Raw genomic sequence first — 144,179 nt, 5'->3', positions numbered from 1 at the left:
TACTTGGTAAGGACCAATATCTTATGTTTTGGAGCCCCCAGTGGAGGTATGGAAGTAGACTGGAAAGAGATCAGATTGGAGTTGTGGCAAAGGCTAAGGAAAGCTCTACAATTCATCCCAAAGGTTATGGACTGTCACTGAAGTGTTTCCAGCAAGTCAGACTTGTATTGAGAACTCCTTAAGGAGGATGAATGTGGAAAAGCAGATCCAATTTAGAGAGAAATATATGGAGGATCCAGTATGTCCAAAAGAAGAGAATACGGTGGGAAAGAGGGTAGGAGAAACAAAGCCAATGGGTTTATGCTATCCAGAGTCAAGACATCACCAAATGCTTGTTGGAGGCACACTCAGGGGGATGGGAAAGAGGCACAAATGAAGGATTTCTCCACTCCATGGTGGAGGAAGGCAGTATCCTGTCTGGATGGGGCCAGTGAGGAGTGTAGGGGTAATGGTCCAGTGGTTCACATTGCATCTTCACCTCTTTGGGCCTCAATTATCAGCTCCAATACTCGTGGCTTGGTGCCTCCAAACGTATGTAAGTAATATTAGGCAGCCCCCGCTTCTAGTCTAGCACATGGAAATATATAGTACTTAGATAATAATAAGATAGTTCTGCAAAGCTTTTAAACTGGAAAATAGAGTGTCTTGTCCTCCAATAGTTATTGGGAGCTTGCTGCTCATCACTCACGGTGCTGAGCCCTGAAGTCACAAATCTAAAGCAAACCTTGCTCTGGAGGGAACGTCATGAGCTCCATGGGGCAAGTCAGCCAGGCATTTAAGCATCATAGCAATGAAAAGGTTCACAAGGTTCACATTGGATGCAATGATAACCCAGAAGAAGAAATCACTATTCTACTTCCGTCTAGATATGCCAGGAAGGCTTCACAAAGAGAGCAAGCCTTGCCGGACTTTGCAGTTGGCAGGAGATGGGAGGCCCACCAGGCAGGAAAACCAGCTGAGACACACATGGGACAGATGGCTAGCGTCAGCACTGCTATCATTTGGATCCATTAGAGCAGAGCACACAGTGGGAAGGAAGTGAGGATGGAAATAAAAGGTAGGCCAGGTCAGAAAGGATTTGTAACACATTAAGAAATTTTATGAGCTGGGTGTGGTGGCACACCCCTATAATCTCAACATTCAGAAAGCTGAAACAGGAAGATGGTGAGCTGGAAGGCAGCCTGGGCTTCACAGTGAGACCTTGTCTCAAAAAGAAATAATAAATAAAATAAATAAATGGTTGGGGCAATGGGTATCCATGGAAGGGGGAGAAGGAGAATAAAGGTGAATATACATGTATTCACATGCATGTATGAAAATAGAACAGTGAAATCTGTTCAGATTGTTTTAAGGAGGGAAGAAAAATGGAAGGATAAGTTTGATTAGAGTATATTGGGTATACATATGGAAATGTTATCATAAAATCCCCCCTCAAACAACTAATATGCTTACAAAACTTGTTTTCAGATATAAAATGTGGCCTGGGCACCAGTAGCTTCATGCTTGTAATCCTAGCTACTCAAGAGGCTGAGATCTGAGAACTATGATTCAAAGCCAGCTCAGACAGGAAAGTGGAAATGTGGCTCAAGTGGTAGAAGGTTAGCCTTGCTCAAAAGTTTTTTTAAAAATTCAAGGGCAGTGCCTAGGTCTTGAGTTTAAGCCTCAGGACAAGCAGAAAGGAGAGGAGAGGGGAGGGGGGGGAGGGGAGGGGAGGGGAGGGGAGGAGAGGGGAGGAGAGGAAAGGAAAGGAAAGGAAAGGAAAGAGGAAAGGAAAGGAAAGGGAAGGAAAGAAGGAAGGAAGGAAGGAAGGAAGGAAGGAAGGAAGGAAGGAAGGGAGGGAGGGAGGGAGGGAGGGAGGGAATTGTGCAAGTTGTGTGATTCTGAGGGCTCATAGTCTATACAGAATGGTAGTTCTCCACTATGTGTGATAGCGCCTATCTTTAATTCGAGACCCTGGGAATCTGGAAACAGGAAGACCACTGGATTCAGGGCTGCCTGGACTACAACAAAAAACAAAGGACAGTGAGAGATGAAGACTCATCCCTGAGCTGCTGCCTTGAGTGATTGGATGCCTACCTGCCACACTAACCAAGATAAGGAACAACAGATGCAATGAGTTGGAAAGAGAACAAAAGGCTTTGGTGTGCAAATCCAGAGTGATTTGTGATACGTGTAAAATTAGAAGATTGATCTGATTTAGAGGTGGAGGTTGAAAATTATAAGGTGTAAATGGCATTGAATCCATGGGACTAGGTGAGATTATTTGGGGGATAAGAAAGCCTTTTTCAGTTAACTATATATCGAACAGCTCCAAAAGTTAGTGGCCTAAAACAACCAATTGTAATTCATGAGGTGAGTAGTTTGGGATTCACTGTGGAGCTGGAGTAGAGTCAATCCCCCTCCACTAGGTTCTACATCTTGGTAGCCCTGGTGACATCACAGTCACCTGGAGAGATGTCCCAGGGGACATACATTTATCAGGTCCCAGCTTGTTTCAGGTGGGCTGGTATTCCACTGGCCAAAGTAAGTCCATGGTCAGGCCTGAAATCAATGTGTCAAAGAAAAACACACACCCAGAGATATGATCCATTGATGATCAGAGTGTGTGTGTGTGTATGTGAGTGTGTGTGTGTGTATGACTGTGTGTGTGAGTGTGTGTGAATGTATGTGTGTGTGTGTGTGTGTGTGTGTGTGTGTGTGCTGTTACTGGGGCTTGAACTCGGAGTCTCATACTCTCACTTTTTTCCACTCACCGCTGGCATTGAGAAATGCCTTGATGAGTATTTCTTTTTTGGGGGGGGGATCTGGTCATGGGGCCTGAACTCTGGGCCTGGGCGCTGTCCCTCAGCTCTTCAGCCCAAGGCTAGCACTCTACCACTTGAGACCCAGCACCACTTCTGGCTTTTTTCTTATGTGGTGCTGAGGAATCGAACCCAGGGCCTCGAGCATGCAAGGCAAGTGCTCTACCACTGAGCCACCTTCCCAGCCCCTTGATGAGTATTTCTTATCCATGTAAATTCATGCTAAGAGAAACAGAAGAGAGTGGGGGAGGGAGGGGGAAAGGGAAGGAGGGAGAAAGAAAAGAAAAGAAGGGGCTGGAAAGGTGGCTCAGTGGTAGAGTGGTGCCTTGCATGCATGAGGCCCTGGGTTCGATTCCTCAGCACCACATAAGCAGAAAAAGCTGGAAGTGGCACTGTGGCTCAAGTGGTAGAGTGCTAGCTTTGAGCTGAAGAGCTCAGGGACAACACCCATGCCAGAGTTCAGGCCCCATGACCGACAAAAGAAAGAAAGAATGAAAGAACAAAAGAACGAAAGAAAGAGTTAAAGGGGGGCACAAAATAACAAACAGCTAGAGATATGGTTCAACAACAGAGCACTTTTCTGGCAAATATGAGGCCCTAGTTCAAATCCTAGTACTGCCAAAAGAATAACAGTAATAATAATAGAGAAAAACACAAAGATCTATCTGGGAGGGGAAAAAAAGACATCAAATCAAGACTGTAGAAGGATAAAAATGACAGTGCCTAAGCTCAAATAGAGAATGGATGAAGGTCTTCATAGGATTTTATCATTGGGAAATTTTCAGTTTCTAGTGTTAAGAGCAGAGGTTAGGTTGCCAAGGGAGCAAAGTTCATGCAACCAGTTCATGTGCAACCAGTGTAGACTCCAGACTCTTACTAAAATTTTAGTTATGAAAAGAAAAATAGGATATTATCTAGAAAAAAATCATATTAAAGAGTGCATTTTGGCTTTTGCTTTTGTTTTGTTTTCTGGTTGTCATTTTACTATCAAAGTGATAGTTCTTTTAGAGTAAGAGGCAGGAGCCAGGGACAAGAAAGCAACAAGTCCATAGGAGATTATTAGTTTTTGTATATGAATCAATCTAAGGAATCATGGTAATACTACTTGTTTCTCTGAAATAAAAGAAAAGCGATTGCTGAAAATGGCAATAAGCTGGTAGGTACAGGTGGAGAAAGACGGTGGAAAGTTAATCACCATGATTGATAATGCTTCTATTTTTTCTTAGCACTTCAATAGGTTACCACTTGGTGAGATTAAAATGGTCCTGGGTGATCAAGAGACAGGAGAATGTTGAGGTTTGGGAAGAGTTGTGACAGGGAGAAACGAAACTGCAGCCAGAAAGTAAAGAAAAACCACTCCTTAACTCCTGAGCTAGATTGAAATAGAACCAAGTTGATGTGTAATGTTCTTAGGTGGGGATGGCCCCTGGCAAGGAGGAGCACACACAGTGAATGCAGACTCACTCAGGACAGTCATTCTCTTCTTCAGAGACCCAGAGGGACTGTTGGTCACATAGCCAGTGTCACATCCCCAGGGGCCAGGCGGGATCAGCTTGAGTTGTTTCCTGGAGCTAGGGAGCAGCCATAGTCATGGGTCCTTTGCTTAAATATAGAATGAGTGGTATCGGGTATACATATGATAGATAGGGATTTCTGCAAATCCTGGTCATTCATTCCCCCATCTTTTTTTTTTTTTTTTTTTGGAAGCAGAGAAACAATGATGGTAGTAGCTACAACAAGTAAATAACTAAACACATCTCCTCTTCCTTCCCAAATGGTTGGATGGCTCCTTTGGTTCAATTATGGATGATGTTAAGCCAAGGACTATTTTGCTATTTTGCTTTGATAATCTCAGAAGTCATGATGTCATCGGGGCTGGGAAGGTGGCTCAGTGGTAGAGCGCTTGCCTTGCATGCTTGAGGCCTGGGTTCGATTCCTCAGCACCACATAAAGAAAAAAAGAAAAAAGAAAAAAAGCCAGAAGTCGCACTGTGGATCAAGTGGTAGAGCGCTAGCCTTGAGCTGAAGAGCTGAGGGACAGCGCCCAGGCTCAGAGTTCAGGCCCACAACTGACCCCCCCCACAAAAAAAAGAAGTCATGATGTCATAATGAACATAATGTTAGCATAATGCATAATGTTGTATAATGCCAGGTAAAACTTGGTCAAACTTGAAGCTGTGCTTTGGTACATAAAATGAGAATAAGTCATCATTTAAGGGTGCTTAATTTCTTTTTTTCTTCTTCTTCTTCTTTTTTCTTCTTTTTTTTTGGGTCCGGTCATGGGGCCTGAACTCTGGGCCTGGGCGCTGTCCCTCAGCTCTTCAGCTCAAGGCTAGCACTCTACCACTTGAGCCACAGCGCCACTTCCGGCTTTTTTCTTATGTGGTGCTGAGGAATCGAATCCAGAGCCTCGAGCATGCAAGGCAAGTGCTCTACTACTGAGCCACCTTCCCAGCCCCATAAGGGTGCTTAATTTCTTGAGTCAGACTTCAGGATCCTCCTACATTTATATATTTGCCAATATTTTTTAAGTTTTAGCAAAGATTTATTTTAGGATAATAGGGTTAAAGTAGGAGAAATGGAAAATATTTTTAATGTCCTGCTTCTCATGCAGAAATGGGAGTTAAGGATTCAAAATGGTGGTTCTTACATACTTGCCAATACTTCTGGCACGTAGTATTCCAGTCTTCTTCCTCCTAGTCAAATAACCATGATAAATAGAATACTGAGTTTGAGTCTTACAGATCATGTACATATAACCCTCACTTTACAGGAGAGAAAGGTGAGGTGTTGAGAGGTGTCTAGGGTCACCTTGTGATGAATGACAAGGATGGGATCCAATCCCAGGTCTTTTGACCCCCTTGATCAATGATGGAATATAACAACCGCCAGAAGACTGCTTGCATTTGGCACAATCCTCTGCAAACTTGAACTCCTTTGTATCCAATCATTTGTACTTCCCTCTGCTTTTCCTCTGCATTTGATGGACAAGTTTGTACTGTAATTCCCACAGGATCTTGCCCAGGGCTGCAGCTATGGTAAGTCTGACTGGAGAATTAGGCAAGTAATTATGATTAATCCCTTTTCTTTGTGGAAACATTGCCGGCTCCCTACCTAGCTGCTCTATGTTGAAATATGGCAGTCATAGCACTACTCTGATTTGCAAGAGGTCAGGTTGATGCCAGCATCTTGCATGGTGCCTGGCATACAAGAGGCACTCAACAAATGCTCATGAACTAAACATGACATTGAAGGTGCTGGGATGGCTGGATACAGAAAAGCAATGATAACTTTCAAAAAATATTCTTGAGTCTGAAAGAGGATATGTTCCTAATTTTATCTTAATTTGTATTTTGACATAGCTAACTTCCTCCAAAGTAATTACTTTTTAATATGTTTATAATGTGTTTATAATATAATTGAGCTGCTATACTGGGGTTTTTCATTTAGAAAGCTAGCAAGACATCGAAATGTACTATTTTCTCAGCTCCTCTCTGGAGATCTTCCGGGTGTGCAATGCTGCTGTGAAACTCAGCTCACGGGGTAGAGCATCATAGACTCAAAGACAGAAGCTGACCTGATGCCAGGTTGCCAACCATTCATCCTCCAGCCCCTGCCTGCCTTCATAGTTGCTGTTGTGGGCTTCTCCTGAACCATTGCTAAGTCTCCTGGGTCAGAAGTTGATGTAATATAGCTTTGTATGTTTCAATGGGTGGCCTATTCATTTATTATCTCTCTCAGAGAAAAAAATGTCATATTGCCAGACCATATTCACCTATCTGAGTCTGTGTGCTTAAATGTGGCAAAACTCAAGGCAATAGAACAGGAATGACTGAACTTGGTGGAACAAGACCATAATCTATGGTGTATGTTCCCTTGATTGATGCCTTTTTTTTTCTTATTGTGATATGTGATCATCAATTTTAAGCATGGAATTCAGTGACATTAAATGCATCTGCACATCATCACTACCATGACTATTCACAAAGTGTCCATGTCCCCACATAGAAACTCTGTCCCATTTTTAAAAAACTCACTATTTCCCCTCTTCCCAGCTGCTGCAACTTCGATTCTCCTCTGTCTCTCTAATCTGGCTGTTCTAGGTACCTCATAGAAGTGGAATCTTACAATATGTGACCTTTGGGGGTTGGTTTATTTCACCTAGCACAGTGTTGTGCAAGTCCACCCATGTTGCAGCATGTGTTGGAATTTCCTTCCCTTTTAAGGCTGAGCAATAGCCTACTGTATGGCTATAGCACATTCTGTTTATCCATTCATCTGGCCGTTGACACTTGGAATGTTTCCACCTTTTTGCTATTGTTCACCATGCCGCTGTGAATATAGGTGTAGCCTTGTGCCTATTTAAGAGACCACCTATCCAACCAGTGTTCAGGGACTCCAGAACTCGTAAGGCTTCCCACCATCTTCCCCTCTTTCCTCATTCCTCTACCATGTCATGGTGAAAGTCTCACTTTGGGGAAATGAAGTTGACATCATTTCCTAATGCCCAGCTGTGCTCTAACCTTGAAGAGGTCCTCTGAGTCCTGAAGATTCCCTGCACTTGTTTCTGGACCTGGGAGCTGGTGCCTCCCCTGGGAGCCACTGCCATGTACTAGGCCCCTTAGCCTCGCTCTTCATGAGCTAAGGTGCTGAAACTTCGAATGCCTCAAGGTTAAACTTCTAGAATATGCTTGATAATAACAAAGGTATATTATAATGTGGAAAGCTTTAGGGAAAGACCCATAGTTGATTTCAGTAATGCTCTAAGATGTTAAGATGTTCTCAAGTTCGTCCTAAATATTATCATAAGGTAGAATGACTTGTTACTTGATGACTGACAAAAATCTATAGTGGTTTGATTTACTGCATTACTATATGGAAGGCTTTTTATTGAAGTTGTGGGGGAATATGTGGACACATTTCTTCTAGTACTCTTACAACATATATAATAAAAAAAAAGACAGACCCTACAATGGGACAACAAACCAAGTAAAGCATGACACACACACACACACACACACACACACACACACACACACACACACACACACACACACATTTGGTCATGGGGCCTGAACTCTGGGCCTGGGCGCTGTCCCTCAGCTTTTCAGCTCAAGGCTAGCACTCTACCACTTGAGCCATAGCACCACTTCTGGCTTTTTCTACTTATGTGGTGCTGAGGAATCGAACCCAGGGCCTCATGCATTCAAGGCAAGCACTCTACCACTGAGCCACCTTCCCAGCCCAGTATTTTTTTTTAACCTGTCCTGGGGCTTGAACTCAGGTCCTGGTCACTGTCCCTAAGCTTCTTTTGCTTAAGGTTAGCACTCTACTACTTGAGCCACAGCACCACTTTGGGCTTTTTCTGTTTATGTGGTACTGAGAAATCGAACCCAGGGCTTCATGCATATTAGGCAAGCACTCTACCACTAAGCCACCCCACATGGTTTATCTCAACAATAGAAATCACACAAGTATTAGAAAGAATGAGGTAGATATTCATGAGTTGGTATACTGTAATCTCCAAACTCTACTATTAAATGAGAAAAAAAATCTAGATGCAGAAAAATATACTTGTGAAAAAAAAAAAGTTTGAAGAAGAAGGACTCAGAAAACATAGACATATAGGCTGAGCGCCAGTGGATTTTACCTGTAAACTTAGCTATTCAAAAGGCTGAGATCTTAGGATCACAGTTCAAAACCAGCCCCGGCAGGAAAGTATGTGACACTCCTATCTCTAACTAACCACCAAAAAGCTGAAAATTGAGCTGTGGATCAAGTAGTAGAGAGCTAACCTTAAAAGAGAGCTAACCAGAAAAGCTAGAGACTGGCACTGAAGCCCTGAGTTCAAGCCCCAGTATGAGGGCGGGGGAGGGGGGCATAAACATATACCCATGTCTACCTATGTATGCACTGCAAATGTAGAGATTGTATCTGTAGTAATATACCAAGAACTAGCAATAGTTCTTTTTTTTGGGGGGGGGGGTCCAGTCGTGGGGCCTGAACTCTGGGCCCGGGCGCTGCCCCTCAGCTCTTCAGCTCAAGGCTAGCGCTCTACCACTTGAGCCACAGCCCCACTTCCGGCTTTTTTCTTTTTGCTTATGTGGTGCTGAGGAATTGAACCCAGGGCCTCATGCATGCAAGGCAAGCACTCTACCACTGAGCCACCTTTCCAACCCCTAGCAATAGTTCTTATCTCTAGTATAAAGGATTTCACTTGAAGGAATACTTGTTCTTTCTTTCTTTTATTTTTTATTTTATTTTATTTTATCTTTTTACCATTTCCAGTGTTTGAACTCAGGGCCTCATTATTGCTCAACCTGCACACTCAGTTGTAGTCTACCACTTGAGTCATGCCTCCTGCTGTACTTTTCACTTGTTATTTTCTACCTGGGCTGGCTTTGAACTGTGCTCCTCTGGATGCCAGCCTGCTAAGTAGCTAGGGAGACAAGCATAAGCCACCAGCACTCAGCAAGAAAATACCTTTTTCTTCCAATTATCCATTTTCTGTTCACATATTGCTTTAAAATTTTTAAATTTTGTGAAGCTAGAACAAAACAAAACACTGTATGGAAAGTGATAGATGATGAGGGAAAAGTAGTATAGGAAACTTTCAAAGGAAAATAATTCATGAAGAAAGAGTATTTGAATAAGCTCCACAGTGTAGGCAAAATCTGGGGACAGGGAGAAGAGGAATGAGGGACAATTGTCTAATTAGAAAGCACACAATATGCAAACTTGTATTTTTATTTTTTCGTGCCAATCCTAGGGCTTTAACTCAAGGCCTAGGCACTGTCCTTGAGCTTTTTTGCTCAAGGCTAACCCTCTGCCACTTGAGCCATAGCACCACCTCAGTCTTTTCTTGGTGGATAATTGGAGATAATAGTCTTACAAACTTCCCTGCCTGGGGTAGCTTTGAATGATGATTATCAAATCTCAGCATCTTGAGTAACTAGGATACAGGTATGAATTACAAGTATGAATCATAGGCATGAGCCACTGGTACCCAACACAAACTTGGATTCTGTGTGTGTGTGTGTGTGTGTGTGTGTGTGTGTGTGTGTGTGTGTGTGAAAGAGAGAGAGGGAGGGGGAGGAATATGTTTCCAGCTTGAGGCTTGAACTTGGGCCTAGGCTTTTGGGGGGCAGTGAGGGAATGATTGAGCTTTTTTACTCAAGGCTATCACTCTATCACTTGTGCCACAGTTCCACTTTTGGCTTTTTTGGTAGTTAATTTGACATAATAGCCTCATGGACTCTCCTGCCCAGACTGGCTTTGAACTGTGATCCTCAGATCTCAGCTCCCTCAGTAGGCAGAGCCTGTAGTCCTAGCTCCAGGCCAAACTTGGATTCTTATGAGGTAATTGCCTCACCTTTGCCTGGGGATAGAGGAATGTGGCAGTATTTTACTACTTAATGCATATACTACTTCATCCCAAGTGAATATTGAGATACTTGTAAGAGGCAGAGCAACATTAAGTCATTAAAGCAGCACTCCTGACTCATGGCTGTAATTCTAGCTACTCGGGAGGCTAAGACATGAGAATCATGGTTCCAAGCTAGCCCAGGTAGGAAGGGCCATGAGACTCTTTATTTCCAATAAATGGGGGTGAAGCGGGGGGAGCCAGAAGTGGAGCTGTGGCTCAAGTGGTAGCTAGCCTTGAGCAACAAAGCTCAGGGACAGCACTCAGACCTTGAGTTCAAGCTCTAGGACTGGCACCAAAAAAAGAAAGAAGAAAAAAGAAAGAAAGAAAGGAAGGAAAGAAAGAAAGGAGGAAGGGAGGGATGAAAAGGAGGGAAGGAGGGAGGGGAGGGAGTAAGGAAGGGAAGAAGGAAGGAAGGAAGGAAGGAAAAGTCAGGAAGCAAAAAATGAGAACTGAATTGGAACCTAGGGGAAAAGTACAACATTTCTAACCAAAAGGTAAACCAGTTATTGAGCATCACAAATGTAGTCTCCTGACAACCAGAGGGGGTGGGGGGACCCCAAAGCCCAAAATCAAAATCCAAAGTAAACAGTTTTCATCACAGAAAGATGATATGTATACCAGCTTTTACACCAGTGTTTTCTGTTCCTGAATTTTATAAGGAAGTGTCACAGGGATTCATCATTGGAGGACAGTGAGTTGTGGCAGGGTCAAGAACACTGGAAGCCAGGATAATGTACAAGGGCACCTTGTTTAAAGGTCCTGCAGGATAAGGATGTTCACTGATTCATTGAAGTTCTTGGAAAAGATAACGATAATCATGTCTCCTAGAGAAATTTCCCAGACATTTTTCCCTCAGCTGGCACTTATTTGTATTGGGTGCTTATGTATTTGGTTTGTACTAAAAGGCACACAGCAGGTGATAGGTGGTCAGAGCTAGGTGGCTGGTATTCTGTACTGTTGAGCCATGGTAAATCATGTGGCCTGGAAATCAGACAAACAGGTGGAAGGATGCACATTCTTTTATGAAAATTAAGAAAGCTAGCAACCAATATTTTGTCAGGGCCTTCCCTTTCTTTCTCTAGTATCCCCTGAGACAAATCCAGAATTATCCTAAAAGGGAAGTTTTGCCATATCCCAGGACTTGATTTGGAGAGTTTATTTGAGTATCTAATATTAAACAAGTGAGATCTAGTTCTAAATATACCCAACTCCATTGATTTCCATAGCAATGGGGAAAAAAATCTATTGTTGAGCAACATGTACCGTGGAAACATGGGTTGGAACCAGATTGCGTGGATTTAATCTCGGTGGTTTACAATTTCTTCCAAAGTAATAGGGAGTCTTTGAAGTTTGGTGAGTAAGCAAGTACATAAAAAGAGTGCAAGATGTTATAGGTGATTTGTCAAGTGGCAGTTTGTGGAGTAGATCAGTAGGAGCTTGTACTAGGATAATGGGTGTAACATTCAAAAAGAAAAGATTCTGAAACTACCAAAGGAGACCTGGCAGGTTTTCAGAATTGAATACTGGAGTATTGGGTGCTCTGGCTCATGTCTGTAATCCCAGCTATTCAGTCAGGAGGGTTTTTGTTTTTTTGTTATTTTTTTGGCCAGTTGTGGGGCTTGAACTCTGGGCTTGGGTAGTGTCCCTCAGCTCTTCAGCTCAAGGTGAGCGCTCTACTGCTTGAGCCACAGCACCACTTCTAGTTTTCTAGTGGTTTATTGGAAATAAGAGTCTCATGGACTTTCCTGACTGGGCTGGCTTTGAACCCGGGATCCTCAGATCTCAGCCTCCTGAGTAACTAGGATTACAGGCATGAGCCACCAGCACCTAGCTTAAGGAGATTTAAGGAAATAGGATCACTTGAGTCCAAGAGTTTCATGCCAGGCTGGACAATGTAGCAAGACCCTATCTCTAAAATAGAGACAAAGGGCTAGGCTCTGGTGGCTCACACTTGTAATTCTAGCTACTCAGGAGGCTGAGATTTGAGGATCTCAGTTCAAAGCCAGCTAGGGCAGGAAAGTCTGAGAGATCTTATCTCCAATTTACCACCAGAAAACCAGAAATGGAGCTGTGGCTCAAAGTGGTAGAAAGCAAGCCTTCAGTGAAAGAGCTCAAGGACAGTACGTAGGCCCTAAGTTCAAGCCCTACAACTGACAAAAAGAGAGCAAGAAAAGAAAAAAAGAAAACAATAAAATCAAAGGAGTATTAGAATGTGAAGAAGGGGAAAGTGACTGAGACTTAGAGATTAAGTGATTTAAAAGGACAAAAGAAGGGGTTGGGAAGGTGGCTCAGTGGTAGAGTGCTTGCCTTGCATGCATGAGGCCCTGGGTTCGATTCCTCAGCACCACATAAGCAGAAAAAGCTGGAAGTGGTGCTGTGGCTCAAGTGGTAGAGCACTAGTCTTGAGCTGAAGAGCTGAGGGACAGTGCCCAGGCCCAGAGTTCAGGCACCATGACTGGCAAAAAAAAAAAAAAAAAAAGGACAAAAGAAATGACAGAACAGAGGTGTCAAGTACTTGTCTCAGGCAAAGGATTTCTGTGCAGGTTGAATTTGAGGTGATGGTTGACTGTCTATATGGAATGAAATTATATACAAGTTGGCCAGATAAAAGGATCAAGCTGATAATCAATTATGTAGATAAGATTTCTCATGGAAATTATCTATGTAATTTCCATATGTATTGCTGATGAAGCTGTCTTACCAAAAAAAATGAATTTGAACCAGGTCAGGTCCCCAGAGCTTACCCTCAGCTTCATGTATTTTATGGGGAAATAATCATAGTAGATAGTCATCAGCAAAATTTAGAATGTGAGTTATTTCACAGAACAAAAGTGTTGTTACCAACAAGTGGATGGGAAAAAGAAAAAGAAGGAAAAGAGAGTCTGGAGATTAAACAAGACTTAAAGAACCGTATAATAAAATGTAATTTATTTGAGTCAAAATCTGCAGAGACAAACTCAAAGAGAAAAAGATTTATGAGACAATTGAGGAAATTTGATCTAGCTGGATATTTGCTAATATTAAGAACTTCTGTTTAACTATTGAACACATTAATATTTTGTGATTCAGTCTTTTTAAATTAGTCCTTTTTGTAAGCCAGCACACCTCCCTCCTTTTGGTCACTCATGTCTGAGGATAGTGGTTCAAAGCCAGCTTGGGCAGAAAAGCACATGCATCTTTTATCTACAATTAATAAACCATCAAAAAGCCAGAAGTGAGCTATGGCACAAATGATAGAGCACTAGCCCTGTGTGAAAAATGCTGAAGACCCAGGATCCAGGATCAAGGCCCTCTATTCAGGTCCTAGTACTAACACATACATACAAAAAAAAAAAAAAAAAGAGTTCAGTTTCTAAGTTATATATCACAAGACAACCATGTTCTGCTTAAGTTCCAGGACGTGTTCAGAAAAGTGCGTCATTAAGCTATTTCTTCACTGAAAGGACATCAGCATGGACCTCCACTGACCTAGATGGTTGAGAACAATCACTTGACATGGCTGCTTGATGCAGTACGAGACAGGACAAACATGAAATGGGTGTTGTTGATGTCACCTGCAATATTGACTATAGAACAATTAAAAGGCAAATGAATAACCCAGTTCTCATAGTGATGTATTGTCATTATCAAGTGTGTATTGTACATGCTGAGTGTCTGCCAGGGCAGTGGGTTATAATGGTTGATGCCCAGCATCACCACACACACCTGAGCAATGCCTTGTGTGATGGAATTCAGAAGGCTGCAACACTATATGTGATAGGGACTTCCCATTATAATCCCATGGGATAGCCATGATATTTGTCAACTGTCCTTGACTAGCATGTCATTATGGTATATATGACTGTACTTACAGTGAAAGAGCTGAAGTATAGCACAACTGTAGAACATCTACATAGCAAACATAAGTTCAAACTCCAAGACTGTTGAAATAACCAGAGCAGGTACAGAAGGAGAACGATGGTTTTTGTTAGGCTTGTATGATAGTACCTAGGGAGAACTGTACAGTTCTTCCTGTTGATGTGTATTGTTTAGATGGTTCCCATTAAAAATAATGAAAAGGATGTGGGAGCCAGTGGCTCATGTCTGCTTGTAATTCTAGCTACTCAGGAGGCTGAGATCTGAAGATCATGGTTCAAAGCCTTCCCAGGCAAGAAAGGCTATGAGACTGTTTTATTTTTTTCTTTTTTGGTCAGTCATGGGGCTTGAACTCAGGGTCTGGGTGTTGTCCCTGAGCTTTTGTGCTCCAGGCTAGTGCTATACCACTTTGAACCACAGCGCCACTTTCAGTTTTGGGGTGATTAATTGGAGATAAGAGTCTCATAGACTTTCCTGCCCAGACTAGCTTTGAACCATGATCCTCAGATCTTAGCCTCTGGAGTGGCTAGGATTACAGATAAGAGCCACTAGCACCCAGCTTCATGAGACTTTTATCGCCAGTTAATCACCAAGGAGCTGGAAGTGGAGGTATGGCTCAAGTGGTAGGGCACTAGGCTCTGAGTTCAAATGCATAGTACAGGAACAAAATAAAAAAAGTGGCAGGACGGTGGTGGTTCACATTTGTAATCCTAGCTACTCAGGTGGCTGAGATTTGAGAATCGCAGTTCAAAGCCAGCCCAAGCAGGAAAGTCCATGAGACTCCTATTTCTAATTAACTACCAGGAAATCAGAAGTGAAACTCTGGCTTAAAGTAGTAGAGTGCTAGCCACAACTGACAAAAAAAAATTAATTAATTAAATTAAAAGAGATCTGTGTACCAGTGAATTACATCTGTAACCCTAGCTACTCAGAAGGCAAGGATCTGAGAAGATTCAAAGCTGGCCCAGGGAAGAAAACACCATGAGACTCCTATGTCTAATTAATGATCAAAAAGCCAGAAGTTGAGCTGTAGCTCAAGCAGTAGAGTTCCAGCCTTGAGAAAAAAAAAATCTCAGGGATATCACCTATCCTCTAAGTTCAAGCTCCAGTACAAACAGACAGACAGACATACACACACACACACACACACACACACACACACACACACACACACACACACAAGCAAAAGGAAGAGTTCATCTTATGAAGGTTAAGCACTTCTTTAGGAAAGTATGTGAGCATAGATAAGTGATACTGGCAGCCTCTCAGTAGTCCCAAAACAGCACCACATTTAAAGTGAAATAAAAAACAGGGAGACAACAGTTTTGTTTTTTCCCAGAATAGAAACAGGAGAAAACATCCCTGGCAAAAGGTCATTGTTTTGGGATTCTTTGAGCCTGAGCTTGAATGTTGCTCTAATCTATTAGCTCTATTTCCTTCAGCACCTCAGTAACCTCTGAAAACCTCCAAGTCTTTTATTTTCTCATCTGCAAGTGGGGATAGTAATTGCATTCCTCTTGTAAAATTCATCATGAGAACTAGATGGTATCATGCATGTAAATCATCTTATATTCTGCCCCATACAAAATAAATGTTCATCAAATATTCTTTATTAGCATTGTTTTCATTACTAAATAGAATGGTCATAAGAAGGAAGGGTGAACAGGATGTGCAGTGTAACCAAGGGGAGAGGAAACTCTGATGGAAGGGCAGTGGCAAGGATGCCATGCTAGAATCAAGGAATCCAATGCCTTCATCAGATGAGGTCATTTGGAGGCCAAGGATGACATCATCATGTTAGTTTCATAAAGATGTGCTGGGTGCAACCAGATGACCAGGAATTAAGCAAGAAGTTGTGGTGGAGTAATGGAGCAGAGGATACTGTGGATTTCCTTATTTGGTGATTACAGAACAGGGTAGAGAAGACAAGGGAGCCCTTTTTCAAAGGAGAGACACTCTCACAAGCCTGCAGGAAGGAAGGAAGCAGCTTACAGAGTAACAGAAGATGGGGGCTGGAGCAGTATGTCCTCAGCCGAGGAGGAGAAAGAGAGGATTGGTCCAGCAGTAAGCTCAGAGGTTCCTATAAGTGGGTTCACAGTGGAATAGATTTGGCAAAAGAGGTCAACATCAAGAGAGGAATCAGGATTTCCAAAGACACTGAAAGGGATTGTAAGGGAAGAAAAAGACGAGAAGAAATGGTCAGAGGGGAAGAAGGAAGAACAAAGTATGGAAATGAAGGGAGAGGGGAAAGGTGAACAGAGAAATGAGTGTAGGAATAGCACCTCTGATGAGCCTGGTAAGGAGGAGGTACGGACACTCAAGTTCAGGCAGGAATCCCTCTAGTGCCAGATAACTGAGCAGTGCTGACCTACACTCTGGCCTGATGAGGAGATGTTGTTATGGCCGTTGAAGGCACCTCTTGTTGGGTGATTGGAAAAGGTTGTTAACTGACACCCGAGAATAAATCTGTGTCCACAGTAGCCCATGGTGAAACAGAGCCTCCCAGCTGCCCCGAGTGGAACTGCAGGTACTGATAAAGCAGAGGTAGGAAGGAACAGGCCCGGGAAGTTGGGAAGAAAACAAAGAAGATCAGTGAGATTCCAAAGTCACAATAAACTGTTTAAATGTAAGCTGGCACCAGTTGCTCATGCCTATAATCCTAGCTACTCAGGAGGCTAAGATCCGAAGATTAGGATTTGAAGCCAGCTTGGGCAGGAAAGTAGGAGACTCTTACCTTCAATTAACCAGCAGAAAGCCGAAAGTGGAGCCAAAAGGCTAGAGAGTACTAGCCTTGAGCACAAAAGCTCTGGGACAGTGCCCAGGCCCAGAGTTCAAGCCCCAGGACTGCCCGACCCCCCCCCCCCCCCCACGCACACAAAAAAAGTTTTAAGATGTAAAATCCTGCCAGGAGTTTATGGCTCATGCCTGAAATCCTAGCTACTCAGGAGGCTGAAATCTGAGGATCAAGGTTCAAAGTCAGCCCGGGGAAGAGACTCTTATCTCCTATTCATCACCAGAAAACTGGAAGTGGTGCTGTGGCTCAAGTGGTAAAGTGCTAGTCTTGAGCTGAAGCGTCCAGTCCCAGAGTTCAAGACCCATGACCAACAAAAAAAGAAATATGTAAAATCTTTTTGTAACTATTGAGTACCTTAATTCTATTTACCCTCAAACCCCTCACTCCATTTTTGTACTACATCTAAATGATAAGTTCATAATGACAACTCCTTACTTTACCTCTTAAGAGGGGGGAGAGACCTGGAAGCTCATTAACTTGTTACTTGAAAAACTACTGAGTCTAAATGTCATAATCTCTGATAAATGAAATTAGGATTTGGGAAAAATACATTTGAAGTATAAATGTACCTGCATAAAATGTCATATTTAGATTTATTTAGAATAAATATATGATCTACTCCTCCTACCCTTCTCTCCAATATTTATTGCTCCTCTTCTTCCATAATAATAGAGTGTTTAGAGGGATATGTGTCTTTTCAAGACAAGGCTATATATCTCATTCTACAGCTAGATGTGAATTAAATTGATCCAATAATAATCATAGTAGTGATGGTGGTGGTAGTAGTAGTAGTAGTAGTAGTAGTAGTAGCCAGATATGGTGGTACCCACCTGAATTCCCAATGCTTGAAAAGAATAGGCAAGGAAGATTGCTAGGATTGCTAACCTAGACTACACAGTAAATCCTGTCTCAAAAAAATTAAACATAGAAACAAAAGAAAAAGAAAAAAGGAAATAGAGTAACAGAGAAAAATGAAAGGAAAGAAAATGGGAAGAAAAGGGAAAGAAAGGGGAAGGGAGAAGGGAGAAAGGAAAAGGAGAAGTGGAAAGGGAAAAGGGGAAGCAGAAAGAGAAAAGGGAAAAGGGGAAAGGGAAGGAAAAACGGCTGTAGCTTTCTGGAGACTTGATACTTGCTCTCTACTCCTTTTTTATTTCTTCCTCTATCCTATTGCCTAGAATTCCAGCCCAGCCCCCATCTTAGGCCACAAGAACAGCAGCATAGCCTTGGGATAAGAAAGTGTAACTGGTAGAGAATAGGTTGAAGTAGAGACAACTATCAGACTGGCATTGTCTAACCTTTTACTTTGCCAGCTGTGGTAGTACATGCTTATAGTCCCAGTTTACTTCAAAGAGTGATATCAGAGGATCAATATGACCCAGGAAGTTGCTAGGCAACATAGCAGGCCGCATCTCAAAGCAAAACAAAAACAAAACTTGTTTTGTTTGTGCTAATGTTCACTGCTATTTGAAGCCAAACTGATATACAGAATATTAAAATTAGCTAGCCGTTGGGGGAAAAGGAATGTAAAAGTTAATGAGTTATATTTGCAACATAATAAAATCAAAGAAACAAAATGATCAGCCAAATTATCATCAACTAGACCAAATCTCTAACAAAGTCTTTTCAGTGAAGTAGAAATATGGTTGAAGTAGTTTGAAATTTGCATGTAGATAACAGAATGATGAAAGGTGTTGAAATTGTTTTAAGAAGGAAGGAAAAGTGTAAGGGCAAGCAACCAACATAAATTTGATCAGGATTCATTGCATGCATCTGTGAAAATGTCACAACAAACATACTTCGTACAGCTATATATGCTAATATTTTCAGTGACTTATTTAACTGTCTCAGATCATCATCTGGGTTTGCCAAAGTGAGTAAGACATCATCTCTTCCTTCCTAAGTCTCACATCTGGGGAAATGATAATATAGTTATGGTGGGAATACACAGAGGGGCTATAGGGATTTCCTTCCTCTTGGACCCAGAGATAGGGACCAGGGAATGGTTTCTCAAATGTGAGGTCTCCATTGAGACTTGAAGAACAAAAGAGTTTATCAGACAAAAGAGAAGAGAGGAGGTCCTGGGGTCCATTCCAGCAAAAAAAGAAGGAAGAGGAGTAGGAGGAGAAGGAGGAGGGAGAAAAGGAGGAGGAGGGGGCGAGAAGGAAGAGGAAGAGGGGGAGATAGAGAATCACAGAAATTTTGTCCATATGGATTCATCCATGCCGGAACCTCACAAAGCAGTGCTCTATTACATGACATTAGTAGCTGCTGTGGTGTTAGAGATCGAGGCTTACAGAGAATAAAGTGTCAAAGAGTGGGACAGGAAGTCACCAGTGGATTCCCAGCAGAGGACTGATGAACTTCACGTTGAGTGGCAATGAAGCAACATGTTTTGGACACAATACTGTGAACGTTCAGCTATGTTCAAGAACCCACTCGGAAGAGAATGGATGGATGAAGGATATAGGGGAAGAAAGGAATCTCTGTGAGATTCAAGAGCAGGAGTAGTAAAACCAGTCACACAAAGAAAGATGGAGAGCTGTGGTTATTTACTGCAAATACATGCCTTTCCAAAATGGAGCAGTTCACGGGCATGTCTCCGGTGAACTCCGGAGACAGGGATGCAGGCTGGAAGACAGCTTTGATGGAGACCAATGCAGAGTTTTGCTTGGGAAGGTTTGGGGAATGTGGATACCTGATCAGGTCTAGGAATGGAAGGGAGAATGAGGACAATCCCTGGAGAGAGGTTTGGAGGAGGCTGTATGACTACAAGGGTGAACCTCAAACAGCTACCCAGAAAAAAGAAGTACATTTTGCAGATTACACAAAACAGGTCTACAGCCAGGGGACCACTAAAGGTTTATCTGATATTTTTTATTATAGTAAAATGCACATAACATAACACTTGCAATTTTAGCTATTTCAAGTATTCAGTTAAGTAGCATTAATTACACTCACAATATTGTGTAACCATCATTACTATTTCCACAGTTTCAACCTCTCCAACTAAAACTTTGCACCTATTAAACTCCTTATTCCCCCTCCCTCTCTCCAGCCTTAGGTAATTTTATTCTGCCTCCAGTTTCAGGGAATTGTCTTGTTCTATGTCCCTCACCTAAATGGAATCCTACAATATGTGTGTGGCCAGCTATTTTCATTTAGCTTGAGGTCTTCAGAGTTTATGCATGTTATATTGCCAGAATTTTATTCCTTTTTTAAGGCTAAATAATACTTCACGGTGTGGAGTGGACATATGATATTTTGTTTATCTACCCATTACTGGACATTTGGGTTGTTTCCATCTTTGAAACTTGCAAGGTATTTGTCTACCAGTGGTAGAGGCTTAATTAGTGGACAAGAGCCAGAAGCGAGGAGAAGTTAGCAGGGAAAATGAGAAACAGAGTAGAAAAGGAAGGCCATCCACTGCTTGGTTTCTTGCACAGAGATTGAAATTCATACAAGATGTAAATAGCTCAGAATCACAGAGAATTCATGCCTTCTTCCATATGCTTTTCTTCTAGTACCCAAGTTTACTGTCAAGCTAGAATGTACTTGAATTCCATGGCAGGCAAGGAACATGGATAGGGCTACAGGAACAGACCCTGGAGGTCAGAGAGACTAAAGAGATTGTTCTTAAGTGAGACCATCTAAGTGTCTCTGGTCCCCTTGGTCCTTAAGCCTTTCTGTACCTGTACCTTTGCTGTGCACAGTCTCTCCTACAAATCCAATCTCACTCCTTTTGATCTAATCAGCAGAAGGACAATATCTGCTCTAAGCAGGCAAAAAGCCCCAGTTCTGGTAGCTCACACCTGTAATTCTAGCTACTCAGGAGGCTGAGATCTGAGGTTCACGGTTTGAAGCCAGCCTAGACAGGAAAGTCTAAGTCTCAACTCCAATTACCTTCCAAACAAACAAACAAAACAAAAACACCACAGGTGGAGCTGTGGCTCAACTGGTAGAATGCACACCTACATTCTACCTTCAGCACAAAAGCTCAGGGACAACACCCAGGCCCAGTGCTCAATCCCCAGGGCAACTTCAGAAAAGTAACTGTTAGGATCACAAACAACAGGGCTGTGATGGCAGATGGTGGCAGGTAAGGGTTAGGGGCTTCAAGATGAGCCCCCATCTTGGCAGCTCACTGCGGGGTGGGGGAGGGGGGAAGGGCCTAGGCATGAGCCCCCTCTGCTTCTTGCTGGGAGGATATTGAGTGGCTCAGGCATGACCTACTCTGCTCTGCTGCTTGCCCAGAGAGCACTGGAAGGCTGCAAAAACAAGCAACTAGGTGAACTGCCCATCCTTCTGCTCCCCTTCCCTTGCAAAAGAGACCATCACTTACAAATGTGTTAGGTCTGAAATGTTCTAATCTTTTTCACAACTGTATTTTAATTTCCTTTGAGAAAACATATCTTGTCTTTATGTTGGCCATCTATACAGAGTGTGTTATGGCATTTGCACATAAAGGTTCTCAGTCAAACCTTGAAAGCTGATTAATCACTGGCCGAATATTTTGAAGTTGAGTGAAGGTGTTAAGTAAGGCTAGTCGAAAACCAGCTCTTATTATTGATACTTAGCTACTCTAGCCCTCAGATTTGTTCTGGGTCAAAAGATGCAAAGAAATAATAAATACTATCAATGAGACTATCTTGTCTTCTTTTTTTTTCTTGTGTGTGTGTGAGTGTATGTGTGTGTAATTGGAGATAAGAGTCTCACAGATTTCCCTGCCCAGCCTGGTTTTGAATAGCCATCCCCAGATCTCAGCCTCCTGAGTACCTAGAATTACAGGAGTGAGGCACCAATGTCTGGCTATATTTTCCCTTCTTAATATTTGGTGGTGATCACTGAGTAAGATACACTTCATCAAATATTTGCCTTATTGTTTTATTTTTATTGTTTCCCTTCATTATGAATATTCCTTTGCTTATTGTTTAATACTTGAACACAACAAAATCTAGACTATTCTAGGAGCAACTGTAAACTTATTGTGATTATTTTTTGTTAGAATACTTCAATTGAGCTCATACCTATGAGAAAATGTAAATACATGAAAATCTCTTTAGATTATCAGAGTTTATGTGAAGGTAACTTATTCCCTCTTTATGATTTTTTATACTGTTTGAATTAGATATGGTATATATTTTGCCCTACACCATTTGATGAAGGGAAACATTTCAAAAACTACACTGTTGGTGATTTTGTCCTTATGTGAACATCAAAGTGAGTTTATATAAACTAAGACCCACCACTTTGTATACACACACACACACACAATATATATATGTTTCATTGTTCACTAAAACATCATTATGTAATGAGTGACTGGATAGGTAGGCATGTTTATTTATTTTATTATTTTTATGCAAACCAAATGCCTCTAAGTCAAGGTGGAATATATAGGAAAGTATCAGTCTAACATTTTAAGGCTTATAATATACATTGCCCTGATTCAAGCCTTACATCTGTACTGTGAGATGCTCAAGAGGGCAAAGGTCTGCTCCCATGCTAAAGGTGGAAACTAAGTACCAGATATAACTTTAGAAATATGAGACCCGAGGACTCAAACCTGAGTCTGTTCCCTATCACACCCTCTCCTACTCTCCCATGCTCGACCTCACTCTGCGTATCTTTACCAGTTTCTTTTTAATTTCCAATTAGCTGGAAATCTCTGCTAAAACCAACAAATGTGGCAAATGGTGATCTTAGATCTCCCCTTAATGGAGTTTAGTCACCTAATTGAGTTTGGCAGGTTTTAATAAGGCTGAAATGCGTTTCCATTGTATAGATACTATTAAAACTAGATGATAAAAATTTTTAATCAAACGTTTTTAAAAAATCTTTTACCATTTCACCAAGGTTGGAAAAAAACATGTTCAATCAGTTTAAAAAGTAGAAGATGTAGCCAGCTAAAATGTAACTGAAGTGCATACAAGACTTTTACCAAATAAGAATGCCTAAAAATGCTTTCTAAACTCAAAATTATGCAAACCCACATCCACAAGATAAACTATTTCTCTAACATTTATTTATTTATGTTGTATGTCCTGAAAACAGATAACATACATACTTGGAGAATTTTTTTCCCCGAAGAAACAGTAAATAATTACAATTCATGCTTCCGCTTTAAATACTGTTTTCACTAAATTAATGGGGCCATATGTGAATTCTAGCACAAAAGTACTGAAGCAAATTATTTTCCTTTTCCCTACTTTAAAGTACATTGTTGCTTAACCTTTGTATCTTATTTACTCTGTAAATAAGATACTTTCCTCCCTTTCATTTTCTTTCTTAAAAAAAAAAAAATCCTCCTTCCCACCAGTGTATCAGTGGCAACAGACTAGTTGCACAGCAGTTAGAAAACCAACAAGGATCTCCTTCAGTGTTAGGCTGAAGGGAAATAGTTTGTAGTAGTTAAGATTTATTCCCCTATCCTCTCCTCTGCATATTACACTGCTCAACAAAGATTTCTTGTTTAACCTTATAGGAAAGGGTGTAGCAGAGCCGTGTTTAAACATGCTACAGATCTAAAGGTACATATGTTAGCATCGCTAGCTGGAGTAAACACAGGAAAATGGAAATCTCAATTTGTTGCACTGACATCTCATATAAACAAAAGAAAAATGGTAAACGAACCAGCACTAAAAACAAAATCAACCCAGTGCCAGGATAATTTCTTAACATGTTGGTAATTGCTCCCTTAACAGTTAATAATAAGCAAGGAACTAGAAGTTTCTTGTATTCCTTTCCTTTGGAAATAAGTTTCAGCTCAATTTTAAAGTGAACACTTCTGCCTCTTTTCTGAACAGCCAGCCATGTTGTCAAATTTCATTTCACAAACCACTTACCCTATAGCTAAAGAAGATTTAGAGTTGTAACGAACCCTCATTTGTTTGACAATTTGTATCATCTTTTAAATCATGTTGATTCTTAAGAGAAACTTAAGTAAGAAAGGATTCAAGATAAAAATACTGGGGAAAAAAGAATGTCTGCAGATATCCAGGGGTGCTCATTTTTTTTTGTTTGTTTTGTGCAGTCATTACTAGATATTCTAAAAAGGTTGTTGGCCTCTGACGACGAACTGCCAGGACCATCCTAGGAAAGTGGGGCCAGGAGGAGCTGCAGGGGGCTGACCTGGGATGGGACCCCTCATGTCAGGTGAACTCCATGTAAGGCCCTGGGTGTACTGGAGGCCGGGAAGACCTTGAGCCAAGGGAAGTCGTTAAACAAGGCAAGGAGACAGGGGAAAGCAGTTCGGGTTAACCCGAGGCAGGAAGGGAAAAGTGTACCCAGAAAAAAAGATGTAGCTGAGGGTGAAAGGGGAAAACAACATTCGTGGCCCTTCTAAAGCACATTTTAGGAGAAAGGATTTATCCCCAGGGCATCCGAGAGCCATTGAAAGACGTAAAACGGAACTAACACGATCGGATTAAAAATGGAGCTTCTGTTTGCCCTGTGGAGGTGGGGCGAGGCCGGGGCGGAGGCAGAAAGCGCCGAGTGCGGCTCGCCGAGGCCGTCCAGGTGGGAGACTCCCCACGGTCTGCACTGGGGCAGAATGCGGCTGGGGTGCTAACCAAGCCCGTCGTGCGTCGTGGATGTCTGGGGCTCAGTGAGTTGCGAGTGGGGGCTGGTCATCAACCAGACTGTGGGGAAGACAAACAGCGCTCTAAGATGTCTGTCGGATGTAAGTTAAATACGCCTGGACTTTCAAGACAAGGGTGGTCCGGAAGCAGGGTGATGCTCGGAGAGCAGAGGAGACCACCGACGCAGCACACACGGGAGAAAGTGGCTTCCCCAGGAACCCCGCTCCCCAGGAGACCCGCCGGGGCTTGTATTTCTTCAAATACACACGAACCTCAGAACGCGTGGTGAGCCAGGTCAGGGGTGAGCGTCACGGCTGTGAATCGGGCAGGGAGGAGATACGAAATTCGGGAGGAGGGCTCGTTCGTGACTTGACGGTAAAACCCGGCAGGAATCTTCCTGCCCCTACCCTACACCAGCCCAAGGCCCCCGCCCGATGGACCCCCACACCCCCTTTTTCTGACGGTAGCCTAGATCACGGGAATGGGTTGTGCTTTCTCCCAACCCCCACGATGAAAAAGTCCGATGTTAATAAACATCGACGCAGACACGACGCAGCCCCGTAGCCTGAAAGGGGGACAAGCCCCCCAACTTCCCCGGAGTCTCCGTCCTGCACGAACAAACCCCGACAGCTTCTGGCTGTTCGCTCAGCAGCTCAGGACGTCCATCCCCATCTTCCCACCTCCAGGACGCACCGGCGGGTGCCCCCTCCCCGCACCGCCCCGGCGATCCGCCCCGCGCTCCCCCCCCCCCACCCCGCACCGTCCGCACCACCTGCTCTCCCGCGCCTCCCCGGCCTCCGGCTCGCGCGGGCTCTCACGCGCGGCCCCCCACCTCCACGGGAGGCGAAGTCCGTCGGCTCAGCCCGCATCCTCCCGCCTCGCCCCACGGCCCGGCTCCATACGATCCGCCCTTCTCCACCGCGCCCCCCACGAAGTTCTCCCTCCCGCGCAATCCCCCCCCCCCTGCGCGCGGACTTCAGGGGCGGGACCGAGCTGCCAGGCTCTGATTGGCTGTCTCCGGACGGCCCCGCCCCTCAGGCACGCGCAGGAGGTGGGGCGGGTCGGAGGCCGGCGCGCGCCGCGCGGCCCCGCGGGCTGAGTGTCCGTGACCCGCGTGCGATCCCGGGCGTCCCGGTCTGGTTGTCCGGGATGGGGAGTGATTGCAGCCTGCTAAGCCCTTAGTTTGAGGCCCGCGTGTCCCGAAAGTCCCCTCCAGCCTCGTGACACCCGCTGACTGCAGTGGTGCTCCGCGAAGACCCCGAGCTGACCGCAGGGCCTTCGCCAGCCCGGTAGCCCGGATGTCACTGCCCCCCGCGGCCGAGCCGCCGACGCGTTTCACAGCCTCGGGAGGAGGATCGTCTTAAAGGGACAGCGCCGCGTTCGAGCCGGAGAGAGGGCGCGTCCTGCCCTCGGTGCGCCAACTCCGTCCCCGGGGGGACCGTCGTGGCGCCCGCCACCCGCACCCCTCCTCCACGCCCGCTGCGGTGGGAGCTCGGGCGCCTCTGCCCCGGATGGCCGCAGATGGCCGCCGCGAGCCCGGGCTTTCCTGGGGCCGCGGCCGTGGCCGGTGGCGCCGCACGGAGCCCGGAGGCGCCGGCCTGTGATTGGTCGAGGCGGTGGTGAATGCAGGACATTGTCTGGTGGCGGCCGTCTCTGTCCCCGCCGCGCCGCGCGCGCCGCGCTCGGTGGGTGCGGGGCGCGCGCGGCGCCGCGGCCGCCCGGGGCGTGCCCGCGAGGGTGGGAACACCTTGGAGGGAGAACACGCAACTTTTTTTTTATTGAGATCGTAGTGAATGGCCTCGAAGCGCTGTTGAAAACAGCAGCATCCTCTTCCGCAAGGAAGCAAAGTCATTGTGTCGGACATAAAGGTTTCCTCTAAAATGGATACTGTTAAGGGAATCGGACAGAGGTATGAAACCAGCTCCGCTCACAGGCACGAGTTCTCTCATCCAGACCGGTGACGGCTCCTCTGAATGCCCCCTCGTAAAATCAACTATGTATCCACAAAGCCTGCGTTTCTCTACTTGCAGGGGGCGCAGTCCAGGCTCTTTGGGTCTTAGTCTCTCCCTATGTAAAGTGAGGACAGTACCCTGGAAGATTTGCAAGTTTGCTTCTGTGGTTAAGATACTCTTGATCCTGAGTCCAGTCTCTTCAAACCTTCGTCTGTCCTGTGTGTGGGATGTTGTCTCCAGGCCGTGGAATAGGGGGGTCTTTCCTAAGGAATACTTGAGGACGTATATGGGAGCTGTTTAAGTGGATTTATAATCTCGTAGAGTGTAACTTGGGAGTAAGGGAAAATTAGAACAGTAGATAAATGCATAGAAGAGGTCGGTTATTAGTGAATGCGAGGAGGAGGACTTTTCCCTCCTAACCACATTTTCTAGGAAATGAAACATAATAAAGAAAGGTTGACTTTCTATTTTGTTCCCAGTATGAAAGAATAGATTAACAATTATATTTCTAAAGAAGTAGAAGGGCAGCAAAAAGAGGAAACACAGAATAAGAGATACACAAATTGAAATTGTTGAGAACTTTGAATAAAATAAACAGTAATTTGCTTTTTAAGAAAACTGGGTGGTGAACTACTGTAAAGTTAGAGGCAACATGTTGATAAGGAGATGTTTTGTGTGTTTTTTTAAAGCATATGTTTCTTGCTTTAATTCTTCTAGTAGTACTATTTAAATGAGTAATCAACTAGAATTAAAAGCTCGGAAATGACAAATGCAGGGGCAGAAGCATTCAAAAAAGAGGGTAAATTTAAGCCGGGCGCTGGTGGCTCACGCCTGTAATCCTAGCTACTTAGGAGGCTGAGATCTGAGGATCGCGGTTCAAAGCCAGCCCGGGCAGGAGAGACTGTGAGACTCCTATCTCCAATAAACCACCAGAAAACCGGAAGTGGCGCTGTGGCTCAAGTGGTAGAGCGCTCGCCTTGAGCTGAAGAGCTGAGGGACAGCGCCCAGGCCCAGAGTTCAGGCCCCACGACCGACCAAAAAAAAAAAGAGGCTAAATTTAATGACTTAGGATTCATTGCAAGAGATAGGACCTCATTTCTTATTAGAGATTGTGTTGGGGGGGGAGGGGACAGGGAGATCTGGGGCTTGAACTCAGGGCCTGGGCACTGTACCTGACTTTTTTGCTCAAAGGTTATGCTGTACTACTTGAATCGCAACTCTACTACAGCTTTTGGGTGGTAAACTGGAAATCAGAGTTTCACAGACTTTCCTGCCAAAGCTGGCTTTGAACTGTGATCCTCAGATCTCAACCTTCCCCTTTTTAAGATATGGAAAGGGGAATAGATACAAAAAAATTCAAGCATTGTTTCAGGTTTCCTCAAATTATAGTTATTATGGGCTCTTTGGGCTCATTAAACCATCATCACAATGCCAGAATAAAAAAGCAGAATTATCAGGACAAAGATTGTAGCTCTCCCAAGAAGTGAAATATGAATAACTGTGTATGTGAAGCAAATTTAGTTTTATTAAAACTTTTAGCATTTAAATGATGTTGTATTTTGTAATTAAGCTGATTTTACTATCTGCTAGTAAATGATTAAAATTTAGAGATTAAGCTGAGTGAAATAAGTCTTGGTTGTTTATAATAAACACAGCAGCAGGTAACACAATACAAATATATGGGGCCTCACAAAATAAGTCTGGGATCCTTTATGATATTTTGTCTGTATCTCATTTATAACAAATTTATTTAAATACAGTAACATTATTTATGGAACACTTCCTATATGCCAAACACAATTCTAAGAGTCTTAATCTTTATAAAGGGCATTAGGTGAACTATATATTTTAAACAAGGTGCTTGAAACTCTACACTTTAGTCTCTTGCTCAAAGTTCCTTGGTTGGCAGAATTCTGTCCTAAGGTCCTATTTGTTTGTTTGTTTGTTTTTGGTCAGTCGTGGGGCTTGAACTCTGGGCCTGGGTACTGTCCCTCAGCTCTTTAGCTCAGGGCTATAGCACTCTATCACTTGAGCCATAGCACCACTTCTGGTTTTTTGGTGGTTTATTGGAGTTAAGAGTCTTTTTTTGGGGGGGGTGTCCGGTTGTGGTGCTTGAACTCTGGGCCTGGGCGCTGTCCCTCAGCTCTTCAGCTCAAGGCTCTACCACTTGAGCCACAGCGCCACTTCTGGCTTTTTTCTTTTTGCTTATGTGGTGCTGAGGAATCGAACCCAGGGCTTCATGCATGCAAGACAAGCGCTCTACCACTGAGCCACCTTCCCAGCCCCTGGAGTTAAGAGTCTTACGGACTTTTCTTTTTTTTTTTTTTTTTTTAATTTTATTTTATTTTATTTGAGAACATACTGTACAGAGGGGTTACAATTACATGGGCAGGATAATGCTTACATTTCTTACCAAGCATTGCAGCCTCCTCCTTTGTTTATCCTTCACCTCCCTTCCCAGCCTCCCCCCTCCCCCCCACCCAATCCTTCCCCCTTCCCCCCCCCCCCACACCGACATTGTAAAGCTCGTTTTTGACATGACAATTTGTACTTCTCATTGTTGCAACAGGTCCACCTGAATCCTTAAACGACTTGTTTGTCCCCATCTCCTCCACAAGTTATACTGACATCAAATATAGTGAAAGCGGGGGTTACACTGTGGGGGAGGGACATACAAAGCAACAAAGAAATAATCTTATAAATGCGTTAGAAACACATGCATGAAAGAAAAAAAAACATTAAAATACATATTTAAGGGTTTGTTTTCCTAACATCACATTATCTGACCTTTTCCGCTTGACTCATACATATACTAGATATTGCAAATAAGGGAAACCATGGGACCTATGTTTCTTTGGGCCTGGCTTACTTCACTTAATATAATTTTTTCCAAGCCTTTCCATTTCCTAACAAATGGGGAAATGTCATTCTTTCTGATGGAGGCATAGAATTCCATTGTGTATATATACCACATTTTCTTGATCCATTCATCTACTGAGTCTTACGGACTTTTCTGCAGGACTTTTCTGCCTGGTCTGGCTTTGAACCATGATCCTCAGATCTCAGCCTCCTCAGTAGCTAGGATTACAGCTGTGTGGCATGTATTTCCAATTACTTCTGAACAGATTTCTTTCTGTAGATGTGCAGATTTACTGTTTAGAAATTATTCTCTTGTTTTGGTACTGAAAGTTGAACATGCACACAGGACCTATGGAAGAAGTAAAATCAAAAGGGAAAGAGAATGGATAGCCAAGATGGGAAGACTCACCCATGTGCCACTATTCATGGCCAAGGTCTATTTGCACAGAAACATAGGGTCATTTGCAAAGGAACAGGGCAGTTCATGCCTGTAATCCTAAGTATGGAGGAGCCTGAGATCCCAGGACCACTGTCCCAAGCCAGCCTAGGCAGGAAGGCCCGTGAGACTCTGATTTCTAATAAACTTCCCAAAAGACAATAGTGATGTTATGGCTCAAGCTCAAGTGGTAGGATACTATCCTTGAGCAAAAAAACCTCAAAGATAGCACCCAGGCTGAGTTCAAGCCCTAGGACTGGTGCGCGAGCACACACACACACACACACACCCCCACACACACACACTTAAATGACTAAATGCTCCAAAAGGTCAAATACAAAAATGGCAGGAGCTGGAGGTGTAGCTCAGTGGTAAAGCACTTGCCTAGCACATGCGAGACCCTGGTACTGCTTCAGAGCACCCCTGTACCTGTGTGTCAGTCTAAAAGCAGTCTTGGCCTTTTCCATCATTCTATTTTTTGGTCCAGGGTCTATTTCCCTAGAAAATGAGAACAGCGGAGTTTTCAAGGATGGCAGAGTTCTCAGTAGCAGAAGATGAGATACAGTGTTTCTTTGAGACTTATTTTTTCACCTTTTTTATTTGGTCTGTGCCTTTGCCTAAGTGGCATGTGACAATCAAGGCTAATGGGTTGTGCCCCTGCATTTCCTTGATATCTCTCTGTGTCCCTTACCCTCCCTTTCTCCCACACCCCGGGTGGTGGTACTGGAGTTTGTAATCAGGGCCTTGCATTTCTTAGGCCAGTACCCTATGACCCAATGCCCTACCCTTAGTTCCTTCTTTTAAAAAGTAGGGTCTCACAGTTATGCCCAGACCAGCCTGGACCACAATTCTGCTACTTTCGCTTCCTATGTATCTAGGGTGGCAGTTACACACCATTGAGTCCAGCTGTTATTTGAGATAGTTGTCCTACATTTATGCCCAGTCTGGCTTAGAACTGAAATCCTCCTGATCTCAACTTTCTAAGTAACTATGATTACAGGTGTGAGACACAAGTTCCCAGCTCCCTCAGTCTGTTTAGGCACTGGGTCTATGGTATATGACCATTGTGGTGCTAATCTGTAGTTCTGCCAAAAAAAATAGACAGGCGGTAGTTAATGCCATCTCATTCCCAGCTGTTACATGCTTGAAGGGCATAAGGAGGGTTGAAAAGTTAGAAATAAAATTATTCTGAGGGGGATCATTTGTGGCTCATTAATTCATGTGATTTCTGAGACTCATTATCACTGGAAATTGAGCTGGCGAGGTGTGTTGGACTTTTGTGATTAAGGATCAAGTTAGGATTTGATGTTCTGGAGTCAGAGGGGGACTAAAGGACTCTCTACACCTGACGCCCTCCCACCTGCCCCCACCTGACGCCCCTCCCACCTGCCCCCATGCCACTCAAATCTCTCTCTATCCCTGGCTAACAAGTGGGTATGCAGGCCCTGGGAAGCACTGACAGGGAGCACACCCAGCTGTGTGGAGAAAGAGACAGAGCTGCCAACCTGAGCCACAGCGTCATGCTGACACCAGCAGGTGTGCAGTACCTGAAGCACTCCAGGTGCAGGCCCAAATATAAACAACTACCTGCCTCTTATTAGCTAGTGGTGGCATCTTTTTTTTTTTTTTTCTTTTTTTTTGGTCAGTCGTGGAACTTGAACTCTGGGCTTGGGTGCTATCCCTGTGCTCTTCAGCTCAAGGCGAGTGCTCTACCGCTTGAGCCACAGCGCCACTTCCAGTTTTCTAGTGGTTTATTGGAGATAAGAGTCTCACGGACTTTCCTGCCAGGCTGGCTTTGAACTGTGAACCTCAGATCTCAGCCTCCTGAATAGCTAGGATTATAGGCATGAGCCACCGGTGCCCGGCTTTCTTTCTTTCTTTTTTCGAAAGCTAAGTTACATAATTAAGCTTTCACTATGTAATATTTCTTAAATTCAAATAGTTCCTCCACTTTATTATTTGTTTCCAGAACTAAGTCTTGAACTCAGGGCTTTAAGCTCTTTCTTGAAGTTTTCACTCACAGCTGATACTCTTCCACTTGAACCATGCCCTTTTTTTGCTAATTAATTGTACATAAAAAGCCAATTTGGGTTTGTCTACTTGGGCTGCCTTTGAACCATAATTCTTACATCTCTTTCCTGAGTAGCTAGGATTACAGGTGTGTGCCACCAGCACCTAGTTACTCCTCTACTTACGATGGGATTTTGTTCCCATAACTCTGTAGGAAGAAAAAACTGTTAAGTCCTAATTATATTTAATACCCAGCTCTACTGCACATGCCAGCTTAGCCTAGCCTCCTTTAGCTATGCCTGGAAAGCATGTGTCAGCATACAGTGTGACAGACTCCTCATATACAAAACCTACTTTATAATAAAGTAGAAGAACAGCTCCTAAGATTTATTGGATGCCACACTGAAAGTAACACAGAATAGGTGTGTATGTTTTTGCCCCCTCATCAAGTTGAAAGACAGCAAGTTGGACTATGGTTAAGTTTGGAACTATATTTAAAGTCTCAAAATTGTATAAAACATTTAAAGTCTAGTAAGAACCTAGTTTTATCTTTGTCCTAGAGTTCTTTCCTTCCCTCCTTCCTTCCTTCCTTCTTTTGTTTTTTTTTGCCAGTCATGGGGCCTGAACTCTGGGTCTGGGCGCTCTCCTCAGCTCTTCAGCTCAAGGCTAGTGCTCTACCACTGGAGCCACAGCGCCACTTCCCGCTTTTTCTGTTTATGTGGTGCTGAGGAATCGAACCCAGGGCCTCATGCTTGCAAGGCATGCACTCTACCACTGAGCCACCTTCCCAGCCCCTCTTTCTTTGTTTCTTTCTTTCTTCCTTCCTTTCTTTCTTCCTTCCTTTCTTTCTCTCTCTTTCTTTCTCCTTCCTTCCTTCCTTTCCTCTCTTTCTCTCTCTCTCTCTCTCTCCCCTCCCCCTTTCTTTCTTTCTTTTTTTCAGTTGTGGGTCTTGAACTCTGGGCCTGGGTGCTGTCCCTCAGCTCTTTAGCTCAAGGCAAGTGCTCTACAACTTGAGACACTGCACCACTTCCAGTTTTCTGGTGGCTAATCGTAGATAAGAGTCTCACAGACATTCTTGCCCTGGCTGGCTTTGAACAGCAATCCTCAGATCTCAGCCTCCTAAGTAGCTAGGATTACAGGCATGAGCCACTGGTGCCTGGCTACCCCAGTCTGCCTGCCTGGTTGCCTGCCTGCCTACCTACTTTCCTTCCTTCCTTCCTTCTTTTTTCTTAATCTTCCTTCCTTCCTTTCTTCTCTTTCTTTCTTTCTTTCCTTCTTTCTTCTTTCCTTCCTTCCCTCCCTTCCTTCTTCCCTTCCCTCCTTCCCTCCCTTCCTCCCTGCTTTCTTCCTTTCTTTCTTCTTAATCTTTCTTTCTTTCTTTCTTTCTTCTTTCCTTCCTTCCCTCTCTCCCTTCTTCCCTTCCCTCCTTCCCTCCCTTCTTGCTTCCTTCCTTCCTTCCTTCCTTCCTCTCTCTCTCTCTCTCTGTCTGTCTCTCTCTCTCTTTCTTTCATCAGTTGTGGGGCTTGGACTCTGGACCTGGGCACTGTCCCTGAGCTCTTCAGCTCAAGGGGAGTGCTCTACCACTTGAGCCACAATACCACTTACTCTTTCCTAGTGGTTTATTGGAGATAAGAGTCTCATGAACTTACCTTGCCCAGGCTGGCTTTGAACTGTCCTCAGATCTTAGCCTCCTTAGTAGCTAGGATTACAGGTGTGCACCACTGTGTGCCTGGCCCTAGTTATCACCTACCTGCTTAACAGGTAGCTGCTCTTCCTTGGCCCTAGTGCATGACAAGATTCTGGAATATTCTGGAATACTAACCCCCTCAGAGTAGGGGAATGAAGATGTCATTGTTGTGGTCCTGTGAAGCTTTCCCTTGAGGATTTCCTATGTCTCTAACTTAGTGAAAAGTCTTTTTGCAAACCCCAGATTAGTATGCCTTTCTTTTCTCTTCAGATAGTGCCTGAGCCAGACATCCGTCCTGGTCCTGCTACTTCAAGTACTTCGGGTTCAACCTTCAGGCTTTCCTCTCTGCATCCTCTTCTCTAACACTTCACATGACCTTCACAGCCTTCTCCACTCCTGCACTCTGAACTTGGTGTATGCAGTTCTTTCTGACTAGAAAACGCCATGAACGTCCACCAAGAGTGGACTCACGAATGGTAGAGCATCATGAAGGAATTATTGGATGTTAGCTGAAAAATCAGTTTTGTTTTCTCCAGTAATTCTTTCTTTAGATCTGCTTTCTCCCTTTTCACAATGTAGCCAATTCAAAACTGAAATTTCCTTTATTTCAATCTTGTCAGTATTTAAGTAGACAAAACTTCAATCTGTGTTAAATGACAACATGCTTTAGCCATGCTGAATGTAGCAGCTGTGTCCCTGAAAGCTCAGCAAATTAATATTTAAAAGTCAAGCATTGTAACATTTAATGTAATTTCATTTCATTAGCAGCAATTTTTTCTTTCTTTCTTTTTTTGTATAGTACATAACCATTCTCCAAATCACTTATTTCGAGATAGTCCTCTCTAAAGCAGACTTAAAAAGGCATGTCCTCTTAGAACTTCATTGTAGGATTTAACAATACACAAAATACATGTTTTACTGTATGTTTTAGGAAGCTAAGCACCATGAGTGAGCGATAGTTTTTGTTTTTTGTTTTCTCTTCTCCGTGCTCAGCAGTCTGTGTTTTGAGCAGTGGGGGGAAGGGAGGGCAGACTCTCTCTCCCCAGTCTCCCTGTGTGGCTCTACTTCTAGCAGAGTGTCCTCTGTAACTGGCTTTCCACACTTGCCAAGAGTCTGTTTCCTCTTAACTTTCAACATGTTTTACAGAAGTCTTGTAATAGATCCAAAACTAATAAAACTAGTCCCAAGAATAAAAATGATACACAACACATTGGGTTTTGCGGGAAGGTTATGGCTTTGATTTTGTTAAGTTCTTTTTAATATGGATTTTTTTTAAAGCATTGAATCAGGTGGTAGAAATTTAAAAATGCTTTCTTTACAGTAATAACACCAAAGAGTTGCCATCAGTGTGACTCGCAGGGCTGGGCGGAGTGGACTGTCAGCAGAGGCTAGCAGGGGCACATGGGACTCCACGGAAAACATTCGCGCTTCGGTGGGGCCATCCTAAAGTCTCGCACTTCTCTTCGTGATGTAAGGGCATTACACATACTGCTGGGTCTTGGAGAAACTAAAGCTTAGCATCTGCTGAGTCACAAGGGGAGTTCTTCGTTTGATGCAATACATTTTTTACACTGTCGAATGTTAATAGAGCAAAGCAATTTTGTGTTTTTTTTCCTACCCCATCAGCACCCTAGAATAGCACCGCTGCCATCGTATTTCTTGTTTCAGCAATACATTTCTATGCTTTAATAATGAGATATTTTGATAAGTGAAGGCAGTTAGGCTTCCTTTACAAATTTGCTCATTTCAGAATTATTATCATTACTGCTATTGTTACTTTGGCAGTAGTGGGGATTAAGTCAGGGCCATGCACTTGCCAGACGGGTACTCTACCACTTGATCACACTTCTCTTCCATTTTTGCATTGATTAATTCCAAGGTAGGGTCTTGCTTTATGCCCAATCTGGCCTGGCTGAAATCCTCCTACTTAAGTTTCTCCAGGTCACTAAGATGACAAACATGTGAGTCTGTGCCCAGCCATAATGCTTTCCCCATAGCTGGGGTAATAGTCACAGCCACCTCACCCAGCCACTGGCTGAGGAAGAATCTCCCAAACTTTCATGAGTGGGCTGGCCAAAAACCACAATCTCATGGATCTCTGCCTCTCAAGTAGGTAGGATTACAGGCTTAAGCCACAGCACCCCAGTTTCAATATTATTACTAAAGCCTCACTATGTGTTCAAGTCATCTGGATTTAGGAAGAACACTGAAATCCCACAGAGAGGTACGAGGCAGCTGACAAGCTGGGAACTGTGACACCAACTAATCTCGGTGATTTGGTCAAGGGCTTTTAACTGTTTCTTCATCAGTAAATTGGAGCCCAATAAAAATAATATTGCTAATGAAGGGACTATTCTTTTGTTGCTGTCAGAGTTTGAATTCCAGAGTCAGCAGGAATCTATCTTCTGATTCACACCTTCCTTCTTTTTCCAAGTCCATCTCAAGATAGCCCACTCTCTTCCCAGGACCTCAACATGCTGTGACACGTGTGGTTAGAGGGCCAGCCGCACCTACATTCCTGGAGTTTCTGGTCTCCCCCAGACCCTCTGAATCCAAGTGTTCATCTGAAGGAAGTACAGGTGGCTGGTGACAACCACGTCCCACAGCCAGACGCCCCACAATGGGAACAGTGAGGCTCCAGTAGATGTTGACTCTGCTGTTGAGCATGCTGCTGGCAGGAAGATGTGGGGCAGAGGGGCCTGGCTGTGTGCCATCATTCCACATAGCTCCAGTGCTGTGGTCATCTGGCATGGGGCGTTGTTTGAATGCTACATTTCAAGACTCTGTTTGTCCCCGAGGACTGCCATAACAAAGCACCACAGACTTTGTGGCTGCAAGCCATAAGAACAAATTCTCTCTCCAAGTCTGGATCCTGAAGTCTGATACCCAGGAAGCAGAGCTGGGCTCCCTCTGGGAGGCGGGACAGAATTCCACCTGGCCCTTCTAGCTTCTGGGCCTTCCAGATATCTTTACTGGGCCTTTGTGTGTCCATCTAGCACTGCAGGTTCTGCCTTTAGTGTCATATGGCATCTTGCTACCTGTCCCTTCTTCCTATGGGGAAGCCAGTGGCCTTGGATGAGGTCCCCAACTCCCATCCCAGTAAGACTTCATCCTCAAGGATCTCTCTGCCACTAAAGTCCCAGTGGGAGGTACCCGGCCTCTGCTTCCCAGGAGGTCCAGCTTGAAGGGAGAGGAGGGACAACAGGACCAGACTTAGCAGTTTCACGTATACTCTTTTAATCAATATTAATAAATATTATCATTCATATATGATATATTATACATTATCCATTGACTATCATATACTGTTATAATATATAAGATAATGTAATAATCATTATATATATCAATTATATGATAATTATTATTACTTTGTTTGTGTGTGTGTGTGTGGCTTGAACTCAGGGCCTCAATGTGGTCCCTGAGCTTTTGTGCTCAAGGCTAGTCCTCTACCACTGGAGCTACAGTTTTACTTTTTTTGGTGGTTTATTGGAGAAAAGAATCTTCCAGCCTTCCTTGCCCAAGTTGGTTTGAACCATGATCCTTAGCCCTTAGCCTCTTGGGTAGCTAGGGTTACAGGTGTGAGCCACTGGCACCGGGCTCAGTCTCTCTTTTTATAAGCAGGCTCCAGGGGACCCTCCTCCCATTCAGATTCCCTGGTTTGTAGGCAATGACTGTGACAGAGGGACACAGCTGCCCTTGTCATCCACCACTGGCATCAGAGTGCCGGGGAGGTGGAATAAATCATTGAATTGGAATAAATCACTGGGACTCTGCCTATGGATATCCAGTGGAGAAATCTCTTGATGCCGAGCATGGTGGTACATGCCTATAATCCCCGAGTTTAAGTCCAGCTAGGAGTACTTAGTGAAATCCTGTCTCAAAAAAATCAAGAGATAGAAAGAGAAAAAGAGGGAAGAGACAGATAGAGATGGAGACAGGGAGACACAGAGAGAGACAGAGAGAGAGAAAGAGAGACAGAGACAAAGACAAAGACACACAGAGAGAGACAGAGAGAGAGAGAGACAGAGAGAGAGAGAGAAGCTAGGATAGGAGTATAGGTGTGAGCCACTGGAATCTAGCTCTGAGCATACGTTTTCAGATAGATCCTAAAGAGCCCTATTGTAGGATCACATTTTAAGAATCAGTTTAACTTGTAAAACTGTAACTGTAAAAATTGGAATGCAAGGGCTAGGAAGGTGGCTCAGTGGTAGAGTGCTTACTTTGCATGCATGAGGTCTTAGGTTCTATTCCTCAGCATCACATAAACAGAAAAGGCTGGAAGTGGTGCTGTGGCTCAAGTGGCAAAACGCCTGCTTTGAGCTGAAGAGCTGAGGGACAGAGCCCAGATCCAGAGTTCAGGCCCCACGACAGACCAAAAAAAAGGAATGCACCTCTCTCTCTCTCTCTCTCTCTCTATCTCTCTCTCTCTCTCTCTCTCACACACACACACACACACACACAGAGGCGCGTGCTCTTGCCTGTCCTGGGGATTGAACTCAGGGTCTAGGTGCTGTCCTGAACTTTTGTGCTCAAGGCTAGTGCTCTACCACTTGAGCCACAACTTCATTTCTGGCATGTTTGGTGCTTAATTGGAGATCAGAGTCTCAGGGACCTTCCTGCCTGGGTTGGCTACAATCTTCAGATCTAAGCCTCCTGAGTAGCTAGGATTACAGGGGTGAGCCACCAGTGCTTGGTAGCATTGTGTGTGTGTGTGTGTGTGTGTGTGTGTGTGTGTGTGTGTGTGTGTGTGTGTGTGTGTGTGTGTGTGTGTGTGTGTGTGTGTGTGGTTATACTAGGGTTGTATTCAGGGCCTCATACTTGCTAAGCTTATCCTCTACTATTTGTGCCATTCCCCTAGTCTTTTTTTTTTTTGCTTTAGTTATTTTACTTATTTATTTTTCCAGTCCTGGAGCTTGAACTCAGGGCCTAGGCTCTGACCCTGAGCCTCTCTGTGCTCAAGGCTAGCACTCTACCACTTGAGCCACAATGCCACTTCAGCCCTTTTCTGAGTAGTTTTATTGGAGATAGGAGTCTCATGGACTTTCCTGCCTGGGCTTGCTTTGAACTATGAACCATCTCAGCCTCCTGAGTAGCTAGTTTTACAGAAGTGAGCCACCAGCACCCAACTGCTTTAGTTATTTTTAGAGTAGGGTCTTGCATTTTTGCCTGGGCTATCTTCAGACAGCAATCCTCCTATCTAGAGCCTCCCACACAGCTAGTATGAAAGACATGTACCACATATTCTGTTTATTGATTGAGATGGAACTTGCTAATATTTTGCCTGGGCTGGACTTGAACCTTGTTCTTCCCTCTCTGTTTCCTGAGTAGCTGAGATTATAGGCATGTGGCACCTTGCCTATTCCCTGAGAAGATATTTTTCTTGTTGAAAGTTTTTCAGTTTAAAACTCTTATATTTGATATTGTAATACAAAGCTAAAACTGTGATGTCCAGCAAAGTTTTCACTTTTTATTTTAAAATATTAGCTGTTTTTAGAGATTTTTCAGTTCCTAGCAAAACTGAAAGAAAATCCTGTAAGATTCCTATTGCCCCTGGAGCCTTATCCCAAGTCCGTTTGCTTTTAGTTTGTTTTCCAGGCAGGGACTAAGGCTTTATCTGAGGTGGCCTTGGACTATTGCTCTGCCTCTCTGCTTCCAGAGTAGGTGAGATTAAAGGCAAGCAGTACCATGCCTAACCCCACACTTACTTTTTAAGGCTTTTGGTTTATGGAAATAAGTTGCAGGTTGGTTTCTTAATAAAAGTGTTGAAAAAAAACATAAAAGTAATAAAAAAAAAAAAAAAACACCTCTCAGAATCATAGGAACAATGCGAAGCTGTGTGATGCCCAGGTCACTGTCTCCTGCTTCTCCCTGTCCTTCTCGCTCCACATTCCTTTGTGCCATTGCCACTTAGTTCTAGGTGTAAAGTGATAGGTTTCATTTTATGCTTATAAAGAATATTTATACACGTTTTCTTTTTTATTATTGTTTTTACAAATGGGATTTTATCAGAAAGTTTGTTTTATATTTTCTTTAAATAATATAAAGACTGCTGTAGCTTATTACATAAAAAAACACATCCTTTTAAATGATTACATAGTACTCCATAATTCATCCATTTTTGCTAAAATGTCTTTTTTTCTTTTAACACAAGTACTCAGGGCATCTATTTTTCATTAAGCTTTTTCTGTTCAAGGCTTGTCCTCTATCACTTGAGCCATACCTCCACTTCCAGCTTTTTGCTGGTTAAATAATTGCAAATGAAAGTCTCTAGAATTTGTCTGTCTGAGATGGCTTTGAACCAAGATCATTAGATCCCAGCCTCTGAGTATCTAGTATTACAGGTATGAGCTACACTGCTCGGCTTTGTGCTACAATTTCTATAGCATAAAACAGCAGCATAGAATTGCAATCATGGGGTCATTTTCTACATACACACTTGCATGCACATACATATTCATAGATTAAAATTCACCTCCTTAAACCCCATCAGCAATATATGAATAAATATCTATATCCTATATATTATTTTTTTTGCCAATTTCATAGGCAAAATTGGTGTCTTGTTTGAATTTATATTTTACTGGCTAGTGCTTCTTTCATCTGCTTGTGAGATACTTGAGTTTCTCCTTTTGTGAATTGTTCATAAAATTTGACTTCTGAATAGCTAGGATTAGAGGTGTGGACTACTTGTGCCTGGCAAAAACCTAGTATGGAACTTATCTCAAGTTCTATTGATACCCCTGGTTACTTACTAGCAGTGTAGACTTTCTTAAGCATGCAAGCTGTTAAAAATCTCAAATATCCTTTTTTTGTAATGGAAATTATTATTGTTATTGCCTCGTGTGTTAAGTCCCACAGGATATATAGAAAGCAAAAAGTAGATACCATGATATATCCTCTCTAAATATTAAGAAACTTAATGTACATCGAACACACACACATACATGTTCTCTCTCTCTCTCTCTCTCTGTTGGTACTGTGGCTGGAACTTGGAGCCTCATGCTCTCATTTGGCTTTTTCACTCAAGGCTGGTCCTGCATCATTTGAGCCACAGCTCCACTTCTAGCTTTTTGCTGATTAATTGGAGAGAAGAGTCTCACAGACTTAAGTGCCTGGGCCAGCTTTGAACCTCCATGTTCAGAGTAGCTAAGAATACAGGCATGAACCCCTAGTGTCTAGCTGAATAGTAAATTCGTAAACCGACTCTACCAAAGAGATTATACTTTACCAGCCATAGTAGAGGCGAATGTTGTGGTTAGATCATGGTGCCTAGTCAGCCAGGATCATGGGCATTGTGACAGCTGATTCTCCACATGGCTATACCACAATGTGTTTTATGTTATGTGTAGTAAATGCATTGTGGACTTACAAAAAGAAATTCTTATTGATGTGCTCATAGATTTCACAATAGGGATGTTAACTGAGCATTGATTTCTTTGCCCAAGGAATTTACAGCCACCGGCAAGTAATGGTGAAGTAAATTACAACACACTCACATAACAACATGAATACCACCCAGACATCAAAATTAGAAAAATCACAGGAAGCTGGCATTTATTGAGCACTTTCTATGTGACAAACCAACTTTTGAGAACATGACATAACTCACCTCCCAGTGACCCATGAGATGGGGTGATATTAATTTCACCCCCTACTCGAGGAACCCAAGGACAGGACTCAATCTCCTGCTAATTAGGTGGTAGAGCCAGTATTTGAACCATGAGATGTGCTCATGACCTACATTCCTAACCACTACAAGTAAAGATAATTGGCAATGATGTGGAAAGAGTTATATATTATAGTATAAAACGTGAAGTAGCCGGGCACTGGTGGCTCATGCCTGTAATCCTAGCTATACACAGGAGGCTCAGATCTGAGGATCATAGTTCCAAGCCAGCCCAGGCAGGAAATTCCCTGTGAGACTCTATCTCCAGTTAACCACTGGGAAAATGGAAATGGTGCTGTGGCTCAAGTGGTAGAGGGCTTGCCTTGAGCTGAAGAGCTCAGGGACAGCACCCAGACCCACAACCGACAAAAAAGAAAAAAAAAAAAAAAGGAAAAAAATGAAGAAGATTATATGTGGGATAGGCTTGTATTTTGGTTAAACACATTCATGTGCAAATTCATAGACTTGGACTTGGCCTCTGTATGTGTGGTTGTGTGTCCTTGGAATCAACTATTCAACTATAGATGGAAATATTTTTTCAAATATTACATCTGGCTGTGTGCTGGTGGCTCATTCTCCTAGCTACTCAGGAGGCTGAATCTGAGGATCAAGGTTTGAAGCCAGCCCAGCAGAAAAGTATGTGAGACTCTGATCTCCAGTTAGCTACCAAAAAAAGCCAAAAGTACAGCAGTGGTACAAGTTGTAAAGCACTAGCCTTGAGCAAAAGCAGCTAAGGGACAGTGCCCAGGCCCTCAGTTCAAGCCCCAGGACCAGTATGCGCGCGTGCGCTACACACACACACACACACACACACACACACACACACACACACCAGCACAAACCCCACATGATTGACAGTGGGAACCTGGGCAGCTCTGGGCTCATGCTGGCCACGTACACAAGGACGCAGCAGATGGAGTCTGGCTTTGTTGTGGTCCCTGCCTGTTTTGTTTCCTAATGTGAGATCTCTGCAGTCTCGTGATGGGGGAAGGGAGTTGTAATCTGGCTATTTTAATGCAAAATTAATTGTCAAATCCGACACTGTGTGGTTTTCTCCCGAGTGATTGCCTCGCCCTGCAGCTATCATCTCCACTCTTGGACTTGATGCTGGCACCTAGTTAGAATATTCAAATCATCCTAAATGATGATTGCAGAATCTCAAACACAACACCGACACCATCTCGTCGGCTCAGCCTCACACCAGCCTTTCCCACTTGTGCTCACCACAGCATTGACGTCTTTTCCAGATTTGCCTGATTTCTTCCAGCCATTATAGCCATTGTCACCATCATAGATGTCACCATGTCACATCTGACCCTTGCTTCCATCTGAAACTGACTTCTGGGCACAAGTAACACCAAAAGCTCTACCTTTCACACTAAAGCCCTATGGGTAGTATCCATGGTTTTTCATAAAAGTCTCTTAGATACTAATCTTCTCAATAGCATCTTGGTATGTAAATTAAATTCTTGTACATCAGGAAGAAGCAAAAAGAATATCCCAAGAGATTAATTTTGCTTCTGTCAAGATACGTTCTACACATGTCAAGCAGCAAGGCAGCTCTTACCAGCTTGGCTTTGACACCACCTTTCATGCTAGATGCACAGGTTGTGCTATTATTGCTTGTGTATTATGCATTACTCATCCAGCTCCTCATGTTCTGGAGCTGCCTTTACACAGGGAAAATGCACGGCTAAAAATGACAAGACATGGATTCTTTGCTCGTTCTGGGAGCCAGTAGCAGAAGTAAAATATTCAACCTGACAAATGGTCAACATCCAGTAACCTTTAGTATCCTTTCACTCACAGCTGCCTTAGTCTCCAAAGATGATCCTCCTGTCTCTGTTTCACTTTGCCTTCCTCCCAGCCCTCCTTTTTTTTAAATGGTGCTGAGGTTTGAACTCATGGCCTCATGCTTGCTAGACAGGTTCTCCACCACTTTTTCTTTAGGTACTGAGATTTGAGCTCAGGGACTCATGTAGTTGCTCAGCTTGCTCACTCAGCTGGTGCTCATTCATGGCTGGAGCCATGTCTTCAGCTCAAGTTTTTCTGGTTATTTTGGAGATGAAGTCTTACAGGTTTTCTGATCCATCTCTCTCCTCCATCCCCTCTTTTGGTGCCAGTCTTGGGGCTTGAACTCAGGGCTTGGACACTGTCTCTGACCTTTTTGTGCTCAAGGCTAGTGATCTACCACTCGGGCCACAGCTCCATTTCTGGCTTTTTTGGTGGTTAATTGGAGGTAAGAATCTCACAGACTTTCTTGCCAGGTCTGGATCTCAACTTCCTGAGTAGTTAGGATTATGGGCATAAGCCACTGATACTCACTTCTTTTTCTTCATATGCAAGTATTGGGGCTTGAACTCAGGGCCTGAGCATTGTCCATTAGCTTTTTTTGCTCAAGGCTAGTGCTCTACCACTTGAGCATATCTCCACTTCCAGTTTTTTGGTGGTAATTGGAGATAAGAGTCTCATGGACTTTCCTGCCTCAGTTGGCTTTGAATTGGGATGGTCAGATCTCAGCCTGAGTACCCAGGATTACAAGCCTGAGTTACCAGAGCCCAACTCCAAGTTTACTTTTTAAATTAGGTAAATAAATGCAAAGTCCTGTGTAGCAAGCAATTGAATTGAGATCTACTAAATACTTTGTGCTCATTTTTCTTATAACCAAGCTGAAGTTATTCACTCCTTTGTAAAGTTTAACAGAGCTACAGGTGTAGCTAGTGGCAGAGTGCTTGCTTAGCATGCATAAGGCCCTGGATTCAATCTCTACCACTGCAAAAAAAACCCCCAAAACCAAACAAACAAAAACCCTAATAAAACCATCGACTACATTTTTTTTTTTTCTGACAGGAATATTAGAGCTGCTTCCTTGGGACACCTACCTTCATTGTTTTGCACTGGGGTCTTGAAGCTGGGTGCCACAGTATTGTCAGGAGCTATTGACATGCAAACAACCATCTGTGAACTAGTTTTCCCCTACCACCCACGCAGACACAGATGTCACATGCTCGCAGGACTCACCCAGACCTACTTTCTCCACCAACCCCTCATTTCTATTTTCTAGTCTGAACATTAGCTTTTCATTCATCATGTTGCCAGTGTAGCCACCAGCCTGAGTCTCCATTTCCTTCTCACAGTCTGTCTTCCACTTTGCCCTTTCCCCACTAATGGCAGGTCCTCTTCTATAGAATCAGCAGAGGCCAGTGGAAGGTGAGCTCTAGTTTGCACAGGGAACTAACCCATCACGTGACCTGTATTCTCTGCTTGCCCCTCATTTGCTGTCACAGACTTTCCTCTTCCATCTGGCTTCAAATTGTGATACTCAGATTTCAGCCTCCTGAGTAGCTAAGATTACAACCTATCCAGCTTCTTTTATTATTATTTTTATCCTTTTTTAAAAAACAGAAATCAAGGTGGGGGGGGGTTGGGGGGGAGCCAGGGGAGGCTGGGAAGGGAGGTGAAGGGTAAACAAAGGAGGAGGCTGCAATGCTTGGTAAGAAATGTACTCATTATCTTGCCCATGTAATTGTAACCCCTCTGTACAGTATGTTCACAAAAAAAAAACAAAAAACAGAAATCAAAGGGACTCAAACATGAATCTTCCATTGAATGAACTTTAAATACTAAAAAACTATTTATGCTAATCTGCACATATATAGCTACATAATTCTTTATGAGAAAATGAATTTTATTTTTTTGGTGGTTGTGGGGCTTGAATTCAGGGCCTGAGTGCTGTTCCTAAGTTCTTTTGCTCAGAGCTAGTGCTCTACCACTTTGAGCCCCAGCTCCACTTGCAGTTTTTGAGTTAATTGGAGATAAAAGTCTTATGGAGTTTCCTGCCTGGGCTGACTTCAAACCATGATCCTCAGATCTCAGCCTCCTGAGTAGCTAGGATTACAGGTGTGAGCCATTGGCACCTGGCAGAAATTTATTGATCAAATGAAAGGTTGTCAAGGCAGGAAAAGGTACTGTGTATTATTTGTGATAGTACAATTTTTTCCTTAAAAATATGATTAATAAAAAACTGGGAGCCGGGCGCCAGTGGCTCACACCTGTAATCCTAGCTACACAGGAGGCTGAGATCTGGGGATCATGTTTCAAAGCCAGCCCAGGCAGGAAAAGTCTGTGAGACTCTTATCTCCAATAAACCACTCAGAAAATCGGAAGTGGCACTGTGGCTTGAACTCTAGGCCTGGGCGCTGACCCTCAGCTCTTCAGGACAAGGCTAGCACTCTACCACTTGAGCCACAGTGTCACTTCCAGCTTTTCCTGCTTATGTGGTGCTGAGGGCATCATGAACCCAGGGCATCATGCATGCAAGGCAAGCACTCTGCCACTGAGCCACTTCCCAGATCTATGTGGCTGGATATTAAAAGTATAAAGGATTTAAAAGTGGAAGAGAGAGTGAGGAGAAAACATGCCAGAATGATACGCTGAGAGAAACTCAAATGGTCATTGGTGGTTTGAAACTGGAGGAAAAGCACACAAGCCAAGCAATGTGGGTTACTTCTAAAGGCTGGAGAAGGCAAGAAAATGGATAATCGCATAGAACCTAAGAAAGGAACAGTATTACCCATACCTGGGTCTTAGGTAGATAGTACTTCTAACATCAAGGTTAGAAAGTTGTGTCCAAGTTGTATTTAAGATACCTTGTGTCAGCATCAGTAGATGAGACACATTGGATAAAAACAAACCGAGAAGCTTTGTAAAATAGGATGAGAGTAAGCCCTCAGAACATCCATGTTTTAACATCCAGGCAAATAAACACTGGCTTTTAACCCCTAGGAGAATTGGTACTTTGGTTCTAGAATATTTTAAAAGCATTTGGAAGAGGTTAGGACAAGGGGTGACAATGTTGTCAGACACCTTGCATTCATATACTGTTTTGTAGGATGGGAACTTCTTTGTACAACTACTTAAAGAGGGCTTTTGAGTGTGTGTGTGTGTGTGTGTGTGTGTGTGTGTGTGTACTTCCCCTTTCTATTTTGGAGGAAATAATTGAAGACAGGCAAGCAATTAACATTAGGAAAAAAAAAAGTCACTGCAATTTTATTGTAATGCATTGGTTTTTTGTAGGCCTCACGACATTTAGCCCAATATTTTCAAATAGACCTACACGATTGCAAAAGCAGCTGTTTCTATATACTTACAACCCAGCTTACTCAATGTTAGTCTCTTGTGTAAGTAACCATAGAACTGTCATCAAAGCCAAGGAATTAACATTGATTAAATATCATTAACATGGGTCCAGAATTCAGGAGGGAAGGGATAACAAGTTGGACAAGAAATGTAACCACTACCTTACTTATGTAACTTACTTACGTACATCACTTTAACAAAAAACAAAACAAAAAAAAACAAGAACAAACACTCCCTACTCAGCACATACCATAAGAAGGTACTTGTAATCCTCAAGTGGATTTCCCTTCCCCTGCCCATACTTCAGCTTGAACTCAGGGCCTTGTCCTTGCTTGGTCCTCTACCACTTAAACCATGCACCCAGTCTAGCTTTTTGGTGAATAACTTGGAGGCTAAATCTCTCAGACACTTCTGCCAGGAATGGCTTTTTACCACGACCTTCCAGATCTCAGACTGAGTGGTTAGGATTACAGGAATGAGCCATTCATACCCAGCTAGTCCTTAGGTTTTATTGATCACTCAATGAAGGGGATGTCAGGTTTTCCTACATTTACTTGTTTTCCTTCTGTATCTTGAGGAGAGATACCTCAAGTAGGCAATATTTTTGTCATGTGCCCACTAATTCTGTTTCATCCCATGATTTGCAACCCATTACTTCTTAAATTGTCTGAATTGGCAATAAGATGGCCTCTCCTTTGACAAATCTTTTTCTTCGGTTATTTTCCAACTTTCCCTTTCTGGCTTATCTTCTAATTTCTCTGTCTCAGTACAGGAATTAACATACTTCTCCAAGGATTCTTCACTCTCTTTATTAGCAAGTGGTTATTTAGAAACCAGTATCTGGGCAATATGTATACTTATTGATTCTAGGTTTCGTTTCTGGGCATTCTATGAGGTCAGAGTTGGGAAATGTGTATTCAATTCACCTACAGTGTATACCTAAATCTGTATCTGTACATATTACAAAACCCACAAGCATGCACCATCTCTGCTTTGATTTGACATCACAGGGTTCATTTTAGACATCAACTTTTTTTTTTTTTTTTGGCCAGTCCTGGGGCTTGAACTCAGGGCCTGGGCTGAGTTCAGCTTCTTTTGTTCAAGGCTAGCACTCTACTACTTGAGCCACAGAGCCACTTCTGGCTTTCTGTTTATGTGGTACTGAGGAGTTGAACCCAGGGCTTCATGCATGTTAAGCATTCTACCACTAAGCCACATTCCCAGCCCTAGACACATGTACACAGGTGCGCTCACACACACACAAACTATACTACAGTTTATGTGCTCAATATTAGTATTTTATATATAATATTTGTAAAAGGCAGTTTAGGAATTGTTAATCCACCTCCTTTTTCTGTGGCAGCCATTTGTGTATAGCTCCTTTTGTCTTTATCCTTACAACTTAAGTGTTCACACTATTTTCCAGTTACATATGTTGGTTTTTATCCCTACTCTCTTTACTGTAGTATTGTTATTTGAAGTTAGGTACATGCATTAGTTTAGAATCCCTATTTCTGGCATCACAGCTGACTTTTATTATGGATATGTGAGACATGCCAAGACTGGAGTCAGGGCTGCACAAAATTGTATACTGAGATTGGAGTCCCCTCCTCATTGTAGCCACTCCATTCCCAGATCTTACTCTCACCCTTGTATATCCAGCCTCTGTAGGTAATCAGCTTCTAGCTGATAAGTACATGTTCTTAAACTGCCTTGTACTAAGTATGGTAAACCACTGATGTTCTTGCATGTTGCTTTTCTATCTTGAAAGTCACATCAGTTCATAGTGATCCTCCTGTTTTATAAGGATGTGTTAAGAGCCTATTGTGTGGCAAGGCACTGGTCACTGAATCACACGCCTATGCAGACACTGAGGTAACTTCAAGTGTTTTGCACATACGACCAATGCTGCAACAAGGGACAAGACCTTGAACTTCTGCACTGTTGGGGTGCCACTAGGGTCTTGCAATGGAGATTTCTGGGTCAGTAGCAAATATATGTGTATAAAACACTACCCCATCTCCTGTCCAGCAAAACACTTCCAATTTATACTCCAAAGAGCCTCATCAGAAGGTGGGGTGTTGTCATACTGCGGTTAGGTTTTTCTAGTCTCAGAGATGAGAAATAAGAGTCTTTATGAAAACTGCAAATCTGGAGTATTACATGCTGAGACGTTAAAAGCTGCATTTATTTTTCCTGTGACTGATTTTCAAGTTATCCAATGCACAGAGATATTAAAAACATTGATCAATGCTGGACATCAGTGGCTCATACCTATAATCCTAGGTATGCAGTAAGCTAAGATTTAAGGATCACAGTCAAAGCCAGACATCAATTAACCATCAAAAAGCTGGAAGTGGAGCTGTGGCTCAAGTGGTAAGCATACTATCCTTGAGCACAAAAGCTAGCGACTGTACGTAAGCCCTGAGTTCAAGTCCCAGGAAAAGCACTCTAACACAAAATGATCAAATATTAGAAACTCATTATAGTTTGGTGCTGGTGGCTCTTGTCTGTAATCCTAGCTAATCAGGGGGCTGAGATCTAAGGATCACAGTTCAAAGCTAGCCTGGGCATGAAAGTCTTTGAGACTCTGATTTCCACTTAATTACCAATAAAATCAGAAGTAGAGTTGTGGCTCAAGTGGTAAAGCACTAGCCCTGACAAATATGCTCAGGGACAGGGCCCACGCACCCCCTCCCCCAATGATAGCACAAGCCAATTGTAGGTCCTAAAATTACACTATTTATGACAGGGTGAATGAAATACTGACTGGTCAATTCATGGACTCCTACCATACTTCCCCGAGGTAGAAGGGCTCTGTGTAGAAAGTGGGAACCAGCCACAGGGTGTCTTATCTCAGCTCCCCACAAGGCACATTAGGGCTGCAGTGGGGACTGAACCGTAGGCTGTCATTTTCTCAGGGTGCCAATTTGTTGCTTGTTCTTAGCATTGATTTTTCTTTTACTTGATTCAGAAAAGAATTAGGGAATAGAGCATGAAAAAATGCATTACATTTCTGGAAAAGTTAACAGTTAAAAAATTTCTAAAGAATCATTCTTCAACTTGGTATACAGCAGATATTATTTCCTAGCTGTCTTAACTTTGTATATTTATCAGGAGGACTGAGCACATCGGGTAGTGGTGAGCATCATCATGGGAGCCTTCTTTATGTGTCCGTACGGCAGGTATGTTCTTGTACTGGCTGAGTGGGAAGCACCTGTTTGTATCATGTCAGTAAGAATTTCACACTGTGGAAGTTTTATGTTTTAGCAAAACTTCTTAAAGTATTTTAAGCATTCTGACCTGTAGAAAAGAACACATTCAAATACATGGAAAAGCTGTAAATAGACTAAAAATGTATATACCTTAAAAAAACAAGATATGTCAGAAAAAAAAGGAACACTTTTATACAGAGGATTTTATTTTGCACTGCTATAACAATTTCATTATAGACCAAGGGAGAAAAAGGAAAAAGAAGGATAAAACCACCACATTGAGTAAATTACTAAAGCTTTTCTACTTTTCAACAGGAATTTCCAACTGGTAGATTTATTGTCATATCCCTTTCAAAACAGACAAGATGCTTACCATATTTTAAAGATTATTAAGTTGCCACTGAAAGAAAAATTTTACAGTCACTGTACATCAAGGTTGAAAAACTGTCCTGCATGAAAAATATACTTAGAAATCATGTGAATAAAAGGAAAACATTATTGTGGTTAAAGAAAGATTAAAGTCCTCATAATGTGCCATCTACATGTGGGTGCTCACTCTCCTCAGGGTCGCTTGAGGGTAGGGATTTCTTGCTTCTGCCCTTTCACTCATCATACTGCGTTTCTACCCAACAGTACTCATTAAGGCAAACAAATCCTTTTCTGAAGAGGTCTTAAGGAAATTGTGGACAAATAGCAAACTTTTGGCATTAAAACAGGTTAACACAGACATAGCCTTTAGTAATATACATTAAGCATATTTTTCTTGGACTAGTGACAAGAAAAGATGAACATGCTTGTTAACAATGTCAAAAAGTTTAAAATTCGGTGTCCAAGCAATTCCTAACAATGTTTCTGTAGCTTCAAGCTTTAAACAGTATAGATTTTATGCAAATGCATTAAAGAAGTCAAGCTTGGCAAATTACACCCAAGCAGGTTATTAAACTATATATACACAAAGTAAATGATAAATACAGAATTAAAAGTCCTTCTGGTTCTCCTTATAGCTGTGAAAATTGACAAACTTTTTGAGGACAGTTCTGTAATATTAAACATTAGGTAACCACTGGGGTTGGGAAACCTAACTACACAAACTGATTTAAATACTCAAGATGACTTTGTAGTGTTTAATACAACTCAGTTCTTAGTTAAGGGCACAAGACAACATTTAACAAAAATAATCACATCGATTGACCTAGAAATCAAATGCAAATAGATAGGAATACAATCTCCAAAATCTGTCTTTTAAGTGAACATTAACCATTTATTCAAAGTTATACAAGAATTTGAAGGATTAAAGTCTTCTGTGACATAAAGCCATTTCAAACAGTTTCATGTCTCAGTTGAGCATGAGGAGAGAGGGTGAAGGAGGAGCTCCACTGGGCAGCTAGACGGTAAAAACAGACTCAGCAGCAGCCTCCACCAGCCTGCTGTCCTCCCTGGCTGCCTGCGTGGGTTGCGTTAGTAGCAGCATGCTGAGGGCCAATTTTAATGCCATTTGCCTGAGACACAAGAGAATAGAATAATAAATACCAGGGGACCTGACTGGACAGTAAATGAATTACGTGAAAAAATCATTCTTAATGACATAATTGTATCAAACAACTCTGCAAAATAAGTGGATTTTATAAACAACAGCAACAATCTGTTCCTTCTTTTAAAATAGGACACTGTGAGATGTTACTGAAAATAATTCTTTATCATAGTAGGCAAACAGAAATGGGCTAATGCTGCTTTTTTCAGGGAATCCTCAGAATGAAAAAACTGCTTAAAACAGTTATTAGGGCAAAAATATCCAAAGCCCCTGCTGCTCTGAGACGACGTAAAATCTTTTCTCTAGACAGCGTTCCTGTTCCGTGTTGAATCAGCTGTACAGGCTAAGGGCATATGAGTGTTCTGTGTCATCAATAATTTCTATGATCCCCAAAGACATGGCAGGTTGCCAAGAACCCACACACAGAGTAGTTCTTTCATTCATCAAACTCACACTTATGTCTTAACCCTCACTCCCTCAAGTGGATTTTACCTAAAAATACAACACTTTGAGAAAAGTAATACAGTAGCTTCAGAAATTAAGCTCTTAAGGAAACTTTACGTCACAGTAAATCTCAGATTTATAGTGCTTGGCAGTTGTTCTGCAACAGTAGTAGCCTTGGGGTTTCTGGCACTGGCTCAGTATTGACAGCAGCTGATGTGGTTTCTTTTCGCTCTTTTGACTCCTCTTTAATAAAAAGCATGCCCTATGGCTCATTGGTTTTGCCCCCTCTGGGCTGGTAGCAACTTCTTGAGGAATCAGGGAGTCAGACTTGGCATCAGGCCAAATAAATAGCACGGCCTGTTGGCTCCTGACAGCAGATTACAATCAAAGCTGCAAATGGCATGGTAAAGCAGTCAGATACTACATGAAACCAGACGGAACAAAACGTGCTCTCTCTTAAACAGAGGCTCGATTACTGTTCAAATTACAGGGCATCAGTATCTGAATGGTGTTACCATTAAATTAACTCAAGAAGTACCACCATCTAAGTCGAGAAGGTAGGATTTAGGACTGTATTATTTCAAAGGAAAAGGACTGAGAGGGCTGGGAACACGGTGTGGGTGGTAGAGCACCTCCTTAATAAGCCTGAGGCTAGAAGTTCAAACCTCAGCACCACCAGAGAGCAGGAGAGAGAAAGGGGGTTAGGGAAGAAGGGATATGAATGAGTCTAAGTGCTTTCTTTGGAAACCTTAGGCAAATGCTGCTTATTTTAGTGAGAACCTGAGGCAGGGAGCTGAGCCTCATCTGTGTGCAGGCCAGGAGATGTATCACTACTGTCACGGCCCCCAAGTAAAAAACACTTCCAGCTGCAACTACACTCTGAACAAGGGCTTCTCTCTTGAAGGCCACAAGTCTTAACACAGATTGGCAAAAATATTTATGTATAAGAAAGAATACATTCTGTTCACATAAATATTTAAAAATACTTGAAATTAAGGATAAATGTAGAGTAGGAATTTAGGTAAAGATCCCTTAGGTGCCAGGCGCCAGTGGCACACATCTGTAATCCTACCTAGCTACTCAGGAGGAGGCTGGGGATCTGAGGATTGCGGTTCAAAGCCAACCTGGACAGGAAAAGTCTGTGAGACTCTTCATCTCCAACCAATTACCAGAAAACTGGAAGCGTCATTGTGGCTCAAAATGGTAGAGTGCTAGCCTTGAGTGCAAAGAGCTCAAGGCCCTGAGTTCAAGCACCAAAATCGACAAAAACAAAACACCACCACCAACAACAACAAAAAAAGCAAAACAAAACCCAAACCTTTAGCTTGTAAACTTTCTGAATTATATTTTCCAAAGTTTTATTAGCCTAATTGTGTTGAACAAAATGGGCTCAAAGTGACATTAAAAATATGCATCTTTGCCAATTATGCGCATTAATTTAGTCTCCTGAAAACATGCTCTGCTATACTGGGAATAAGTTTAAATTGGGAATTTCCTTCTTTCATCTAAAAAATGGAGCATCTTGCATTGTGACATACTATATACGTTTCCACATCAGAATATTATTCCCCAAAGCAGATGTCACCATATGGACACGTGGGTAAAAGGGAGTTTTCTTTGCTCTTAGGGCCACCCTACTAGAATACAACAGAACACAAACATTTAACTACTGAAGTACAGTAGTTCCAGCTGGAATGTGTTAGGGGACTATCATTGATCCACTTTAGAAATTTAAAAAGCATAAAGTGATGACTCCAAATAATAGTAAAAGCCAATTCTAAATCAGTATTAGCCAATAATTTTCGTATGTATATACCTCATTGTTGATGTCAAAAACTCCTTCCTGGATTTTTTCATAAATTTCTTTTGCTGTATTAATAAATGCCTGAAATATAAAGAACAGAAATCACAAGAGTAAATAAACATTTTATATAAAAGTTCTAGAGTATCATAATGTTCAGCACATAAAAATGTAAAGGCACTCAATAAAAGACAACCACATGATCATTTCAACAGATGCAAAAAAAATCCAATGTTTCATCTCAACAAATTAGGACAGAGGAGAAATTTTCTCAGCTTGATAAACAGCAACAAAGAAAATCACACCTAACATCATACTCTATCATGAAGACTGAATGCTTTCTTCCTAAGGTCAAGTATAGAGCAATGATATATGGAAACTGAGCTCTGTTAGCAGCATTATTCACAATAGCCAAAATGTAGAAATACATTCATATACCAAGAAATGAAAACAAAGATGTAAGCTAATGATAACAAATGGAGTATTATTCAGCCTTAAAAAGAAAGGAGGTGCTGATTCAGGCTGCAAATCTTGACAGCATGCAAAATGAAATAAAACTGAAAAGGCCACATACTCCATGATATGTCTAGAACAGACCAATTCACAGAGATCAGAAGCAGATTACTGGTTACTTGGAGTTAGCAAAAGGAAACGGGACTTCTAATAACTGTAGGGTTTCTTCAGGAGTCATGAAAATGTTCTGAAAGTAAGATTGTAGTGATGGTTTCACAGTTTTGTAAATAAACTAAAGTTCGCTGAATTGTACAGTGTAAACTGGTGAACTTTTATGACGTATTAATTATAATTAGTAAAAGGAAAAATCATGACCAAGGAGGGGGGATGAATATCACAATGCAAACACAGTACACATGAAAACTATGCATGCCACCTAGGTAGCTTATGTACCCTCCATGGTGAGACTAGCTTTTTTGGATGATAACAAAAAAGAAAGTTACTCTCTTATACCACTGATAAAGACCTAATTCAAATTTAAAACATAAATAGTACTTACAGAGGAACAAATAATATCTCTCATCTCTTTTACATTGGTAATATTTGACTATTGAACTTGCTATCAGAGCTTTTGTTTCCTAATTAACAGGACTGATATGTTTTCACCTTTAAAGTCCTTACAGCTCCCTAGAGTAATCAATCTATTGCAGCTCAATTACTGCACCAAGCACACACCAGTCAGTGCAGGAGACTTGAATGACTGCAGCGGGAGCACAGAAACATGAATATGCATAAAGTCTAAGTGGCTGATCGAATCATCACAGAGGGTCATGAGAATCTGCAGCAAAATAATGAGAAGAATTAATCACTGCAGATTCAGAAGGCACTTAGGATGGGAGTACACTTTTCATGTGTATGCAGGCTTTAAAGGGGAAATTGGCTCTCAGCCAACTATGAATTGATTCACATTCTTCAAAACTGAACTTATCCCTATAAATAAGGAAAAAATTTAGCTTTATTTCCAATAACATGTCAATTACTGTGATGGCCTAGAAACCAGGCTAAGTAAATACTGAAGTCAACAGACATAAATCTCCAGACATAAATGTCTCCATAAAATGCTGGAATTCCTTGTAGGGGCACCCACGTGTGCACATTCTACTACAATGTTGACCAGAACTGCAAGGTCCTAGAAATGAGCTACAACTTCATATAAACAAAGTAGTTCTATATGGCAAGGTCATTATTAAAAGTGCTAATACATGGACATAAATGGTCTTTTATTCTTAACCACTGATGAATCTCTTTAAAAATGGGCACAAAAAGCTACAGTAATAGCCAGGTACCAGTGGCTCATGCCTGAAATCTCAAGAGGCTGAGATTTGAGGATCACGGCTCAAAGCCAGCACAGCAGGATAAGTCTGTGAGACTCTTATTTCTAATTAACCACCAAAGAAGCCAGAACTGGAGCTGTGGTTCAACTGATAAGAGTGCTAACATTGAGCAAAAATGCTCAGGGATAGAGCCCAGCCTCGAATTCAACCCCCCCCCCCACCACAGAGCTATGGTATATAAAATTTACCAAATACTAAATTACCTACATACCACTTAATGCTTTGTTATAAGCACTTTTAAAGGCATAGTTGAGTCAGATGCTGCTGGCTCATACCTATAATCCTAGCTACTTAGGAAGCTGGAATCTGAGGATCACTGTTCAAAACCAGCTGGGGCAGGAAAAGTCTGTGAGACTCTTCTATCCAATTAACCACCAGAAAACCAGAAGAGGTGCTGTGGCTCAAAGTGGTAAAGCACAAGCCTTGAGCAAAAGTGCTCAGGCCCTGTGTTCAAGTGCCACAACTAACAATAAATAAATAAATAAATAAAATTTAAAAAGCCAACAAAAAACAAAAACATAGTTGAAGGACTTAAGATGCACTTTACATTTGAAAGACATGAAATTAAATTTTTTTTTTTTTTTGGTGTATGTCCTAGGGTTTAACTCAGGGCTTTGGTGCTGTCCCTGAGCTTCTGTGCTCAGGGCTAATGCTCTACCATTTTGAGCCACAGCATTATTTCCAGCCTTTTGGTAGTTAATTGGAGATAAGAGTGTCATGAACTTTCCTGCCTACGCTGGCTTTGAACCTTGATCCTTGGACCTCACTCTCCTGGGTAGTTAGGATTATAGGTGTGAGCCACTGGTACCTCAGTAACAACTGACTATTTTTTCATTATAATTTTTTATTATCTCAATTGAGTATTTTTGGATAATGCTTCTTTTCTACTCTGGAGCTCTAATCCAAAATTAAAATATTCCTTATCCTTCTGAGTATATTATAGAGAATAACTTGTAAATGGATTATCTTGGATTCTTTACCATGAAAAGTATGCATTTAATATTTATACTTAGGAACTAAATGTAAGAGTACAAAATCATCTACCATTGACAAATATGTATATTATGACTATGTTTTTTTTAATTATTTATTTATTTTTGGGTCCGGTCGTGGGGCCTGAACTCTGGGCCTGGGCGCTGTCCCTCAGCTCTTCAGCTCAAGGCTAGCGCTCTATCACTTGAGCCACAGCGCCACTTCCAGCTTTTTTCATTTTGCTTATGTGGTGCTGAGGAATCGAACCCAGGGCCTCAGGCATGCAAGGCAAGCGCTCTACCACTGAGCCACCTTCCCAGCCCCACTATGTTTTTTTTAAAGTGTATGACTTTTGACTTAAATTGTTGAGTTCCCAAATAACTGGTTCATAGGAACATGAGCCAAATACTAGTAAGCATTATATTGATTAAATATAATTTTTCTTTCTCTCTCTCTTTTTTTTTGGTCAGGTGTGGGGCTTGAACTTGGCCTGCTGTCCCTGCGCTCTTCAGCTCAACGTGAGTGCTCTATCGCTTGAGCCACAGTTCCACTTTTGGTTTTCTAGTTGTTTATTGGAGATAAATAGTCTCATGGACTTTCCTGCTGGCTTTGAACCATGATCCTCAGATCTCAGCCTCCTAAGTAGCTAGGATTATAAGCGAGAGCCACTGGCGCCTGGCTGAATATAATTTCTAGGTAGTGCTGCTGAATGTCACAGTTATCTTCCCACTAATGTTGCAATATATTTTGATAATGATGAAAAATTGGTTGAGATCTAAAAACAATTTTAAAAATATTATTTTATAATAAATTTGCTGGGACATAAAAATGGATAATTTCACTCTCTTCATTTAGGATCAATCTCCATATTTTTCAAGGTGTAGGTGTTTTAATTCATCCTTAAAATTTACTTGGAGGCAGGTCTTCACTGTGTAGCCCAGGGCTGGCTTTGAACCTGAGATCCTCATACCACACTTTTCTGAGCATTGGGGTTACAGGAGTGGATCACCATGCATAGAATAACCACTGAGTTCTTTATGGACATACATAATGTACAAAAATATAAGTATTGCTTGGCAAATATCTGAGGTCCTACTGTTTCTCACAGAATTGAGTGGTTGAGCTGTTTCCTCAAAAATAGTTTATCTGGATATTGTTAAACATTTTATTTTTGTGCCAGTACTGGGGCTTGACCTCAAGGCCTTGTGCTCTCATTAGTGTTTCTTTCTCATAGCTCCTGTTCTACTACTTTAGACGTGTCTCTAGTTTGGTATTTTGCTGTTTTTTTTGGGGGGGGGAGGGGCTGGGTTGGCTTCAAATTTAATTAAGTATGTAACAGGCACACTTGGCTTCTATGAAATGCTGGTAATTTCCCTGTTTATGTATACATTTCTTAAGATGTTACTAATGGCAACCAATAGGTAAAATTAATAGGTTTAAGTGTATGACAAAAACTGCTGGGAAATGGATGTCAAATTATTTCATTATAAGCACTGTGAAACACTGGGAAGACCCATGATTAAGTAGGAACAGACTCCTGGTCATGTGCAGCAGCTAACCTTGGTAGTCTTCTTGCTTCCTGTGTAGTGAGTGCGCCTCTCAGAGCTAGAAGTCTGCCTGTCTTCTGCCTGTCTTCATTTTACTACCAGTCCTCCTCCTTTACCACCCTCTGATTAACTGCCATGTTCAGTGCTTTACCTTTATTTTCTTTATTAGCCATCAATTCTCTTGCTTTTCATCTCTGACAAATGATGTTTGAACCCTTGACAGCAATTACCTGAATGGTACTGATAATACCTAACCTAAGATAAAATTCCTGGGAGTTCTACAGCAAAAATTAAAATTAATATAAGCACAAAACACAGTAAATGGGCTGTGATTCAAACATACACTCAGTGAATTCACATGCTTCTGTGCATCTTAGGTATCACTGACATTTAGGCCTGGACATTTACTGTTACCACATATTCAGAACTCCTCTAGATGTCATAGAAGATACAAACAAGAGAACACAGTTCCTACTGTTGCTGAACAAAACCATTGGGAGAATCTAAACATACCAGTTCAGATGTCAGTTCAAGACACAGAAAAAAGACTATTAGCTATCAGAGGGAAATAAAAGACCTTCAAAACTGACTTGGATGAGGGGCTGGGAAGGTGGCTCAGTGGTAGAGTGCTTGCCTCGCATACATGAAGCCCTGGGCTCGATTCCTCAGTACCTCATAAGTAGAAAAGCCGGAAGTGGTGTTGTGACTCAAGTGGTAGAGAACTAGCCTTGAGATGAAGAACTGAGGGACAGAGCCCAGGCCGAGTTCAGGCCCTACCACCAACCCTCGCAAAAACCCAAAAAACCAAAAACCAACTGACTGGAGGGAACATGGAGCACTCTTTAGGGTTTAACAATTCTTAATCTGAAAAACTGTTTTCAATGGAGTCAACATACTGCCACCTGGTGGCAAGATTAAGAACAATGGCATCTGTTAGGAAAGACTCCTGGAAGTTCTTGTACAATTTCATTTAATTCTCTCCCTCTCCCTCTCTCTCTATCACCCTCTCCCTCTCCTTCCCCCCTCCCTTTTCTCTCTGCCTCTTTCTGTTGTGGTACTGGGTTTGAACTCAGAGACTTGTGCTTGCTAGACAATTACTTAAATATCTTGAACAGTTACTAGAAAGTAAGGTATCTTGCAAAGTGACTTTTCAGTTTTATCAGTGGCTGAAAGCAACAGGTGTCTAAGCGAACAAATATTTATCAAGTAATTACTATGTATTAATCACTATACTAAGTGCCCATAGCTTTAATGATTTCTAAAAAAATTAAAATGATGTATATAAATACTAGAAATTAAACATTCTTTCAAGAAAACTTATAGCTGTAAAATGAACTGAATGGCTAAGAGTGAACCCAGTCTTTCCTGATTCAAACATCAGTTTCACCATGGGCTAGCTGTGTTACACAAGCCTACTGCTTCACCTGTCTGTAAAATGAGGGAACTAATGATACCTGCTCCACAGGGTGGCTGGCTTAGTGTGAAGCACTGAATACTCAGTGTGGGTCAGCTCTCATGAATGTTTTAGGACTATGTCACTGGGGAGCAACAGAAGTGGACATACGTGCTTAAGTGTCCTACAAACACAGTGGTCTTTATTCAATTCAAATACTTTGATTAAATAAGCCAAAATATTAATAGAGTGAATCAACTACAAATCATGTACAGCATGAGCCCTAAAGATAAGATAGACTGAGATAAGACCATTATGCAAGGAGGGTAAGCCCTATGAAATACTAAAAAAAATTAGGGACCTTAAGCAAACACTCTAAATTTTGTGACATTCATATGTTTGGATCTCATAATTATAATATAGCTAATTTTAGTGGAAGAAGACTTGTAACACAAGGTGTTTCAGATTGTATTTCAAGGCAATTCTGCTGGGGCTGCCTTCTGGGGATAAGGCAGGGAGTAGGGACAGCTCAGTAAAGAGACCTCTTCCTTGCCCCTTTCATTCTCCACAGAATCTGTAATCTACAGTGGAGTTGTTCTGCTTTTACTTCTTTCATAGTTTCCTTGAATTTCACTGAAAAAGAGGGTCACTGCTTATCTTCTGATCCATAATAATACTGTCTTATTTAATACATGGACTGAGTACAAAGAGAATTGACTTGCCTGAGACCACACACAATTGTATCAGAAGCAGGAGTAGAATCTGTTATTCTTCTCACCACATTTATCTTTCTTTTATTAGGACTACTTATCTTTGAATAATACAAGACAAAGGAAATTTTCATATATGTTCAAGTTTAAACTGGACATAAAAAGCATATACTGTCCACATCCTGAACAAACCCTCTAGCTAAGTGGAACTCTTAGGAAAGGGAAAAGAGATGGGGGTGGGGCAAGAGAAGGGAGGAGGTAGGCACAATGAAAATATAATATATGTACATATGTAAATGTCACATTAAACCTATTAATTTGCACAACTATTTTGCAATACTTATAATTTAAAAATAAAAATACAAGAGCACGAGAGGAGTGACATTGGGTAAAAAGAAATGTACTCATAGCTGGATGCTGGTGGCTCACACCTGCTATTCAGAAGGCTGAGATATGAGGATCACCATTCCAAGCCAGCCCGGGCAGAAAAATCCATTATCCTTATCTCCAATAAACTACTCAGAAAAAGATGGATGTGGTGCTGTGGCTCAAGTGGTAGTATGCTAGCCTTGCGCACAATGGCTCAGGGACTGCACACAGGCCCAGAGTTCAAGCTCCAGGACTGGCAAAACAAAAACAACACAAAAATGCACTTATGGGGCTGGGAAGTTGGCTCAGTGGTAGAGCGCTTCTTGCCTTGCATGCCTGAGGCCCTATGTTTGATTCCTCAGCACCACATAAGCAAAAAGAAAAAAGCCAGAAGTGGTGCTTTGGCTCAAGTGGTGGAGCTCTAGCCTTGAGCTGAAGAGCTGAGGGACAGCGCCCAGGCCCAGAGTTCAGGTCCCATGACCAGACCCCAAAAAAACCCAAAACCCAAAAAACAAAAAACAAAACCCCAAAAACAAAAATGCACTTATTACCTGACTTATGTGACTGTAACCTCTCTGTACATTACCTTTATAACAACAATAAAAAAGTAAACATTAAAAAAATAAAAATCCTCCTAATGAAGTTATTTTAGATCTCTGGCATTATCTTTGTAAGTATGTACAACCCAGTGGTAAAGCATGTGTTCATTAGCATGTGTGAGACCCTAGGTTCAATCCAGGAAACCTTCTATACCTACAAAAAATATATGTAATCTTAGCAGAAGAACAAGATCTAAAACTACTAGATTAAAAGGGCTTGGGAGCCGGTGGCTCATGCCTGTAATCCTAGCTACTCAGGAGGCTGAGATCTGAGGATCGAGGTTCAAAGCCAGCCCTGGCAGGAAAATCTGTGAAACTCTTGTCTCCAATAAACAACCAGAAAACTGGAAGTGGCACTGTAGCTCAAGTGGTAGAGCGCTAGCCTTGAGCTGAAGAGCTGAGGGACAGCACTCAGGCCCAGAGTTCAAGACCCAAGAAGAAGAAGAAGAAGAAGAACAACAACAACAACAAAAGGGCTTGGGAATACCATAGTATTTAAGGATTTCCTGTTGTCTCTGTCAGAGACTACCGAAAGATATGTTCGCTTCCTTATTAATCTAGTTCTTCCATTCAGTAATCACTTACCAAGTGCTTGTTTCATACTGGGTATTGAGGATACTCAGGTGTAGGAATATCCCAAACCTAAAGGGTATGGTAGTTTAGGACAGATGCATATTTGGAACATGGCATGGAAACCTGCATGACCACTACTGAGAAAGTGAAGCCTGTGTGAGAAGGCCTGAAAGATAACAAGCTCCCACTCATTTTAGGACAACTCAAGTTAGGAAAAACTGCAATTTTAAGCTCAATTCCACTGGAAGCAGGAAACAGGCAAATATGTGAGCTACCAGTAGAGGTGGCCCTATAAGCAATAAGGAATTCTAGAAAAAAGCAACCAAGAGACAAAATGGAGGACAGTTTTGAAGATGAATAGTAAGGAGGTAAGGCTGGCAATATGGAGACCAATGAGCACTCTAGAACAATAATTCAGATAAGAAACAACGATCTGAGGATTTAGGATGGTGGCAAGGATCAAACATGTACTTTCAAGAAATTTACAAGAGTTGGTCAATTACAGGTGAAAAATGGTAAGGTGCTTATTACTCCACTTTTTGTTTAAATGATTGAGATGGAAGGAATTGAGGTAAATTAAGAAAGAAAGAAAAGTTGGTTTTAAAGAAGGAATGAAAAGTTCTAAATAAAATTCTAATGCTTATGACATCTTCATGTAGGATGGTCTTGGCAGTTGGCAATCTATATGTAACTACATGTGTACACTGTGGATTTATGTGTGAGTTGTTATATACGTATTAGCTGCCCTGGGTTGGGTAGAGAAAATAGATGCAACTTTTGAGAGTTCAGTTTGGGTCACTAATAAAGCTCCCAAGAATGCTGGCCCAAGTAGAGGTGAAGACGCTAAGGCCAGTCAAGCAGTGTCTTTTAAGGGAACACAAAGCCTTCAGCAGTTTACAATTATATTCCAGCTATCTAAAAATACTTGTTCTACCACTTACAACAAAGCCCAAGAAAGATGACTTCTCAATGCATATTAAGTCTGTAGACATCCAAGTCCTGGGAAAGAACACAAGTATAAGCAAGGGATGTTGAAATGAGCCTTCTTCTACTTAGTAACATCTTATTAAGTCATACGTTTCCCCTTAGACATCACCTATGCTGTCAGTTAAGTAGCCTGACAGTGCAAGGATTGGCAAGATGTATTTTCATTACATCTTGGCTTTATCTTCAGTACTTTAGTAAGTAAGCCAGCAATTTCTATACCTGATTTCCAATTGCTTGAGATATTTTAAGTAAGTTTACTTTTGGGATCACAAACAACTTTCTACACTGGACTTCAAAGGCATGTTTTTGTTTTTGTTTTTTAATTTTTAAGCAATACATTAAAAACAAAAATTATGTTTGTGGGTTACCTTGTGAAATTTTGATACGTTTATATTGTGTAAAATTTATTAAATCAGGTTGAATCTACCATTTATCTTTTTTTTTTTTTTTCCAACAGGGGCTATGAAGTCTAGGTTGGCCACAGCTCCAGAACTTCCTGCCTTTGCCCCTGTGTGCTTGGATGCACCAACATACTTTTTTATTTATGGTGAACACATTAAAATTAACTCTACTTTTATGAAGTATATACTATATTATCATCTACATTATTCTGTTCTTCAACTGTACACCAAACCTCCTGTTATTCAAGTAGAACCTTTCCTTCTCCAGTATTCTCCCTAGTGTCTGGCAACCAGACCTCTCTCAACTTCATTTCTATGAAATAGATCTTTTAGATTCTATATGAGTGAGATAATGTGGTATTTGTCTTTTTGTGCCTGTTTTATTTCATATAATGTAACAATCATCAGTTTCACTCATGTTATTGCAAATGATAGAATTTCTCTCTTTGTAATGGTCTAATAGCATTGTGCATATGTACCATGTTTTCTTTATCCATTCATCAGTTGGTAAGCACTTAGGCTGTTTTATTTTAAACTTGGCTATTGTGCATAATGAAACAATAAATGTGAAAATGCAGATGTCTTGCTGACATACTGAATTCATTCATTTTGGCTATGTGCCCAGTAGTGTGATTGTTAGATTACATGGTAGTTCTACTTTAGTTTTCCGAGGAACCTCCATAATAGCATTTCTATATATAGCAGAAGTGTTTCCTTGTCTTCACATCCTTACCAGAACTTGTTACAAGATAACCAAAGATTTCAGTGCACTGGAGAAAGCATCCTTTCCCAAATCTTCATGGATTTTGATACAGTTTTTGGTATTGTCGGGGGATGCAGTTTGTGGTAGAGCACTTGACTGGCATGACATGGGCAAGACCTTGGGATTAATCCCTACTGCACATGTGTGCTCATTAGCACATCCCTGCATATAAAAGAGCCAGGTGTGATAGTGAATGCCTACAATCTCAATACTTGGAAGGCATGAGGATTTTGAGTTCTAGGGCAAACTGAGCCACCAAGTGGGACCTGTGTCAGTTTTATTTTTTAAATGTTTCGGTATTTTTATGATTTCATGCGAATTTCTAATCTTTTAGGTAAAATTACTGAATACAGGAGAAGATCCCAGGAGAAGATCAAATGGCTGAAAAGTTGAGAGCCAGGTACTGGTGGTTCACATCTGTAATCTTAGCTACTCAGGAGGCTGAGATCTGAGGTGATAATTCAAAGCCAGCCCAGGCAGTAAAGTTCATGAGATTCTTGATTGTTACCTTCAATTAGTGCAATTAGTGCCCCCCCCCCGCCCACACACAAAGAGCCAGAAGTAGAACTGTGGTTCAAGTGGTACAGCACTATAGCCTTGAGCAAAAATGCTCATACACAATGCCAAGGCCCTGAGTTCAATCCCCAGGACCAGCAAAGACAAAACAACCCCTCCCTCCCCCACAGAGTATCAGAATTATACGTCACAGTTAATCATTATTTATACCAATTTGTACTAATTGTTTATATTGAGACTTCTGAGGTCTTCAAAGTGAATATAAAACTGAATATAAATTAACTTAGAGGGAAAATGCACAAAGAAGACCAAAGGCAGAATTACAGAAGCAAATATATAATTCTGGGCTACTTTTAGTATATTCAAATAGGTGGCATGAGGCTTGTGGCAAGGGTGTTTGTGCAAGCCTTCCATAACCTTTGCTAATCATCTCCCACAGCCTGAAGATCATCTGTTTAAAGGAGGAGCCAATATACTTACCTAAATTTTCTCAAATCTCCTGTTTTAGAATGCTGAAAACAAAGATAATGTTGCGATAGACTTCCTTCCACTTGTAGGGCCAAAGCATTACCCAACTAGAAACTGAAGAGAAGCAAACAAACAACAAAGCTGGGAACTGATGGCTCATGTTTCACTTTTTTTTTTTTTTTTTTTTTGTTAGTCCTGATACTTGAACTCAGGGCATGGGCACTGTCCTTGAGCTTCTTTTGCTCAAGGATAGCACTCTACTACTTGAACTACAGCATCACTTCCAATATTTTCTGCTTATGTGGTATGAGGAATCGAACCCAGGGCTTTATCCATGCTAAGCAAGCATTCTACCACTAAGCCACATTCCCAGCTCTCATGTTTCAGTCCTAGTTACTTAGGAGGCTGAGATCTAAGGATTGCGGTTCAAAGCTAGCCTGGATAGAAAGGACTATGAGACTCTCATCTCCAATTAGTTAGCAAAAGCTAGACATATAGGTATGGCTCAAGTGCTAGGGTGCCAGCCTTGAGAGGAAAAGCCAAGTGAGAATGCTAGGCCTTGAGTTCAAAGCCCCAATATTGGTATAAATCAAACAAGCAACCTAACAACAAAACACCTGACCACGAAAACTTCTGTTATCCAGTATGTGAGAGGTGCTGCCCTCAGTGTTTGGGATGTAGAGACGAAGAAAAGCTGTCTTTTCAGAGGAACGATTTTACCAATTCAGAATGTATATGACATGTAGGGTGGCTGGCAGCAGAGGTGAAATACAGAAAAGGTTTCACTGAAAGCCACTCCAGAGCAGGTTCAGACTTGACCAAATCCTTGAAGATCAGGCAGGGAAAAAAAGGCCATTTCAAGAGCAGAGAACAGTTTGTATAGGCGGAGTAAAGCACTACACAGCTTATCAATTCTTAGTTTACTATGCAGAGCACATTGTAGGAGGCTGGCAATCAAAGGGCCTGATCAGCCAACACAAAGTATCTGATGCTGAAGCTGTGGACAAGAATTTAAATAACACTGGACAGTGACATTCAATTTTAATTTTTGAAAAAACTTATAGCCAACAGTGTAGACAGGAAGTCCAACTGGGAAGCAATTCTGATAGCGGACAACTGGGAAAGATATTTAACAGGTAGAAACAATAAGGTTAAAAGTGATGCAAATTGAATAAATCAATGTAAAGGGATAAGGAAAAGGGAACATACAGGATACCAACTTGTAGACTAGATTAAAACAGAGCTCTGGGTTCAGTTTGGATATGTTAAACTAGATAGGTCTGAAGAATTTTCATAGAGCTTGCTGTGTGGCAGCGGTCAGCATGGAACTGAACATATAGTTTAAAAGGTAATGTATGGCTTTTTTGGGGGGAGAGGGGGTGGTCATGGGGCTTGAACTCTGGGCCTGGGTGCTGTCCTTTAGCTCTTCAGTTCAAGGCAAGCGCTCTACTACTTGAGCCACAGCCACACTTCCTGGTGAGTAATTGGAGATAAGAGTCTCACAGACTTTCCTGCCTGGGCTGACTCTGAACTGTGATTCTCAGATCTCAGCCTGAGTAGCTGGGATTACAGGTGTGAGCCACTGGTACCTGGCTAATGTATGCTGTTTTAAATGTTTCTGGATTCTGTTGGATAGTATTTTATTTTTTATTTTTATTTATTTATTTTTGAATAATATTTTATTGAGGAGCTTTACATCTGTGTTCATAATTGAGATTGGTCTGTAGTTCTCTCTCTCTCGCTTTTTTTTTTGTTGGATCCTTACCTGGTTTTGGGATGAGTGTGATACTGGCTTCAAAGAATGAGTTTGGGATTGCTCCCTCTGCTTCTATTTCACAGAAGAGCTTGAGGAGTATGGGTATTTGTTCCTCTTTAAAGTCTTATAGAATCCCACAGATGCAAGGCTGGTTTAACATATGCAAATCAATAAATGTAATTCACCATGTTAACAGAGCCAAGGTCAAGAACAACATGATCATTTCAATGCAGAAAAAGCCTTCGACAAAATACACCATCCATTCATGTTAAAAGCTCTGGAGAAATCGGGAATATTAGGAACATTCTTTAAAACAATAAAAGCCATGTACGACACATTATCAGCCAATATCATATTAAATGAGGACATACTAAAACCATTTCCCCAAAAATCAGGAACAAGGCAAGGATGCCTACTCTCTCCACTTTTCTTCAATATAGTTCTGGAATCCTTAGCCAGAGCAATAAGGCAAGAAAAGGACATTATAGGGATACACACAAAGAAAAATCATGCAGATGACATGATCTTATACCTGAATGATCCAAAAAATTCCACTCTCAAATTCCTAGAACTAATAAACCACTTCATCCAAGTAGTAGGATACAAAAGTAACTCTCAAAAGCCAGTAGCTTTTCTGTATGCCAACAATGCACAATCAGAAAGGGAAACGACGAAAACAACCTAACCAAAGATATAAAGGATTTCAGTGTAAAAAGTATTTAGCGAAAACTATAAAAACTATAAAAAAAACTAAAGAAAGAAATTAAAGAGGACATCAGTAAATGGAAAGACCTTCCATTTTCATAGATAGGTAGAATCAATATTGCGAAAATGGCCATACTGCCAAAAATGATACACAAAATCAACACAATACCAATCAAAATCCCAATGACATTCTTTACTGAAATAGAGAAGACAATCCAAAAATTCATATGGAACAACAAAAGACCTAGAATAGCCAAAGCAATGAAAGAAAAGCAGCGCAGGTGGTATCACAACACCAGATTTCAAGCTCTATTATAGAGCCATAATAACAAAAACAGCTTGGTATTGGTACAAAAATAGACCTGAAGATCAATGGAGCAGACTAGGAGACCCAGAAATAAAACCACATACTTACAGTCAGCTGATAGTTGACAAAGGAGCTAAAGAAATACAGTGGGAAAACATAGCCTCTTCAACTATTACTGCTGGGAAAACTGGGCAGCCATTTGCAGAAAACAAAGTGGATTCCAGTCTGTCACCATACAGTAACTCAAAATGGATTAAAGACCTGAACATCAGTCCTGAAACTCTGAAAGTAGTGCAAGACAGAGTAGGAGTAACACTAGAACTTACAGGCACAGGCTTCCTGAACAGAATCCCAGGGTCACAACAGATTGGAGAGAGACTTGACAAATGAGACCACATAAAAATAAAAAGTTTCTGCACAGATAAAGATATAGCTACTAAACCAGAAAGATAGCCAATCAATCAGGAAGATATTTACCAGAAATACATCAGAAAAAGGCCTAATATTCATTAAATACCATTATACACAGGGAGCTCAAGAAACTAATCCCTCCCAAATCTAATAAACCAATTACTAAATGGGCAAGGGAGCTAAAGAGAGACTTCTCAGAAGAGGTAAAAATGGCAAATATATGAGGAAATGTTCATCATCATTGCTGTAAAGTAAATGCAAATAAAAACAACCCTGAGATACCACCTCACCCCAGTCAGAATGGCCAATAGACTAAATTTGGACAACCAATGCTGGCAGGGATGCAGAGAAAGAGGAACTCTACTGCACTGCTGGTGGGAATGTAAACTAATACAACCACTCTGGAAAGCAGTGTGGAGGTTCCTCAAAAAACTAAACATAGACATACCCTATGACCCAGCCATACCATGCCTAGGCATCTACCCTAAGCAACAGAAACCAGGATATGACAAGGGTACCTGTTCATTGCTGCACTGTTCACAATAGCCAGATGCTCACTACAGATGAATGGATTTTAAAAATGCACTTATGTACAATGGAATTTTACAAAGCCATTAGATAAAATAAAGGCTTTCTCAGGGAAATGGATGGAACTAGAACAAATCATTTTGAGTGAGATAAGCCAAGATCAGAGAAACAAAAGGTGCATATTCTCCCTGATATGAGGATATTAGATCTCAAATGCAATGAGATATGACAAAGTAAACAGGACTCAAGATACCCATACACAGTGAGACCAAAAGAGGATAGTCTTAGGAGAAAAGCACCAAATGTAATGTATCTCCTCATATGTATATAAAATAATATACAAACTGAAAAGGACTGCAAAGACAGAGAAACAAAGGACTTTCTTAATTTGTTATTGTTTTTAGATGACTGTATTCTTTATCTTATAAATGGTGTATACATGTTCACATCTGAGGGAAGGTGGGAGGAGAGCACAAAACCAGTGGAAAGTGAGTGAAAAGTACAGCAGAGGGGCCCATCAGCTGCACTGGACACTGATGAAAGTGAACTACGCAACCCAAGTGTAATGATGGGAGGAAGGGAATCAAAGAGGAGGGAACAGCTGATACTAAGCAAAAAGAATGAAATGTATGTATCACCTGATATATGTAACGTTAAGCTTGCTGTATATCACCTCTAAGACAAAAAAATAAAAATAAAAGGATATCTTAAAGACATGGATTCATATGGCATATAAAGGGGAAAAAAAAAGAGCCAGTAAAGGAGTATTGAGAAATCCAGAGAGGTATTAAAAAATGGTATCTGAGCTAAAGAAGTTTATAAGACCACAGTCAAAAGTGCTGGGCATAGGGCTTATGCTTGTAATTCTAGCTATTCCAGAGGCTGAGATAAGTACAATCACAATTCAAGGCCATCCCTGGGCAGAAAGTGAGATTTCATCTCAACTAATAAAAACTGGTAAGGTGGCACACACATGTCATCTATACTCTGCCTAGATGACATCCTATACTATTCTACAATATACTATATATATATATATATATGTATATATATATATATCTCATATAAAATATACTAAAAATAACTAAAGCCAAAATGGCTGGGAGTGAGGCTCCAGTGGTAGCATTGCATGAGGCCCTGAGTTCAAATTCTAATACCCACCATATTTTTTTCTTTCACTTAAAAAGAGATGTCAAAAGCATCAAAAATCCCCTCTGATGAACTTTTTTTTTTTTTAGAATAATAGTGATTTATTTTTCTTCTACTATACTCCCGTTTAAAATTAGTTTTGTAAAATGCAAAAAAGCAGTTTTGTTTAAATTTTTTTTTTTTATCGTGGCCTCTGATGGACTTTTAAAAGAAAAAAAAAATATTTGTTAGGTGTAGGAATGAGCAAGTCCAGAACGACCATGGCCATGGGGCAGGAAGTTAATTAAGACTGAACTGTAGGAAGCTGAAAAGAAACATACCCAGAACTGGAGTGGCAGGTTTTTATTTATTTTTAAGGTAAACAGAGAAAGTTTATTTGAAAGTGAAAGGAAAGCTGTGAAAAGAAAGTAAAGAGATTTGCCATTTGGAGAGAGAACCCAAGGAGTCCCAGAAGGTTTTTATTTTTAAGATGGTCAAAACTTGATTGGATGGTTACACATTAGGTGCCATGAGTAGTAGAAAAGGAAAAGGTGGAGGTCATGAGGTTTATAAAATGTTTCTGAGGGGACTGCACAGAGGAGCATTACACTAGATTTTTCTGTTAGGTAGTAGAACCCTCTGGATTTCTATAGTTTCTACCATTCCGCAAAGTGATTCCAGGTCAGCAGCATCAGCATTAATGAAGGGCTGTTTCATATTCAGGCTCCCAGTCCACACCACACACTTCCTGAATCAGACTGAATTATAAAACAGGATTCTTAGGTAATCTGATTATATGTTAACATTTGAGAAGCACTCTTCTAAAAGACAACCAATTAAACAAAAAAAAGCTAATGTGGTCTTCATGACTCTTAGCATAACCTAGATGCAACTATGAAGTACATGAATAAACAAAATTAGAGATATCAATCTATAGTATGTTAACAGGTGTCACAGAACTTCCCTTTTTCATCTGGGGATGATCATGGCATAGGTAGGGAGCAATAGCTAAATCATGTTTGGAAAACTAGGGTTAAATAAAAATCAGCAGAGCTAGATGTGTGGGTTTGTTTATTTACTGAGTTGGGGATTAAATTCAGAGCATTGTTCATGCTAGACAAATGGCTTTTTTAAAAAACAAAAACAAGGGGCTAGGAAGGTGGCTCAGTGGTAGAGCGCTTGCCTTGCATGCATGAGGCCCTGGGTTCGATTCCTCAGCACCACATAAGCAAAAAGAAAAAAGCTGGAAGTGGTGCTGTGGCTCAAGTGGTAGAGCGCTAGCCTTGAGCTGAAGAGCTGAGGGACAGCGCCCAAGCCCAGAGTTCAAGCCCCACGACCGGACCCCCAAAAAAACCCCAAAAAAACAAAGAAAAAAAACAAACAAAAAAACCCCAATAAAATGCATTAAAAAAAAAAACCAAAAACAAAAACAAAAAATGTACATGGTAACACTGGTTAAAGAGCTGTGCGCTGGGGCTGGGAAGGTAGCTCAGTGGTAGAGCGCTTGCCTTGCATGCCTGAGGCCCTGGGTTCCATTCCTCAGCACCATATAAGCAAAAAGAAAAAAGCCGGAAGTGGCTTTATGGCTCAAGTGGTAGAGCACTAGCCTTGAGTTGAAGAGCTGAGGGGCAGTGCCCAGGCCCAGAGTTCAGGCCCCACTGGACCCCCCCCCCCCCAAAAAAAAAAGAGCTGTGTGCTTACCAAACGCTTTCTTATACAAATAATATAGAAAAACAAGCTTTTAAATTGAAATATATTGCCACAAAACAATTTTTACTTAATGATATCAGTAATTGTGCATAAACACCTGACGTGCATAAACATTGTGAATGAATAGTTTGTTTTATCATCTAACCAGGTGTCTCCATATGCTCTAGCTGTCTTCATTTCTTATGAATATTAGGTCATTTCATCTTCAGCAACTTCTAAGAAATGTTAAAGATTAACTCTATGTTAGGCATGTATGCTAAACCCTTAAGATTTAAGAGAGATCTTACTGTATGAAATGTGCTGTTGAAAAATATGACACGAAAGCTCATGAAAATTGCACTTAACAAAAATCTATTAACAGATACTTATAAAAATGCTATACTCCTCATGAAGTCACAAAACAGCTTCATCTTTATAGCCATTTACCTACATTAATATTTAATTGTGGCTAGAAGGCTCCATTTTATGAAATTTTATATTATAAATTGCTATTGTGGTGTTAAAAAAGAATCAAATCCAAATCAAGTTGCTTGCACATGGTTATTATTACTAAACTTTTTAAAGGAATTACAGATTCTTAAAGCAGGTCTAAGAAATAATACAAAGGATTCTGTGTGAACAATTGGATTTACAAAACCAAAGTACACTGTTATAAATTGTTAAATGCTTTCACCACAGGATCCTGCTTGTCTTTTTAGAGCATCTACTACTTCCCTCCTATTGGACACCTCAGCCCTGGGTTCATGTCTCTAATTTGGACATTTACAGGTTTTTGTATAAACAGTAAGTCTTTATTTCTCTGAAGTGCCATGGGCACAACTTCTAGGTTGCAATAGGGTAGCTGCATTTTTATTGTTTAAGCACTGCTAAATAAACTGTTTTCACAGTGGCTATATAATTTTACATTCCTATCAGCAATGAATGAGTGATTCTGCACATCCTCACCAGCCATTTGATGCTGTCACTTAAAAAAATATTTTAGCAATTCTGACAGGCGTTTAGTGTTATCTCACTGAGGATTTATTTACTATTTATTGCTTTTCAGTAGTTGTACAAAGATATGTCAAATTCAACTTGTCAGTTTGTGAGCACAATGCATTTTTATCAGTTACCCCTTTCATTATTTTCCTCCATCTCTCCCAAGCTCATCCATTTCCTCAACTTATTTGTTGCCAATTTTCACTGAGGTTTTAATTCATATTTCCTTAATGAATGACTAGTGTTGCCAATTATCTTTTCAAGTGTTCATCTGCCATGTGTACATCCTCTTTTTTTTTTTTTTGTTGGTCATGGGGCTTGAACTCTGGGCCTGGGCACTGTGCCTCAGCTCTTCAGCTCAAGGCAAGCGCTCTACCACTTGAGCTACAGCGCCACTTCCGGTTTTCTGGTGGTTTATTGGAGATAGAAGTCTCACGGTCTCTCCTGCCCTGGCTGGCTTTGAACCGCGATCCTCAGATCTCAGCCTCTTCAGTAGCTAGGATTACAGGCGTGAGCCACCAGCGCCCGGCTGTGTACATCCTCTTCGATGCAATATCTGCCCATGTCTTTTGCTCCACTTCTAGTCATTATTTAAAAAAAACTAAACCACTGAGTTTTGGGAGTTTTATATTCTAGATACTAGACCTTTGTTGATATGTGGCTTGCATGTATTTTCTTTCAACCTGTAGATTTTGTTACACAACAGTCTTTCAAAAAACACAAATTTTTGAAGGCTAAAATCAATTGTCGTTGAATCATTTTTTTTTGGTGACAAGAATGCCTACAACCAGATCTCAAAGACTTTCCCCTAATTTTTTCCCTCTGAATGATGACTATTTCACATTTAAGTTCACAATCCATTTTTGAGTTAGCTTTTATGTCACATGTGAGACTCAAGTTGCTAACCCTTTACCAATTATTACACTGAAAGCTAGGAGACTGATTCATCCCATTTTACTTTTTTTTTTTTTTTTTTTAATTTCTGAGTTGTTTCAACTCCCATAGTCTTTTGCCTTTCCACATACATTTTATAATATTGCCTGTTGCCACAAATTGGAATTTTGTTTGAGTAGAAGCACTATTAAACTTTGTCAATTTGTAAAGAAGTATCATCTTTCCCTTATTTCTTTTTTTTTTGGTTGGTCATGGGGCTTGAACTCTGGGCCTGGGCGCTGTCCCTCAGCTCTTCAGCTCAAGGCGAGCGCTCTACCACTTGAGCTACAGCGCCACTTAAGAAGTATCATCTTTTTAAGCTTTAATATACAAAACAATGAACATAGATTATCTTTCTGTTTGGGACTTTTCTACTTTTTTCATCAGTGTCTTCTAATTATCAGTATATTCATATTTTGTATGTGTTCTTAGAGTTACACCTATTTATTTTATTTTTGTGATTATGAATTGTATTATGATATTCATATATCACTAGCATACATAAATACAATTTTTGTATCTTGTATCTATTAACTTTGCTGAACTGTCTTAGCTTTATTCCTGAGATTTTCTACTGAAACAATATGCCATCCACTAGTACAGTTTTATTTCTTCCTTTGAGTTACATGGCTTTTTATGGCAGTACTGGGGTTTGAACATGATGTCGGGCCTGCTAGTCAAATGCTCCACTACTGGAGCCACATGCCCAGACCGTTTTGCTTTAGATGTTTTTCAAGTAGATGTTTGCAATTTTGCTTAGGACCAGCCTTGGACTTGACCCTCCTACCTTTGCCTCCAGCCTAGAAAGGGTTATAGATGTCCTAGTTTTGCACAAGCACACAATTTGTTGAGATGAAGTCACGATATTTTTCTTGATCTTGACTGAAAAAGCGGCCAAGTGCCAGTGGCTCAGACCTGTAATCCCAACTATTCAGGAGGATGAAATCTTAGGATCATGGTTCAAAGCCAGGCAAGACAAATTACCAAAAAGCCAGAAGTAGAACTGTGGAACCACCAAAAAGCCACAAATAGAACTGTGTATAGTATAGATATTTTACATAAACATCCACATATATACATTGAAACTCTGTTGGGATTTTGCTCAAAATTTTTGTTAAAGAATCTATTAAAAACTATCAGCCTGTACTTTTCTCTTTTTTTAATATTGTTTTTAATTTTAGTGTTGGGACAGTATTAATTTCATGAAATAAAAAGTATTCTATTATCTTATTTTCTTAAAAAATATGGTCTGGAATTGGTGTTCATTCCTTCATTAAACATATGTTTAGTATTGTTCTCTGGTGAAACCATCTGGTCTTAGAGATTTCTTTGAGGGAAGTTTCAAAACTATAAATTCAACTTCCTTAATAGATCATAGGCTATTCAAATTATTTCAAGAGCCTGCAGACAGCTGAACACATTGAAGATCCTAGAGGCTGGGTGAGCCCAGACAGGGCAGAGTCCCTAGGACTCCTCCCATACTCAATCTATCTGTTTCTTCATCTACCTAGCCACTTATTTTCCTAACATCTCATCTATATTTCATCTTGTGAGGTTAATCATATGAAAGATACAGTTAAGTAATTCCAGATGAGGCTAAAACACCCACTATTTAACAAGTCTTCACCAGATCTGAGTAATTCCACTAGGAAGTCAGAAGTCTGCATTGACTCACTGGATTTTACAAAGCCATACATAAGCTTCTTATGTTACTGTAGGATTATGGGATGCCTAAGAAGTTGAATCCACCTTGCGGTGATTATAGGTATATAAAAAACGAAAAGTTGAACATAAAAGGAGAGGATGAAGATAAAATGGGTCCTTACAAGATAGTATGAGCTGTGGCTCAAGTGGTAGAGCGCTAGCCTTGAGCTGAAGAGGTCAGGGACAGCGCCCAGGCCCACAGTTCAGGCCCCATGACCGACAATAAAAAAAAAAAAAAGTATGAGCTGCAAAACCCTTAAATCCTTATATTGGAACTTGTAGAGTCTTACTGGCTGACAAAAAAAAAAAATACAACTTGGTTATTTCACACTGGGTAAGGCTGATTTTTCTTCTTTTGAGAAACTGATCCATTTACAGTATTCTTTCTTATCCTTTTGTGTCTGCAAGACTTATAGTAAACTTTTAGTTTGTTATTGATGTTGATAATTTGCACTGTCTTTCCTGTCAGTCTTGCTATGTTTGTTGGTTTAACTGATGTTAAAAAAAAATCCAGCTTTTTGTTGCACTGGTTTTGTTCCCAACTTCACTAAAATCTGTTTTCATTTCTTTCCTTCTATTTTCCTAAGTTTTATTTTCCTTTTCAGTTTTTAATTGCCAGGTGCTGGTGGCTCATGCCAACAATCCTAGCTACTCAGGAGGCTGAGATCTGAGGATTGTGGTTCAAAGCCAGCCCATGCAGGAAAGTCTGTGAGATTCTTATCTCTGATAAACCACCAGAAAACCAGAAGTGGTGCTGTGGCTCAAGTGGTAGAGTGCTCGCCTTGAGCTGAAGAGCTGAGGAACAGCACCCAGGCCCACAGTTCAAGCCCCATGAATAGCAAAAAAAAAAAAAAAAAAAGATTAATTTGAGACTTTTCTTTTCTACTGTGTGCATTTAATACTATACATTAGAAGTACATTTGATTTCTATGTGTTTGTAGGTTTTTCCAGTTATCTTTTATTCATTGCTAGTTTAGTACCATTGTGATCAGAGAATATAGTTGGTATGACTAAATACTTTGAAACCTACTGAGGTTTATTTTATGGCCTCCCATGTGGCCCATCTTGGAGCATACCCTGTGTGCACCTCAGATAAAAATTCTATCAGTCTTTTGCTTTAAATATCTTACAGCTATGTCTAGTAACTACATATTTTAGGCCTGTGTCTGCTCAGTAAGTGCTCTACAACTTGAACCACATATTTAGCCTGGACTGGCTTCAGCCCAGAATCCTACCTTTGCCTCCAGCCTCCGGCATAGCCAGGACTACAGACATGTAGCATCATTCCTAGATTGTTAACTTTGACATAGTGTCTAAGTATCTTTTTGCCTGGGCTGGCCTTAGCTGTAATCCTATGTGTCATATCTTCACCATCAGGATTTCTTATGCTAGTTCTGGACTATTCTCAGGACTGGATGTATATGACATAGCTCTTGATCTTGGCCATGTGTACACCATTTCTTTTGCTGAAACCTTCTACTTTTGCTGAGATTATTTTTCATTTGTTTCAAGCATGTTCCTAACTGAGGCATTTAAAAATCTTAGCTCAAGGATACACACATATATCCTCTCCCAGTATCTCACTACCTACTATCTTAGGACTGTGGCCCCTCAATTTTGAACCTCTACAACCATGAGCTAAAACAAACCTTTCTTTGTAAAGTTTAAAGCATAATCTTAGTCTAGTAATTCTAGTATCTTTCTCATCTTGGTATTGGCATCTACAGCTGTTTTCATTTGATTTGAGAGCTTCCTGGTTTTAGGAGAGATTTTCATTGGAATCTTGGACATTCTGTAGGCTAAATTATGAGAGTCTACATCTTATTTAAACTCCCGTTCTAATTGGCTTCCTTTGACAGTACTATAACAAGGGGGTATGGTTTCACTTCATCACTGTTAAATAATAGTGGGAAACCTCCTTAGTTGTCCAGAGATGGTACATATAGTGCCTCACTTTTTTTTCTGTAAAAAGTGGTTATTTTCTAAGAGCTCTCTGTGTTACCAAGATGACCATTTCCTGGTTCTTTGTCTAGAGTGAGCTTTTTTTCCCCTGTGCCCATTGGGCCTTTTGCAGTTTGTCAGTTTCTCTAGTAGGCATTATGAAGTATGAAACAAAAATGAAAACCAAGGAAGTTAATATTTTGTTTTCACAGGTATAAGATCTGAAATTGGTCTGCTTTGTTTCACTCCATCTTTCAGAAAATTCTTGTATTTATTTCATAATGAGGAAAAGTAAGTTGGCAGAAGTATCTTGGCAATCACTTTCATGCATAACCAGTCATATTAAGAAAGCTAAGTTATCTGGGCACCGGTGACTCATGCCTGTAATCCTAGCTATTTAAAAACGCTGAAGTGAGGACTGCAGTTTCAAGCCAGCCTAGGCAGAAAAGTCTCCACGAGACTCTTATCTCCAATAAACTACTCAAAAAAGCTGGAAGTAGTGCTGTAGTTCAAGTGGTAGAGAGCTAGCCTTGAGCACAAAGAGGCTCAGGGACAGTGCCCAGACCCTAAGTTCAAGCCCCAGGACTGGCCAAAAAGAAAAAAGAAAATTTAAGTTTGATCCTACTCTTTCCATTTAAAAAAATTATTTAAAAACTTTCTTTGATCTTCAAAAAGTTATAGAAGGAGGGTTATATGTCAATCTTAGTATCAACTGCTTCTTGATCAGTCACTCCTTCAGTCATTTTCCCCCATCCCATCTGTTCCTTCCCTCCTTAATTCTACCCTTTTAGATCACAAAATTGTCCCTCATCTTTTTGTTTCTTTGTAAGTCTTTCTATATAGCTCAGACTGGTTCTAAACTTGTGATTCTCCTGCTTCTGCCTCCCAAGTGCTGAGGTTACAGGTGTACCATGATACCTGGCATCATTTTATTCATTCATTCATTCATTCATTCATTCATTCGTCAGTCATGGGGCCTAAACTCTGGGACTAGGCGCTGTCCCTAGGCTCTTCAGCTCAAGGCTAGTGCTCTACCACTTGAGCCACAGTGCCACTTCCGGCTTTTTCTGCTTATGTGGTGCTGAAGAATAGAAGCCAGGGCCTCATGCATGCAAGACAAGAACTCTATCACTGAGCCACCTTCCTAGCCCCTACCTGGCATCATTTTAAAACACTTTATCAAGTGATAAAGTATTTTTTAGGTTTTTTTAGATAATAATGGATAATTATGTGATGCTTATTTATAAGTTCTTTACAAATAAAATCATGTCAGAAAATTTCTTACAATCTGGCTTTTGGTAGGCAAATTAATTTTCACTGTTAAAATCCTGTTCTCTCACAAATGAAGCAAATCTCTGCTCAGATCAAATTTAATCACTTTAGTAATCACAACTGAATTTTTTTGTAATAAGTCCCACCAAAGCATTCAGGTATATATTTCATTTAAATATTCAGCTAAAACGATAGCAGTAATGTACCCTTAATAAATACTACTACTTGTTATAGTAAAATTCAGACAAGTTTGGATTTTAGTTCTTAAAATCAAGATGTATATTGTTAATAATTAATAAGGTCATGTTTCAGATGTCTTGAATTCCTTCTTCCTCATAAAGTGGTCTTTATGATTTTTTCAAACGCAGTATTTCTAAGAGAAGAACTTCTCTTTGAAACAGGTATTTACATGTCTATCTGAAGTTGGACAAAGGTGGAACAGATTTCTCACTGGGTGTTATATAACATGGAATGTTACTCTTATCTATCAACAAGTTGTCATTATTGGAAAATGCATTTAAAATCATCACAAGATATTTCATTGAATTAGGTAATTATAATATTTTACCTAAGAAAGAATTCTTCAGTGAAAATACAAGTGCTATAGATTTAAAGGTTAATTAGAAGAGCTGCAGGCATTATTCTTAAATATTTACTGACTGGTGCTAGAAACATGGCTTACATGGATGAATGACTGCTAACAAGCACAAAACCCTGAGTTTCATCCCCAGAATTGCCAAAACAAGCAAAACAAAAAACCAAACATGTACTGACTGTAGAACTATGTTGAAGATAGTGTTGTTTTCTAGAATTTCCTGCAGTAGAAATTAGCAATACTTTGAATAATTTCTTAGCCTGATTTCCTTTTGTTAAAATAAAAACACAGTAATACATTTACCTTACGTAGTATATATATAAATACTATATTGAAATACATACAATATAAAAATGATGCATTAAAAAACTAACTATGCAGGATTAGTGGAAACAATTGAAATAATGTGAATTTCATCTAGTAAAGATGGCAGAATCTCCGGGCTTTGAATAATGTTACCCAGCAGTAATATTATATAGATATAGTAACACAATACAGGTCTCAAGAAAGCTTCAGAAGATTACAATCTCATAGAAAATGAATGTTAGAGCCAGGTGCTAGCCACTCTTAATCTCAGCTAGTTGGGGACTAAGATGGGCAGGACAATGGTTTAAGGTCAGATTAGGTGGGAAAGAAACTATAGATAGTGATATCTTTTCAATCCATGGCTGGGCACAGTGGCACAAGTCTGTTGTTTAAAGCTACACAGGAAGCTGACACTGGGAGGATCACAGTTCCAGACCAATTTGGGCAAAAAAAAAAAAAATCTTTCTGAGACTCTTATCTACACAAAGGGAAGCTAGCATATTTGTGATTCCAGCAATGATGGGGAGCCTAATGTAGACAAAAATTGGCTCAAGCATGTGCCAAGACCAAAAGCAAGCCAAATATGCTAAAAGTAACTAGGAGGGAAGAGGAATCAAAGCTAGAAGTGTGGTTCAGGGGGCAGAACACAAACCTAGCAAGGCCAAGTTCAAACCCTGAATTCAAACCCCCAGTACCACTACAAAAACAAAACACAGTAATGTTATAAGGTATTTCAAAAGAAAGATAAAAAGTACTTTATGGCATTCAAGGGTTATCATGGACCAGAAGACTTTGGAAGTGAGCACCAGTAAATAAATGTTAAGATATATGAAACATTTCTGGAAGTAAAAAGATGATGCACATTTAAAAGGGCCTCTTATTTTTACCTCTTCTACATTGGAAGCAGTCTTGGCAGAAGTTTCCATGAAGATAAGTCCATGTTCTCGTGCAAAAGCTTCGCCTTCTTCTTTTTTTACTTCTCTTCTAGATTCTAAATCACTAAACCCAGGATACAAAAGGGTCACATTATTAATCAACACAGTACAAGGCTCCCGTGACAAGTGTACCGTAGAATTCTAAGTTAAGCTGACCATTCTTTTCAATTAACTTTTAACACTTGACTGTACTATTCATAGTATTGTAAAGGTCAAAATGCCTAGAATACACTGTCTACTTTTAAAAAAACCCAACAATCCAGCAAAAGAAAGATTCCTAGTTAAGAGTCACAGAATGCAAACACCTGAAGGGAGCTGCCAGTCCAACATCCTGCTTCTGAGCAGTGGATTACCAAGAAAAACATTTTGCTCAAAGAAAATGATTTGAAAGATGAGGGCTTATTTTTTCATCTTTTGATCATTCTACATTTCTATGAAATATGGTTCCAACTCCCAGAAGTCCTAAGAAATTGTTCAATTCAATCCAAAGTGTTCAAAAAACAATTAGATCATTAATCTTAGTTTGTTTCTGTTTCTCTTTAGAGCAAAAACTATGGGAAAAGGGTAGAGACAAAAAGAAAGACAAAGCCTAAGCCAAGCCAGAAAGTTTGGAAGAAACTATTCAACTGAGTTTCACCTTACCAGAATTATATTAGTGCAGAAGAAGGAAAAGTAGCAATCTTTTTCTACTGTGGTTTTTTTCGTGTGTGAAAGTTTAAAAAACTTTATTATTTATTATTACTTTATAATAGCTGTGAAATTCCATCTATACTTGATACATAATTTTATCAGATTTCAGATTTCTTTCATCTCATTTAAGCTGCTTCCATTACTTATGTCTCTATCTTTTACTGTTTTTTGACCTTTTTTGTTTAGATTCTATTACAGTACTTTTTCTATTAAAAACTCATCCTTGCTGGGCACTGGTGGCTCATGCCTGTAATCCTATCTACTTAGGAGACTGAGAGCTGAGAATAGTAGTTTGAAGCCAACCTTGGTAGGAAAGTCTGTGAGACTCTTATCCCCAATTAACCACCAAAAATCTTCCAAAGAAGTGGAGCTATGGTAGAGTGATAGGTAGCCTTTAGCAAAAACACTCAGAGACAGTGCTCAGTTCCTGAGTTCAAACCCCAGATCTCCACCCACAAAACAAAAACCCCAAAACTTTCATCCTTTTAAATTCTGCTTCCTATTTCTTATATAAGCATTTTTTTTATTTTAATTTTTTTTGCCGTTCCTGGGGCTTGAACTCTGGGGCTGGGCTCTATCCCTGGGCTTCTTTTGCTCAAGGTGAGCACTCTACCACTTGAGCCACAGAGTCACTTGCAGCTTTTTCTGAGTAGTTTACTGGAGATAAGAGTCTCACAGACTTTCCTGCCCAAGCTGGCTTTGAATTGCGATCCTCAGATCTAGCCTCCTGAGTAGCTAGGATTACAGATGTGAGCCAGCTGTACCTGGCTTATATAACCATTTTAAGTGCCACAGTAAGAAAAATTTGTGTCATCTGTCATTCTGACTGGGTAACTTCCCTTCTCAAATTCCTTCACTGGCTTCCTACTACTTAATGCATCTAATTTAAAATTTGATTCTTCCTTATTTTGATATCTATCCCAATTCACTTTTTCCAGTAACATTTTATTTTTCTCTGTCCTTTTTCATTAGATTCTTACATATGATCCTATGAGTACTAAAACATTTTTTTTCTTTTTTTTTATTGTGAAAATACTGTACAGAGGGATTACAATTACATGGGCAAGATAATGAGTACATTTCTTATCAAGCATTGTAGCCTCCTCCTTTGTTTCCCATCCATTCCCATCCTCCCTCCGACCCCCCACCCCATCCTCCTCCCCCCCCACCAAAGTTGTAAAGTTCATTTTCTACACAACGACTTGTACATCTCATTGTTGCAATGGGTCCACCTGTATCCCTATTTAAATGATTTGTTTTTCCCCTTCCCCTCCACAAATTATACCGACATGTAATACAGTGGAAGCAGGGGTTATACTGTGGGGGAGGGTAAAACATTTCTTATGTAAACACTATGCTCAGTTTTTCCTCTATGTATTTGAATTTTTATAATGCACATGTCACTTAAGTATTATCTCTTAATAAACCTGTTTTGATTAAAATAATAAACTTTAAAATCATATTTATACAATGTTACTTTAGAATCTTTTTTAATAGCTTGAGTTATAACTGACAGAAAAGTAGTTGAAATTAAATACATATCTATGTATGTCAATCAGCATTTGGACTGCCAATTAACTTGGGGCCATGACAAATAAATCTGCTATAACCATGTGTGCAATACTTTACATATGAAAATATATTTTTGTTGTTAATATGGATAAACATCTAGGAGTAATGTATAGACAGTACAGTGGATATATGTTCAGTTTCTAGAGGAACTACTCAATTTTTTCCAAAGTGGTAGATCCCACTAGCGGTTATCTTCTTCAACAATTCAAGGACCTTTTAATGAAAAGATTAACGTTTCCTTCACTGTGTAAGTGCCTCTATCAAAAATTGACTGACCATACAGGTATAGATATACTTAGTGATATATTTTCTGTTATAAAGTGGGATCTTTAATGCTCCACAGAAGTTCATAGGTTGAAGGGTTAGCCCCCAGCAGATGGTGCTACTGGGAGGTGGTAAAAACTTTAGGAGGTTGGGCCTACTTAAGACAGAAATTAGGTTAGCAGGAGTGTGCTTTTCAGGGGATAATGGAACCCTGTCTCCCTCCACCTTTTGTACTACCATGAGGTAAGTAGTTTCTGCCATGATGTACTACTACTGCCTTGTCACAGAATCAAAAGCAACAGAGCCAAATTACCAGGGCCTGAGATGTAAAACTATGAGCTAAAACAAACCTTTTCTTTTTAAAGTAATTTTTTCCTTATTTTTCCATAACAACAGAAAGATAATAATTATGTCAATATCAGATTTAGTAGCTTTATATAATAAATCTTAAAACCACAGTACTAAAATAAGTAAATCCTTCAATTCTGTTCACCTTAAAGTTGTTAGTTATGGCAGTGTATAGCTTTGGCATTGTATACAAATTTTAAAGTCACCTTGTCAATATTTATCATTGTCTAAAAAACTCTCCAAGTAAAATAACACTGAAAAAAACAACATCAGTTTGACACTAATATAAAGCTAATAATTACTAAACAACATTAACAATGTTTTAGGACTTTAAAATTCATTTATTTCATCACTGCATAGTATTAATAATTGAAACAATGAACCTTAAATTTAAAAAAAGAAGTAGCAATTTTTTGAGTTCTGCAGACTTATTTCTACTGCCAAGTATTTAAAACAACTTAGATAATTCCTAACAGTTACTTCCTCAGGTAGATGAGCTTTATCTCAGTAGTCAGATAAAACTCTAGATTATTTTAAAAAGTATACCTTTGAACAAAAAATATCAAATAATAACAATAACAGTCATTTCTAAGAGAGTTTATTGTATGTATTTTAAAAATCTAAAGAAATACTTTTTTTTTTTTTTTTGGTCGATCATGGGGCTTTAACTCTGGGCCTTGGTGCTAACCCTGAGTTCTTCAGCTCAAGGCAAACACTCTACTACCACTTGAGCCACAGCGCCACTTCCGGTTTTCTGGTGGGTAACTGGATATAAGCATCTATGGACTTTCCTGCCCCGCTGGCTTTGAACCATGTTCCTTAGCTCTCGGCCTCCTGAATAGCTAGGATTACAGGTGTGAGCCACCAGCGCCCAGCTCTAATCTTTTAAAAATAGTCAATCAATTCCATGTAGGCAAATTTACAAAAAAGTATTCACATATATAGTAAACTACATGTTCGTCACTAATGTCAAGTAAGCTCCAAACCCATCCTTTTACCTTTTATTTCCAATAAGCATTATGACCATGTTGGAATTGGAATGCTGGCGGGCATCTTCTAACCAGGTTGTCAAATGATTGAATGTATCTCTCCTAAACAACATAAAACAGTGGTTACTTTTGCAAACCATTCCCTTAGAAGTCCACAATAAACAGTATACATTATGTTCACATTAACCATTTTTAGTCTTATCTACTTACATGAGAAGCATGTATCATGTCTGGGCTTAGAGTACATTGATTACATATCAGTTTAGAAATTATATGCAATCACAACTGAGAAAATTGCAATGAATAAATATTACCAACGCCATTAATTTGAGATGCTTATCTAAATAAGAACAGGGGCCAAGCACCAGGGGCTCACTCTTATAATCCTAGCTACTCAGTAAAGAAAGACTGGAGGATCATAGTTTGAAGCCAGCCTACACAGAAAAATTCCTGAGACTATTTTCAGTTAACTAGCAAAAAAGCCAGACTGGAGGTATGGCTCAGTGGTAGACTGTTAGCTGTGAGTGAGTTATCAAGCTCTAGAACAGGCATAAATAATGAATGAATGAATGAATGAATGAATGAATGAGAAAAGGAATTCAGTTGCAGGAATTTTATAGTAAATTTAAATTGGAGTTAAGACAGTTTTAAAGATGAGTAGCATAGAAATAAAGAAAAGCTATACTTATTAATATTAGCCATGCTTATTTAGAAATATTTTCTTGTACTTTCTTGGCAAAACTAACTAGTACTCACCTTGTAATATCATACACTAGTAAAGCCCCCGCTGCCCCTCTGTAATATGACCTTGTGATAGATCGAAAGGACTCTTGTCCTGCCTGTGAGAAGAGAAAAGGTTGAGTTTTCCTTAAAATGACATCCACTATATTTTTATGTTATTTATACATTAGTCTATGAGGAAGAAGGGAAGGAAAGAATAAAGAAGAAAACTTCATCAGTCTTTAAAAAAATGTATTGTCAAGATTATGTATAGGGGGTTCAGTTACATATGTAAGGTTGTGAGTACATTTCTTGTCTAACTTGTTACCCCTCCCTCATTTTTCTCCCACTTTCCCTCCCTGCTAACACCCCCTCAAATTGTACAGTTCATTTCCAAGATATTGTCTTATGAGTATCAGTCTTAAGCAAAAGTCACATAATACCACTGCTCAAAAGTCACTAGGATGCATAAGCAGCCATTCCTGCAACCATCTTCACACCTTCAAACAAGACCCTTAACCCTTTCTGGCAATCCCTGACATCCCAATTTACTGAATGGCTTCACAATACATGAATCATTATTAGAGCACAGAATGGACTCCTAGCAACTAAGCTCTGAAGACAAATTTGAAAGGAAACAAATAACCCAGAGCCTCATATTTGAATTCAATAACCAATTCCCTGGGGCAGCTGTTGACACTAGAATAAATAAAGTCCATTGTAAATAAATGATGAATGACATCTTTACGCCCACCATCTGCTGGTGTAAAGGTTGTTGGAAGGCCATGGATGCAGATTTTATCAGTTATATCAGAAGCTGCAGTGAGCTTTCAATAGTCACAAGATGGAATTGTTTGAGTAATCATTTTATTATAAAAAACAGAAAATGGTTCTGAATGTATTTAATTATCTTCTGTATATTTATTTCCCTATATTTGATATATAGTTTGTTAAAAAGCACCAGGATGTAAGTCATCTCTATATCCACTTATGAAACACACTAAAGATTATGCAAACTTAAATAATTTTTTTCTAATTCACAGTACTAACATTCTGTTTTTTTGTTTTTTGTTTTTTTTTGTCCATCATAGTGCTTGAACTTTGGGCCTGGGCACTGGCCCTGAGCTCTTCAGCTCAAGGCAAGTACTCTACCACTTGAGCCACAGTGCCACTTCCAGTTTTCTGGTGGTTAACTGGAGATAAGAGTCTCTGGACTTTCCTGCCCAGGTTGGCTTTTATCTGTGATCCTCAGATCTCAGTCTCCTGAGTAGCTAGGCCACTGGTGCCAGGCTTAACATTGTTTTTAAGAAAGGTTGATGAGGAGTATAGGTTGATGAGGAGTATGATTACTGCCTCTGAGTTTAAAACCAAGACAGCTTATATCATAAGTTATTTTATATTTTTAATCTGTAGTGCTGGGGATAGTACATGCTAGGCAAGTGCCTACCAATGAGCTAACATCCTCAGCTCTAATCACTTCTATCTTTGAGAATAATTAGGTAAACATAAAGATGGTTTTAACTTTTTTTTTCCCCAAGTCTATTGACTTGAAAAACAGTCAGGTTTACATATACTCTCAGTTCTGATTTTCCAATGTAAATATAAAGCCTAGTTCTGCCCCAATAAGCTCCCTAAGAGCTTATTCCTGGGCTCTCCAACTAAATTTCCTTCAATATCACTTATCCTTAGTGCCTAGACTCAGTTTAATACATAGAAAGCTTGCTGAATGGAAGAAGAAAACCAAATGTCTTAGCTACATGCACAAAACTGTCAATCCTCTATCCTACTTAAATAGGTGGTTTTGCTAAAAATTCAATAACTTTTATATAGAAATTCACAACAAAAACTCTTTTTTTGGCAAAAAGTCTAGCCCTTAGAATGTTTTATGCTAAATTAAGAGAAAGCCATCACATTAAAAAAGCTGCAAAAATAACCAACCCATTTCACATTTTGAGGATAAAAATCAATGACTCTAGCAGGACACTGGAGGCTCATGTCTATAATCCTAGCTACTTAGGAGGTTGAGATGAGGATCATCATTTGAAGACAGCCTGGACAGCAAAGTCTGTGAGACTCATCTCCAATAAACTACTCTGAAAAAGCCAGAAATGGTGCTATGGCTCAAGTGGTAGAGCACTAACCTTGAGCACAGAGAGGCTCAGGGATAGAGCCCAGGATCTGAGTTCAAGCCCCAGGACCAAAAAATAAATTAAAAAAAAAAAAAAAGATCAATGATACCTAGAAGCACAAAATTATATATATGTGTATATAATACCTTTCTAAACAGTCCTTTAAAATATAAATTTAAAATGGACTAGAGATTCATTTTCCTTTTCTAATTGCTTAGCATGGGAAAACTTAAGATTAAAAACTCCCCCTCTCCTCCCACGGGTCATAGGGCTTTAACTCTGGGCCTGGGCGCTGTTCTTCAGCTCTTTAGCTCAAGGCTAGGGCTCTACCACTTGAGCCAAAGTGCCAAATAACAAAAAGGGAAATAAACTTAGGAAAAGGAAAAAAAAAAACTCCTATAAATCTTCCCCAAATCATCCCCAAATCTGCAAAGAACAGAAAATATGTTCCAAAATGGAAATGACTTCTACAATGCACTAATTCATACTGAATCCACTAAATCTGTAAATTTTTTTTTTTTTTGGCTGGTCATGGGGTTTGAACTTTGGGCCTGGATGCTTCCCTCAGCTCTTAAGCTCAAAGCTAGTGCTCTACTACTTGAGCCACAGCACCATTTTCAGTTTTCTGGTGTTTTTTTTGGACATAAGAGTCTCACAGACTTTCCTGCTGGGGCTAGCTTTGAACCATGATCCTCAGATCTCAGCCTGAGTAGCTAGGATTACAGGCATGAGTCACCAACGCCCAGCTAAATCTCGATTTGTAAAAAAAAAGTTTTATGGCTGGGAATGTGGCTTAGTGATACAGTGCTTGCCTAGCAAGCGTGAAGCCCAGGGCTCAATTCCTCAGTATGATATAAACAGAAAAGGCTGGAAGTGGCACTGTGGCTCAAGTGGTAGAGTGCTAGCTTTGAGCCAAAAAAGCTCAGGGACAGCACCCAGGCCCTAAGTTCAAGCCCCAGAACTGGCAAAAAAAAAAAAAAGTTTTATTAAGCTGCTGTACAAGGAATTACAATCCCCTAAGTCATGTTATAAGTACAATGTATCTTGATCAATGTCACTCTTGAATCTGGATTTTGCTTATTAATACACAATCAGACAGAAATGTAAGCAAATAAAAAGTATACATTCTAACCAAAGACTAAAATTTAGCCATGAGTCTTAAATTTATGATTATTTTATAGTAAATGAAGATGCATATTCAGAAGTCTTCAGATTCAAAGCCTGACTTCTTGTATGAGAATAAGACACCTTGGCCTGGTTTCTGGTAATGCTACTGGCAGCCTTGATCAACCTTGTACAATAGTGTTTTGTTATGGTTTCTCTATAATCATATCCAAACTAACAGCAAAAAAGCAATCCAGCGGTGAATTTTCTTGACCATACTAAAACAAAATAATTTGGTTTTTAAGAAGTGTTTTAGGGAAGTGGTGCTGTGGCTCAAGTGGTAGAGCGCTACCCTTGAGCTGAGGGACAGCGCCTGGGCCCAGAGTTCAAGCCCCATGACCAAAAAAAAAAAAAAAAAAAAAGAAAGTGTTTTAGTGCTGGGAAGTGCCTCAGTGGTAGAGTGCTTGCCTTACATACAAGAAGCCTGGATTCAACTTCTCAGCACCACATAAGCAGAAAAAGCCAGAAGTGGCACTGTGGCTCAAGTGGTAGAGCGCTATTCTTGAGCTCAAGAGCTCAGGGACAGGGCTGGGAAGGTGGCTCAGTGGTACAGCAGTTGCCTTGCATGCTTGAGGCCCTGGGTTCGATTCCTCAGCACCTCATAAGCAGGAAAAAAAAGCCAGAAGTGGCGTTGTGGCTCAAGTGGTAGAGCGCTAGCCTTGAGCTGAAGAGCTGAGGGACAGTGCCCAGGCCCAGAGTTCAGACCCCACGACCGGACCCCCCCCCCCAAAAAAAAAAGAGCTCAGGGACAGTGCCCAGGACCAGAGTTGAAGCCCCACAACCGACCAAAAAAAAAAAAAAAGTGTTTTATGCATGCCTGTCTAAACTGATTGGTCTACATAACATAAAGAATGTTAACTTAAATATAGATGTTGCATTTGAAGGGTTTTGAAGCTTGAAACCAAACAAGACAGAAATCTTTTTTTTTTTTGGGGGGGGGTGTCCAGTCGTGGGGCCTGAACTCTGGGCCTGGGCGCTGTCCCTCAGCTCTTCAGCTCAAGGCTAGTGCTCTACCACTTGAGCCACAGCACCACTTCCAGTTTTTTTCGTTTTGCTTATGTGGTACTGAGGAATTGAACCTAGGGCCTCATGCATACAAGGCAAGTGCTCTACCACTGAGCCACCTTCCCAGCCCTGAGACAGAAATCTTTGTAAGGCATTTCTGATAGTAGCTCATCATATAAAAGAGAAAAATCCATTTAATGAAACAAAGAATGGCTGTATAAGCACCAGGAAGCAAACTAGCTAGAATCAGGAGTGCCAGACTGGAACATGAGAATCTTTCATCTAAAAATAAAAGGGTGGTTGACTGCATAAAAATGTCAGTATAATACCCAAAATGTCAGTAAGATACCCACATACATGTAATAAGTTGGCCTTGAGGTAACAGGCATGCATATTTTCAGAAACACCTTGAATTAGAATCAGTGATAGAACAAATTTGAAAGGCCTTCATTTTCCAAATGAGTCATTAAATCAAAGAAACTTGACCATTTGCACCGTTTAAATCTTATTTACATAAAAAAGAAAAGAAATGCCTCCCAAAATTAAAAAAAAAAAAAAGAAGAAGAAGAAGTCCTGAAAGGACAGGCGAGAGGAACTGTGAAACAGTGCCTGCTCCTCTTCCATGATGGCTCCAAGCACAGCTATGTGAAATGTGAAATGTTTGTCATGTGAAAATGCAAACAAAGATGTTCTTTTGTGGATGTTAGTTCTCAAAAAGCAAGTATAATTTTTTTTTTTTTTTTTGGTCAGTCATGGGGCTTGAACTCTGGGCCTGAGTGCTGTCCCTCAGCTCTTCAGCTCAAGGCAAGCGCTCTACCACTTGAGCTACAGCGCCACTTCCGGTTTCCTGGTGGTTTATTGGAGATAAGAGTCTCACGGTCTCTCCTGCCCAGACTGGCTTTGAACCGCGATCCTCAGATCTCAGCCTCCTGAGTAGCTAGGATTACAGGCGTGAGCCACCAGCGCCCGGTTATAATTTTTGAATTAAAAAAGTACCTTACAATAGTCAAGTATCAGTTCACCTAAAATTGCTTTCCCCTAACTGCTGACATCAATTTTGTAATCCAGGCTGGCAACTCGTGATCATCTTTCCTCTATTTTTCTCTACAAAATATATACTTTACATATAGTATGGCATTGCCCAAAATTTTTAAAGTAGCTTGCTTGTATTAAAGTTCTAAGCTCTTAAGAATCTGACTTCAAGAAGTTTTTTTATTACTCAATAAATGTTTTGTAGCCAGGTGAGATATAATATACTGTACTCTCAGGTGTGGGAGTCTGAGACAGGCGATCACATGGTTAAGGCTACCTTATACTATCTATACTATCTAGTGAGCCTCTTAAACACCCAATAAATAAGTACATAGATTAAATGTTTGTTCATATAGTTGATTTTTTTCCCCTTCTACTGGTGCCTGACTATTCTTGCTTTTATAATGTCCTTAACTCCCTGCCTGAAAAACTATTATCCTTCCTCTACCTGTATGATTTTTATTCCCTTGGAGAATTAGTTTCAACCTCTCATTTTTTTTCCACAAAGCTACGCAGCTTGCCTAGCTTCTCTGCTATCGTTCTCTCCTCACAAATCTAAAGGTACTTTCATGTGGTCTTTCAGTCCTAATACTACTGATTAGAAAAAAGGAACATAATGTTCAAATGTGCTCTTCCTCTTTAGTTCTCTTTGAGGGACAGTCTAATTCATAGTAATGAGTGTATTTATAGTAGGAAGTAAAATATGTTATCATGATTGATCCTCAAGAGCCAATGAAGCTATAAAACTAAGAGGTAGGTGAGTTACTTTTACTATACTACTCTTACTTTTTCATTTCTAGTTATCTATCTCAAAACTTGAGCTATATAAAACAGGAAACAAGAACAAAATAAAAAATTGTAGTCAAGTTATTCACTGTCTAAACATCAAACTCTCATATACTTCTAAAATTGCTATCATTGGGGCTGGGGGTTTAGCCCAGCGGAAGGGCGCCCGCCTGGTGCACGCAAGGCTCTGGGTTTGGTCCTCAGCCCTGGAAAAAAGAAAAAAGAAAAAAAAAACCCTTAAAATTGCTATCATTAAATGATTTTGAAACCTTCTACCTAAACCTATTTTGGGTGACAATCAGATTTCAGAGAAGCAAACTGATTTTTAGGCTGGTTTTTATTGACAGAGAGGATGGTGCCAATGTTAACTTGGACTATTTAAATCTGGACTTTGAAAAAAGTTTCTGATAGAAACTAAAGCAGCTCCTGGGAGGATGAACTAGAGCTGTAAATACCTAAAAAGAACAGTGGTTGCTGAATGCTTTAAAATGTTGTAGAGGCACATGACAGTGGTTTACATCTGTAATCCTAGCTACTCAAAAGGCTGAAATCTGAGAATCCAGGTTCAAAGCCTGCTGGGAACAGGAAAGTCCTTAAGTTTTAGTTCAAATTAAACACTTGAAACTGTGGCTCAAGTGGTAGAGCATCAGTCTTGGGGGAGCTTTTTTTAAAAAAAATATTTTTTTACTGAGATTAAGTGATTACATAAAATTCACAAATTTCACAGTATTGTGAGATAGTGATAGTTAAAGACACAAATGTGTTTGTGTCTTGTTCATAAGGCAAAGTATCATTATCATGTTCTATAATGTTTGTGAATTCTATGAGATTAGACAATACAACTATGTCTTCCACATTCGGTGATATGTACATTTCTTTCCTTTTGCTTAGTGTAAGCTGTTTTCTCTTTCCCTCTTATTCCCTCCCTCCCATCGCTGCCCTTGAGTTGCTTAGTTTATCAATGTTCAGTGCAGCTGATGGGCCAATCTGTTTTATGTTTTCCCCTGTTTCCTTCTGATTCTGTGTCCTCCTTCTAGCTTCTTGAGGGGAGATTTTAAGTGTCCACAGAATTTTGCTAATAATTTCATTAGCTCTTATTGATGAGCAAAACATTTATAAATATAAAAAGGTGGATAGGGCCTAACAGAGAACAGACTTCTCTACCACTCTTCCACCAGTAAGTGGAGAGGAAATGGGTTTCTTTCTTCATTTACTTAATCTGGTTATCTGGTTGACATATTTGGCTTTGCTTTAAAAAAAAAAAGTCTCTTTAGGGTAGTCACTGATAGATTTTTATAGTTGTTTTCAACTGCAAAACTGACTTGATGGTGTGAAGAACTCCAAAGAGTTATCTACTGGCAGATACATTAAAAAAAAAAAAAAAGAATACAAATCTCTAAAACAAAGCTTCAAGAAATAACTTTCTGGCTGGGCAGATAGATGGTGGCTCACAAATATAATTTTATAGCTACTAGGGATGATAAGATCAGAGGACTGTGGTTCAAAGACAGACCAGGCAGATAAGTCTTTGAGACTCCATCTTCAAATAACAAGCAAAAGCCAGGCTGGAGGCATGTCTCAAATGGCCGAGCCGAGCCTTGAGCTACCAGGCCAAGCAAAATACAACTTTCCTTTTCTTCAGCCCTGGTTGGCCTTTAACTTGAAATGTATCTCAGGCTGACCTCAAATTTATGATCCTTCTGCCTTAGCCTCCTCAGTGCTACAATTATAAGAAGGACCAACATGCTTAGCTAAAATCAGGAATTGGTTACTGGTTCCTAAAACCATACATTCTATGAACTCTGGAATTCTTTGGTAGAGGTTATGATGTGTTCAATGGCACAAGAGTCTCTTTTCGACACGGAGGAAGAAAAGCACTACTCTGTCTTCCTAGAGAAGTACAAACAGGGGTTGTCTTCTATTTCCCTCTCATATTGTCTAGCTTAGTAAGTTACTTGAGATTTCTTTTTAAAGACTTCTCCTGGGAGAAAATAAACTAAAAACAGGAGATTTTACAAAAAGAGACAACTGGGGAATGAAGGGCTTGCTCATGTTTACACAGTATTTTAAGAATAAAACAACAATAGACAAGGGTTAGGTGCAGTGTCATACACCTGCAATATCAGCTACTCAGAAGGTAGAGATTGGGAGGATCTTGGTTCCAGGCCAGATAGTCAAAGCAAACACCTTATCTCTACTGACAAGTTGGACTTGGTGGCACCGGACTGTGATCCCAGTTTGGAGGAGGCATATGTAGGAGGTCTATGGTCCAGGCTGGCCCAGGACAAAAAAAAAAAAAAATACAAGTCTCTCTCAGAAAAAATAGGAAAAAGAACCAAGGGCTACTGCCATGGCTCCAGTGGTAGAATGCCTACCTAGCAAACATGAGGCCTTGAGTTAAATCCCCTGACAGCACCTCCCCCCAAAGAAAAGAACAGTAAAATAAACTAGAATTACAAAACGAGGTAGTTTGTGCCTAAAGTATAGCAGAGTAATAATTATTTTCCTTTTCTGAAACTGTGCACTTGGTAGATGTTTCCTGAATAATCAATGATGCTACAACTTGTTTAGAGAGAATTCTATTAAAATTTTTTTAAATTAAATATAATTTTAAAAAATTATGTTGGACTGGGAAGGTGGCTCAGTGGTAGAACGCTTGCCTTGCCTGCCTGAGGCCTGGGTTCGATTCCTCAGCACCACATAAGCAAAAAGAAAAAAGCCGGCAGTGGCACTGTGGCTCAAGTGATAGAGCACTAGCCTTGAGCTGAAGAGCTGAGGGACAGCGCCCAGGCCCAGAGTTCAGGCCCCACAACCAGACCCAAAAAATAAATAAATGAATAAATTATGTTTAACTTGTTAAAAGTTTTTAAAATTATCTTTAAATAGTTGTACAAGAGTTTCCATTTAGCAAAGCAGTTTATGAATATCTCGATCAGTCACCGTTTTCAACACAACATGAGATTCTATACTTAGTAGTATAGTAAAATTTACCAAACACTGTATCTGTCACTGAGCAAAGAATGCAAGATGCAAAACTAAATCAGATATAGTTTCTTCCCTCATCATAAGGAAGATGAATATATGAACAAAAAACTAAGAACTTTAATAAAAATATACATAAAGTATCATGGAAAGAATATCTTATTCCCATGGGTGTCTAAAAGTCTTCAGGAAAGAATTAATACCTATGCTGATGTTAAAAGGAAAAAAGCAAGCAAAGCAAATATTCATGTACATAAGGTATGAAAACTGTGTTAAGCATACCAAGTAGTCCAGTTCTAACTACACCACCCTAAATGATGTGTTTGGGTACAAAGTTAGTGAAGAAAGCAATCTAGTTTATATAAATCACTTCTGAAAACAAACCCTCTCTTAATATAGAAATACAAAATAATATTAAACCTCTAGAAAAAGATTGTATGTATCTTTTCTTTTCTTCTCTTTTTGGCAGTACTGGGGATTAAACCTAGTACGTGGAACATGCTAGGCAAGCACTCTACTTCTGAACCCTTCAAACAGTTTTGAAATCCCACTGAGATAATGGAAATCAAAGTTTTAAGTGTTTTAGGCTCAGGAAGGATACTTAAAAAATAGTACAAATCTTTACTAGAGAGGAGGAGGAGGTCAGAAAGCAACAGAACTAAGAGTTTAAGACAACTCTAGCCAGAGCAGGATAGAGATGCAAAGTTTACCACTTAAAAGACAATTGTGTTGGGGCTGGGAAGGTGGCTCAGTGGTAGAGCACTTGCCTTGCATACATGAGATCCTGGGTTCGATTCCTCAACACCACATAAGCAAAAAGAAAAAAGCTGGAAGTGGTGCTGTGGCTCAAGTGGTAGAATGCTAGCCTTGAACTGAAGAACTGAGGGACAGCGCCCAGGCCCAAAGTTCAGGCCCTATGACCGGACTCAAAAATAAATAAATAAATAAATAAAAGACAACTGTGGGAAACAGGAAATATTATAAAACTAGGGTCTTTCAATTGCCCTCAGGAACTTGCTGGGTCTCAAATATCCAGTCTCTAAGACTAGGTATTTTCCACAGTTCCTTCTTTGAATTGCTACTGTATAAACAAATCAGAAACTAAAATTAAATCACTAGAAGAAACAGACCAAGGGTATACAAGATGACTGCATACTCCATATTTTAATATTTCGTTAGAGATTATCTTTGCTGATACAAGACCTTTGCGTTTTTTCCTCTGGGGTTTTGTGAAAAAGTCCTGATGCCCTAGAGTAGTGGTATGATCAAAGTGTGATCTCAGAACCCCAAGGAGTCCCTGAGAATCTTTAAGGTCCATGTGGTTCTTTTTCCTACGTACCTATTTGTGTGAGGCTGGATTTTCTTCATATACTTCAACTAAAATCATGTAAGACTCAATGCAGAAGCAGATACGAGAATCCAGTGTCTTGTGTTAGGTAGACAGTAGAGAGATTTCAAAATCGTAACATGATACCACTCTTCTCACTACAAAATATAGTTGTTCTTTGTTTTTGAAAAATACAGTTAATCGTATCGTTTACCTTATTAAGTAATGAGTTTAATACTTTTTTTTTTAATGAACAGGGCTAGGGGTATAGCTTAGTGGTAGGGCACTTTTCTACCATGTATGTAGCTATATACTTGGGCTAGATCCCCAGAATCACAAAGGAAAAAACAAAATTGAATATCTAAACTATTTCTCAGCTTTTTAATACAGTAAATACTTATAGCTGTAAGCCATACAAGGTAAACTGTTTGGGATCACTATTGAGTTCTGAAATCACCAAGTTTGAAAACTGCTGCCTTAGAGTGTCCATAGTAAATATACCACAATCTCACTTTTACATAGGTGGGAGAAAAGAAAAATAGTCACAGAAAAATTTTTCTTATTTTGGACTTCAGATGAAAAACTATAAAAACCATAAAAACTACACAGCCTAGCCAGGCGCTGGTGGCTCATGCCTGTAATCCTAGCTACTCAGGAGGCTGAGATCTGAGGATCTCGGTTCAAAGCCAGCCTGGGCAGGAAAGACCGAGACTCCTATCTCCAATAAACCACCAGAAAACTGGAAGTGGTGCTGTAGCTCAAGTGGTAGAGCGCTCACCTTGAGCTGAAGAGCTGAGGGACAGTACCCAGGCGCAGAGTTCAGGCCCCACAACCGACAAAAAAAACAAAAACAAAAACCTACACAGCCTGTCCTATAGCAGGTGCTCATTGAAAAAAATCATTCCAATAGATTAAGAACAAGGTGGCTTTAAGTGGTGGTTAGATTAAACCATACTTAATAAGCTTCAGGGTAAGTTATTTATGGTACTGAAAATCTTATTTTACTTCATATATACTTTAGACATTCGATTATTTTTCTTAAAAAGTTTCTGGAACATTTCCATTTAGACATCATAATGTATACCCCCTTAGATTAAAAATACTGGTTTCTAATACCTTGGAGAAGAACCACATAAGTTAAAAAAAAATCCAAAAAACAACAATCTTCTCTCCTACATTTTATTTCATGGCTGTAGGGTTTAGTACCTAAAAAAGTTGTAGTAGGAGAAAAAAAAAAACACTAAAAACAAGCATCCAAGGTACTTTCATTGTGGTCATATAGTATTATTTTTGCTATACTTACTGTATCCCATATCTGAAGTTTTATCTGTTTCCCATCAATGGTTATCATTCGAGCACCAAACTCCACACCTAAATAGGACAGAAAATGATGTGTTACAAGATATTTGGAATATATTTCACATTCAAGGATTAAAGCACAGAATGTTTATTTCCAGAATATGGTATGCTACATGATATACAGATCAATTTGGAAAAATATTAACTGCTATCCTTAAAAACTAAGTTAAGCAGAGGTACTAATAAAACTTAAGCTAGAAATATTTTTAAAATATTATAATAAATATAATAGATATCTATTGACTGTGGTCTTCACTAGCAAGGCTTAAATTACTTCAAATTTTCAGTAGTGAATGATGGAATAATTTTCTGTACATGTTTTTCAATACGTATGTCAATCATTACCGGAGGACTGCAGATTAAAGGAATATAGACTTTACACTTACAAGCTTCTTTCTTTTCTTTTTTGCTTTTTACTTGTATTTAACATTTCTTTAGAAAATACTCATTTAATTATGAAAACAGGAGAAGATCAGAAGTCAAGATGGCAAGGCACATGGTCCCTAGAGATGTCAGTAACCCAGGGAGAACACTACTCCTAGTTCTCAGAAAAAGGACATACTGCCCTATGTCAAATTTTCTTTTAGTTAACTGGACGTGGTGGTTCACTATAAAGTACTGTTATGTCAGTACTTCATAGGCTGAAGCAGGAGGATCCCCTGTTTGAGGCCAGACTAAACTACATAGTTAAACCCTATCTCAAAAAGAAAACAAATCCAGCCAGTGGCTCATGCCTATAATCCTAGCTACTCAGGAGGCTAAGATGTGAGGATCATGGTTCAAAGCCAGCCCAGGCAGAAAAATCCATGAGACTCGTATCTCCAATTAACCAACAGTGGCGCTGTGGCTAAACTGGTAGAGAACTTGCCTTGACCTGAGAGACAGAGCCCAAGCCCACAGTTCAAGCCCCATGAGCGGTAAAAATAAAGAAAGAAAGAAAGAAAGAAAGAAAAAAGAAAAAGAAAACAAATCCATCTCAACCTTTCCTATAATTCCTTCCACTATGATTAGACATGTAAGAAAGGTGATCTGTCTGTCCACAAAATAAAATTCTACATTTTAATGCTTATTCCATCCTAGACCACACTCAGTGCCAATAAGCTGATGACGACAGTCATGTTTCTGAGGCTTAGAAACAGGAAATCTAGAGAAGAGTGATTCAGTAGTCATGATGTATTAGAAAGAAAAATGCAAAAATATAATTTGTCACATAAAACTATTTACAGTGTTTAATATATTCACATCTAAGGCCATAGGGTAGGGACACACATGAAAATACCACTAATAACATGACAATGAAATACCTGAGGGGAAAAACTGGCTAAATGTGGTACAAAATTTTTTATTATTATAAAGGTGATATACAGAAGGGTTACAGTTACATAAGTCAGGTAAAGAGTACATTTCTTGCCGGGCGCTGGTGGCTCACGCCTGTAATCCTAGCTACTCAGGAGGCTGAGATCTGAGGATAGAGGTTCAAAGCCAGCCCGGGCAGGAGAGACCGTGAGACTCCTATCTCCAATAAACCACCAGAAAACTGGAAGTGGTGCTGTAGCTCAAGTGGTAGAGCGCTTGCCTTGAGCTGAAGAGCTGAGGGACAGTGGCCAGGCCCAGAGTTCAAGCCCCATGGCCGACCAAAAAAAAAAAAAAAAAAGAGTACATTTCTTGGGCTGGGAAGGTGGCTCACGGTTAAGAGTGCTTGCCTTGCATGCATGAAGCCCTGGGTTCAATTCCTCAGTACCACATAAGCGGAAAAAGCTAGAAGTGGAGCTGTGGCTCAAGTGGTAGAGCACTAGTCTTGAGCTGAAGAGTTGAGGGACAGCACCCAGGCCCAGAGTTCAGGCCCCACAACCAACCAAAAAAAAAAAAAAAAGAGTACATTTCTTGCTGGGTCCTGGTACCTCACGCTTGTAATCCTAGCTACTCAAGTGTCTGAGATCTGAAAACTGTGGTTCAAAGTTAGCAGGGCAGAAAACCCATGAGACTCTTATCTCTAATGAAGCACCAGAAAATGGGAAGTGGAGCTGTGGCTGGAAGTGGTAGAGCGCTACTTTTGAGGAAAAGAGCTCAGGGACAGTGCCCAGGCTGAGTTCAAGCCCCACAGTTGACTAACAAAAAAAAAGAAAGAAAGAGGGGAAAAAAAAGAATACATTTCTTTTTGGTCAATGTCATCACTTCACTGGCTCTCTCCCAATTCTCTCCCACCCATCGCCATCCACAAGTTACATAGTTCATTTTCAACATGGCATTCATTGAGTACCACTGCTGCATTTGTTTACCTTGTCCCTCCATTTCTGTGCTCCCCTTCACTCCCAAAGACACATAAACAAATAGGACAAAAAGAAAACAAAAATAGCAAAAAAGAGAAAAACCTCTTGTCTTCAATTTCTTGAGTTCGTTTTCATAAATATTATTTTGTATGGTCAGATGCACATAGGCATTGTGCCTTTCTGTTCTTCTCTTAAAGAGACTATCCTCGGGCTGGGAAGGTGGCTCAGTGGTAGAGCGCTTGCCTTGCATGCATGAGGCCCTGGGTTCGATTCCTCAGCACCACATAAGAAAAAAGCCGGAAGTGGCGCTGTGGCTCAAGTGGTAGAGCGCTAGCCTTGAGCTGAAGAGCTGAGGGACAGCGCCCAGGCCCAGAGTTCAGGCCCCACGACCGGGCCAAAAAAAAAAAAGAGAGACTATCCTCCCTTGGTCTCGCTGTGTACGCACAAAAGTTTTTTAAATAATACAAGGAAAGAATAAACAAAATTGTATGTGCCAACAAGATATCTAACACAGAAGCCTTTTCATAAACCCATTCCTTCTACTTACAAAAGAAAAGGAAAGGAGGAAGAGGGCAGGGAAAGGAGAGGTGACTTTTAACCATAATCCAAAAATTATCTACACTGCTCAGTGGGCTTCAAGACTTCTTCAATGCATAGTCAAATTTGACCCAAGAATGCCACTGATAACAAAGGTGGGTGCGCAAAACAATGTGGGCAAGCAGATGACCCCTGTGGAACTGACATCATCAGGAGACAATCACTGACTGATGACCATTCAATTCTAGCAGATGGAAGAGTTAATAAAACTTCTCCTGCTATTTCAAGCTCCTGCTTCCTGACCTCTAAAAAGAACTTTGCTTCTGCCTATAATTAAGGCCAAATCTTCCCTCTCCTGCAGGCTCTAAATACTACTCTAGATATACTAATGCATTTCCTTTTGCTTATACTCATTCCTGAATACACTCAGTCTTTTGTCATATCCTTATAGTAAAACTACAGGTCAAATCCAACAACTCAACATGGCTGGAGGAAAACACAGGGTTATGTTAACTAGTCTCATTTTAAATTTATGGATACTAGCTTGAAGTGAACCTTTAGTGCTGCCTAAGAATTATTTGAGATGGAATGCATTTACATTCCATTTGTTCATGAAACTACACTGTACCTTCTCTTGTTTTTGGTCAGTCGTGGGGGCTGAACTCTGGGCCTGGACGCTGTCCCTCAGCTCTTCAGCTCAAGGCTAGCACTCTACCACTTGAGCCACAGAGCCACTTCTGGCATCTTTTCTGCTTATGTGGTACTGAGGTATCGAACCCAGGGCCTCATGCATATGAGACAAGCACTCTGAGCCAACTTCCCAGCCCCCTTTCTTATTTTTTTAAGTATGCAGTACTTTCCTTATTTTTACTCTTAGTTGATAACCATGGTTTTTGTTTAACTAAGAACCAGAGGAGAGGCAGAAGAGTTCTTTCTTAGGTTCTACCTGTGAAAGACCTAACCAGGCTCAAGATGCCACTTTAGCAGTTCTTTTTTTCTCTGGCCATAGTTTATTTTTCCATTTTGATGGTTATTCCATTATTCCAACTTCTTTTCCAGCTTCTAACCTTTTCTCTCATTTTACAAGATTCCTTACAAAGAACTGTCCATATTTTCTATTCCAGTTTCTCTCCATCTACTCTTTCTTGAATCTATTCTAGTTAATCCCTTACCTAAGATGGACATATCAAACTACATATTCGGCATCTCTCCTCTCTGTTTAGTAAGCATCTCAAACTTATATGTCCCAAGTAGCTCCCCTACCGATATTCTAAAGTATCCATTTTTCTCCACTTTTGCTTTTCATTCAGCTTATTATAGTGTTTATAATATTTGTGAATCAGAAAGACAAAAAAATTGTTGTCTTATTATCTTTACGTGTTAGGGAATAAGTAAAAGAGAAAGGGAGAATGCAGACAGAGAAGAATTGTAAGTTTAGGAGTCAGTGGTTTATAAACAGAGTAAGGAATTGATCATTATAGTAAAAAGAAGCTTAAGGACAGACATTACCCACTATTACTGATTTGGTAACCACGTTGTACAAAGTGACTCTGAACTCATAGCCAAAGCTGACAAAATAAGGGGTGAGTGGGCCTGAACCAACTTGAAGCAATGAACTTCTTGTCCAGGGAACTTGGAATTGGGTTAAGAGAATTTCTGCTATTCTGAAAGGCATATGAACTTTGGAGTTACTGATAATGATCACTGTCCATCATAGAGAGGGAAACCAAAAACACTGGTTAATAAGGAGAGAGAACTCAAGGAGAGATGAGGAAAGAATGAGATAACAGGAAAGAATATAAGATTAAGGAAGAACTTATTGTTTCCTCCTTAAGAGCTACAAGCTCTAGTTCCAGGCTAATTTAACTGTCTCCCTCTTTCCTCAGTTTCTGTGAGACACAAATAAATCAATAAGTAATAAACTCTCCTTTTCCTTAAAATGAGTTAGGTGGATATTATTTATTTAGATGAGGGGAGGGAGGAGATATATCAGAGTATAATCAGAAAACAAGAAACCAAACTTAAATATTTAAGTACTAAGGGAATTTAATAGAAATGCTATAATAAAGGAAGAGCCAAGAAATTCAGAAAAGAGTTGGGGAGAAAGCCCAGAGATTAGCTATAGTAGGAAGCTGCTACCACACAGAGGTTGGGAGGAGAAATTGGTGTTATTTGAACTTAGGAAACCATCAGTGGGACCTGCTAGGCAAGAGGCTGGAACTACAGTAATAGAAAATCTGCAGTCAACTTAGGATGACAATAATAGAGAAAGATGCCCAGCTTTTCTTTTCTTGAAGCTTTCTATTTCCGAGTGTCTGCTCCCAGGCAGCTGGCAGCTACATGGGTTACAGTTTTCCTAGTAACTGTCTTCAGTCTATTCCCTCATCTCTCTCAAGTACAGCTTATGCCAATTTCCAACAGCAGACGTAGGCCCATCCTCTGCATTGGGTGTGCCACAGGATGGCAAATATATACATTTCAATGAAAAGGAAGAACACTTTAATTTCATATTCTACATTAAAAACATGAGTTTTGTTAGCTGTCTTAGGATTTTGTGTTGTCTAATGTGGTTGCAAAGGTTTCGAATCTATCGAGCAAAGAGTAGACCCTACACACGAAAAGTAAAGTTAGGAGGACCCGTATGAAACACTACTGTCTGTTTTAACCATCATTACTATACATATTTATTTGAAACTTTCAAAATGAAAATTTATCTTCTTATTGACATTAGTTGTTAAAGATTTCAATATACTCATGAAGTACATGTGGTTGGTTGAAATTATTGATATGATAATCTTATTCATGAGTTCCATCTTTGATTTTCTGTTTTTTGGGGTTTTTTTTTTGTCGGTTGTGGGTCTTGAACTCTGGGCCTTGGCGCTTGTCCCTCAGCTCTTCAGCTCAAGGCAAGCACTCTACCACTTGAGCCACAGCGCCATTTCTGGTTTTCTGAGTGGTTTATTGGAGATAAGAGTCTCACAGGCTTTCCTGCTCCAGTTGGCTTTGAACAATGATCCTCAAATCTCAGCCTCCTGCGTAGCTAGGATTACAGGCGTGAGCCACCAGTGCCCCAGCTATATCTTTGATTTTCTATTTTTAAAATACATAGGATATGAGAATCAACATGCCATAAATCTAATAAATTCAACAGAAAATAAGCAGTCAGTAACTGAAAAGTCATTAAACATAAGATTATGTTTTTCTTTTCTTTCTTTCTTTTTATTTTTGTATATTCACCTGAATAGTCAGGGAACTTCCACTTATTTTATTTAGGTTTTCATTTTTTTCAAATTCCAACCACAAAAAGCTAAATACAATTGGAAACTAGTTACACACTAGTTTTACTCCAAAGGAGTCGGTCATGGGTCATGGGTGCTGTCCCTGAGCTCTTCAGCTCAAGGCTAGCACTTTAGCACTTGAGCCACACACAGCACCACTTTCATTTTTTTCTGTTTATGTGGTGCTGAGGAATCGAACCCAGGGCTTCATGCATGCAAAGCAAATACTCTACCACTGAGACACCTTCCCAGTCCCATGTTTTTCTTGATATTTGACAAATCCCTAGTTGTTAAAAGTCTATGGTATAGAAAAATCTTCACTTACATTCCTTACCTTTCAGGATATAAATGTAAGTTTTAAACAAACAGAACAATTACAAAAACCTGTTAGATTTTCACTCAATTTTTAAAATTTTTCATTGTTATTAAAAGGTGATGTACAAAGGGGTTACAGTTGTATAAATCAGGTAGAGTACATTTCTTTTTAAACAATGTCACCCCTTCCTTGCTCTCTCCCAATTTTTCCCTTCCATCTCCATCCACAAGTTGTATAGTTTACTTTCAATGTATTGTCTAATGAGTACCACTCATTTCAATTTTATACCTTTGTATGTTAACAAAAGTAGGCAGTATCACTATTCTAAATAGTAACAGCTATTACTTACTGGGTATTTCTTAGAGTAACTATCTTATTTATTCTTCACAATTACCTGATGATAGTTTTTCTTAGTTAATAATTATAGGTAACCTACAGCATTTATTAAGTGCCAGTACTTTACATTTAATATTCAGTTACTTATACTCACAATTATTTTGTGGGCTTGGCACTACTGTTATTGTACAGATAAAAAAAACAGAGATGGAGGAGTAAAGTGACCTGAACATATAGTTAGTAAGAACTTGATTCAATTTCCAATGAGCTGTTCCATAATCAATATTCTCATGATGTACCATGCTGTCTATCAATAGTTTCAGTACACATAGTGGCACATGCCCATAATCCCAGCCACTTGGAGGTGGAGGCAGTAGGACTATGAGTTCAAGACCAACCTGGACAAAGTTACCAAGACCCAACCCCAAAAACAAAATTAAAAATTTCAAAAGATTGGAAGTATGGCTCAAATGTAACTTGCTAATAAAGTTAGAACATTTGCCTATCATGCCTGAGGCCCTGGGTTCAATCCTCAGTAGGTTGCTGGAGAGAGGAGAGGAGTTTGCTTTGTTATTAATTAAAAACAACTGAAATCTTAAACAAAATTAGTGTCTGTTGTATTCTAACAACTTGTGAAAAGTTGGATAACATTTATTTTTATTACACTTTGTTTCTAAAGCTGGTGAAACACTGCACGCCTGTAATCCCTGCACTCAGGAGGCTGAGGCAGGAGGAATGAGTTTACAGAGCAAGACCTTGTGGGAGGGAATGGAGGATAGAGCAAGACTATATATTACTTATTTTTTAAAAAGAGACTAAATTCTGAATGAATGTAGTTTCACTGATTTTGGAATCAATATTAACAGAATAGATCCCCTAGTATACCAAAACTACTCTAAATTTTTCATGGTTTTCTCTTTCATAAAACTTACCAATTGTGAGGTCATGCACGGGCTGAAACCTCTTGTCTGTAAACTGTAGCAACAAGCATGATTTGCCTACACCTGGAAGAAAAAAAAACAGCATACAGTAAGGTCCAAAACTCACAGAAGTGAAGAATTATTTTACAAAGGCATATAAATAAGCAGCCAGAGTTCTGGTACTACTATTTTTCAGTGTCTAATTTTTTTTTTTACCATGTCTTTTTTACCTTTTCTTATTCACTCAGCATTTAATGTCAAAGTCAGATGTGACAGCTTAACCCCAGGTTAAGCTAGGAGTGATAGAGATTTAGATCTCTCCTAGTAGCCTCTACCACAGTATTTTCTCTGTAACAGTGAAAATATTTTAAAAATACCAAGTTCTCCTTCTTTCTTTTTTTTTTGGGGGGGGGGGGGGATCCAGTCGTGGGGCCTGAACTCTGGGCCTGGGCACTGTCCCTCAGCTCTTCTGCTCAAGGCTAGCGTAGCGCTCTACCAATTGAGCCACAGCACCACTTCTGGCTTTTTTCTTTTTGCGTATGTGGTGTTGAGGAACGAACCCAGGGCCTCATGCATGCAAGGCAAGCGCTCTATCATTGAGCCACCTTCCCAGCCCCAAGTTCTCCTTATAGTTTAGTTTATCACATATACCTACAGACAAGCCAGTAATGGTTTGGAGAAAAGTAGCATGCTTTTTTTTTCTTGCAAATTTATTTCATAAACAAAAGCAACCTTAATTTCATTTCTTTCCTCTACTAAATCTGACCTTATGAAGTTCATGGATAACTTCTAAATTCTAAAATTCAAAGGAAAAAGTGTTTATAATCACCTTATTTGACCTCTAAGGGCGTTAGATATTGAATACCTACTTTCAACGCAGGTCTACTAAGAAAAACTTCCTCATTCCTTCACTAGACTATGTTTAACTTAAAGTATCCTGCCTTTGTACAAAACACTAAAAACTTAAGACTCAAAGAGATAGTTGTAGCCCCCTCCCTCTTCCCCCTCTCCCCCCAGAGTGTGTGTGTGTGTGTGTGTGTGTGTGTGTGTGTGTGTGTGTGTGTGTGTGTGTGTGTGTGTGTGTGTGTGTGTGGAATTGAACCCAGGTGTGTTTGTGTGTGTGGAATTGAACCCAGGGCTTCACACATGCTAGGCAGGTGTTGTGTCACTTAACTACATTCCAAGGCCTCTGAAAGGAGGTCTTTGTGAAGTGACACTTAAACTAGGACGTTCAGTGAACTCAACAAGAAAAGGGACTATGAACATTTTACCCCTTGGGGTTAAGCACAGAGAAGATACTTGTAATTTTGCTGAATGATTTAACTTAGGATCAAACATTAAACATTGCTAAAAATGCCAATAATAACAAATTTAAAAAACTGTAAACATGATTTTGTTTTAGGAAATAGTTTTTTTTTTCAAAATTCTACTAATGTTTGTGAAGATTATGGAGCTGGGGGGGCTAAGGTTCAAACAGTAGTGCCTGCCCAGCAAATGTGAAGTACCAAGTTCAAATCTTAGTACCATAAAGGCAAAAAAAGTATTTTTTAAAACTCTTTTAATAGTCTTTCAGGTACAAGAAGACAAAAGGGTAGTTTTTCTAAGAGTGGGTATACAAGTATACAAAAGGAATTTGTTTTATATACTAAACAAATATATCCTATATACAAAATCAAAAATGAAAGGAAAATTACCATAAATTATCCATATGGTATAGAAAAAATTAGTTAGAAATCACAGATTTCGCTGGTAGTGCTGACGTACAATCCCAGTACTGGGGAAGACGAGGCAAGAGTCATGGGTTTGAGGTGGGCTTAAGGTGAACACAACAAAATAACAAAAACTTCTAAAACTTACTTCATTTGTGTCCACTCTCCTGCCTAATATCCTCCCAACCAATCCTTCACCCTACCAGAAACACAAGAAAACTAAATTCAGCTGTACCAATATTTTCTAACGCCTGGAAGTGTTACTCAATGGACCATACTAACAAGAACTTCAGAAACACACGTCTAATTCTTCCTTTTACTTATCACCAATCTCATCAGTTCTCTCTGAAATGCCTTCAAGAATTCCATGCCCTCCTTGTCTTCCTCCTTGGTGCTTCAGTCAATTAAATATTCAAGGGGCAAAGCTAAGCAGGCAATACATGGGTATACTGTATATTTCAGGAAGGATGTTCAGATCAGATACAAATTTGAGACTTCTCCACAAAGAGGTACACTTAAAGCCTCAGGAAGAAAGGAATGGGGGGGGGGGGAGATAAAGACAAATCACATGCTTGTTTTTTAACCACTGAAATTTTTTAAAAAAGCAATCTTTTTTTTTTTTTGGTCATTCATGGGACTTGAACTCTGGGCCTGGGCACTGTCCCTGAGCTCTTTAGTGCAATGCAAGTGCTCTAGTACTTGAGCCTCAGAGCCACTCCAGTTTTCTGGTGGTTTACTAGAGATAAGAGTCTCACAAATTTTCCTGCTCAGGCTAGCTGTGAACTGTGATCCTCAGATCTCAGCCTCCTGAGTAGCTAGGATTACAGGCGTAAGCCACTGGCACCTGGCTGTAAGCAATCATTTTGGACAAAGACTGACATAGTGTTTCAGAACCTTTTCTTTGGGCAGAAAACTAGGATTTAAACTTTTACAACAAACTTCTGAGAAGGACCTCTTTTCATTTTATTTTCATGGTGAAGCAAATCAAACCTCCGACCTATGCACATGCTCTACTATCAAGCTTCATTCCTAGGCCTAGGAATTATGTTCGCATTGCTACTCATTATGTGTCTAAGTCAAAAATGAAACTTAAAGGGGAAAAAAATCTAGTTTTCTTTTAAAAATTCTTGTGCAGGGATAAGATAAACTAATACCAAGTGTGAGCTGGGTGAATACATTTATCTCTACTCAATCTTTTAATCTGCACACAGACCAGACCTTTATAGATCCATTCTCTTCTCTCCATGCAAAGATATCCATGCTTGACTTTCCAACATCACAAATGCCTCCTACAGTCCCATGTGAAATAATTCCCATCCCAAATCACCTTCTAGTTTTCCATCATTATCACAAAACCCCAAACTTATGCTCAGACATCATACCTCTAGAGATTCTGGTTGAATTGTCAGCCCTAAATGGATAAACCACTTGGCCTGTTTACGTATCATTTTCAAAATAAGGATAATATCCAATCTCAGAGCTGTGAGAATTTATTCAGTTAACATACTTAAAACACATAGGAACTGTGTAAGAAATACTGCACAAATTCATGATAGTGTATACCTACTAATCCCAGCTCTACATGACTGAGAGCAGAGGCAGGAATGAAGCAAAATTCTGAGGCCAGATCTTGGCATAGTTAGTGAGACACAACCTTAAAATGAAATTAGAACCAAAAGGGTTGGAGATTAGAATGCTTGCAAATGCAAGTTACTGATTTAAGTTTTAGTAACTTAAAATCTTGAGCAAAAAGGCTCAGGGACAGTTGCCAGGCCCCAAGTTCAAATCCCTGAACACACACACACACACACACACACACACACACACACACACACACTTATTATTATTTTATGAAACAAACAACAAAAGAGATTAAATAAACATACATTTTTCCAATTATTTATTTCTTTACCTCCTCTCAAGCTTTCTCCAAATGTCCATGTTATCTATTCTGCTCTTAATCCTATAGAAGTAGTAGTATTCCATGTGATTTTGTTGTTGCTTTGTATGTCCCTCCCCCACAGTATAATCCATTTTCACTGTATTTGATGTTGGTATAATTTGGGGAGGGGAAGGGAAAAAAACAAATTGTTTAAACAGGGATACAGATTGACCCACTGCAACAATGAGATGTACAAGACTCTATGTCAAAAAACGAACTTTACAATTTAGGTGGGGGCTTAGCTGAGGAGATGAGAGAGAAGCTAAGGGAAAAACAAAGGAGGAGGCAACAATGCTGGAAAAGAAATGTACTCATTACCTTGCTCCTGTAACTGTAACCCTTCTGCACAGCAGTTTCACAATAAAAAACTTAAAAAAAAAGAAGTAGTATTCCTTTACTATTAAAATTAGAACAATTCTGCGATCTTTCAAATCCTTTTCTCCCTCCTGAATCTTTTGTACTTCCCTCTTATTGAGTCTTTTCCTCAGGGGACATGTACACTCAAGTCTCTCATCTTCAAAACACACCAACTTCTTTCAAGGCAAGATCAGTCAACTTTTACAAATAGAACTATCATTAGCCTTAACTTTAAATCAAAATTTGTTTCAGAAGACTTAAGAAAAAAAAAGGTCTGACACAAACAACTGCTTTGAGATTTTGCAGGAGTATCCAGATGGCAAAGGCTGATATCTCAGGATTCCCTGAGGAAAACTATTGCCAGGCTCCATCTCTCCCCTAGCTTACAGAATCATCACTTTTCATGAAGATTGCTGTGTTTTTTGTTTTGTTTTTTTTGTCAGTCATGGGGCTTGAACTCTGGGCCTGGGGGCTGTCCCTCAGCTCTTCAACTCAAGGTGAGCGCTCTACCACTTGAGCCACAGTGTCATTTCTGGTTTTCTGGTAGTTTATTGGAGATAAAGAGTCTCATGGACTTTCCTGCTGGGGGGCTGGCTTTGAACTGCAATCCTCAGGCGTGAGCCACCGGCACCGAGCTAATGGTCCTGGGCTTTTTAACATCTGTTATTATTTCTTTTATTTCTACTACTTTTCTTCCAGGTTGAAGTCACTGTCCCACTATAGGACACAATGTTACTGAGAATGGTGGCATAAATATGTAGTCTGTGTCAAACAATTACAACCTCATTAGAAATGCAGTCCTGAAGATCTACATCAGAGACTCAATAAGTCTTTGAAGGGTATGTTTGCAAACTCCTCTACTGATTTTTAGGCAAAGGACCTTTCCCAGTAAGAAACACTGGATTAAGTGCTGTTTACTTTTCCTTGTCTTCTGCCAATTTCAAGATTGTTAAAAATCTGTGATAGCCCTGTTTTTACAAACACAAGACAAAAAAAACCCACCTTCATTTGAAGTATGTATAAGTGCTGGAGCTTATGCCTAACTACTTAGAATAGTTTTATGTGCGTATCCTTGACAGGTGAGTAAAGGGAGAAAGTGAAGTTAAAAAGAAGGGGCTGGGAAGGTAGCTCAGTGGTATAGCGCTTGCCTTGCATGCATGAGGCCCTGGGTTCAATTCCTCAGTACCACATAAGCAAAAAGAAAAAAGCCAGAAGTGGCTCAAGTGGTAGAGCGCTAGCGTTGAGCTGAAGAGCCGAGGGACAGTGCCCAGAGTTCAGGCCCCCAAGACCGGACCCTCCCAAAAAAAGAAGGAAAGAAAAAAAAAATCTATGACTGAATACCCTCTCTTGTCTTGGAATATAAATAATCCATGTAGAATTCTAAGTTTTTGGTTGGAAGTGTGGCTTAAGTTGTAGAATCCCAGTAGAGGAAGCAAGCCAAGCAAGAGTGAGGCCTTGAGTAAAAACCTTGGTACCAATGAAAAAAAATGAAAATTTTAAATTCATACCAAATGGACAGCCCTGAAACACAGAACTTACGACAGAGAAGTGGCAAGCCTGGATTTAAATATTATGTAACTTTTGCTGCCACCGAGTTAGAAAAAGAAACATGCCCAAAGCAAGACCCAAATATATGATTCTCCTGCCTCATCCTCCTGAGTTGCTGACTTTGCGCCTAACAAATATCACAGAATTTTACTCTTTTTCATGCTATCATTACAAATGGAGAAAAAAAATGGAGCATGAAAAACAGTAAAGTCTGCCTTCTAAAATAGAAAATTAGGCTGGGTACCAGTGGCTCACATCTGTAATCCTAGCTACTTACGAGGCTGAGATCTGAGGATCATGGTTAAAAGCCAGCCCAAGCAAAAAAGTCTAGTCTCCAATAAACCACTAGAAAACCGGAAGTGGTGCTGTGGCTCAAGTGGTAGAACGCTTGCCATGAGCTGAAGAGCTGAGGGACAGCTCCCAGGCCCTGAGTTCAAGCCCCACAACCGACCAAATAAAGTAAAATAAAATATTAATAAACTCAGTATGAGAAACTGGAAAGAATAGAGGTTTTACAGTATAACATCAGTATTCAAAAATCCATCTGGATTACTTCATAACCCGAGACATCTGTCAAACTAGTTACCATCCAAGTGGGGTAGCCTATGCCTGAAATTCCAGCACTTGAGAGGCTAAGATAGGTGCATCTCAAGTTTGAAGCCAACCTGGTCTAGATATGAGAACTTCTCTTGGTGGCTGGAGGTTCAAATGGTAAGATATCAAAGTATTCTACAAATTCACAACTTTAACACAAAGGTTAAACTAAGGATTGTCAAGATTCATGAAAGAAAAAACCTCATCTGACCCTGAATAAAGTAATTAATATACTTAAAAATTAAAGAAAACAATTATAATTTATTATTTTTCTTTTAAACAGATTGATTTTAGAATTATTTTCAGGTTGTTACCTCCAGAAGATCAATATTCTTCTTTCTTTAAAAATTTTTAAAATTAATTTATGGCTGATATTTTACTTGTATACCATTGCCCTGATAACTGACTGTAGTGGGTAGAGTAGATGTGGCACTCAAAGAGATCAGTAAAATTCTAACTCCAGAACCTGTAATGTGACTTTATTTGGAATAAATACCTTTGCAGATGTAATTAAGGTTCAAGATAAATTTACCTAAATCTAATGACAAGTGTCCTTATAAAAGAGTCAAAAGATGAATGGATAAATCTTCTCTTCTCTCTCTCTCTCTCTCACCCACACACACACACAATTTTACCAGGAGAATGGATGGAATTGGAGATCATTATTAAGTGAAATAAAGCCAGACTTATTTAACTTGTTTCACATGAAAATTCTCAAATGCAGAATCTACTGGGACAAAAAGGACATAAAATAAAAGGGGGACTATTAGGAAAGAAGAATAGGATCAAGAGGAGGAGGGAGAGGAAATGAGAGTGGGGTAGAGGAAGGAAGTTCATTATATGTATGTGTGAAAATGCCGTAATGAAATTTGTTTTATGCAGTTATATACACTAATGAAAAGAGAGAAAGATAACAAAAAAGGCACAGGGAAGAAAGCCACAGAGGCAAATGAAGGTATGTACATCTGAACCACTAGAAAGCTGGGAAAAATCTTTCTGAAGCTCTCAGGAGCTTTGCTTGCCCTGACTTTCTTACAATTTCAGAGTTCTGGCCTTCCTAACAGCAAGAAAACACATTTCTACAGTTTTAAGCTACCAAATTTGTGGTAATTTCAGTGACCACAGGAAACCAATACTATAATCAAGAGTTATCTTTCATTCCTTTCTCTTTAGACTTTTATGCTGTTAGTCTGCTTAGTCTTACTGATTCCTTCTATATTTCCCAGTGCTACCAGTAATGTAATTCAAACATAAGCAATGAGTCGTGAAGGGAAAAAGATATAGGGAATATATAGTGTATTCATCTGAGAAGCCTGTTGCTATCTGAAAGCTACAAAGGAAGGGAAGATAGTCATTGAAAAAAATATTTGAATACATACCTACTATGTTCTAGGCACTGGAGTTGGCAAAGAAAGGGTTTAAAAGGGGGCTGGGAAGGTGGCTCAGTGGTAGAGCGCTTGCCTTGCATGCCTGAGGCCCTAGGTTCAATTCCTCAGCATCACATAAGCAAAAAGAAAAAAGCCGGAAGCAGCGCTGTGGCTCAAGTGGTAGAGCACTAGCCTTGAGCTGAGGGACAGTGTCCAGGCCCAGAGAGTTCAGGCCCCACGACCGGACCCAAAAAAAAAAAAAAAAAACGGTTTAAAAGAAGTTCCCAGCTGGGAAGGTGGCTCAGTGGTAGAGCGCTTGCCTTGCATGCTCAAGGCCCTGGGTTCAATTCCTCAGCACCACATAAGCAAAAAGAAAAAAGCTGGAAGTGGCGATGTGGCTCAAGTGGTAGAGCGCTAGCCTTGAGCTGAAGAGCTGAAGGACAGCACCCAGGCCCAGAGTTCAGGCCCCACTACCGGACCCAAAAAAAAATAATAATAAATAAATAAAAAATAAAAGAAGTTCCCCAAAAAGAAGCCCAAAACTTCTTTCCCCTACAAACAAGAAGGTATAGAAACAAGTATGCTGATAATGCAGGAAGAATTGCTAAAGTTTCAATTAGAAAAAGTAGTAAGATATGAGAACTGACCCCTCCTTTACTTGATGTAAATCAAATATGTCTGTATCTTTCTTCTACAAGACTGGAATTATCCAATACTGAAACAATTCTAGAACATGATCAAAGCCAAGAACATAAGTGGATAAGCACAGCTGAAAGCTCTCTCTTACACACTGGGCCTTTGTACTATTTTTGTACAGTTAGGCTTCAAACTGGAGAGGCTGCTATCTCAGCCTCCCAACTGCTGGTCTTAGTTACAAGCATGTCACACCATATCTAAACTGTACATATTCATTTAGTATTCTTTAACTGCCAGTGGCTTTTCATCCACTTAGTTAATACCTACTCATCTTGAAGACCTAACTCAAGTGCTATACCCTCAAGGAGAGTTCCTGTAACACATACACATCCTTTCACAAAATGAGTTAGACATTCTGATTTTTAAATATGGAGATTTTTCTGGAGGAATATATAAAATAACTTGTTTCAGGAGAAAACAGTACTTTTATTATCAAAGCTGGAGAAGGAACACTGACAATTCTATAATTACCTTGCTCATTCTGGATGTAGCATGAACATCAGGAAATCAAATTTAGACCTTTATTCTAGCTAACAGATGAAGTTAGGCTTCATTGAAGGGTAAAAACTGACCTTGTAAAGAGCTGCAAGCAATACTAAGAATTCAGCAACTCTGTGCTAAGCCCCTATAAAAGACTCACGAACAGAAAAGACTTGGCAGTTTATTCCTCCCCCCACATTTGTTTCTCTCTTTTTGTAGTGGATCAAACACCTTGTACCTGGTTAGAGGCAAGTGCTCTACAACTGAGCTTCATGCTCAATTGTCTCCCATATTCCTTTCACAAACTCTCTGTCTTTAAATCCTCAAAGTTTTTATTTTCTTTTCCTTAGTTTTTGCTATTGGGATCCCATCTAGGAAACCATTATTACATCTAGTTGTCATGTCCTTAAGTTTCCTTTGTGATGAGAGTTTCTCAAGATAGTCTTTGTCCTTGATCTTGACAGTTTTGAGGAGTACTGCTAGGGTATTCTGTAGCATGTTCTGTGCTAGACTTGATTTTTTTTTCTTTCTCATGATTAGACTGGTATTATCAGTGTTTGGGAAGAAAACACAGAGACACAGTGCTATTTTTATAATATCAAGGGTACATACTATCAATGTGACTGATCACTTTTTCAGGGTCTCTAGCAAAGAATCCTTGTCACCATTCCATAATGTACTTTTTAGAAGAAATTTACCAGGGCAGCTCACATTTATAATGATCTTTTTAATGTTTTAACATATATATTTAACCTGATTGACTACTTTTAGTACAGACTCATCATCCATCCCCATATATGCCCTTTAGCCCTTCATATTTTTAGTATTATCACATGTATGCATAACATTTAAGAAATAAATGAGAGCTTGCATTTGAAGTATGTACTTTAAAAGTGAAAAACACCTGAAAACTTTTCACTTTCAATTCTTCCTCACTTCCTATAAAATCCTTCATTAATTCTAACTCTTAATTATGATCTTTTCATTTTGACTACAGTTACCTTAGGTAAGGGCCTTACTACTACTTCTCTTGACAAGCACAGTAACTACCTAACATCTTCCTAATCTCCAGTACCTACGATTGTATTAGAGATGGATGAGTAAAGGAGACAGAAGAATAAAGATGAGCATTTTTCTTGAAGGGGTTTGTGCAGTACTGAGATCTGAACTCAGGACCTTATGCTTGCTAGGCAAGGGCTTTACTTCTGAGCTTGTGCTCCCAGCCCTTTTACTGTCAGGTAAGGTCTAATGTTTTTCCCAGGAACCAGTCTGAGGACCTCCTACCTATAACCTCTTTAGTAGCTAGCCTCACAGATATACACTACAAACTGTAATTCTTAGATCTCAGCCTCCTGAGCAGCTGGTATTAGAGGTGTGAGCAACCAGAGCCCAGAGGAGGAGTTTTTTTTGAAGAATATTTCCACTAGGTGCAGTGGTACAAACCTGAAATCCATCACACAGAAGGCCAGTGAACAGGAGGCCAGATTGAGCCATAGTAAGATATTGTATCTCAAGAAACACCCATCCACTAAACTATAGCACCTGAGAAATACATTTTTCTGAAGTAGCTTGGAAAGCATATTCCTTTCTCCCAATGACTCCATGTTTAGATACATACATATCGTTATACAGTAAGTCTATTGTACATGGTTTCTAAGTAGTATATTATGATAGAAATGATTTGTGTCAGAGTTGAACTCTGTAAGCAAAAGAATGATTTCATGTAATTGGCAGATTAAATTAGTAAGAGCCAAAGCAGTATTATGCTAACAGTGACAAAACTAAACTGCTAAATTATACAAAGTAGGTATCAGTTAACATAAGGTTAGTCTGTTGAATTGAAGCACATGAAATAAAAAAGTAACCTAAACTTATATATTTGAACTGTATGTTTTTTAATGAAGAGCTATTTGGCATTATCAAAATTCAAGGGTAAATAGGAGTTGACCCAGAAATTTGATGTCTTTCATAAACATGTAAGAATGCTAACCATAATGTGGTTAGCAGATATAAAAATATCTGTCCAAAGATGCAAGTAGACATTTGTTGTTTATGGCAACTAAGCACTAGAATAATCTTCTTTGAACTGCCTGGTAGTTGGGTTTAGAAACATGGACCAATGATTAGCCAATCAGAAGTTCCTGTTCAGAACTTGGAATCCTGAGAGGGTGCTGCAATGTCAGGGTCCCTCAAGAGATAAGATCTAGCAGAATCCAATGGCACCGTACATTCCAGGGTCATCTATATTGACACAGGTAAGCTATATTGACACAGTAACTTAACTGCAAACTTAATGCCTTAACAGTAACTTTGTTCATTTCCAAGCTTGATTCTACTGCCTGCCTATCAATTCTGTTACCATTACACATTTTCAATAAAATCAGCTTAACTTGAATTGTTTTGTAATGTTGGTATCCACAAACTCAGACAAACAGAATAAGAAACTGATCATTTATGATTCAGTTAGGAAAAAAAATGGTTGGAAAGAACAAGACAGATTTATATGTGTTGATTAGTATGTCACCTAGAACTTACCGAAGTGAACAAATAAAATCATGGAACAGTATTACTTGTATAATTTATTGGTGGGATTAGGACACGTGCATACATGTACTCATCTCCCTCACACTCTAGGCTTATATATGCACAGAAAAATTCTGGAAGAACATATACAAGCCCTGGTTTACCAATTTTACATACATAAAATATAAGGAAAATATCTATTATCACCGAAAGTATATTAGCAATGCTTGTTCTGACCACATCCAACTACCTCCTTTGGACATCTACTTCTCTGTGACAAAAAAAAAAATGGTTACATTAAATGGTGGTCTGCTAAGAAAATTACCAAGAAGCCAATAACTAGTCACACAGAAGATTTTTATTTCCTTTATTCCTCCAAAAGCCCCTGAAAACTATTACTCCATTGCTTTTTAACAAGACTTACCCATAGCAAAGACTAAAAATTTACACAAATTTCTAGTGCTTTTCTAGAAAATGAGGAATAAAGCTTTGAAGGTTTTTAGAGGATAAACCCAACTCATTGGCCTGTGTCACACAATGCTCTTCATAATATAGTTCCAAGATTCCTTTAGTCTTTGTACTTCTGTTCCTCCAACTTCCCCAATTCTTAACTCTTACTACTTACTTTGTATAACAACCCTTGTTAAAGTCATTACAATTTCAAAGAAAAATAAGTGTGAGGAACTCAGCTCAGTTGCTACCACTTAATTAATATGAAGGGGGCAAGAATACAAACTAATCATATAGCACTATTAGGTAGAGAATTATTCAAAAAAGAATGACCAAATCTGCATGTTTCACTTGTAAGATGGGTTAATGGGTAAGTACGATTACTTGGGGAATATGAATCACAGTCACAGTATGTGGTACTCAGCATACAAAAAATATTCAATGGATTCAGACATTGTGGCACACACTAATAATCCCAGCACTTGAAACCAAGGAGGAAGACTAGGTTTTATGCCAGCCTGGGATACCTACCAAGAGTCTGTCTCCAACAAACTAACCATGTGCACAGTAAATGTTTACTTAAAATCTAAATCTACTATGAGCCATTTACAGTTAGAAATAGTATCCTTCATGATCCTTTAGTACTCTGTTCAAATAGCTATCATATTTGCTTGTTAATATTGTGAGAAACGTTCTCCCTTTATAGTCTTGTTTATTTTTCTAACCCACAGGAATCTTTTAATTTTTAAGTCAGTAAGTTTTTACTAAAGGACTTCCATGTTGTGATTCCTTCACTACTCATCAAGATTTCTCTTCATGAATAGCCCTTAGAATTGATTTTAAATTTATTTTTAAAGTATTAGAAATCAAATCCAGCCCTCTACATTTTGTATATGCTACCTTTAAGTCCTAATAAGCAATAACAAAACCCCTGCTTGCAAAGCTCTACTATAAACCAAGTCACCCCTTAACAAGCTCTTTCCATTTTGCAAGATGTATACTCTTTCTTTCTTCTACTCATGGTCCTAGTTCTGCCCACAAAAAGCTATAAAGGGTAAGTCTAAACTCTCTTTAATATGACAGTTTCCCAATTATCTGAAAGCCATTTATTCTTCTTTGATTAAGTCATTACATAAATTTCACAGTATTGTGAGATAGTGATACTTATTAGTCACAAACACATTCTAACCTTCATGAGGCAAATTGTCATTATCATGGTCTATAAAGTTTGTGAAGTCTATGAGCTTTGCCAATACAGCTATTTCTTCCACATCAAGTGGTATATACATTTCTTTCCTTTTGCTTAGTGTTAGCTGTTCCCTCTATCTCTCTCATTCCCTCCCTCCCATCGCTGTCCTTGAGTTGCTTGGTTCATTTCCATCAATACCCAGTGTTTTCCTCTGTTTCCCTCTGGTTCTGTGTCCTCCTCCTAGTTTCCCTCAGATATGAGCACATATACCATATGTGGTCAATGGCATGGGGTCATTTAGTAATGATACGACAAGATGAGTGGAGGTCCTTTGTTTCTGGAGTCCTGGTCACTTGTCCTATCTCCTTACGTTTTGTATTTAACATCCACGTATCAGGGAGATATGTGCCCATCCACATATCTGGGAGACCATGTGCCATTTGTCTCTTTGTTCTTGGCTTACCTCACTCAAAATGATTATTTCTAGTTCCATCCATTTCCCTGCAAATGTCATTATTTTGTCCTATCTAATGGCTGCATAATATTCGATTGTATATAGGTATCACAATTTTTGGATCCATTCATCTGGGGCATCTGTGTTGTTTCCATATCTTGGCTATTGTGAACAGTGCTGCAATGAACATGGAGGTGCATGTGACCTTGTATCTTGGTTCCTGTTGCTCAGGGTAGATGCCTAGGAGTGGTATGGCTGGGAATACTTGTGACTAAGTTTTTACAATGTTGTACTTGATACAATCATCATGTTATCCTTACTGGACTCCTGAACAGACTCTAGTTTATAGATTTCTCTCTAAAACTTTAGTTTCTATAACTGACTTGCAGTTAGGCCTAGCAGGATAGAACTGTTACTTTGTCTTATATGTGCAATATACTTTTACTCACTGAGCATCACATTTATTTATTTTTATTTTTTGGGTCCAGTCGTGGGCCTGAACTCTGGGCCTGGGCGCTGTCCTTCAGCTCTTCAGCTCAAGGCTACCGCTCTACCACTTGAGCCACAGCACCACTTCCGGCTTTTTTCTTTTTGCTTATGTGGTGCTGAGGAATCGAACCCAGGGCCTCATGCATGCAAGGCAAGCGCTCTACCACTGAGCCATCTTCCCAGCCCCCACATTTATTCTTTTGTTGGTTTTACTACCAATCTGATTCATATGAATCCAGGTATGTAAGACCTTAATAAGCTTTAGACACTTACTGTTATGTAAACAGGAGCCATTCATCTTTTATTTGTATTCATTTTTTATTTAATTCCACCTTGCTAAATTTAGCCAGTCAGTCAGAGTATCAATGTCATTTTGGATAATCTACATCATGTATTATTTCTTTCACCCAAATTGGATTTTATCCAACTTACATTATTAAATGCAAAAATTTGGGACTCCATATGGCAGCTAGCTTCCTCCAGCTTGCCTATATGGGCAGCCTGCTATCTACTGTTATTAAATCAGTTAAATATCTTCTTAGCTGTGAAACCAGTAGAACTTCTTCACCGTAAATCCAAGGTTACCCTGAAAGAGTATAACTAATATCTTTACTTACAGGACTGGTAAATCAACTCTCCAGTCATATAATCATTATTATTTTACATTATGAATGATTATTTATCTAACAAGGGACTGGATTCATCTCAGGATCTCACATATGCTAGGCAAGGACTCTAGTACTTGAGCCACACTGCTAGTCTTAATTCTTTATTAATTCTTGTATCAAGTAGAGCTCTGCACATTAAGTAATTTGGGACATGTGAACTTTAGTCTCTGAAACTGAACTAATAAGACATTACCCGAAGTCATAAGATAACCATTGATCTATAAATTTTTTTGTTAGTTGTGGGGGCCTGAACTCTGGACCTGGGTGCTGTCCCTCAGCTCTTCAGCTCAAGGCTAGCACTCTACCACTTAAGCCACAGTGCCACTTCCAGCTTTTTCTGCTTATGCGGTGCTGAGGAATCAAACCCAGGCCTCATTCATGCAAGGCAAGCATTCTACCACTGAGCCACCTTCCCAGCCCCTAAATTTGTCTTTTGCAGATCTACAAAATTATCTTTTTCCAAAGGGGTTCAAAATTGAGAGAAGCCAGGTACCAGTGGCTCACTCCTATAATACTAATTACTCAGGAGCATGAGATCTAACGATCACAGTTTGAAGCCATCCCAGGCAGGAAAGTTCATGAGACTTTTTTTTTTTTTTGGTCAGTCATGGGGCCTGAATTCTGGGCCTGGGCGTTGTCCCTCAGTTCTTCAGCTGTAGACTAGCGCTCTACCACTTGAGCCTCAGCCCCACTTCCGGCTTTTTCTGCTTATGTGGTGCTGAGCAATTGAACCAAGGGCCTCATGCATGCAAGGCAAGCACTCTACCACTGAGCCACCTTCCTAGCCCCATCATGAAACTTTTATCTCCAATTAACCACTAAAAAAGTCAGGAAGGAGAGCTGTGGTAAGTGATAAGAGTGCTACCCTTGAGTACAAAATATCAGGGACAATGCCCAGGCCCTGAGTTCAAGCCCCAGGCCCTGCACAAAAAAAAAAAAAAAAAGAGGGGAGAGGGGAGAGAGTAGAGGGGTAAGAAAAAAGAGGGAGGGGAGGCAAGGAGACATGGAGAGAGAGAGAAAAAGAGAGAGAGAGAGAGATCACTTAAGCAATATCTATCAAACAGTAGCAACAGTGGGCATAGACGAAATCAGGTAGAAGATGACTATTCGCCTTATCCTATTTTTTCTAAAACTGCACCACTTCATTTTCTTGACAGTCCTTTCGGTTTCAATTGGTTCATGTAGAGATCTGAGATAGAAAGGACTTTTTTCTTTTATTGAGTCCAGGGTGAGATCAGAATCAAACAGCTGGTCATTTTGTAATTTACACATGATCTTATTTCTTTCACTTTAAGCAATAAGTTCGAAGTCAGCAAAGTGAATAGCTTTTTCTATAGTCAAAACCTATCCCACTAACTTAATTTCAGGATGCTCAACAGGAAGAAAAATAAATATTAGCAGGAAATAAAGAATTTTGCAGCCTACAAGATATCTGCACACATTGTTTACACCAGGCTCTCAAAAACTCTGTGAAGTAAGCCAAGGCAGGCATTACTATTGCTTTTTTTTCTTTGAGAAAATTGAAGATGAAGAGGATTGATCATAAATAAGCACTAGAGCCATAACACTAATCAGCATAGTTTAATTATAAAAATACTAGACTTTTGGAAAGTATCCAAGAATGTTATCTAAGCAAAATAACCATAGAGGATTTGGAATAATATATTGTTTTGACTCAGATATCTATCATTCATTGTTAAAGATGAGCAAATCTAAAATTCATCTATCTTAATAATGTTGAGAGCAGCAAAGCAAGCATGAATACACTACTTACACAGACATATATACTGTAAGTAAATGAAGGAAATAACTGACACTTGAATTTCAAAGATAAATCTCAAGAATTTAAATTAATTGTTCAATTCCACAAACCATTAGAATCTTTCTACAGTAACTTTAAAAGGAACAATGCACATCTTGGGAAATTTAACCATCATATTGCTTTCTCTGTGGAACATGTGCTTACTTCACCTTCCTGTAATCTATGGCTTGATCCCTGACTATCTGACTGAACCACAGTGTCATCTGATAGTAGAAATCCTATTTTATTAATAATTACAATACATACAACAGCATTCAATTTTCTCAATAAAATGCAACTCTGAGCTGGATGCTGACGGCTTACACCTGTAATCCTAGCTACTCAGGAGGCTGAGATCTGAGGATCTTGGCTTGAATCCAATTAGGGCAGAAAAGTCTGTGAGACTCTTATCCCTAATAAACTACTCAAAAAAAGACAGAAGTGGCACTGTGGGTCTAGTGCACTAACCTTAAGCACAAAAAGGCTCAGGAACAAGTGCACAGGCCCTGAGGTTCAAGTTCCAGGACCAGCAAAAACAAAACAAAAAAAAAACAAACTCTGATTTAATTTTTTAAGAAATACAGCAATGGAAGCTTCAAGTATTGGTTCTTGCCCGAATCCCAGCCCTTACAGGCTGAGGCAGGAAGACAACAAGATCCAGGCCAATCTGGGCTACACAGCTAGTTCAAGGCCAGCCTCAGCCATATAGTGAGACCCATCTATAGCAACAGAAAAGAACACGGGCCCCTAAGGTGGGGAAGAGGCAGATTAGTCAGGATGGGAATGACAGTCAACTGATAAATATCTCAAGACACATCTTTGGGAAGAGAGGTGAAAGGTACACTTCTGTAATGTTTATTTCCCAATCAAAATCAAATTTAAAAAATGGAAGGAAAAAGAAAAAAAGGATGAAGTACAGAGGGGGACCTATGTACATGTTGCCCTAAAAGGTAAATATAAGACTAGACTTTGAGGAGCTGGGTATATAGCTCAGTGGCAAAGCACTTGATTAGCATGGGTGAAGCCGTGGATTCCACATCCATTTCTAGCACCAACCACCAAATAAAACCAAAACAAACCAAACAAAAACAACTTCAGATAAAGAGTATCCTGGACTATCCAGGTGAGTCCAATCTAATCCTTAGACGTAGTGAACCTTTCTTAAAGAAAAATAGGATGATGACCTAAAAGGAGTTAGAGATGAAACATAAGAACAATGTGGACCATGCCTTTGAAGGTGGAGAAAAGGGCCCAGTGACCCCAAAAAAAGTGTGTGCATGTGGGAACAGCCCTCAAATGATAGCTAGCAAAGAAACAGAAATCAAAGCCTTACAGCAATATGGAAGTAAACTCTTTCGACAACATGAAATCAGGGACTCATTATTAGAAGGGAAATCCACCTTGTTGAAACCTTAATTTTAGTGCCGTTTGTTTGAGCTGCTCATTGTCTCGTAGTTTGCTATATTAGTAACAGTAAAATTAATGTCTCCTTCCCTAATTTACATAAAAATTGTAATTTTCTTCTCTTAAATCCTTCTGAAATAAGGAGGAAATAAATTGGTCAATGCCATGTAAGCCTACTCATCAGAGCCTACCTAGCACACATTCATCATTCTGAAGCATTAACCATGCCAGGCACTATGCTGCCTTCAAAGAGCTAGCTGAGGCATGCAGACATTAATACTCATTTCTTCCTTTCTCCTTCAGATTTGGCCATAAATACAGCAACTGTCAGCCATACCTGAAATGGGAACCTTTTAAAGAGAGAACTGGGAGAAACATAAGCTTCATCACAGCTATCAAAACTAAAAACTATGAGGTGGGAAACAGGGATGAGGAAGACAAAGGGAAATAGAGCCAGGCTACCCTGGCATGAACAGCCCTAACTTTTCATTCATTCTACCAATTTGTAAGAATAATTTTTTCACCCATAAAATTCTAACTTCATACATGAAGTATTAATGGATTTTAACAGGCCTTTAACACTGGTTGTGGAAGCACATGTCTGTGATTCCAGTAAGTGTCAAGGTGGATGGAGTTCGCTGCCACCCTGGGCTACAGTATTTCAAGACTAACTCATAAAACCAACCAGGGCTAGGGATGTAGCTCCAGAGTAGAATACTTCCCCAGCATTGATAGGTGTCAGTTAATAGAACCCTGACAGTATATAAAGAACTATAAAAAGTGAACAAGTTCTCATGAGAATCTACTACTGAGACCATGCCAAGAGCTACTGTGATGGAGAATTCCATATAAATCTACCCTGGTATACCTTAGGGATTACTTAAATACAATCTCAGAAAGAAGAAAATTTGACATTAGGAAAGGGAGGACTACTTTTAGAAAAACAGGTAAAAAAAAAACTGACAATAACAGAATGTTATAGTACTACTACAAAAACGTTTGCTTAAAAAAATGTATTTTAAAATAGTGATGTCTAGAGCTACAAAAGGAGCAGCTCTGAGAAGACCAAAGTTGTTGGTAGTGAGAAACATAGCAGGAACTAAAAGGGGACAACGAGTTACATATAATATCCCAGAAAACCAATCATCTTTTTGACAGATACCCTTTGCTTGTAAATGAAGAATAGCAGCTAAAATGTAGGGCATTTTAAAACTTGAAAATAAGAAAAGTTGATGAAATCAAATGGGAATGTTTTATGTAGAAGTCCAAAAGTAAGAAAAAGTCAAGGAAATCCACATATGGCTGCCTCTTTGATAGAAAAGGACACAGCCTCACAGCAAGAGGATGAGCAGAGAATAACAAAATGGAGCAAGCACAGCTGGGCCAGAAGGAAAGAAAAAACAGCTGAGTTGTGAAAATCAGAGTCTACCCAAACATAACAACAAAATTAGAGAGCTTAGCGAGATTAAAAAGGGAATGGAAAGAGATAAAGGAGAAAATTAATTTCTTGCTGGAGCAGAAATAGGTGGACACAAAGAACAAGAGCACCAACAAGGAAGAGGAGGGGCATTATTTGAAATGAGGCTCACTATGGGAGGAAAGGTAAAAAGAAATGAGAAGAGCCAACGGCCTTATGGCAGAAGCAACAAATATTATGGAAAGGAAGAGCAAAACAACTGAGTAATTAAAAAAAAAAACTGACAACAACAAAACCTCACATACATATGACATACACATAGTAGAAATTCAAGTATAAAAGAAGCCCATCATCTAAATTCTAGATGATGTTAAGACGTGTGTTTTATGCATGTTTCAATATTTATCTATGGGCCAAACAACTAAATACACTAAATGAAGGTAAAGCTAAATAGTTTATTTTAGGCATGCTTTAATTCCTATAAAAAGGAAATCATAGAGCTAAGAATGCCAGTGTAAATACGCAATTTCTGCATTCAGGATGCAATGGTAACAGTCTGAGTCCAGAGCCAGCTTTTCTCTACATAGTGAATTCCATGTCAGCCACAGCTACTTAATGAAACCCCATCTATAAAATCAAAGGCTGGGCATGTAGCTCAGTGCAAGCATGCTTACTTAGCATAAACAAGGCACTGAATTTAATCTCCAAACCTCATCACTTAACAACAACAACAAAAAAAGGCGGTGACAGTAGCTCACACCTGTAATCTTAGCTTACTCAGGGGGTTGAGATCTGAGGACCACTGTTCCAAGCCAGCCTGGCAGGAAAGTCTCTGAGACTCTTATCTCTAATTAACCACCAGAAACCGGAAGTGGAATGGTGGCTTGAGTGGTAGAGAGTTCATCTTGAGCTGAAAGAACAGAAGGGACAGTGCCCAGGCCAAATTGAAGCCCCATACCCGGCAATAAATCAATAAATAAAAAGCCCTAGATGGATTAATATAAAATTTAAACTAGCAAAAATGAGGAAAAGGTATGTTCACATATATATTCCTTAAACATAGTATTTTTATTCTATAAAACTATTAAGACTACGAATGCATATTATACTGTTCTTTTATATGCATGATATATCTTAGAACAAAAAATGGATAGTTTGTAGCTCTAAACTTCCCAGTTTATTTTTTCCAACTGTCTAAAAATACATTTTTTACTGTGGTTATATGTATAACAAACTTTAAATATCTTAACCACTTTTAGGACTACAGTTCAGAAGTGATATGTGCATTCAGGATGTTGTACAACCATCACCAACATTTACCTCAGAATTATTTTTCCAGATAACTCACAAAATCTAAAACAAACAAACAAACAAAAAAACCTTCAAAATTTCAATTTTGAGTCTTCCACAAGAAGTTTTTTTCTTTAAAAATTCTACTGAGCTATGGGGGGGGGGTGCTAGCAATTCACACTTGTAATCCTGAGACAGAAGTTCAAAGCCAGCTCTGGCAAACAAATTCAAAAGACTCTTGTTTGTTTGTTTTGTCATGGGGTTTTAATTCCGGGCCTGAATGTTGTCCCTGAGCAATTCAGCTCAAGGCCAGAATTCTACCACTTGAGCCACAGCGCCACTTTGCCACTTTTGATGCTTCTGGTTTTCTGATGGTTAAATGGAGGTAAGGACCTGCACAGCTGGCTCTGAACAGTGATCCTCAGATCTCAGTCTCATGAGTAGCTAGGATTATAGGCATGAGCCACCAGCACTCCAGCCAAATTCAAAAGATTCTTTTATCTACCAAAAGAAAATGGAGGGAGGGAGGGAAAGAGAGGTTTTTAAAAACTAACAACAATTAAAAAAAAAAAAAACCCACCCTCCACTATGTAATCTATTCCCATTCCATCAACTCATCTACTTTCAAACTTTCAATCTCAAGACTTTTCTATCTTAAAATACATGCATATGGGGCTGGGAAGGTGGCTGCTTGCCTTGCATGAACGGGGCCCTGGGTTTGATTCCTCAACACCACATAAGCAGAAAAAGCCAGAAGTGGCACTGTGGCTCAAGTGGTAGAGCACTAGCCTTGAGCTGAAGAGTTCAGGCCCCATGACCAACAAAACAAACAACAAAAAAAAAAAACATGCATACACAAACACACTGCTAGCTAACCTGATGTTGCAACCAAATCTTAACTTCCTACTCTAAAATTTCACACCAACTCTTCAGTGAAATAGCCCATGCTTTGCATATTAATTTTCCAGTCTCTTTTATAAAAAGATTTGATACTCCTTAAAAACTTCAAAACAAAAAGGAAAAAAACCTCACAATAGAGAAAGGCCCATCTCACCTACACCAGCTGTCCTACAAGTAGATTTTTTCATCCCTAAAAGTAACTAACTGTAGAGTTTATGAATTTTTTTCTACACATTTGTACTGTATACTTAAAAATCCATAATTCTTTTAAAAACACAAAGGAAACCATGTGTTACACTTCTGTAACTTACTTTGCCCCGCCCTATTCACTTCTTTCTGTTTATGAAACAGGGTCTTATATAGCCCAAGCTAACCTCACACTGAAGAGTCCCTGCTTCAGCCTTGTGAGTGCTGGGATTACTGAAGTGAACCACCACACTAGTTTGTCATTCACTGCTTAATCCAACAGTGTGGCAAAATACTATGGTACTCCTGCCATTTTAACCAAATGTCTTCTGGTTTCTAGAGCATTTGACACTGTGACCCCTTCTTTTCTGAGATTTGTCTCTTCTGTGGACTCAATACTGTAATTCCAGATCTTTCTATTTGATTCATATTTCTAAGTCTCCTCATCTGATAATATTCCCTACCATCACACTCAAGCTTTCTCTTTCAAAATTCATCACCTACTTCATTTCAGAAACTCCATCAGATCTCCATTTGTCAATAGTTTTGCATGTGCTCCATAATTATTCTCATTAAATAAACAAGAGCTTGCATTATGGGAGTATGATATATAATTTCACTCTGCAGCTATTTGAAACACGTTAAAATCAACAAGCCTCTATCCAAAGCAAGGGAGAGGACAGATAGAGAAGTAAATCTGGGAAGGAATTTCTCAGAGTAGAAATTTATTAATAAACACTTGTTATAAGAAATTATATTTCCCTACATTGTAATTCCAACAGTTCCAATGATGAACTCTCAGATAATGAGTATTCCCTTTTTGTTGTAGTTGGTCCTGGGGCTTGAACTCTGGGCCTGGGCTATCCCTCAGCTCTTCAGCTCAAAGCTAGCACTCTATCACTTGAGCCACAGCGCCACTTCCAGCTTTTTGTTTATGTGGTGCTAAGGAATGGAACACACAGCCTTATGTATGCAAGGCAAGCACTCTACCACTGAGCCACCTTCCCAGCCGAGTGTTCCCTTTTATTAGTACCCAAATCTCTAACCCAGGTTACTCTCCTAGCTCCAAATGCATACTTCCTCTGAGCTAAAGATTTCTCCTATGCCCATATGGCAAATTCATCTCATGGCTCTAATTTCAGCTCAAACATCACCTTTTCAATAAAGCTTGGCAGCACCTCCCCCAAGAGCACACAGGCTTATTAAAACTCACTGAATGCCTACCATTGTTATCTAAAACACAATCAAGGGGCTGGGAAGGTGGCTCAGTGGTAGAGCGCTTGCCTTGCATGCATGAGGCCCTGGGTTCGATTCTTCAGCACCACATAAGCAAAAAGAAAAAAAAAAACCAGAAGTGGCACTGTGGCTCAAGTGGTAGAGTGCTAGCCTTGAGCTGAAGAGCTGAGGGACAGTGCCCAGGCCCAGAGTTCAGGCCCCACTACCGGACCCAAAAAAATAAAACAAGATAAAAAAATAAAACACAGTCAACAACATTTCTAACAAAAATTATTTAAAATCCAAGCAGAAACAGGGGAGGAAAAGCACTGGAACAGAGAATGAGGGTAAAGAGGAAGGAACTAACATAATGCAAGAGAGAAAGGTGGGGTTTGTCATTATCTTAAAAGTAAGAAGATGGGCTGGGAAGGTGGCTCAGTGGTAGAGCGCTTGCCTTGCATGCAAGTGGTTCGATTCCTCAGCACCACATAAGCAAAAAGCCGGAAGTGGCGCTATGGCTCAAGTGGTAGAGCGCTAGCCTTGAGCTGAAGAGTTGAGGGACAGCGCCCAGGCCCAAGTTCAGGCCCCATGACTGGACCCAAAAAAAAAAAAAAAAGTAAGAAGAGAGCCAGTGTGGCCAGAGCTTATAATTCCATCCCTTAGAAGGAGAAGGAAAAATCTCCCGTTCAAGGACAGTCTTGTCTACGATCAAGAAAAACAAAACAGAACAAAAAGAAAAAAATCCAAAGAACACAAACATAATAAAACAGTAACAAATTTTTACAATCTTTCTTCTTTTTTTTTTTTTTTTTTGTCAGTCATGGGGCTTGAACTCTAGGCCTGGGCGCTGTCCCTGAACTCTTCAGCTCAAGGCTAGCGCTCTACCACTTGAGCCACAGTGCCACTTCTGGCTTTCTGGTCGTTAACTGGAAATAGAGTCTCACAGACTTTCCTGCCAGGGCTGGCTTTGGACCGGCCACCAGCACACTCTTCTTTTTTGAGGCAGGGCAAGGGCATTTCAGATAGAAGTAAAGTTTGTGCCTATCCATAATCTGGCTAAGAGGCAAAAGAGTTAGTGGTGAAGTTAAAATGGTGCACAGATGCCAGAAATTTAGGAGCAAAAATAAAAGGTTTGCGGGCACTGCTGGCTCACATCTGTAATCCTAAATACTCAGGAGGCTAAGAGTTGAGGATTGCTGTTCAAAGCCAGCCCAGGCAGGAAAGTCTGTGAGACTGTTCAATTAACCACCAGAAAACTGGAAATGGTATGGTGGCTCAAGTGGTATAGTGCTTGCCTTGAGCTGAAGAGCTAAGAGACAGTGCCCAGGCCTGAGTTCAAGCCCCAAACTGACAATAAATAAATAAATAAATAACAATTTTTCTCTTATTTTTTTACACTTTAGGTCAGGCTCCTTAACAACTTTCTACTTTATATGTCTAGATTTAAATGGTATTCCCATAAATGATTAAGACACCACTAATAAAAGCTACCTTAAAACTATATTTAGTTGTACAGTAAAAAGTTATCATTATGTTCCTGTAAGTTTTAAAACTGCTTTGAAAGATGGGTCTTGTGTAAGGAAAAATGCAGTTTCTTCTAGGAAAAAAAAAAAAAAATCAAAGCACTTTCACACATTTATTATTTTACAACAGATACAACTGATAGCAGGAAAAGCCAAGAATGACTGATTTAAAGGCTAGGCAAAGTGAGTGACAGGAAAATTAGCAATTTAATTCTAAGATGCATCTTTTTTACATTATAATTTTTTTAAATCAAAATGGGGCACAAACTACTGCCTTAATATCATCTTTACAGGGAGGACCACATTACAACTATGGGTATTCTCTAAATTAAGTAAATTTTGTCTAAGATTTTAAGCACAATCAATAAGCAAGAAAACAACAGACATGTGCTACAGAAATCTAACTTATTCATGTATATTAATAGGAACACAGTGGCATCGGATTATTAATTTAACTACATGTATATAGTTTACTTTTTGTTTGGCTCTTTCTAAAACACAGAGTCAACAGGACTATGATCAACTATGGAGGCCTACACAAGTAGGCCTCCACAAAATAAAGCAGTCTGGGTATTACAGCAGCAGAATGCTACAACTTCAAAGACATTAACTTCAAAAAAGAAATAGTCACTTTCAACCAGGAAATCAGGAAAATCTTGGCATCGTCAATAGCTCGATATATGTTCAATCTGCCTACCTTGGGTAAGAATTTTAAGGACTGATAATATTTTATGGGAAGAACTGTGGCAGATGGCATTCCAAGTAGAGGGAGCAACAGGGCCCGGAGAATCCCCAGAAACCAATGGCTAGAATTTCCTGGCAGAAGCAAGATGAGGAGCAGGGAAAGGAGACAGGGACTAAAATATGGAGTTCACTGAAGGTCAAACTAGAAAAATGTGAGTGAGCAAACTATACAAATGTCAGGAGCTGCACCCTGACACCCATCTTCAGAAAGATTAAGCTGAGTGAAGAGTACTGGTTGAACTGGAGTGGAGGAAGTACTACCCTACACAGTCCAGTGTCAAGTATTCAGTGTCAGAACTAGGTCATAACAGCAGCAATGCCAAGAAAGGAGTGTCTTCCATTTGAATGACATAGGGCACTTTTCATGAAAATGGAACCCAGATACTCCCCTAACAATACTTCATTTATCCCTCGTAGAGACACTGGAAGACAACCTGCAAAGTCTAAGGTCGCTGCTGCTCATATAACCAAGTGACCAGAATCACTCTTCTATTTTTCAACATCTCTATCCAACTCCATTTTAATAACCTAAATGGATTTAGAACGCTTCTTCCTTCTCCTTCCAAATGTAGTACATTTTAAAAAGTTTATAAATCTGCTACATTTGCAAAACATTGCTTTATCCAGGATTTCACAAAACACTTATTCCCAAAACACTCAGAGACAGATACAGACACAGATATACACAGACACACACACAGACACAGACACACAGAGACAGAGACACACACAGAGACAGACAGACAGACAGACACACACACACACACACACACGGAGAAAAAAAATCCTCCTGAAAAACACTAAATTGCAGCAGAAAAGTCTTCTTCTAGGAGGGGATCAACTTGCTTCCACGGTTACTTATAGAACATGCTTCATCATTAGTGCAACCACAAGCCGCTGCTTACATTTCCCAAGTTGTGCAAAGGGTCCAAAGTTGTGCAAGAGTCACCACTGAAATCAGACTCTGGTATATTAATAGTTGTAACACCTGCACAAGCCTTAGGTTTATTATTAGATTCAAAGTAATGTCCAAATCACAGGTATTAAAATTATTTTACAATTGCTTTATGTACTTCTCTGAGGGTTTTTCTGTTTCCGCTTCAAGCTTGTGACCACAGCCTTGACCAACTAAAACTATCAACGACCTCTGCACATGCACAACATACAAACACATTTAGAGCATTGCACGGCTCGGCCTTGCCTTACCACCAAATCAAATAACCCCAGGTTACACGTGGCAAGTCGAAGAACTCTACAGTGGTTTAAAGGGATTGCTCAGCCGTCAGGTCACGTGATGTGACCTATTCTGACTTGGGAGCTGAAGGGGTTAAAAATAAGAATCTCAAAGGTTTCTCTCAGCTGGCTGGCCCCCATCGATCGGGGTGCGCCTGGCCTAGGCCTTTGTCGGATTCGTGCAGGTCGCAAGAGGCGAGACCGTGCAGGGAAATCAGGACCCCGGCCCTGTCACCTGCTGTACTAGGTCGGCCTCCCTCTTCCTTTTCGGGGGGGGGGGGGGGAGCAAGAGACCGAGGTGACGGCCCCGGGGACAGGGTGCCAGCCGTCGGAGTCCGAGCCCTGATGGCTCTGGGCTGGGTCCCCCGCGCGGTCACACACACACTCCCGACAAGGGGTGGAAAGCGGCAGCCCCGGGGCTGGGCTGCAGGCCCGGCCGGGGCGGAGGTGGCAGGCCGGGCCTGGCCAGGCCGCGGCCGCTCGCAGCGCCCACGTCACCAGCTCCAGCACTGCGGAAATGGAGCGACGCGGGCGGGCGGGAGGCGCCGGGCGGAGTCCGCGCCCGCGCCGCCGCCCGGCGCCGTTTGCCCCTCAGCCGGGACCTGAGGGCCGCCGACACCCGGCCGGCCGCGCACAGGGCCCTCACCTGTGTCTCCGATGATGATGTACTTGAAGAGATAGGCGTACGCCATGGCCGCGGCCGCTCCGTGCCAGGGCACACGGCTCCTCCTCCAGCTACTGCTCCTCCTCCGCGCCCCTCACCCCGGCGCCGCTCAGCCGCGAAACACCAGGCCCCGCCCGCCGCCGTCGCCGTCAGTCGCCGGGAGTCCGAGGCCGAGAGGAAGCACGACAAACTGACAACCGCGGAGGGCAGTGAGACAGCGCCCGGCCGAGCCCAGCCGAACAATAACAGCCACCGCGGCGCCTTCGCCCCGCCTCCGCGCCGACCCGGAAGTGCTGCAGCCGCTGGCGCAGCCGGAGGAAAGGGGAGGAGCCCCGCACGCCGGCCGCGCCCGCCGGCCCCGGAGCTCCGCCCACCCCGCCGGAGCCCCGCCCCGCGCAGAGCCTGCCGTGCCGGGTCCTCCCCGTGCTCCCCGAGCCTCGCCGGCTGGGCGAGGCGCACACCGATCTAGCGCGTTTGAGCGGGCGGCCCGGGCGGCCGGATGACCGTGGGGAGGTGGGGGAGGAATGGGGATTCGATTACGTCGCTGCCCCACGCGCCGGCGCCGAGGCCCTCTGCCCTGCGATGGGGAACCGGGGACCAGGGGGGCCAACGTGAGAAGGCGGCGGGGCCCTGGGGTGCAGGGGGTGGCTGGTGGGGGTGGAGGTGGGGGTGAGGGCTGTGGCCTTGGCAGCTGGGCCCGTGGTTTCTTAGAAGTCTTGAATGTTTCTTGCAAATTCGAATCGGACGGCGAATAAATAATGGCGTGTCTGTACAGTGGAATACTATGCTGCTCTTAAATAAAGGCCAGGCCTACGTGGTGGGAGGAGTAGGTAGAAGGATCTCCGAGTGAGTGGGGGCTGGGAGGAGGAAGTCAGCAGGAGATCAAAGCTAACAGAAAAAGCAAAAAGAGCATTGGGTGGGGGAGGGAAGTGTGGCTCCAGTAGTGAACTTTTGCCTAGCAAGATAGAGGTCCCTGGTTCAAACACCAGTCCCAACAGGTAAATTAATCCTGACAACACAGGAGGAACAAGACAATTCTGTTTATAAATACTCAAATTTACTTGCATGTTATATGTCATAGAACAATCATACAAACTATTTTTATGTCTAACATACCTTATTTTATGTCTATGTTCACTATGTGGAAAAAAAAAAAAAAAGAGAAGCTGGGTACCAGTGAATCTGCCTCTAATTCTAGCTACTCAGGGATGCTGAGATCCAGAGGATCCCAGTTTATCTCAGTTCAAAGCCAGCCCAGGCAGAAAAGTCTACCATTTCCAGAATAACCAGCAACAAACCAATAGTGCCAAAAATTAAAATAATTGGAAAACACTGAAATACCATGAGCAACTCAACTGATTTAAGAATGATTGGAAAACTACTTCTTAATTTAATTTTTGTATGTGCAGCTCAAAAAATTCCTGCTTTCACAAATAACTTCAATCTAGTAAAGGAAAAGAGTGATACCTATGCATTCAACTAACATTGATCAAATACAAACTGTTTCATGTGTTGCTAGTTATTGCAACTAGAGGCAGACCCTGCTCTAAAGAAGCATGTTTTGCAAGTCAGGGGGACTAAGGTGGGATGTAGGGATGGACAGAATGTACAGAGAAGTGAATGAGGATGAATATGGTTGGAGTTTATTTGGGTATATGAAAACAAAACAATGAAATCTTTAAAAAATGTTTAAGGAGTAGTGGAATGGAGAGAGTGATAGGTTGAGTTGGATACATTATGTACATATGTGGAAATGTCACAATGAAACCCCTTGTACAACTAATGGATGATAATTTTTTAAAAATCTCAAGTTTTGGAAAAGGTAGGAGATAAATTTTTTGTGTCTTAAAGTTACCTAGGGAAGATGATTTTTGAACCAGAAATATGAATACAAATTGGTCAAAAGTTGGGGGAACAGATAAGGATTATGTATGAGGAGAATTAAGGCAAAAGTCATAGGTCTGTCCAGAAAATTACTTCTTTTTTTAAATTACTATAAACTATGCAAAGAGGTTGCCTTGTGATCCTTCCATACATGTACACAATGTACTTTGATCAGTCCATACATACAGTACTTTCTTTAAACATTTTTCTTATTGTTGTGGTACTGGGGTTTGAACTCAGGGCCTTGTGCTTGCTAGGCAGGTGCTCTACCATTGGGACATGTTATCTGGCCTTCAAATTTTGTCATTTTATTAATCCATTTTCATACAAGCATATAAATTTCCCCCTCAGGCAAATCCAGGTTGCAATGTGGAAGCTATTTTACTATCTTGATCATCTACTGATAACAGTGGAAAGAGACTCATTGCTGGTTGAGGAGTGATTTATTAGCCCTAGTTCCTGCTGTCTAAAATGTTCTCCCTTTGGGGACCTGTCTTTGTGTAATTGCTGACACTGTCATACTAGGCTAGGTATGATTGGTTGCTCCATGGTTTGGATGGTTTTGCCAAGGTTTTTTTCCCCTAGAATATTTGGGGTCAGTTTTATTGAAGGTTCAGGGATAGCACACAAGAATATGATAAGGAGGGGCTGGGAAGGTGGCTCAGTGGTAGAGCGCTTGCCTTGCATGCTCGAGGCCCTAGGTTCGATTCCTCAGCACCACATAAGCAAAAAGAAAAAAGCCGGAAGTGGCACTGTGGCTCAAGTGGTAGAGTGCTAGCCTTGAGCTGAAGAGCTGAGGGACAGTGCCCAGATCCAGAGTTCAGGCACCATGACCGGACCCCAAAAAAAAAAAATATGATAGGGATAGCACACAAGAATATGATATGGAAATTTGTTCAGAATTGTAAATTTTGGTTCACTTTTAATTTGGGGGAGAGGAGATCTTTGCTTAAGGCGTCGAGGTTCAATAGTCAGCTTAGTCCTTTCTGCCTAAGTAGCTTCACTCAGGTCTTCTTGGATGTTGGGCCAGAAGAAACTCAAGTCCTTACTAGCAGGGGTCTGACCATCATCACAGTCTCAACAGGACACCTGTATATTACACAGAAGCTGAGCATCTTTAGGGATATGAAGCATTCCCCTGTTGTCTAAGGAGATGACTAGCTGGCCAGGTCTCTGGTGAGCCATGTAGGGCTTTGTATGCCATGTTGGCATGCACCTAACATTTTACCCAGTAGAAACTCAAAAGGAAAATTCCAAAGGGAAGAAGGTCAAAATTGGGAATATAGAAATCATAGCAGTAGATATACAAGCCAAGTGGTAGGGGGTCATGCCTGAAATCCTAGCAACTCAAAAGGCTGAGATCTGAGGATCATGGTTTGAAGCCAGCCTGGGAAAGAAAATTCATGAGACTCTTTTCTCTTCAATTAACCACCCAAAAAGTCTGAAGTGGATCTGTGGCTCAAGTGGTATAGTGCTAGTCTTGAGCTCAAGGACAGTCTTTAAGTTCAAGCTCCAGGACTGGCACATACACAAATATACACACATGGAGAAATAGATATACAGCTTATAGAAGCAATGTGTTGCAAAGATAGGAAATCTGGCTTCTGGTCTTGGCTCTACTACTGGATGATTCTGACAAGTCATTTGGCCTCTCATAACTTATGTACACTCATAGGTAAAACACAGATGGTAATTACTTACAAGGCCTATCCCAAGTCTGAATCCCTTTAATTTGTGTCTATTTAACCCTCCAGATCTAAAGCCACCTATAGCAAAGGTGGTAATCCTTTTCATGTAAAAACACCAAATGTGCCCTGTGCTTGCACAGATTTATTTCTTTATGCCCAGAATGGAAAATTCTGCACAGCTTAATGTAATGAAAACAGCAACACTTCATTTTCAAATCTTCTCCAAGCTGCAGTTTCCTTATTTGAAAAATGTAGGATCAAATAAAGTAAAGGTATACGAAAGTCTCTTACAAACAATGAAAGATATATACTTAATACATAGAACTTGAAGCTGTACAATTTTTTGAAATTACTTTGAAGGGAGTAATGTGTAATCATTGTATAAGTTCATGTTTTAAAGTCATCTCCCTTCCTGGCTCTATTTTTGCCTCCTTTTTAAAATATGTAATTCATAATATTTCATGATATTTCTTCTAAACTTATAAACTCTCTTAAATCCTCTTAGAAACAATAGAGGATATAAATAAAAACCACATAAACACCATTTAAAACATTTTATTAGGGCTGGGAAGGTGGCTCAGTGGTAGAGTGCTTGCCTTGCTTGCATGAGGCCCTGGGTTCGATTCATCACCACGTAAGCAGAAAAAGCTGGGAGTGGCGTTGTGGCTCAAGTGGTAGAACACTAGCCTTGAGCTGAAGAGCTCAGGCACAGCGCCCAGGCCCAGAGTTCAGGCTCCACAACTGACAAAACAAAAAAACACAATAACAACAACAAAACATTAAGTCCATAAAATCCAAATACACTTTTCAGGAAAAATCCCCAGCTGAAGTGACAGAAATAAATGCCTCTTTTCTTAAGTGGTAGTATGCCTACTGGGATTTTCCACTGAATTCTGTTTTCAATTACTTTTCATTCTCGTGGGGTTGAATTCCAGTAACCTCTTCTCAGTTTTACATCGTGTATGGTCAGAATTGTGAAGTTTAAGATTGCTAAGACTACATTTTCTAATGTCCCTTGTTCAAGTTCTCTATGACTTTCAAAACTACAAGACTACATTAGAGTCTTTAACTTCCTATTTCCAATTGAACTTTCATATATTTCCTTTTTTTTTTCTTCTGGTCTTGATTACTCTCAGATTGTGAGAGGGGAGAGAATGCCAGGTTAGAAGATTTTTAATTTTGAGTTTCTTACCTCTTCTACATGGTTCTGTAACCAGTCTGCCCAAAATGGTATGCAAAATGATGTCTGATATTGCATATGTGTGATTTTATGGGAGAGATTCTTGCTAAGGATCATAACCCGGAAATAACGAAGAACCACTGTGAAATGCCTTCTTTCAGCCATTTCTAAGAACCAAGACAGGACTCATTTTCCAGTAACTACTTAATAAGCTCTGTATCGAAGCTCTGTAGAAAGAATTACATTCAAATCCTGACTTTTCTACCTTACCAGTTAGATGATCTTAGATAAGTCACTAAAGTCTCTAAACTTTGGTCTACCCCATGAGATTGCATATGTAAAGTGACTTGCACTGTGTTGTGTGCACAGTAGATGATAAACATTGATGGCAGTTCCTTTGTTCTTATGTCCCCACTCCACGTTCTCCACTCACCCTGTGTTCCTAAAATCTCAGACAAGTGAAATGAGCCCAACAAAGACCCCAACTTAAAGGAGATTAGTTTCATTGTGTTGGGTGGTGAATAGTTTGGGCCAGATGCAGATCACTGAAGATGTGCTTTATTATTTTAGAGGAAAGAATTTTTGTTTGGGAAATAAGGGTTGTTTTACAGAGGGAGAACCAATTACCCTGCGCCTCGGGAGCATTCTTTTTTTTATAGCAATGGCTTTCACGAGTCTCTCTAAGCACATCAACACCCTCTTGGTATGCTTTGTTTCCCTCAACTATCCACCTTATCTGCCAGTTTCTGTTGTAGTTGGGCAGCATTCCATTTGCACCATTCCATGCTTTAAATCTCTTTTCCTGACCTATTTGTGACCTGTCATCAAAGCCAGAAAAGACTTTTCTCTTTTCCACTCTACTCTTCCTTTGAAAGCTTACTTGAAGAGATAAAAATCAATGCTAGCAAATTCATGTCCTTCGTCAGTATATAGAAACTTCAATGTTGGCTATTCTTTTTGCTAATAAAGTGACCATTAGAAAGTTGTTCAGAAGGACCTATGTGCTCTGAAGAGAAATTAATATTGGAATAACAAGAAGCTCACTTGTATGAAAATGTAACTCTTTTTTTTTTTTTTTTGCCAGTTGCAGGGCCTGAACTTTGGTCCTGGACACTGTCCCTCAGCTCTTCAGCTCAAGGCTAGTGCTCTACCACTTGAGCCATAGCACCACTTCCAGGCTTTTTGCTTATGTGGTATTGAGGAATCAAACCCAGGGCCTCATGCATGCAAGGCAAGCACTCTACCATTGAGCCACCTTCCCAGCTGTAAGGTCCGCTCCTGGATGGCTAGCAGACTCCACCCTCCTCCCAGCAAAGTCTCCACCCAGTACCTGCATTACCTAGGCAACTGGGACACCTGGAAGAGGTCACATCTGCATCTGCTGAGGTCACATCTGAATTTGATGTGGCTACACCTTTCTCTGCCCATACCCTAGATAAGGCCTAGACCAGGCCCAGACGCTCTCTTTTTCTAGCTGTCTTCTCTGTCCCAGCTCTCTTTCCCGGCTCTCTCTCTTTCCCAGGCCTTTCCCAGCCACATGAAGGGCCATCATGGCCTGGTGCCAGCCAGAACGATGAATAAACCTACCCCTTACCTGAATACCACGTGCGTGGTGATGTTCTTACTCGGCTACCTCTTTTTAAAAAGCTAATATAAATTAAAAACCTAACACCAGCCCTCATCAATTTTTTTTTTTTTTTTTTTGCTTGTTTGTGGGGCTTGAACTCTGGGCCTGGGCTCTGTCCCTGAGCTCTTCAGCTCAAGGCTAGCGCTCTACCACTTGAGCCACAGTGCCATTTCCAGCTTTTTCTGTTTATGTGGTACTGAGGAATCAAACCCAGGGCTTCATGCATACTAGGAAAGCACTCTACCATTGAGCTACCTTCCCAGCCCAAATGTTTTTAAGTGATAATTTTTAAAACTTAGACATAAATTTAAAAACCAGAACAGTGCTGGGTGTCAGTGGCTGATACCTATAATCCTACCTACTCAGGAGTTAGCTAGAGAGATCTGATGATCTCTGTTCAAAGCCAGCCTGGGCAGGAAAGTCTGTGAGACTTATCTCCAATTAATATCACCCCCCCTACCCCCTGTCCCCCCCCCCACACCCCCCACACACACAGAGCCAGAAGTAGAGCTGTGGTTCAAGTGGTAGAGTGCTAGCCTTGAGCACAAAAGCTCAGGGACAGTGCTCAAGCCCATAGTTCAAGCTCTGGAACAGGCCAAAAAAAAGTATTCTTAAACTATTTTTGTCTGAATTCTTCCAATTTGCCTAGTGCTGTCTGAGGAAAAGTGATTGGAAGAAAGGCCCAATATTGGATTCTTGGAGGCCTGGATTGAAGTCTCTTTCTTACCACTAACTGACCTTGAAAATATCTTCTTCAAACTTTTTATCATCTACTCAGTAGAGATAGGAATTCTAGAGGCTTACATAATAGAATTATGTGGATGTCTATATGCTAAGAGAAAACATATACACTAAGTTATAGTGTATAGGATTCTCAATTATATCTGCGTACATTAAAGACAGACTTCTTCACAGCACTTAGGAGGTATTGGGTCTTCGTCCATCCTGCGGAAGACAGATGGGGTCCGAGGAAAGTTCCCCAGCCTCCCTTAGCCCCGAGACAGTCACGCGCAGCCAGGAGTCAAGTCAAGCAGGAACTCGTTTATTACCACTCAGCAAGCACTTTAAAAAGCAAAAAACCCTTGTGGCATGGAAGGGTAGGAAAAGGAAACAACCAACCATTGTAGAGGTCACCCTATCATGTACCTAAGCTTTCTATACTTTTCCTGCTGTCCGAGAGCTGTTCACGTACTGAAGTCACTTCGCCTGGTTGTAGTATCCAGTCAGATTTTAACATAAACAATTCGGGCTCTGCCCACTCAACTCCTCTCAGCGCCATCTTTGCTGTCCTACAAGGAGGCTGAGGCTGAGAGTTATAGATTTCAAGCTAGCCTGAGCTACATTGCAAGAAGTTATGGATTTATTGTTGTTGTTGTTGTTTAAAATAATAACAACAGCAAAAAAAAACCACAACCACATAGAAACACTGACTTATACAGAGCCATATAATATCAGTGGTATTTTGCTATCTACACTGCTGATTATCTTTGTCAGCAGGGACCAGATCTTACAAATGATAGGAGTTAGTAGACAATCAGGCAGTCAGGCCTATCAGACTTGCAGATGGCAGGATAAGCTGATAAACCAAAACCAGTCTTGCCCGTTATGGAAATGTGGTCAGGGCACTACAAAAGAATAAGGAAGTAAGATATTCCTTACATAAAGACAGAGCACTAATCTTTGGTGCCGAGTACTTATAGGGAACAGAAAGGAGACCCATCAATCAGAGTGCCATCTTCAAGGACACAGTTCTTCCAGTTCAACTCAAAGCCAATCTCTGTAACCGAAAAGTTGATACAAGATGGCTGAGATGGCCAGAAGTGCTGACTTTCGGCATGTCTGTATCCAGAGCTCTCTTTCTGTGACATATTGCTGTTCTAATAAACATTCCTATATTTCTATCACTTTTACTATGTTCTTGGCTTGCATGAATTCTTCTCTTACCAGACACATGGACCAAAGTCAATTTAACTGCCCCAAATTTCTGGTAACACTAATATTTTAAGCCCCATTACCCATTAGTTGTTGTTGTTAATTATTGTTTTTGTTTGGGCTTTGGTGCTAGAGCCTCACACCTGCTTAGATTATGTTCTACTGAGACAGGTGGTAGGGATCCCACGCTCCCTGAGGCATTAAGATTGGAATTACACATTGTTAGAACATTGTAAAAGACTGACATAGCTGCCGGGCGCTGGTGGCTCACGCCTGTAATCCTAGCTACTCAGGAGGCTGAGATCTGAGGATCGCGGTTCAAAGCCAGCCCAGGCAGGAGAGACCGTGAGACTCCTATCTCCAATAAACCACCAGAAAACCGGAAGTGGAGCTGTAGCTCAAGTGGTAGAGCGCTCACCTTGAGCTGAAGAGCTGAGGGACAGCGCCCAGGCCCAGAGTTCAAGCCCCACGACCGACAAAAAAAAAAAAAAAAGACTGACATAGCACATTGGCAATGTGAAAGACAGTCTTTATGGTAACCACCCTCATGTCGATATTTTCCTTTAAATATATGGAGATTGTTGGCATATGGTCAGATTTGACATCCTGACAGCTGTGAGACCCTTTCCTGGCTCTGCCATTGGGGATATTGCTCAAGGGGCAGAGTGCAGGCTTAGAACGCACAAGGCACTGTGTTTAAATCCTGGTACTACCTAATTCTTTTTGTTTAATTTTAGTTTAGTTTTTTTTTTTTTTTGCCAGTCCTGGGGCCTAAGCCCCATCCCTGAGCTTCTTCTTGCTCAAGGCTAGCACTCTACCAATGGAGCCACAGCACCACTTAAACTTTTTCTGTTTATGTGGTGCTGAGGAATTGAACTAAGCCGCATTCCCAGCCCCTACCTAATTTTTTAAATTAAAAATAAATAAATGTGATAGGACACAGAAGTAACAAAAGAAAAGAAAGACCTCAGAAGTAGCTGAAAGGCAGCAAGAGAGAGTGTTGAAGCTATAGAAAGCTGTTTTTGTTTTTGTTTTTGTGGTAGATGTTTACAGTTCCTCAATTACAGATTAGGTGTTTGTGTATTCTATTGAGCCTCTGCTAATTATTCTTAAAATTCCCTGTACAGACTTTTTTCTTTGTGGTACCGGGGTAAGCACTTGGCACACAGGGCCTTGTGCCTGCTAAGAATTTGCTCTACCACTTGAGCCATGCCAGAAATTCCCAAAAAAATTTAATATAGTTTAAAATGTGTAAGAAATCACTTCAAATCATCTTATCTCCACAGCAAACCTAATGCATTAAAAACAATCTTCATTGTATAGAAAGACTGAGGCTTAAGGAAGTTAAATAATTTCTCATGTCAGGACAGCTAGTATGTGACAGCACTTGAGGCTGGATCTGTAAGTTTAATGAGACTTCTGACTTCCACAGACGTATTTGGAAGTTATCTGCACATAGCACAGAAGAGCATACTTGTCCTCCAGAAGGAAGTAATGTATGCTTTGTGTTGGAAAAGAAGGCCGTATTTGGGTCTCTCAAGAGAATTCACAGGATGGTACATGCAGTAAATCAGGCTTAGAAACTGGATTTCTCTGTGCAGTAGAAGCAAATCCATCTTTCAGGAATGGACTCACATTAGCCTATTTTATGAGACTACATCTTCAATACAGAAGGTCAAATTGTAATAAGAAATCACTGTTCCAGAAACAGAGATAGGCAAAATGCATAAACCAGTTTTTCTCTTTTCCTTCCTTCCTTCCTTCCTTCCTTCCTTCCTTCCTTCCTTCCTTCCTTCCTTCCTCTCTCTCTTTCTTTCTATTTTGGAGAAGAGTAGAGTCTATGGAATATTTAATAACCATAAAAGCAGAGAATAAGAGTTATGTATCTATTTGTTTATTTATTTATTTTTTATTTTTGCTACTAGGTCTTGCTATATAGCCCAGGCTTGTCTTAAACTCAAGTCTTCTGACTCAGCCTCCCAGGTGCTAGGGATTAGAAGAATGTACCACAATGCTTGGCTCCATTGTCCTTTTGGGATGACCTTTGTAGGGAAGAAAATCTAAGCAGCCAATGCCTTTAATTGGATCATTTGTTTTCGTATTTCATCAGTATTGAGTAACCCTGATTATCTCACTTTGACTCTTTTGGCCTTAGAAAACATTTGTAACTTTGGCCCTATAGATGTATCCAGATGAATAAAATACTTTCCTGAGCTACAGGTGAAGCTCAGTGTTTCTATCCCCAGAGCCAAGAAGGAAGAGAAAAGGCCCTCCTCTGACTTGTGTTTCAATAGGTAATACCAATTTTGTTTTTCTATGCCAAGGATGGAACTCAGGGCATTGAACATGCTAAATAAGTGCTCTATATTGAGCTATACTCTTAGTATACTAATTCTTGGTAGTAGTAGTAGTAGTAGTAGTAGTAGTAGTAGTGCCAGTCCTGTGGCTTGATCTTAGGGCTTGGGCACTCTTCCTAAGCTTAAGCTCAAGGCTAGAGTGTTCTTGAACACAAGCCACAACTCTACTTCCAACTTTTTGGTGGTTAATTGGAAATAAGAGTCTTAGGGGTTTTCCTGCCCAAGCTGGCTTTGTACCATGATCCTCAGATCTCTCAGCCTCCTGAGTAGTTAGGGTTAGAGGTATGAGCCACTGGCACCTGACTTCAGATCTTTTTTTGTAAGCACTAAGGCTGAACAACTTCATTACTATTGAATGGACACTTAAGATACCTTAAAAAGTTCAGTCCAGTTACCCTCAAGTTCTAGCCTTGGGAGCCAGTCTGGAACTTAGTCATTCTCATAACTTCATTTTGCTGTCTTTTAAGTACTTAACTTCATTAATTACTGACCAAATGACCTGCCATGCATCTGTAACTCTGGGTTTGTTTGTTTGTTTTGGTGCCAGTACTAGGGCTTGAACCAGGGCCTCACACTCTTGTTTGGCTTTTCTGCTTAAGGCTGGCACTCTACCTACCACATAAGCCATACCTATACTTTTGACTTCTTGCTGGTAAGTTGGACTTTCCTGCCTGGGCTGGCTTCAAATTGCAATCCTCAGATCTCAGCCTCCTGAGCAGGTGGGATTACAGGCATGAGCCAACAGTACCCAGCTTGTATCTCAGTTTCTTAGCCTTCAAAATCCTATCAGTGTTAAGATTTCTATTCATTGCCCAGGATGTGGGAAGCATGCAGCACTGGTCTGCAGTTATCACATTTATCTGACATTACATACTATCCATATGTGTATACACATACACATATGTCTATACACATATGCTGCTTTGTAACATTAATTCTGAGCATACAAACTTTTTTCTCAAGTTCTTAGCCCAAACATCGTTGTAAAATACAATGACTATATCGTCAGTCCTAGGTGTTTTTGAACATTTAAAAATGATGGGGAGGAACTCAGCGTTGATGCTTCTCACCTGTAATCCTAGCTACTCAGGAGGCTAACATCTGAGGATCAAGGTTTAAAGCCAGCCCAGGTAAAAAAATCTGAAAGATTCTTATCTCCAGTTAACAAGCAAAAAATGCAAACTAGAGGTGTGGTTCAAGTGGTAAAGTGTCAGCCATGAGCAAAAAAGCCAAGTGAAAGATGAAGGCCCCGAATTAAAGCCCCAGAACTGACATACACACAAACACACACACACACATACACACACACACACACGTGCACATACACACACACACACACACACACACACACACACACGATGGAGAGGTAAGGGGTAAGGGGTCCCATATTCAAATATTAAAAATTGGAAGAAGTAGTTGAGTGTAGTGGTGCACACTTGTAATTGCAGCAGTTAAGAGGCTTAGGCAGGAATAAGAATAGCTCCAGGCCCCACTCATTACATGATGAGACCCTGTCTCAAAACACGCAACAAAACAAAACAAACACTGGATTGAGAAGGAGTAATCCAAGAAAACATTGTTTTAAAAGATTAGGCAGGGGGCTGGGAAGGTGGCTCAGTGGTAGAGCGCTTGCCTTGCATGCCTGAGGCCCTGGGTTCGATTCCTCAGCACTACATAAGCAAAAAGAAAAAAGCCAGAAGTGGTGCTGTGGCTCAAGTGGTAGAGCGCTAGCCTTGAGCTGAAGAGCTGGGGGACAGCGCCCAGGCCCAGAGTTCAGGACCTCACGACCAGACCCCCCCAAAAAAAAAATAGATTAGGTAGTAGAGTTGGGTGTAGCCTAGTGGTAAAGATAAGCATTACATGCAAAGACCTGAGTTCTACCCCCAGCACCAAAAGAAAACACAAAGCAGAAAACACTAGGCAATACTTTTGTTTATTTCATTTCCCATCTTTTAACAACAGATCCTTTGGCAATCTGGTGAAGTTCCTGGATATCTTCTCAGAATAATTAAGGTTCCAAATAAAACCAGAATATTACAAGACAAATTATATTCAAATCATCAAAAGGTTAGAAACACAAAATTTTGTCTCAGCATAATATATATACTTGTGTATGTGTGTTTTTCTGAGGATTAGATACAGGGCCTGGTGCATGCCGGGCAAACACTTTACCACTGAATCATTACTTTAGCCTAGGGGAATGTTTTAAAGACAAAATGAACAGAAGCACGTCAGATATTTTGAAATAGCAATCTTTGGTCACATTGGTTATTAACAAGGATGACTGTAGTCTGAGGTTGAACAGTGACTGGGCGGATGCCCTTGCAGAAGTGCTTTTTATATAAGGTTGTGGTGGCTTCTGGGCGGGCTTGTGGTTCTAGAAGCATCTTTTGTGATATAGCAATCAGTTAATCATGTACCTTTCCTTCAAACTTCCTAGTTTTAGTTACCTTATTTCCTTTGTTTTGGTGACACAAATGTGAGCCAAGCATGAAAGGTTGATTTGATAGTAAAAGGCTTGATTAGAGCCAGGTGTCATGGCTCACACCTGCAACTCTATACTTGGGAGGATCAGGGTTTCCAGACAAGCCTGAACAAAAAGCAACAAGAAAAATACCTGGAAAGTTCCAGAGATCTATTTTTTTTTTAATTTCCAGAGCTGAGGATGGAACACAGGACCTTACACTTTACAGGAAACAGAGATCCATCTTAATAGAAATAGCTGGGTGCGTTGGTACATACATACCTATCATCCCAGCTATGAAGGAGACTTAAACAGGAGTTTCACAATCCAGATCAATCTGGGCATAAACTGAAGACCTTATCTCAAAAATAGCCAGAGTAGAAAGAACTGGTTATATGGCCCAAGTGATAGACAACCTAACTTTACAAAGCACCGTAAAACCAAAGAACCTCCTCCTCTTCCCCCCCAAAAAACCAACTGATCATTTCAAAGTTACTTTCCTTTTACCATAGAGCAAGGAGAAAGAACAATAGAAAATAACTGTTTCGTTTTTTTTCAGATTACTTCTATATAAAGATTAAAGTAGAGGAAACATTCTTATCAAGACAATTCCAGCTGGGCTGCTTGGGAA

At 40.3% G+C, this 144,179-nt stretch overlaps 1 protein-coding gene across 1 annotated transcript; it reads right to left on the bottom strand.

Moving 5' to 3' along the window:
• Positions 1 to 49,604: 49,604 nt before the first annotated feature.
• Positions 49,605 to 130,710, bottom strand: Rab2a (RAB2A, member RAS oncogene family). Its single transcript, XM_042666006.1, has 8 exons — positions 130,399 to 130,710; positions 103,586 to 103,657; positions 95,861 to 95,928; positions 84,169 to 84,251; positions 83,422 to 83,514; positions 79,502 to 79,613; positions 53,211 to 53,279; positions 49,605 to 50,918 (listed from the first exon to the last, which is right to left on the bottom strand). The coding sequence occupies exons 1-8, from the start codon at positions 130,442 to 130,444 to the stop codon at positions 50,823 to 50,825; spliced, it is 639 nt and encodes a 212-aa protein (XP_042521940.1). The 5' UTR covers positions 130,445 to 130,710; the 3' UTR covers positions 49,605 to 50,822.
• Positions 130,711 to 144,179: the final 13,469 nt, after the last annotated feature.

The sequence above is a fragment of the Dipodomys spectabilis genome, unplaced genomic scaffold (genome assembly GCF_019054845.1).
Source record: "Dipodomys spectabilis isolate Male_0828 unplaced genomic scaffold, ASM1905484v1 ptg000015l, whole genome shotgun sequence".
NCBI classification, from domain to species: domain Eukaryota; kingdom Metazoa; phylum Chordata; class Mammalia; order Rodentia; family Heteromyidae; genus Dipodomys; species Dipodomys spectabilis.
The sequence above is the reverse complement of the archived record's forward strand: the minus strand, read 5'-3'. Positions and strand labels throughout refer to the sequence as shown.

Excerpts from the sequence above, each read along its gene's own strand:
- Rab2a (XM_042666006.1), bottom strand. The coding sequence starts at position 130,444 with ATGGCGTACGCCTATCTCTTCAAGTACATCATCATCGGAGACACAG. Across the intron at positions 84,252-95,860 it reads AACTTCAGATATGGGATACA|GCAGGACAAGAGTCCTTTCG; the intron begins GTAAGTATAGCA and ends CTCTTCTCACAG. Across the intron at positions 50,919-53,210 it reads TTTTTGACATCAACAATGAG|GCAAATGGCATTAAAATTGG; the intron begins GTATATACATAC and ends CTTGTGTCTCAG.